This window comes from Larus michahellis, chromosome 4, assembly GCF_964199755.1.
Source record: "Larus michahellis chromosome 4, bLarMic1.1, whole genome shotgun sequence".
Classification (NCBI taxonomy): domain Eukaryota; kingdom Metazoa; phylum Chordata; class Aves; order Charadriiformes; family Laridae; genus Larus; species Larus michahellis.
In genome coordinates, this window is record NC_133899.1 from 24,709,055 (window position 1) to 24,847,615 (window position 138,561).

Genomic DNA, 138,561 nt, shown 5'->3' on the forward strand with positions numbered 1-138,561 from the left:
AAGTTTGGTCCCAGGGACTGGGAGTTTGGTGGAATAAAGGGAGGATCCGGGCTGGGGCACCCCACTTGCGTTGCCCCCCCCGCACGGCGATGGGTATCAGAGCAGGCATCTGTTGGATAACTCATCTGGATCGCAGCCATATGGTGGCCATTGATGGCTTCAAGGTCCTTCCTCCACCTCCAGGTCCAGCCTGGAGCCCTGCTCGTTGGAAGACCACAGGGCTTTCACTGGGATTATTGTAAAACCAGTATGGTCCCAGTCGTGCAGGGGCTGCTGGCGGCTGGTGCGTCACGATACGGCTCCAGAGAGTGACAGAGGGGACAGGGAGGTGTAAGTTGTCACCTAGGGTTGTAGCACCACCCTCACCCCCACCCTGATTTTGGGATACACCCCCCCCACACACAGCTGCGGCACCAGCTCTGCTCAGAGCAGGTTACAGCAAGGTGGTGCTGCAGGATCCGGCCGTGGGACATGGGACACCATGAGCGGGGGGTGGGGGGGCAACAAGGGTTCTGCCATGCTAGGGGTCTCCCACCCCCACCCCACCAGCGGGACCCCCATCCCTATGGAGGATTTTAGGCAGGATTTCTGCCAGGTTGGGAAATCCAGTGGGGTTCAAAGGGATCTAGATCTGCTCAGCGCCTCCGGGATGGTGGGGCCGGGGCCGGGGGGTGGGAATGGGAGGGTTCTTGAAGGATCTAACATAATGAACCAACCTGCCGGGGAATAGATGCTGGGGGGGCGGGGGGGAGCAGTTGTTTCAAGGGGCTAAAGCAATGAACTGACAATCCCCCCCACACACACACCTCCAAAACCTCTGGAGCATCCCCAGCGGAACAGGGTGGTGATGATGGGGGGGGGGGGGTGTTATTCCAATGGGGTTAAAACAATGACCAGACCCCTGGGATGGGGTGGGGAACACTCAGAGGGGGCCAAAGTAATTACCCGACCCCCCCGACACCTCTGGGACAGAGTGGTGGTGGGGGGGGTTATTCCATGAGGGTTAAAGCAATGAATTAACCACCCAACCCCCCCTCCCGTAAATCCTGCGAGAGGGTGGTGTTGCTGGGGGTTATTCCCTGGGGGTTAAAGCAACGACCAGACCCCTGGGACAGGGTGGGGGACATTCGGGGCGGGGGGGGGGGGCCGGCAAAGTAATTACCTAACCCCCCCCCCCGACACCTCTGGGACAGAGCGGTGGCGAGGGGGGGTTATTCCACAGGGGTTAAAGCAATAAATTAACCCCTGGGGATGTGGTGCTGGTGGTGGGTATTTAGAGGGGGGCAACTTTCCAGGATGGGGGGCGGGGGGGGGAATATTCCAAGGGCGTTAAAGCAGTAACCTGACCCCTCGGGGAGGGGGCTGTGGTGGTGCTTTATTTCGAGGGGACTAAAGCACCCCCGCGACACCTCCGGGAGTGAGGGATGGTGCCAGGGTTTATTCGAAGCGGCCAAAGCAACAACCTGACCCCCCCCCGGGACTGAGAGATGGTGGCAGAGGCGGGGGGTGTTTAGGGAACAACCTGACCCCTGTGGACAGGCTGGGGGAGTATTCAGAGGGGGGCAAAGTATTGCCCTAAGCCCCCAGGAGCAGGTGGTGGTGCCAAGGTTTATTCCAAAGGGTAAAAACAACAACCTGACACCCCTGCCCCGCTGAGTGGTGCTGATTGGGGGGGCTATTCCAAGGGGCTTTAGGCAACAACCCGACCCCCATGGATGGGGTGAGGGACTATTCAGAGGGGGCCAAAGCACCAATCCAACTTCCTTGGGAGGATGTGGAGGTGAGGAAGGATTATTTTCCAGAGGGGTTAATGCAATTACCGCCCCCCCCAGGGATGGGGTGGTGGGTATTTGGGGGGTAGTGAGGGGGCAAAGCAACCACCCGAGCTCCCAGGGGCAGGGGGCGGTGCGGGGGGGCTGGTCCAGGGGAGGAGGGCGGTGGGGTTACTCACGATGAGCGGCAAGGAGCAGATGGTGAAGAGGACGGTCATGAGCCCCAGCAGGATGAGGTGGTCGAGCTCCTCCATGCGCGGGGCGGCGGCGGCGGGGGGGCCGCGGCGGGGCTGTCGCCTCGCCATGATGTAGAGGTGCCGCATGCTGCTCACGTTGCAGGCGCCGATGGCCAACACCAAGAGGCCCATCAGGCTGGCGTAGAGGACGGGGAAGCCGAGCTGGCGCGGCCCGCCGCCGGCCATGCGGATGAAGCACCACGTGCCGGGGCAGTACTGCATGGGCACCCCAAAACCCAGCAGCGGCAGGGCGCAGAAAAGGGCGCAGAGCCCCGCCGCTGCCGGCCCCAACGTGGCACCCAGCCGCCGGGTGAGATGCCGCCGGTAGAAGTAGGGATGCCCCAGGGAGAGCCAACACTCCAGCGCCATGGCCAGCAGCAGCAGGGTGGGGGCCAGCCCGAAGAAGGCCATGAGGAAGGCGAAGAGCTGGCAGAGGACACCGGGCTCGCCGTCGGTGCGTCCACCCGGTCCCAGCTCGCTGAGGCTGCGGTTGTAGGCGTAGGCGGCCAGCACGATGGGGCTGAGCAGGCACTTGCCCAGCAGGTCGGTGACCGCCAGCCCGCTCACCAGCACGTAGAAAGCGGAGACCCTCGGCGGGCGACCACCGGGGGACCGGGATCGCCGCCGGTGCTGGCCCAGCAGCAACAATGCCAACACGTTGCCCAACAGCCCGGCGGCGAACAACACCGAGCCGGGCACCGCCGACTGCCCGCTCTCGATGTACCGGCTGCTACGGCACCGGTAACCCTCCGGCTCCATCGGGATAAACCCCCCCGCCACGCTCCGCAACGGGATGCACCGCACCGGGCTGGGATGTCCCGCAACCGGGCTGCGCCGCGGCTGCCGGTGGCGACTGGCCTGGCGGGGCGGGTGGCCCCCGCCGGCGGAGGGAGGAGGGAAGGAGGGCAGGAGGGCGGGGAGAGGCGGTGCGGTACCGCCGGGAACGGCCCCCGGGGCGGCCCCTTCCCGCCGCCCGGCCCTCCCCGGGCCGCCGGAGCACTGGGGGAGCGGGGGGGGACGACACCCGGCGGTCCCCCGGGAGACCCGCGGCTGCGGGACGGTGGGAGAAACCGGGAGGAGGGATGGGAAGGGGGTCGGGGCTGAGTGCCGGGGCGGTTACGAGTCCCTGGGGGGGGGGTTACAGGGCCGGGAGCTGGAGCCGAACCCCCTGGGAGGGTTGCAGGTAAGGGGTTAGGGCTGAGTGTCTTGAAGGGGGGGGCTGGTACAGGGACAAGGACTGAGTCCCTGGGGGGGTTATGGGTAAGGAGGAGCACAGCTGAGTTCTTCTCGGGAGGGTGTTATGGGGTAGAGGACAGGGTGTGGGTAAGGGAGGGGGCATGGCTGAGACCCTGGAGGGGGCGTTCCAGGGCAGGGAGCTGGAGCCAAGCCCCTTGGGGGGGTTGTAGATAAGGGGTCAGGGCTGAGTGTCTTGGCAGGGGGGGTACAGGGACAGGGGCTGAGTCTCTGGGGGGCTTACGGGTGAGGGGGGCGCAACTGAGTTCTTCAGCGGGGGGGGAGTTGTGGGGTAGAGGACAGGGTATGGGTCGGGGGGGCACAGCTGAGTCCGTGGTGGGGGGTTACAGGGCCGGGAGCTGGAGCTGAGCCCCTCGGGGGGGTTGCAGGGGCCAGGGCTGCATGCCTTGGAGGAGGGGGTACAGGGTGGAGGGCTGGGGGTCAAGCCCTGCTGCGCTGGGGTAGGTGAGGCAGGGAACAGATTTACCCCATTTTGCCCCATCTGCTGCCCCAGCACCCTGTGCTCCCTTGGGGAGCTGTGAGCCTGGCGGGGAGCTGTGCTGTGTATCCCCCCTCCCTGGGGTGTCCGCGCCTCCCTGTGACTCAGGAGACATCCCGCACTTGAGCCTTCAGCCTGGCCAGGCATCACTTGGTGGTACCGCTGCTGAGCGCCCACACCCACAGACCCCCCGCCCCCATTACGGGGCTCCCAGCCCCCCCATGCCAGCGCTCCACTGTCCCAGAAACAAACTCCAGGAGAAACACCACCACCCCCCTTCCCCCAAAGCTTCTCTTCCAGGAAAAGAAGTGGCCTCTCTAGCTGCAGAAACGCCGCTGCATAACGCGTACCACAGCTTGCAGGACGCGTGTGATGATGAATAAGCACGAAACCACTGTTTTCTGCTTTCGGGCCCCTTTTTGCTACTCTGGATGAGTGTACACGGAGCACAGGAAACTGTCAAGATGACAGGAGGGGTGGGAAAGGCAGATTAAGGGGCCAGACATCAGCCCCGGCATGTTTTCGTGGTGGACTGTCTTTCTCACACTGCATGAATGGAGCTGGTGACTTCGAGCCTTCTCCGGCAGAGAGGGCAGGGATGGTTTGTGGCCGGTGAGAGCCCCAGTTCTGGAAGAAATGGAGATGAAACTGGTTGCAGCTCGGCACTCGCGCACGTGCGGTGTTGAAGTGCTGCCCTCGCTAGGGCTGAACGCGAACCCGGCGTCTCCTTCCTGCCTGGCGCCCGGCGGGGAAGAAGTTCAGCCTGCCTAGGGGAAGGAATCGGAGCGATGTTCTCCCAACCAGCCTCCCGAAAACACACCCGCTGGGAGGACGGTGTCTGCCTCGGGCACTGGTGCAACCAGTGCCAGCTCTGCTGCAGTGCTGCAAACGCCAGGGAGGATGGTCTTTGCCCCAGGCTGGGGCTTGTGCGTGGGCAGAGCATCTCCGCTCCTTCTTCTTCTTGCTCAACGCAGAAACGTGCCGTCTTGAACCAAAAAGGTGAGATCTGAGGAAGAAATTTTTCACTCTGAGGGTGGTGAGCCCCTGGCCCAGATTGCCCAGGGAAGCTGTGGCTGCCCCATCCCTGGAGGTGTTCAAGGCCAGGCTGGACGGGGCTTGGAGCAACCTGGTCTGGTGGGAGGTGTCCCTGCCCAGGGCAGGGGGGTGGGACTGGATGGTCTTTAAGGTCCCTTCCAACCCAAACCATTCTGTGATTCTATGAAAAACTGCCTCCATCCACAGGAGCTGCCTCTCCAAGTCAAACTGTTGGGCTTTGCTTTCCTTCCTGCACTGTGGGCATTAGGAGATGCTGTCCCCCATCACCCGGGCACGGCGTGCTGCCGGCTGAGCGATGACACCGCACGCTCCCCCGAAGGGCATGTCGCTGCCGGTCTGCTCTGATGGAGAAGAGCCCAAAGTGCTGGGTTCCCCACCGCCGCTGGGAAGTCCCTCGACAGACACCAGCCTGCCGGGCAAAAGCCAGAAGGCCAAATTCAGCAGAAACGGGTTGCTTGGGGAGAGGAAGAGGAAGAGGAGGAGGAACCATGACAAAACCCAGCCCTTTTTGGAGGCAGGTGCAGCACCAACTGGCTGGAAACCCCAAAGGACCAGGAGACGCTGCTGTTCCTCATGCTGCTCTGGTGATGGAATGATGGGGAAACCCTGGGACCAAGGAGGCTTTTTGGGACTATCTCCTGGTCCGGCCGTGCCTTCAAGGTGCTGGGTGCTGGCGCGGGAGGCAGCCACCCAGCGCGGCCATGGCTGGGGGTAGCAGAGCGTCTGGGCAGGGGGATGCTTTCCACCCCGTCCCAGCTCCTTCCCCCAGTGCCGGGAGGTCTGATGCTGGGCACAGGCATGGGGACGTTCATCTACGGAATGGGATCCAGCCCCCGGAGCCACCCGGCCAGGCTCAGGGCAGGGGTAGGTGTCCAGGTGGGAACACAACCACAGACTCATCTCCCTCCTTCATCTGCCCTGGGAGAGGGAGCAGCGTGGGCAGCCAGATGCGCCAAGTCCTTCTTCAGCTCTTCTTTTTGTTCATTTGCATAAATTGCAGCTATTTAGAGAGGGATGGGGGGGGGGGGGGACGATTTTGAGAAAGTCTCGTCACCGCGTATGACGAATCTCTCCTGTTCGTCACACTTCCGACGTGACCCTCTTCTCGCCGGTCACATTCCTGGCAGAGAGAGGTTGGGGAGGGGGGGGACGGGGCGGGGAAAAACCCACCCCAGAATAAAAGCAACCCAAAGCGGAAGAAAAAGCAGCACGCCACAAAACCCAGAAGACAAATGAGGAGCTGGAAAAACTTGAAGCATCCGCAAGGAATTTCAAGGGTTTTTTTTTTTTCCAAAACTCTTGCTGACCCCGTGTGGCTTCTCCTTGCTATCCGGGTGGCGAGCGGGTGCTTGTCCCAACATGCCATGTTATTGCCAAGCCCGGCTTTCCCCAAAAACCCGCTGGTGCCCGGAGGAGCCGGGTCCACCTGCTCTTCGTCAGCAGCTGTACCGTAATTTTCTCACCTTCCTCCAGCTCAGCACTGGCTTTGGAAGTGTTTGGAGCGGTGTCTGAATAACCTAATTTAGAGCCCGTTAGACAGGGGAGGGTTTTTGGCAGGCGGTACGGTGCCGGGGAGCCGGACAGAGGGATGCGGCTGGCCGGGAATGTCGGCTTTGGCAGCTTTTGCTGGATATTCGCATGTGGAGCAAACAAGGCTGGGAGGGTCCTGCGGAAAAGAGCCAACCTCCTCCCTGCCCGGGAGCGCTCCATCACCCCTGGCTGGTGCCAAGGTGATCCCAGGACCCATGCCAGCTCCGCTCCCCTTCCCGGGGACCCCCGTCCCCCCGGGATGGGAGCAGAGCATCACCTTTCCCTCCCCGCTGTCCTTTCCCCACCATTCCCACGTCTTCCCCAGCTCCGGTTTCCCCAGACTAAACACCCACCAGGCTTCCAGCCTTTCATTCTTTCCAGGCGGCAGGATTTTGGGATTCACAGCTCCCCGGCATGGGCAGGTGGGTGCTCCCATGGCGGGGTGACAGGTTGGGGAGGCACCCAGGGGGTCGGGGCACGGGGATGGGGAGCATCCAAGCTGGTGATACCTTTTCCTCCTAGGATGGTGGGTTTTCTTCACTGGGAGGATGCACCGAGTACCATAAACGTGCCCAAACACCCTGATTTAAACTGGCAAGAAGAGGCAGAAGCGGCAGCTGGCGCGGCCCAGCGCCTGACAGGGCTGCTCCCCATGTCCCTTCACCCTGACCATGATGGTGTCTCCAGGAAAGGGGGGGTTCTGGGGGGGGGGGCTGCTGGCCTTCACGGCCCCTCTGAGCTGTGGACGCGGACCCGTTCTGAGTCATCGGGTGACCCAGGCGGGAGAAACCCCGTCAATTGTTTCCAGCTGTGTTATTGCAGCGCTGCTCGCCCCGCAGCGCTCCGCTGGAGGAGAAAATAGCCCTGGCCAGCCGGGAAATCTGCCGTGGGCAACAGCTGGCTCAGGCCGTGGGGGGCAGCTGGTCCAGGTGCTGCGGCCACTGCCTCCTGCGTTTTGGGGAGCTGCCAGCATCGCCGCTGCAGCTGGATCCAGATCTGCCAAAGGGAGGAAAAGAAGGGGGGGAAAGCAAGCAGCCCCAGGGTGGGAAGGTGTTGGGCAAGGCGGGGGGGGGAGAGGGGGGGCGGTGGAGCAATGTTTCCCCAATTGCACAAGTCCCGAAAGCCCGGGGCAGGATTCGGCCTGGCCGTGGGCTGCCTGGAACCAGCAAGGAGAGCGGTTGGAGCTGGGTGGTGTTTCCAGCAACACCGAGGGCAAGTCATGGGGCGTCTGCTCCGCACGCTTCCCCGCAGCGGGAATCCGGGAGCCGGGGTGTGGCGGGGAGCGCTGGAGAGAGTGGGGGTCCTGGAGGTGGGGGAGGGAGGGAAGGAGGGAAGGAGGGAAGAAGGAAGGAAGGAAGGAAGGAAGGAAGGAAGGAAGGAAGGAAGGAAGGAAGGAAAAGACAAGGAGGGAGGAAGGAAGGAAAGGAGAAAGGAAGGAAAAGGCAAGGGGGGAGGAAGAGAGGAAGGAAGGGAGGAGGGAAGGAAGGAAGGAAGGAAGGAAGGAAGGAAGGAAGGAAGGAAGGAAGGAAGGAAGGAAAAGACAAGGAGGGAGGAAGGAAGGAAAGGAGAAAGGAAGGAAAAGGCAAGGGGGGAGGAAGAGGGGGAGGAAGAGAGGAAGGAAGGGAGGAGGGAAGGAAGGAAGGAAGGAAGGAAGGAAGGAAGGAAGGAAGGAAGGAGGAAGGGAGGAAGGAAGGAAGGAAGGAGGGAAGGAAGGGAGGAAGGAAGGAGGAAGGAAGGGAGGGAGGAAGGAAGGAAGGAAAAGGCAAGGGGGGAGGAAGGAGGGAAGGAAGGAAGGAGGGAAGGAAGGAAGGAAGGAAGGAAGGAAGGAAGGAAGGAAGGAAGGAAGGAAGGAAGGAAGGAAGGAAGGAAGGAAGGAAGGAAGGAAGGAAAAGGCAAGGGGGAAGGCAGGCAGGCAGGTGGGTGTCCTGCAGCGCGTGTGTGAGCTGTGGAGGGGGGTCTGACCGCTGTGCGTGTGTGTGTCCCGGTCTGTCCGTCTGTGTGCAGTCCCGCTCGCCGGCACCAGGCGGCGGCAGCGCTGCCGGTGCGTTGGGCCGGGCCGGGCGGGGACCGGAGGGGACCCTGTGCCCCGGCCCCCAGCGGCACCGTCCTGTTCCCCGGCCGGCCCGCTCCCGCTCCCGCTCCCGACCCCGCTCCCTCTCCCCTTCCCCTCCTTCTCCCTCCCCGGCAGCGCTGCCTCGCACCGGGGAAAGGCTCCCGCCACAAAATTCTCTTTTTCCTGTTTTCCCCTTTAAATTGGGAGGGGTTTTCAGCGGTTCTGCTCCCCGGGCAGGGGCTGAGCTCGGCCTGGGCTCAGCAAAGGGCTGAGGAGCATCCCCCCGGGAGCTGCATCCACCGACGAGTCGTTCTGCAGCCGGAGCTCTTTCGCTGCAGCATCCTGGTTATGAGAAACCCCTCAATTCCCCCCGCTAGGGAAATGAGAAACCCCTCAATTCTTGTCTGAGCCTCGTGTTCCCACTCTGCACGGAGCACCCCCCCCCCCAAGGCCAGAGGCGAGCCCTCCCCCCATCCCCCAGCCTGGGCTCACCCATCGGAGCACCTCAGCGGCTGTGGGGAAGGGACCCACGTCCTGGGTGAAAAGGGCCCGATATCGGGGCGAAAGGCCCCGAGAAGCAAAGCGAGACAGCCCTCAGCAGGGTTAGACCCGCTGCAGAGCGGCCCATACCTCCGTGGGGAAAAATCCTGGGAAGTTTTGAAGCTCTCTTTAAGGGGAGATGGGTCCTGAAGTGAAAAAAAAGAAAATATTAAAATAGTAGGAGAGAGGGAAAAAAAAAAAAAAGTATTAAATTAAAGCAGCCCAGCTTGTTTCTAGGCTGGTTAAGTCTATATGTGAGAGCTCACATCCCTCTGAAACTTGGTGGGTCCGTGGAGCTTCCCTGCGGATGCACAGCCTGTCCCGAGGACCGGGCTGGGTGCAGAAGGCAGCTCCCAAATGTGCTGCCCATGTGTTTCGCCATTTCCCATTGAATTTTAGACTAGCCCAAGCACCCTGTTCCCATTTAGCCGCATCGCTCGGCCCTAAAATCCCTTTGAGCACGAAAACGCCCCTGGGTCTGCAGCGGTCTTCAATTTAAAGAACAAATCCAATCGCCTCCGGTTCGAGCCGGCCCATCTGCTGCCAGGGGCCAGCGCGACCTCGGCGCTGCTGGGTGCTTTTTTTTTTTTTTTTTTGGTCACCGGTTTGATCACAGCAGACGGAAGGGACACGTGTCGGGGAGAATAACCTCTTCACCCAGCTTGGAGAGGCTCTGCGGGACAAAGGCTGGCGGGAGAGCTTGGAGCCAGGAAAATGTGGCTAAAAGCATATTTGCTCGGAGAGGCTGTCAGGGGGAGACAAAGGCAGGAAGCCGATAAACGCAGGGAACGAGGCTAATTGCTGGGATTAGTCACCCCGGAGCATTCGGGTGCTGCAGAGGTCAGGGCTGGAGGCCCCAGGGAGGTCAGGCGAGGAAAGATGAGCTGGAGAGAGAATTTGGGGAGAGCCTTGGATTTGGTAGATCCATGGGAAGGGCTGTTTGGCCAAAGGGCAAGGGAGCGACCAGGACCTGGATCCCAGCTCTGATGGTGCTGCCAGGGCATGCCATGGGGTCCCAGCTCCCCCAGGACTCCCTGCTGGGGTGGGCAGGTCCCAGGGACACCTAATTCATACAGCAAGTAAGCCTAATTCTGCAGAGGGTTTTTGATTCAAGGTATAGACACCCAGGGAAGTGTCTCAAAGCTGCATCAGCTCAGCCCAGTGAATGTCCGGGACCAGAGCACTGGGATGGGGATGGGGTAGGACTGGATCTGCTTGGGGTGGGGGGGGGGGTGATGGGGAGAGGTAATCTGTCCCTTTGGTGTTTCGCGCTGTAGGAAAAAAACCACGAGGATTCCCCGCCCAGGAACACAAGGGCATGGGCTGATTTTATCTTTGCTGTGAACACGCTCCCTCCCTGCTGCCCCGGCGGATGCTCCCAGCCCCAGCACAAACCCATCCGGGCTTCTCCGGATGAAAATCCCCTCTGCCAGGGAGTTTGCTTGGAGCCCGGACCAAATAAGGAACTTGTGGCTTAATCTTAGGGGAACGGTGCGCGGGAATCAGTCCGTGTCAGGCACGCTCCCCGCGAGCTCCCTGCGAGCTCTATGCCCGGCTCCCGGCACGCCGAGGGGCTCGCGGGGCTCGGCACGCTCATCCGGCAGCTGCGCTACCAAAAACAGCTTTGCGGCAATATTTAGAGAGACGAAGGAAGGAAGGAAGGAGAGTCCCAGAGATTAAAAAACAAAACAAAACAAAACAAAAACCTTTTCTTTACCTTTATGTCTTAAAATACATTCTGAAACCTGGAGCGATCCTTTGGGCTGGGGCTCAGATGCCTCGGGAATTTTTTCCACGTGGGAGCGGTGTTTTCATCCTGCAAGTTTCCGGGTCCCTGGGGTGTTGGGAGAGCCGAGCTCCACCACCTTTCCAGCTGGGAAGGCTCAGCACTTGCTATCTCACCTTTTAGAGCAGCAGCTTGATTATTTCTTCTCTCCATGCACGGAGCTGCTTTCCCACACTTCTGCTCCAGCTGAGTCGCCCAGGGCCAAGAATTCCTCCTATATTTTTATAAAAAAACTTGGTTTTTTCCATATTATGGACCCACCTGTGACTTAGCACCCCGTCTTCCCAGCTCTCCGTAAGGACAACCTCTCTCCCACAACATGTTTGATGCCCTGAGCAGAAAGATCCGTGCTGGGTCACAGCTGGAGTGTGTGGGATGGAGCCTGCGTATGGAAATCATCTGCAGCGTGGGTGGACACCCTCCAGGCGCTGCAGGCTGCCGGGCCTGGACCAGGAACCTTGGGTGCGGGTGGGTGGCTTGGGATCACCGGGTGTCCGGTGGGTGCTCTTGCTGCTTGGGGGCCGGTGGCCTCCAGACCCACCTGGGCAACAAGGGCATCCTTGAGGACTCACCTGAGGAGCAAGTCGTGATGTACCTCCCGGTCCGGACCCGCCAGGGAAGGGTGTCCCTGCGGATGGGAGCGGTGGGCCAGGGCGAGAAGGTGGTGAGTCACGAGGCAAAGATGATTCAAAGAAGCGAGACCAAAATCCTTGAGAAAACCCTTCCCAAAAATGGCAATGCCGAGAGAGCTGGGTGCTGCGCTGGTGGGAATCAGCCCCCGCTGCCGCGGCTTCCCCGCTGTCAGCACCCGGCGGGATGTTCCCAGGAAAGAAAACAGCCACGGGGAAGGCAGCGAGCCCAGCCAGGAGCTACGGGCCCCTGGATGAAACTACCGACAGAGGTACCTCGACACGGCCCGAGGGGAAGCAGAGCCACCCCATGGGGAGGGGCATGGCCACCCGGCAAGTCCCCCATTGCCCCAGAGGTTCTTCATGCCACCGGCGAGCTGGGCTCAGCTCCACGTTGTGGAGTCTCAGATGGCTCGTAAGGATTGAGCTCAAGCCCAAGGCTGTGCCCACCTTCTCAGGCAAGGGGGCAGCTAACAGGGCCTCATTCCTCTCTCTGGTTTTACAGACCCTCAGAGATGCTGCCGTCGGATTTGGCTGAAATCAGCCAGCAGATTCCAGTTATTAAGGGGAGGATGGGGAAGGGAATCCTGTCGACACCTCTTTTTCTTTGGACATGAGGCCAAGAAGCTTGTGCGTGCTGATTCAGGGGGCTCGGATGTGGCAACCCCTTCCCTGCGAGAGCCCTTTCCAACCAGAAGGATGTTTAAGGCACTAATTTGTTGCCCTTCCTGCCAAAATAGCTCGACCCCAAGCAGGGCTGGCTTCCGATAACCAGGAGGAGAAAGGCTCCCAGGGGATTATGACGGTGACCCACTAACCCGGCTGGCAACAGGACACTGCCGGCAGAGCCCACACCAGAGCCGTCTGAAACTCTGCTCTTACCCTCGCCACACACCATCCCTGCTCCTGCCCGGCATTCCCAAAGGCCCCATCGGCCCCGCTGCATCCTGCGAGCCCTTACTTTCTGCTGCAGCCCCCAGCCCTTCTCCTGTCACCGGGAATCAAGTTTCCTTTCCCGGCTGCCCTGGGAGAGATGCACGTTTCCTGCTGCTGCTTCCCTTATCTCCGCTGGCCGCAGCGGCTCAGTGATCCCAGGGCTGCCAGGGCTTGGGGAAGAGGCTGCCGGGATTTCCTGCCCGAAACGGCCGCCGCGCCATTCCTGCCCTTCCTCCTCCTCGCTGGGAGCCCAGGGCGAAGGCGAGCCTTCAGCAGGGCAAGGGGGGGGGGGGTCTGCCCCCACCCCTCCCCCAGCAGCCACATCTGGCAGGAGCCTGGCGGGGGGGTTTGCCGGGTGGTGAGAGGTTTGTCCCAGTTTTCCCGGTTTAGCAGAGTCCTGAGTGTGCGTGGTGACAGGGACTTCTGGGTCCGGCTGGAGCCCTCCCCAGCCCCGTCCCGCAGACCATCCTCCTCCAACTCCAGCACATCTGTTTCCGCACAAACTGCCACCAAATAAATGCCGATTGATTTGTTTTTATGCCCAAGCTACAAGAAGAACTGACACCTCCCCCCCCAGCCAAAGGCTCCGCTGAGGCACATGGAAGCGATTACAGGGATCAGTCCCTGCGGGCATCTCCTTTCCAGGCACATGGTGTTGGGCAAGCACAGCCTGTCCCCATTCCTATCCCCATCTTCATTCATGTCCCTATTCCCACCCTCATTCATATTCCTATCCCCATCCCCAACCCCATCATTGTCCCCATTCCCGTCCCCGTCCCCATCCTCATCCCTGTCCCCATCCCCATCCTTTTCTCATCCCCATTCCCATCCCCATCCCCATACCCATCCCTACATCCATTCCTGTCCCCATCCTTGTCCCTATCCTCATCCCCCTCCCCATCTTTGTCCCCATTCCCATCCCCAGCCACATCTCTGTCCCCATCCCCAACCCTATCCCTATCCCCATCCTCACCGCTGTCGCCATCCCCATCCTTTTCCTCATCCTCATTCCCATCCCCATGCCCATCCCTGTAACCATTCCTGTCCCCATCCTTGTCCCCATCCTCATCCCCATCCCACTCCCCATCTCCATCATTATCCCCATCCCCATCCTCTTCCCTGTCCCCATTCCTATTCCAATCCCCATCCCTATTCCAATCCCCATCCTCATCCCTGTCCCCATCCCGATCTCCATCCCCATCCTTGCTCCCCGTGAGGCTCCCAACTGCTCCCAAAAGCCGGAGGGATGCCCACGCCAGCAGGGCTCCGCTCCTGGTGCCAGGGCACGACTCTAGCTCTTCCCGACTGCCGCTTTTTTAACTGGCTGGTGCCGGTTTTGCCGAGGAGGTGGTAAAAAAGCAGTTTTTAAAGATTGTGCCGAAAGCCTGGCAGCTGCCCCTTCCATGCGGCAGAGGGTCCTCAGGGCCCCTTTCGCAGGGGTATCGCCCTCGGGACAGACGCTTGGGTGCATGAGGGTGTTTGAGGGACAAGGTGGATTTGTCCCCGCTGCAGGATGGGACCCTGGAGGAGAGGTGGGGGGGGGGGGGAGGAGTGGCAGAGGGGCTGTCGGCCCCTCGCGGTGCCCGATTTCCCAGGAGAGCCCGGGGGATGTTTGAGCTTCAAAGAAAAGCCTTTTTTTTTTTTTTTTTTTTGGCACGGGGAACTCCTCGAAGGCTGGGGACAGCGTCCAGCTGGCCTGAACCCCGCTCAAAGCCCTAATGGTTTTCCATGGCCAGGCAAGGAGTCTCCCTCCAAGGGCTGGAGCCGACGAGATGACTGCAGCCAAGGGGGGGGGGAGGCGGAAGCCAGTCCGGATGCGGCCCCCGCGGTCACACTCGCCAGGACAAGATGGGCTTCCAAACCAGCTCATCCCTGGTCCCAGCATGGGCAGGAGCTGCTTTCCAGGATAGAGGGGACAGTGGCCACAGTGACATGTCCCCCATCACCGCAACAGGGAGAGGGTGGAGAGCATCCAGCTGCTTCCCTTGCGAGGATTCCTGCCGGGAATGCCATGAATGTGTCCCTGATTTATTTCTCTCGCCAGCCCACGGGGTTTAACACTTCTCTCCTTGTTATCTGGCATTCCTGGGGCATGTATACGTTTTGGGACAGATGCGATACTAAATGCTGGCCCGGGGCCCAGGAAGTGGGAAGGGCTCCAAGAAGATGGAGTGGAGCTTTTGGCCGCTCCCAGCCTGGATTTCCAGGAGCACTCCGTGAGTCCGGCTGCTTGGATTTGGTGGTGGTGGTGGTGGGGGGGTGTCCTTTCGTCCCAACACCCCGAAACAAAGCCAAGGAGCCCCTCCAGCTGCCCCTCCTCCAAGCATTGACATCCCCCCCCTTCCCCCAGACTTCTCAGGATGGAGAAGGCAGACGATGGGTCTGAGAAAGGATAAACAGCGGCGACCGCTCGAGCCGCACGACGTGATTTTGGCCGGGTGGCTGTTCCAGCTTTCCACGCACCACCCCCCCCCCCCCCCCCAACCAACCCCCAGCCCTGTCCCCTGCCGATACGGAGTCACGGCTCAAGGGGAACCGAGGGGAATGGCCGGGGCCTCTCGCCCACGCTCCGGTCCCGACCCCTCCTGGCCGCGGGCCCGGCTCCGGGGGCGTCGCGGCGGCGGGGAGAGGGGGGACGCGGGGCCCCGGGGAGCGGCGGGGCACGGAGGGGAGAGAGGCGGGGGGAGGGGATCCCCGCTCTGCCCCCAACCCCGGGATGCCGCCGTGGTACCCAGCCCGGCGGGGGCGGCGGAGGTGGGGTTGGGGTGTGTGGGGGGGGAGGGTGTCGCATCCCGGGGCGGATTTTGGGGTAAGCCCCGATTGGTCGGGGCCGGGGCCGGGGATCCAATGGCGGGCTGGTCCCGCCCCCGCCACGGCGCGCCCCGTCCCGCCCCGCCGGCTCCGGTTCCCTCCGCCGGGTCGGGGCCGTCCCGTCGGGTCCGCTCCGCTCCTCCGCTCCGCTTCGCCCCGTGGGTGCCGTCGAGGGCCGGGGAGGGGGTGGGAGCCCCGCGGGCCGGCGGAGGGATGCGGCTGGCGGTGATGGTGGTGGCGGCGGCGGTGGTGGCGGTGGGGACAGCCCTGCCCCGCCGGGGGCTGCTGCCGCACGGCCCGGCCCGCGGCGATGCCCGGCTGCGGCCCGGCGACGACGAGAGCTCTCCCGGGCTACCGCTCCGCCGGGCCCTGCGCCTCTACGGCCGCGCCGCCCGCCGCCTCTACGTGAGTCCCCTCCTCCCCCCGGCCCCCCTTCCTCCTCTCCATCATCTCCCTCCGTCCCTCCATCTTCCCATCCCTCCCTCCTTCCCTCCCTCCCTCCATCCTGCTATCCCTCCCTCCACCCTGCTATCCCTCTCCCCATCCTTCTGTCCCTCTCCCCATCCTTCTGTCCCTCTCTCCACCCTTCCATCCTTCCCTCCACCTTTCCATCCCTCTCTCCTTCCTTCCATCCCTCCCTCCACCCTTTCATCCCTCTCTCCCTCCTTCCATCCCTCCCTCCACCCTTCCATCCTTCCATGCTTCTCTCCATCCTTCCATGCTTCTCTCCATCCTTCTGTCCCTCTCTCCATCCTTCTATCCCTCCCTCCACTCTGCTATTCCTCTCTCCCTCCTATCCCTCCCTCCCTCCATCCTATCGCTCCCTCCCTCCTTTTATCTCTCCCTCGCTCCCTCCTTCCCTCCCTCCTTCTATTCCTCCCCCCCTCCTTCTATCCCTCCCTCCTTCCGTCCCTCCCTGTCTCTCCATCTTCTCACCCTCCTCCTCTCCATCCCTCTGTCCCACCATCCCTCTCTCCTTCTATCTTTTCCCCCCTTGATCTTTCCATCCCTCCTCCCACTCGCCCCCTTTCTCCCCAGCCATTCCCCTCAACACCCAGCTCCCCTTCCTCCTTCACCCCTGCCCCTCCATACGTGTCCTGGCTGCACCACCACACGTGTCTTTTCACCATCCATCCCTTTTCCCCCTCCACCCTGCTCCCACTGTCCCGTGCCCGGTGGCTCCGGCTGCAGAGGAACAAGAGGGCTTTCTCCTTCGCAGCTGTTTCCCCGCCAGCAGCGGCTGCAGCTGGGATGGCCCCTGAGCTGCAGCTCTCTGGGGGATGGAGAAGCCCGAGGTCTTCGTTTTCTTCCTGGCCGGATGGGGCCACGCGGCCTCAGGGCTCGGGGAGGAGGGGGGACATGGTGGGGGGACACATGCTGGAGGCACCTCTGCAGCTCCTGAGCACCCTGCACTGCTCTCCCTGCAGGTGGGGACCAACGGGGTCATCTCCACCCAGGATTTCCCCAGGGAGACCCAGTACGTGGATGACGATTTCCCCACAGACTTCCCCGTCATCGCTCCCTTCCTGGCCGACCTGGACACCTCCAGTGACAGAGGGAACATCTACTACCGGCAAGACGACTCTCCGGCCGTGCTGGGCCAGGCAGCGGGCTACATCCAGGCTGGGTTCCCCCGCACCGCCAGCTCCTTTGTGCCCACCAATGCATTCATCGCCACCTGGGAGGACGTGGGTGCCTACCAGGAGCTCTCGCAGGACACCGAGCCCTCCAAGAAGGTGAGGCCAATGGGCTGAGGTCGGACGCCCATCCTACATGTCATGAGAGGATGAGCATCCCAAATGGTCGGTCTCTTCTTTCCGGGCAGCTGGATGGTGGGTCCAGCCTTGGATGAGCATCGGGGGGAGACATGGAGCTTCTCCTCTCTGCTCAGAGCTGCGGTGGCGGTGGGCCTCTTGGCTTTGCTGATGGGCAGAAGAAGTTTAGAGGTTGCCTTCCACTCTGTGCTTGGCAGCGCTCAGGCTTTTCCCTGCTTTTCAGGCAAAGCTTTACAGTGCTGGTGGCTCTGGATTTGAAGGGCAGAGTTGGGTGGGGAGAGCCGTGTCCCAGGTCACCCATCAGGCTCCAGACCTTTTGCCGGTGGCTTGAGGCTGGTCCTTCCTTCTGCCCGCAAGTTTATTAATGCCAGCGGCGAGGAACTGGCTTTAGAGTTTCCACCGTGGGTTGATTTTGTGTCTGGAAAACAAGCTCGTAGGTGGCCCGCCGGGTCAGGGAGGTGACCTGTGCTCTCTGCCCGCGGGCTGATAAGGCTCCTGCGTGGGTGGACCTACAGTGCTGCCTTTCCCTGAAAATGCTGGATCCGCTGCTGGGGCAGGAGCTGTCGCGTTAGGCTGACGACGTGCCGAGGAGATGACGGTGACGCTCTGCCGGCAGGACGGGCTTCTCGAAACGAGCTGAATGCGACGGAGCTGCGAGAGGGAAAAGTCGGGTGATGGATACCCAGAGCCACGCGATGGGTGACGGGCTCGCACCGCCATGGGGGCGGGGGCTGAACCCAAGGCCCCATCAACAGCCACCAGGTCCCCACGGGCCACCAGGAGCCGTCCCCCCTGTTCCGGGGCCCTTCAGTAGTGGGTTGCTGAGAGAGAAGCCAAGCAGGGGAAGAAATTGAGGTTTGGAAGGGAACAACGCACATTTTTTCCTCTAATTTAAAACTTGGGAAAGCAGCTGAAGAGATGCCATCAGGGGCCTCGCAGCGACCTCGCAGCCATCGAAAACGCAGCCTCCTCTTCTCTCCCCAGTTGTTGGGGTTGGTTTATTTTTTATGGTTTTGTTTCCCCCCCCCCCTGCCTCTGAGAAGTTGGATCAAGTTTTAAAACGAAACCGGTCTCGCTTGGAAACAAGCAGCTCTGGGGAAAGCTTCATTCAAGCCGCGCCGAAATGCAGCTTGTGCCTGTGCTTTGCTGAACTCCCCTTTAGCCAAAACTGCTAAAAAACCCCTCCCCAAACGCCACTTTTTTTTTTTTTTTTTTTCTTTACAAAATATGCCGTTTGTTGAAACGCTGCCCTCCCACTGCTCAGAACCCGGATTGACCTCGAAGCATTTACCCCTGGCTTTGGAAAGTCACGGCTCATCCTTTTTGAGCCTTGAAAGCAGAAACTTGGGTTAAGATGGGGGGGGGGGTTTAGAGGGGGTTAGAGGCTTCCCCTCCTCTCCCAGCCTTGGGGGTCCTGCCCTTCCGGGACCCCGGCAGCGCTGCCCTGTCCCTTCCAGCTCCTTGGGGACGCGCTCATAGTCCCTGCGGTGACATTTTTCCAGGGCTGCGGAGTGGGGTGAGAGCTGACCCCGCTTCTGCGAGAGCAAAAATTGCCCTTTGGGCTGGAATTTGCCCTTTGCAGGGAGCAAAAGGGTAGTGTGTGCGTGGGGGGGGGGAGGGTTGGCCCCCCCTCCCTCTGCCCTCCAATGCCACCACAGCAGTGTCACCCAGGGGGTCGTGTGTCCCCTCCGCCCCCCAACCGCAAGGCAAAATGAGTCCCGCAGCTGCTGCTGTGACTTGGCTCGTGGGGGAGGAATCCAACCCCGGGGCGGGGGGCGTGTTATTCCCCCCCCCGCCCCAGCTTTTTGGCCGCCTTTGCGTGGGGGGGTCTCTGAATGCCCGAGCGTGCGACGCACACAACAAGGCTCTTTATATCCTGCGGGGCCGCCAGGGGAAACCCTGCGATGCCCCCAAAACTGGGGCTGGCGCTGCGGGGACAGGCAGGGCAGGGCTGGGCTGGGGGGGGGTTGGTGTGGAGGGGGGGAGCCCCCACCCCAGCTGCTCGGGGGGTGAAAATGGGAATTTCATCATTTTTCCTAGGCTCGGGCAACCTTAACCATCTCCTCGGGAAGAGCTGCTCCTGTGCGCTTATAGCGATTTATCCGGGGAGCGGGACGTAGGCTGGGGGGCACGTGTTGGTTTCAGGGTGACCAGGGAGGGGGCGGGGGGGGAAATGCGTGTGGATTCTCCGGTGGCTCGTAAGGGTTGTGCTCGCCCCACAGCCGGCCCATCCGTGGGTTATGGCCACGGTCCCGCTCCCCGGCGCGGCCCCCGAGCTGGCAGGGCAGGCAGCCAGCGTGCCTATAGCGGGACGTATGGGTGTGGGGAAGGCGGCAGCACACGCATGGGTTTTTTTCCTGAGGAAACCAAGCTAAAACAGTTCTCAGGGCTAGGGGGGGCGGGGAGGCGGGGGGGTGGGGTGCGGTTTGCAGGTTTTCCTCCGGTGCTGATGGGACGGAGGGGGGGCTGCTGGCGATGGGAGTGAGGGGCTCCTGGGCACGGCACGGGGCTGTCACCGCCCTGCGTGGCAGCTCCGAGGGACACCCCTGAGGCCAAGTGGCTGAGGTGGGGGGCGGAGGGGGGGGTGGCCTGGCTGTGTCCTGGGCTCCCCGGGGAGGATGCTGTGCATCTGCCCAGCACGTTGCGCCGGGGTTTGGCTGTGCTCGAGCAGCTCCTGCTCTTCCTCAGGAGGTGTCTGCAGGCTGCTGGAGGGCTCTTTTGGGGGGCTTCCATGCCCTGCTGTGTGCAGGGGTGGGGGGGTGGGTGGCTGTCACGTCCCCAGTCCCCTTCCCTGTCTCAGTCCTCCACTGGGGTCTTGCCCTTCCATGATGTCCGTCTGTCCCGCTCTCCCCTCGGCAGCTCAACACCTTCCAGGCGGTCATAGCCTACAACGATGAGGACACCTACGCCATCTTCCTCTACCCCGACGGCGGCCTCCAGTTCCTGGGGACGCGACCCAAGGAGTCCTACAACGTCCAGCTGGAGCTGCCGGCCAGGGTGGGCTTCAGCTGGGGGGACGGCGATGACCCGAAGAGGGACGCGCTCTTCCACAGCCTGGCCAGCAGCGAGCAGGCTCTGAGGCAGCTGGAGCGGTGCGTGGGGCTGGGGCTGGGGGGAGGATGTGTGGGGCAGGCAGGGGCAGCAGGGTCACCTTCTCCAAGTTCCCAGAGCCTTTTAAAGGCTGGAAGAAGGAGGGGAGTGAGCTGGGGGTGATGGGTTGCACTGGGAGGGGGGGCTCAGCCCCACATGCAAGGGAGCTTTTTGGGATTTGTGGGTCCGTGGTTAGGGGACTGGGAGTGGTGGGGGCGACACCTTTGGGGTGGGTTTCCCCCCACGGCTGTGATGGACGTGTGTGTGTGCTGCTGTCCTGCAGGGAGAGCAACGCGGGGGTACCCGGCGTGTGGGTCTTCCACGTGGGCAGCGTGGCCCCCCTGGAGCACGTGGAGCCGGGGGGCGGCGGGGAACCCATCCCCCGTGTGCCGCAGAGCCCCGTGCATCGCGCCACCGCCCCCCGCCATGCCGACCACGCGTCCCCGGAGCTGCCAGCGCGCCAGGGCTCAGGGGTCACGCCATCGCATCCCCACCACCCGCCCCGCGCCCCGGCGCTGCTGGGCGTCGTCCCCAAGGGGCTGCCGGCGTCCCCAGGGCGGGAGCAGAGCCGCCGGCTGTACCCCGCCGGGGACAGCGGAGCCTGGCAGAGCTACTCTGCCAACCCCTCTTCCTACAGCTCCGGCCATCACGGCGTGGGCGTGGAGGAGGACGTGCATTTTAACCCTGACGGTGAGTGACGGGGACACGTCTCGTGGAGGTCAGCTCCCTAAAAAAGAAAAAAAAAAAAAAAAAAAAAAAAAGGCCCTCTTTGCTGCAAGCTCATCCCTTCCCGAGCAGCTGGGGCTGGAGCTGAGCGAGGGCTGGCATCGCTCCTGCAAAGCTGCTGCCCTTCCAGCTCCGTTCCTCCCGGCCAAATCCCGCTGCCAAGGGGCTGCTGGAGCCATACGGCCCCGCGCACCGGGTTTGCCGCCGCTCTGTCCCGTGTTGCAAGGAAGGAAGCTCCGGGAATGGGGATGGGAAGCTCAGGGGACATGTCCCGGCATGGGGCCGGGGCTGGGGAGCCGCCGTGGCATGGGGCCGGGGGAGCAAAGCCCCGTCTTTGTGTCTGTGTCCCAAAAATACGCAGAAATTCGATCTCTCGCCCTCTGTCAGCTCTGCCTGAAATCAGGCAACAGGTTTGACACCCTCAGCATCCTGGGGCGGCTTTCTTGGGAATCGCTGCAGCCGGCTGTCCACTCTCCCCAGGGTGTTTTTGGGACCGGGGGTGGCATGGTGCCCACCCTGAGGAAGGGTGGCTTGGACCCCGTGTCCCCAACCCTTTCCCCTCGGCCCCAGGGTTCACCTACAGCGCGGCCAGCAGGGAGACGTGCGCCCGGCACCACGGGACCTGCTCCCCGCATGCCTTCTGCACCGACTACGCCGCCGGCTTCTGCTGTCACTGCCGGGCCACCTACTACGGCAACGGGCGGCAGTGCCTGCCCGAAGGTACGTGGGGCGGGTGGCGGGGATGGGTGCCCCATGCCTGGGTGGCCGCTGCCAGGGGTGCCCGTCTCCCTGCCCAGGGGCCGTGCATCGCCTCAACGGGAAGGTGAGCGGGAGCCTGACGGTGGGACGGGCGTCCGTCCGCTTCCAGGACGTGGATCTTCACGCCTACATCGTGGGCAGCGACGGCCGAACCTACACGGCCATCAGCGGGGTGCCCCAGCCCGCTGCCCGTGCCCTCCTGCCCCTCCTGCCCGTCGGAGGGCTCTTCGCCTGGCTCTTCGCCCTGGAGGAGCCCGGCTCCGAGAACGGCTTCAGCATCACGGGTGAGCGGGGGCGCGGGATGTGCCACCACCGTGGCCCGTTGCTCCGAGGGACATGGCTCCCCGTGGGGTGGCCTGGCGCAGATGCGGGGTGACGCGTGGCTTGGGCTCCTCCGATGACCTCCCCCCGTTCAGCTGGCCGTCGCCTCCCTCGCGGGTGTGCCGGAGGAGCCGGGAAGGATGCTTTGGGGAACGTATCCCTAAAAATCCTACAACCAAATGTTCCCTTTTCCTGCCCAGGCGCTGAATTCACCCAGAGCCTGGAGGTGACCTTCTACCCCGGGGAGGAGAAGGTCCACATCACTCAGACAGCCGAGGGCCTGGGGCCGGACAATTACTTAAGCCTTAAGACCCACATCGAGGGCCAGGTGCCGTTTCTCCCGGAGAACGTCACTGTCCACATCGCTCCCTACAAGGAGCTCTACCACTACTCCAGCTCAGGTAGGAGCCCATGCTCACCCCCATGCTCGGCTTCTTGCATCCCCATCGCTGCGTGCCCCCACTTGGAGCTGCCCAAAACCACCACCGTTCCCAACATCCGAGAGACGCCGATGCTGAAGCCCGTTTTCCCCCCTCTCATCCCATGGGGTTTTTCTTGCTGTCCCGCAGCCGTGATGTCCTCTGCTCACCGGGAGTACGTCCTGGCCGCCGGGACGGCCAACCACACCTTGTCCTACCGCCTGCACCAGAACATCACCTTGGCCGGCTGCCCGCACGCCCGCCTGCCCGCCCGGCAGCGGCTCAGCGTGACACGTGCCTTCGCCCTCTACGATGGCCACGAGCACGTCCTGCGCTACGCCCTGGCCGCCCGTGTCGGCTCAGCGCCAGGTGAGCTCCGTCCGGGGGATGCTGCCGGCCCCCCGCCCGCTCCCAGAGGCTGCAGCATTGCTCACTTTGCCCAAAAAAGAGGGGTTTGGGACGGCTGCAGGAGGGGTGGTACCGGGTACATGGCCGTGGGTGCCTGCGCGGGATGAGGGTGCAGCGGTGACGCCTGTGTTGGGCTTACAGGAAAGATGGGGACAGACTTTTTAGCAGGGCCTGTTGCGATAAGACGAGGGGTAGTGGTTTTAAACTGAAAGAGGGAAGATTTAGACCAGATATAACGAAGAAACTTTTTACGCCGAGGGTGGCGAGATGCTGGCCCAGGTTGCCCAGAGATGTGGGAGATGCCCCGTCCCTGGAAACATTCCAGATGGGGCTCTGAGCAACCTGATCGAGTTGAAGATGTCCCTGCTCATGGCAGGGCCATAGGTGGCCTTTAAAGGTCCCTTCCCACCCAAACCATTCTGTGATTCTTTAAGTGGGAACAGCCATTCCCTCTTCCCCGTGTCTCCCAGGCCTTTTCCCCGCTAACGTCCGTCCCCTCCTTGCCTGCAGACGATGTCGAGAATCCCCCGGTGAACCCGTGCCACGATAACACACACGCCTGCGAGGCGACGGCACGCTGCCAGCCCGGTGCGGGGATGGAGTACACATGCGAGTGCCCGGCCGGGTACCGCGGAGACGGCCGGGGCTGCCGAGGTGAGCGGGGGCTGCGGACGGGTGTCGGGGGGGGAAGGCTAGTGCACCCCGTCCCCCACGGGGCACCGTGGTGGCCACAGCTGTTTGGGGTGCTGGGACGTGCAACAGCATCGCAGCACCCGCAGGCTCAACAGCTCCTGGAGCTGCACCGAGGATTTGGGTGAATCACAGGGGGAAACTGAGGCAGGGTGCTGGGGGGCTGCCGGGGAAGTGGAGACGTGGGACGGGCAGCTTGGGGCGGGATGTCTCCCCTAGACCGGGAGCAGTCGGACGCCGAAACTGGGGGTGTCCCACCACCACTGGGGTGCCCGGTGTCTCCCCTTTTAGATGTGGACGAGTGCGCGGAGGGCCTGAGCCAGTGCGGCCCCTTCACCCTCTGCCTGAACGTGCCGGGCAGCTACCGGTGCGAGTGCCGCAGCGGGTACCGGCCGGCGGAGGACGGGCAGGCGTGTGTGCGTAAGTGACAGCCCCACGGCTCGGGTTCTCCCCCATCCCTCTGCCCCGTGGGGCTCACCCCGGCCACCCCCTCACCCCTCTGTCCCCGCAGTGAGCGACCCCTGCGAGGATGGGAGGAACCCCTGCGCGCCGGGGGACCGGGCGCGCTGCCTGCCCCGCGCCGGGGGACGCCCTGCCTGCGAGTGTCTCCCCGGGTACAGCGGCGACGGCATCCACTGCGCCGGTACAGGGGGCACGGGAGGGACCGCGGGGTGGCACCGTGCCGGGGTGCCCTGCCTGGCTGATTCCCATCCTCCCCGTGCACAGACGTGGACGAGTGCGCCGAAAACCCGTGTCACCCAGCTGCCACCTGCTACAACACGCCAGGCTCCTTCTCCTGCCGGTGCCAGCCCGGCTACAAGGGCGATGGCTTCCAGTGCGCATACGGTAAGGATGCCCGGCTTGCCACTGCACCGGCTCTGCCCAGGGTGGCTTCCACCGTCCTCACTCTGCCGTTGTTTTGGCTGTCCCGATGGCGGAAGGGAGCATGCAGCGGCTTACGCCCTGCCAGCACCAGCAGCTCTACCCGCGGGCGGTGCCGCCGGGACCCTCGCCTGTGGGTGACGGGCACGTGCCCCAGTGCGACGAGGAGGGTCGGTACCGGTCCCTGCAGTGCCACAGCAGCACCGGGCACTGCTGGTGCGTGGACGCCGCGGGGCAGGAGATCGCTGGCACGCGGACGGCGCCGGGCAGCACGCCGCCGCGCTGTGGGAACCCAGGTCTGTGCCATTCCGAGGGGGCGAAGGGAGGTGGGATGGGGCCTTGGGCATCTCCTTGGCATCCGATGGGATTGGCAGGCACCGGAGATGCCCTGGGTTGTGTTGGGTGGCGGAGGGTGTTGAGAGGATGCTGGAGAGGCAGAGCCCTGCCTGTCCCTGCCCATCCCGCCCAGCTGTCACCAGCAGAGTGGGGTCAGGGGGGCTGCGGCCCGCAGAGGGGGCTCTCTGCCCACCCGCCTGGCTGGGGGCTTCTCTGCCATGGCCTGGGTGCCAAACGGGTGGTTGGGCACCTCAGGGGGCTGCTGGGCCTTTAGGGCACCCTGGCCCATGGTGGTTACGGTAGCAATGTCCATGGGGGCACCTCCTGTGTCACCTTGCCATGGAGGGGACAGCCATGGGGTGCCGAGGGGAGGACTGCAGAGGGGCAGCCCCCAGCCCCTGCCCCAAGGGGGGAGATCAGGTGGTGCCGGCAGAGTGTCACCCACCACCCGCAGCCCTGGGTGAAGCGGGGCCAAACTGGGGCGGCCAAGTGGGTCCAGGGGAGCTGCGCGGCACCCCCTGAGCCGGGGGCGGGGGCATTTGCTGCCGGCAGAGGCCATCCAGCGGCTGACCCCCTGTGAACACGAGCGGCTCTACCCGCGGGCGGTGCCACCGGGACCCTCGCCTGTGGGTGACGGGCACGTGCCCCAGTGCGACGAGGAGGGTCAGTACCGGCCCCTGCAGTGCCACGGCGGCACTGGGCACTGCTGGTGCGTGGATGCCGCGGGGCAGGAGATCGCTGGCACACGGACGGCGCCGGGCAGCACGCCGCCACGCTGTGGGAACCCAGGTCTGTGCCGTCCCCTCCCCATAGCACCCCAACCCCGTGGTGCTCCTCCAGCAGCCTTAGCATGGAGGGGCGCCCAGCAAGGAGAGGGGGACCCGGGGGCTCCGGCAAAGCCCCGAGTCCCCCAAACTTGCATACGGGGAGGGTGACTGTTGCCCTCCCCACGCCAGAGCCCACGGAGCGGCCCCGCACCATGTGCGAGCGCTGGCGGCAGAGCTTGCTGGAGCACTATGGCGGCAGCCCCCGCCGCGACCAGTACGTGCCGCAGTGCGAGGCGGGGGGAGAGTTCACCCCACTGCAGTGCCACGGGGACAGCGGGTACTGCTGGTGCGTGGACGAGGGCGGCAGGGAGATCCAGGGCACGCGCTCGGAGCCTGGCAGCACCCCGCCGTGTAAGAGCTCGGCACCTCGAGTGTGACACACACATTCCCCCCCCCGAGTCCATCTGCCACAGCATGGCCTCCTGGAGCTGCACCGCACCCTCGGGTGCAGAGCCGAGGGGCTGATGCTCCCTGAGCCATCTCTCTCCATGCGCCCCCCCCCATTTATGTGCCAGGTCTCCCTAGCGTCGCGCCGCCCAGCGTCCGGCCCTCACCCCGGCCCGATGTGTCACCACCGGCCACGGGGACCTTTCTGCTCTACGCTCAGGGACAGCAGATCGGCTACCTCCCGCTCAACGGCACGCGGCTGCAGAAGGAGGCGGCGAAGACCCTGCTCTCCCTGCATGTAGAGTATCTCCAGCGCCGGGGTCGGGGTGCAGGACCAGCGGAGGGACTTAGGGACAGGCTGATGCTGCGACTCCGTGTCCCGCATCTCCCTGGACCACTCTTGTCTTGAGCTGTGATGGTTTGAGGGGTCGCCTCCTGAAGGTTGCTGTTGGTTTGTGGGGATGCTGGCCATGCCTTGGAGCTGAGATGGAGGAGGAGAGCTCTCCCCTCTTCCTCCAGCTGTCCCCAGCGGAGGGATAAGTCACAGCCGGGGGCTGCCTGTGAAGTGAAGGAGCACGGGTGCTCGCAGAGGTCCCCCGGCCATCTGTCATGGTCCCCCGGACTGCCAGCCGCACGTCTCTACTGTAAAACTTTTCCCTTCCTGGGACTCCTCTTGGAGCGTGGCCATGTCCATCTCCAGCCAGGCCAGACCAAGGGAGAGGAACGCTGCAAGCCAGGCCACGACCCTCCCTGAACCCCGGGGAACCTAAACACCTTGCCAAGTATTCCCTTTCCCCATCCTGAAGGTCATTCCTTCGGGCTGGCTTGGCTCTCGGAGCTGTCTCTCCTTCAGCCAAAGGGTTCCAAACCCATCTGGACGTGGGTGTGTGCCTGCGACAGCTGACCTGAAAACCTCTGCTGCAGGATTCAGCCGAGGCGGGGGGGGCGGGGGGCGAAGTAGGAACCCCTCGGTGTTGGGATTTGCTGGGGAAAAAGGGATTTGAGCGTCATGCCCTGTTCTTGCACCTTGCAGAGTGCTCCCAGTGCCGGCTGGGGGGCTAACGGTGCTCATTGAGCCTCCTGGCGATGGCCCAGGCAGGATTTCACCCCGTGTCCCTTTCCCAACCCTGGCAGGGCTCCATCGTGGTGGGGATCGACTATGACTGCCGGGAGAAGACAATCTATTGGACCGATGTGGCCGGACGGACCATAAGCCGGGCGAGTCTGGAGCCAGGCTCTGAGCCAGAGACCATTATCAACTCAGGTGCGTTCCCATCACCAGTGACATCCGCCCAAAGCCACATCGGCGGGTCCACACCACTCCGTGGCCATCGCAGCGCTGGGGCTGTCCTGCTTTGGGGTCCTCTATCCGCGCTTGCATCCCTTGGCTGCGGGTCAGGCGGGTCTGGGCACTGTGACAGGTCCAGGAGCTTCATGTCCCCAGCCACCAACCACGTCTGTCCCTCTGGCAGGTCTCATCAGCCCCGAGGGGCTAGCAGTGGACCACCTGCGCCGAGCCATATTCTGGACCGATAGTGGCTTGGATAAGATTGAGCGAGCCCGGCTGGATGGCTCTGAGCGACGGGTGCTCTTCGATACGGAGCTCGTCAACCCCCGGGCCATCACGGTGGACCCCGTCCGAGGGTGAGCAGCAGCAGTTCCGAAGGGATTTGCATGCAGGGATTTGCAAGGTGCAAGTTGGACACACGCGGTGGTGGCTGAGGCCCCATCCTGACCCTGGGAGCAGCTCTCCTACAGTGCACACCCCGTAGGAGGGATTGGCTCTGTTCCCCACCTCCTCTTTTATTTAATAATTCAGGATTTGGCCAAACCTGCTGTTTCAGTGTCAGGATGTATATTATTTTTAAAAGCTTTGAAACACGCCTGGCGTTGGAAAACACAAGCTGTGCCTCTAGGGTGCTGTTGCGATACAAAATGTGCTACTCCTAAGACTCGCCCTCGTCTAGGAGCTACAGTTTGGGTCGTAAACATGTTTGACATAATCATTCTGGTTTTCTTTTAGAGATTTTTTTCAAATCAAATAAAGATTTATCTCAGGCACCCTTCAGGGGGAGAGCCAGGCCTCTCTCCTGACAAGAACCAGTAACAGAGAGCCAAGCCAATCATCTCCTACCATTCCTTACTGTTGCGTGTCCTGTTTGTTCATATGATTATTTCCCAAGCAACCTTTACTGGACGGACTGGAATCGTGAAGCACCCAAAATTGAAACTTCCACTGTCAACGGAGCCAACAGGAGGGTCCTGGTGAACAAGGACATCGGTTTGCCCAATGGCCTGACCTTCGACCCCTTCTCCAAGCTCCTCTGTTGGGCAGACGCAGGTAATTTCACCCAGGACCAGTCAGACTACAACACGCGAAGCCTCCAGAGGGAGAAACCAGTTATATAGAATCACAGAATGGTTTGGGTTGGAAGGGACCTTAAAGCTCATCTAGTTCCAACCCCCTGCCCTGGGCAGGGACACCTCCCACCAGCCCAGGTTGCTCCAAGCCCCGTCCAGCCTGGCCTTGAACACCTCCAGGGATGGGGCAGCCACAGCTTCTCTGGGCAACCTGGGCCAGGGGCTCACCACCCTCACAGCCAAGAATTTCTTCCTCAGATCTCATCTAAATCTCCCCTCTGTCAGTTTAAAACTGTTCCCCCTCGTCCCATGGCTCCACAGGATCCACAGGATCAAGAGTCCCTCCCCAGCTTTCCTGTAGGCCCCCTTTAGGGACTGAAAGGCTGCGATAAGGTGTCCCCAGTCTTCCCCAACAGATGGCTTTACGGCATTGCTACCTGTGGGCTTCTCCGCCCCCTTCCACTGTCCTGCCCCGAAAGACTTGGTGTGATGGGGTTGGGGGACTCATAGCATGAGTTGCTTCTACACCCTTAGGCTGGGCAGCTGTTTCAAAATTTAGTGAATCCAAAGAATGTGTTTGGTGAGGGTTAGTGTTTTTTTGTTTTTTGTTTTTTTTTTTATGGCCCGATAACTGTCTTGTGTTTAAAAAAAGGAACGAAGCACCTGGAGTGCACATTCCCTGACGGCGCGGGCCGGCGTGTCATACAGAACAACCTCAACTACCCCTTCAGCATCATCAGTTACGCCAATCACTTCTACCACACTGACTGGAGACGGTAAGGGAAGAAAACACACTCCTTCCCGTGGCCGGGAACGCTGCGCTTGGCATTTCCTTGGCCTCTGCCACTCCCTGCCGGAGTCACACTAGGCAGCAGCTTGGGGGGGGACTTCGAGCCAGAGGGGGGGGGGGAGGGGCGGAAAATAAACACTGTCCCCAGCCTGTTCCCTGGTCCCCAGTCCCGGCACCTCACCAGAGCGCTCTCTTGGGTCTCCTGCCATGCCACGTTCAGCAACACCCGCTTGTAACACCCGCATAGACAAGTGTACCCTCCGCTGGATAAAAAAACTGGCTGGATGGCTGTGCCCAGCGAGTTGTGATTAATGGAGCAAAATCTGGTTGGCGGCCGGTCACCAGTGGTGTCCCTCAGGGCTCAGTTTTGGGGCCAGTCTTGTTCAATCTCTTTATTGATGATCTAAACAAGGGGATTGAATGCACCCTCAGTAAGTTTGCGGATGACACCAAACTAGGTGGGAGTGTTGATCTGCTTGAGGGTCAGAAGGCTTTACAGAGGGATCTAGACAGGTTGGATCAATGGGCCAAGGCCAATGGGATGAGGTTTAATAAGGCCAAGTGCTGGGTCCTGCATTTTGGTCACAACAACCCCGGGCAACGCTACAGGCTTGGGGCTGAGTGCTGGAAAGCTGCCCGGCAGAAAAGGACCTGGGAGTGTTAGTGGACAGCCGGCTTAACATGAGCCAGCAGTGTGCCCAGGTGGCCAAGAGGGCCAATGGCATCCTGGCTTGTATCAGGAATAGTGTGGTGAGCCGGACTAGGGAAGTGATCATCCCCCTGTACTCGGCACTGGTGAGGCCTCACCTCGAGTACTGTGTTCAGTTTTGGGCCCCTCGCTACAGGAAAGACATTGAAGTGCTGGAGCGTGTCCAGAGGAGAGCCACCAAGCTGGTGAGGGGTCTGGAGAACAAGTCCTATGAGGAGAGGCTGAGGGAGCTGGGCATGTTTAGTTTGGAGAAGAGGAGGCTGAGGGGAGACCTCATTGCCCTCTACAACTACCTGAAAGGAAACTGTAGAGAGGCAGGGGTTGGCCTCTTCTCCCAAGGGAATAACGACAGGACCAGAGGAAACGGTATGAAGCTGCGGCAAGGGAGGTTTAGATTAGATATTAGAAAGAATTACTTTACTGAAAGAGTGGTCAGGCACTGGAACAGCCTGCCCAGGGAGGTGGTGGAGTCACCATCCCTGGAGGTATTTAAGAAACGTGTAGACATGGCTCTTCAGGGCATGCTCTAGTGCCCAAGATTATTGGTTTGTGGTGGGGTGTTGTGTGTGGGGTTGTGGGTGTGGAGTTTAGTTGGTGGGTGCTTTTTTTTGTGTGTTTTTTTTTGGTTTTTTTTTTTTTTTTATGTGGTTGGACTCGATCTCAAAGGTCCCTTCCAACCACTAAGATTCTGTGATTCTGTGATTCCGTAAATCTCAGCGCGGAACAGTTGTTTAGAAGCAAGCGCGGCTTCCTGGGAGGGACAGAAATAGCGGTTGGGGTTGGGTTTTTTTTTTTTATTTTCAATAAAACTTGGCATAAATGGCTGAATCTAGATCAAGTCCAAAGATTCCGTCCTCAGCCATTCCCTCTCCACCGCTGCCACCCAAGGCCCTTGGGGAAGTCGCCTCTATTCCCACTCCAGCTGGAAGCTCTCAAAACTTCAATCAAATCTTAGCAGATTACAACAAACACTTAAATGCTCGCCACACTTGGAGGAGATCCTTAGGGCGATAATCTCTCCTTGGAAAGCTGTCTCTGTGACTCTATCACCAAAGAGTAATGCACTGAATGAGCTGGATGTAGATTTTATGGGGCAAATTTCTTTCCACTTGCTCTGCAGGTGTTCGGGCCAATCTTTTTAGCTGCCTCTGCTCTTAAATACACATAGACGGGGAAAAAAAAAAACAAATCACCAAGTTTTATAGATGAGTAAAGCATTTCTCCCTCTTTTATCCCCAGGGATGGTGTGATAGCCATCGATAAAGAAACCGGCTCCTTTACCGATGAGTATCTTCCGGAGCAGCGATCACATCTCTACGGAATAACCGCAGTTTATCCCTACTGCCCTGGAGGTAAAGCACAAGAAAACCCACCCCCTCTTTATTGTCTGACAGCAGTTACACGCCTGACATGCTAAAGATGTCAATTTCTCTTTGCAGCAAGGAAATAGTAACTGCTATTTTGAGAAACAACGATCTTTGCACCCAAAAGAACTTCAGAGACCCAGAAAACTGTCACTGCATACAACTAAGGGGGGGGGGGGAAAGCCCTTAACCAAAGCCAATGAAGCGACCTACTTTCCTGCAAAAGATTTCCAAGTATTTTTTGAAGTTATACCTCAAGTCTTTACTACTGTATTTTTTTAAAAGTGAAAAACATTGATATATTGCAAAAAAGAATGGTCCTGTAAATCCTAGGCCATTACTCTAACTCTTGCTTATGCAAGCCAATTTAAAACGTAGCTTTCCTATTCAAATGTTTTATTTTATCAGAAGAAGAAGGGATTAACTTTTAATAGTTTTGACAATCTGACCAACGGGTCCTTTTATCCAAATATAAACGCCTATGGGGAGCTTTGGATTGCAGTATCTTGCTGGGTCTAAATAATCTACAGCCCTGAAGACAGAGACTGTGTGTGCTCCAGAAGCGTGCAGAACAGTGACACGATACGGCAAAGGCATTGACATTTTTCCAGAAGCCAATTCTGTATTTTCACCACTGCCTCAATGCATGTCTTTTAGTATTTATATTAGAAGAATATGCTAGAATTGATCTGTTCATGCGTGTTGGTTCTTCTAAGTGCCTTCATAGACCTACCCGGCGTAGACCGATACATGTTCAGAAATGCCATTTACGTTGTAATGCTTCACTTTTTCTAGGTTACTTCAATAATTGAATAAAATGGTTGTTTTACGTTTCCCTTTGGAGTTACTTTTTAAATATTTCAGTTGGAGGGCAGACTGTGGAGAAGCAGCAAGCAAGCCAGGAGCAAGCCGCTCCTACTGCAGGGCCTCGGCAAAAGAGGAATGCGCAGAGCCTTTGTGTAACACTCCCTTCTCCACACAAAGCCAAACACAATGAAAAAGCCGTATTTGCCAACTCAGAGCTCGTCAGAACAATTCCTCTATTTCCCCCAGCTCCGTTTATTTAAAGAAAAATGATAATTCCGTAGAAGTCAGAATTCAATTTCCTGTTTTCTTTCAAAACAGTAAAATAATACAATTTCAAACTGCATGCCGGAGTTGTACATAGCTCCTAATTCTACTAAGTACACAAGAGACTAAAAGGTTTTATCTGTTCATCTCCCGACTTTCCCCAGTCTGTGGTCCGTCTTGGGATCAGCAATAATGGCCTGAACTGCTACAATGGCTTCGTTAATTTTTGTTTGCAGCTCTCGGAGCTCCTCTATATGCAACAGTCGGAGAATTTGGGCAGCTTCGTTGAGGACAGCATCTGGGTGAGCGGCAGAAAGAGAAGTCGTGTCAAGCATTTTTATCTGAGGTCTTAAGAAAAGCTTAACCTAAGCTAATGCTCTGCACTTCGTTCCTGCTGGTGGTTTTCATGTGCGAAATAGGAAATAACCTTTCTTGCTGCTAGAGAGGTGGCAGGGGGCTCTGCAAAACCTCGCTCGGCTTCCTGCAGCCCTCACAGTAATCCACAGCCAAGTCGGGTCAGTATGAAGCTTCCTGAGTAGTAATTTAGGGGTACGTGGGGCAAAAGTGAAGCCAAGCAACTGGAGTCCCAGGTCATCTGGCTATTGCTTACAAAATAATCTATCGGGTCATGCCAACTTGCGCTGCCTCCGATTAGATTTTAGGGAAATTATGCAGCTAAAACACACGGAAGCAGCACAGAGGTCCTCTGCTGGTAGAAGCCAGATTTACAAGACAAGAGTAAGGAGCTGCATTCCTTCCGCTTGCAAATGTGGCTGCCATTAAAAGCCATTTAAAGTTATTTAAACATGACTCTGAAACAACATATTCCACAGCTAAGATTTATGCTTTTCTGTTCCAAAACAAAATGCTCAGGAGTGCTCGTAAATAAAAAGCTGGGAAGGAGCAATTCTTTCCATGACAGGCTTCTAGGCGAATTGTGCTTTTTTACTGTACAACATTATCTACACATTTGACAGTAATATACTTGTCAGTGGCAAACATCACTATTTGAAAGTAACATTAAGAGAACTGCTTACCTCCTGTGTCAAAACCAAGAATGTGCTTTTCTAAAGCAACAGGCAAACCCTTTGAAAAGAAAAAGCACGTTCAAATGTAATTAGAAGTGTCATTCTGCATGCTTGGAAAATAAAATCAAGTACTATAGCAGGTAACTCTGGAGGAAAGGACACTTGAGATTTGGTTATGAAGACATGCGTGACAACTTCAAAAAGTCATCATGCTTGATTAAACGAGTGCCTTTGTGTCCTGAAGCATCAAACCCGGAGTATTAATAAAGAAAAGTCTTCACGCTTAATAATCCCTCTACTTGTCAAGCGAACCCCATTGGATACACGCTGCCCACATTCGATCCTTAAAAGGCGAACAACAGTACTGCAAGAGAACACCCAATCCAGCAACCCAGACAAACAAAAAGCATGCACAAACTAGGGTTTCTTAGGAACTATGGCCTTTAGACAGCTGCCAGTTTTCAAAGCGTTGGCTGATTTGAAAAGAGAGTTGTAAAAATTCGCTGTAATCAAGTGAGTTTCTCAAGCACAGGACTTGCAACCTCCATCAACATCCTCAGGAGCATTTTCTCAAGTGTTAAGCTTAGCAATAAAGCTAAACATTCCATTTTCTAAACACTTGCTCTATTAAGGCAGTACAAGGAAAAGTTTTATTAGTGGTAATTTATAAGCATTGCTCTCTTTCCTTACCCTTTCCAACTGTGGAGGAGCAGTCATGCTAAACAATCACTCATCATGTTTCAACATGCACATAAAATTAGACTTAAACAATGCAAATCTTAAAATTTGCTTTTACTACCTCTGTAACTTTTTTCAACATTTGCCTTGCACAACAATTCGAGTTCAATACCATTAGTTTCTGCAACGATGGGGTTGTAAAACCTTCTAAGCAGCAAGGATTTCTTTTAAAGGCTTTTATATACATGTAAAAGAATTCTGAGCTGATCAAAACACCACAAACTAAATACAAACTGCTGACTGAAACTAATTCTAATACCCCATTTTCAAGAAGTGGTTCTTTTCCATGAACTTTACAAAAGTAAAATGGATGTTCACCTGCAATCTTAAAAAATACACCTGCGTTGTTAAAATTTAAACAGTATGTTGTTAAGAATGCCACTTCAAACAGATCCTAGCAGTATCAGACTCTGTACACACACTCTTTAAGAAATCATGTTTATAGTTAAGGTTGCAAAGAGATCATTGCCACCCTACTGTGTTCTCGGAGCCACACAAGCAGCAAAACATTGATTCGGTCAGTTTTTTGTGCATGAATTCCCCAGGGCCGTTGCAGGTACCTCCTACGCTGGGTGACCACAGTGGCACCTTCAGAGGTGGTCTTCTGACACCCCCTGGTAGTGTAGCATTACTTTCCCTCCCTTCTTTCCTCTACCCCATATATCAGGTCCCTTCTGGCTGGTGGAAGCTATCTTTGGCAGCGCAGTAGACTGGCCTTCCCCAAGTCCAGTACCACTGGTTTCATGGCGGGCACTGGGCTGTACAGACACCCACTGCTGTACAACCACAACAGGCACACGCTCATTTATTTGCACAGTAGCTTTAAACGGGGAGAGGAGCAAAGAGCACCTTCACATCCATTACCATACAGACTGCTTCATTTCTCAGCCTCATTCCCCAAAAATTCAATTTAAAACTGCTGCACCAAAACGCTTGCAAATGGGCCTGACCACCACAGCTAACTGCCGTGTAACTCTAAGTGTCAATAGTAAAACTACATTACGTGGGAGTGGGAGGAAAAAAACATTTCCAGATTTCAGAGTAGGGGAAAAGTGTATCCACTTTGTTGTGCTTTTACACATGCCCCAGGTATAGCCTTCAGAAGTATCCTTAAAGCGACCCTGAAGGGCGCCTGTTGTACTTGAGCCTACCTAGGATCCACCCATCGGGCAAGGAAAGCCCAGGACAGGCTACAAGTCCACCAGTATAAATCTGAATCCTGTCTAGACACTGAGTACATTGAATTGCCAACCATTCGAAACATAATCTAAAAAAACAAGTGTCATGTCTTATCTTGAAAACCGTACTTTGACAACCCAACAAGATAAATCTCATTTTATTTGGTACATTTAAACCACACGTGCAGCAGTATAAGTTTCCTCAGCATAGTCCTCACACATATCCTTCAGTCAGAGAACATTTCTGTATCTATTCTGTCTTTTCCCCACTCTATCTTGATATTGCCAGGAATGCAACTCATGACATTTTGTATATTAAGTCATCTGCCATGCAGCAGTGGGACATTTATAACCTGTTTCCAGAGACAAGACTTAATACACAAAGCGTCACTGGCTAGTATTTTGGCCATTAACAAGCCAGCCAAAATCAGAAGCAGAGGTTTATTTTTCCTCTCCTCCTATCCTGCGACCCACTTATCCCCGTTGCTTTTAAGATATTTTCTTCATTCATCCAGTACATTACGACGTTGATGATCGCTGCTGGCACAGATGAAGCTGTTTTCCTGACTCCAACCCCCTGCTTCTTCTCCACCCTACTTGAAATTTAGCGTTTCTAACAAGAATACACTCCCAATGATATTTATCATTCAGTGACACAGTGACATTTCAACCTAAGATCTGACAATGCTTTGAAGGACCTATTGAATCTGAACAACTCTTTGTCATGAAAAAAGTCAGTTCCTTAAAGAAGTTAGTTCGGCCAAACCCACAGAAAATCCAATCTTGATCCCTGCATGTCAGCTGTGCAGCTATGTAAACAAGAAGTAAAAGCAGCTTTTTATTAATACTAGTTACAGAACCTAAAACAACTACAGCAGTTTCAGCTGCTTTCATATTTTCCTGCTCTTTTAACAGTCTTATGGGCATACAAGACCAAAGCTTTGATTTACTGTTCCAACACTTCTGGCAATTACTGCACTGCAACTCAGAGCACCTGCGACTGCCACTTAGTAAACACCATAAGTGGTGTTGTGATAATAAAATAAAGCATGGACTGTTCTGAGCAGCTGCCAGAAATAGATGAAGGGACTCCCGCTCTTCGTCCAGATCCAGTCGCTTTATCAGGGATGCTTCTACGCATCCACCTGCGCAGCAAGGGAGGCTGCCCGTCCTGACTGCGCCCAAGACCCAGTGCCAGCAGCTGCTGCGCCAAATGCCAAAGAGAAGAGCTGGAGAACAAGGGATGTTTAAGAAATGACAACCTGAAAAGCCACAGTCATCCCCTGGAATATCTTACAAACGGCCAGCTTGTGGTTAGAAAATAATTCTGCAAAATCTGAGGTTTAAGTGCAGAAGTTTCCTTCGCCATTTCTTTTTGGAGAAGGTGGGGAGGGAGGAGGTGGGTATCCAACATCCCATTCCTTGAACACATACGAGGTGTACATACGAAGCAAAACACTCCATACAAGGAACGTTTCAACCTGTTTACACAGCCAACACTGCCGATTCCAAGGAAAAGCCAGGTCATTCTCAGACTCTAGACCTGCTGCACTGAACAGTAAGAGTAATCCTCTAGCAAATATAAAGATAGGAGAGCAGCTATTTACAGGATATATCATACAGGTACATATATTTGTATTCAACTGAAACAAGAGCTTTGTGTGCTCTCCATAATCCTCTGGGGCTTTTAGAATCAGGATGGCAAAGATAAAGCAAGTTTCTACCACCCTCCTTAACAAAGGGTTTAAGCAGAACCTGTTTTGACAGAGATGGCAGACATTTACACCTACACTTCTTTACTCGATATGGAATAATTAACACTAGACTCATGCACTGTGTATACAAACCTCCTTGGACTGACTGGCCTTCGCTATGGCGTCCTGCGTCAAGCGCTCTTGAACCAAAATGCGAATTGCCTAGGAAAAACATTTAAAGGCGAGAGTAATTAATTTATGTCTTGATGCATTTCTCAGCAATTCCAAGGGAAAGGGAGCCAACATTATAACCCAGCATAACCTCAAACCCTCAGCTTGGTGAGAGGCCTTTTGGAAAATTCTTTCAGACTTTAAACCTTTTCAAATAGCACTTTTCTTCGCAAGTGGTGTCTTAAGGTGTAGTCTGTTGGGCTGTGGGAAGGCAGCCTAACCAGAAGAGACAAGGACATTACACTATTAATTTCAGCCACTACTGGCCCAGAAACTGCAAAGTACTAGGAACAATCAAAAAAGCTTATGATTCCCAAAGTGAGCTGACCGTGATCCCAAAGAGGCAACATCATTTTTATTTTTCTGAGACCACACACCTTTAGCGCTGCAGCAATACAGCTTCTTCAGGAAGGAATTCCTGCGAGCAGCATCTTTTAGGAAGGGCTGAACCATACTCCACATGCAAAGAAACCCGGAGCAAGGCTACCCACCCAGGTTTTAAAAAGACTGAGAGCAGAAAGGAATTCTTTTTAGACATAGGAACAAGAACACCCTTGATTTTAACAATCCTGCTGCTCATCTGTTCTTACTGGCTACCGTACATAGCATGAAATCGGATCGGAGCTATCAGTTACTGATACCCACAGCTGTAAATGCCTCTAAAAATAACCAAAGGAATATCATGCAGGCAGACTTCCACCAGAAAGAACTGGGTCTGTCAAACACATTCCTCAGACTTTCCCTGATAAGTAGCCAAATGTGACAGAAGCAGTCTTAAAGAATCATAAAATGGTTCTTACTGCTTCTTGTCTCTCCCCCAAGATTTCTCCCGCTTTTGGCCATGATTAAAGTTGAGATCATACTAGAAAGTTGCCGCTGAATACTTCTAGAAATTTTTCTAACTGAAGGGAGCAGCCTGGACAAAAGAGGGATTTGATGAGTTTAACTTTAAATGCCAGCAGTGAAACCAGACCCTGTAGAAGAGAATTTTGAGTGCCTTTTGCATTAGAACAAGGATATCCAACTGTGTTACACAGATGCTTTCTGATCAACGTGCCAGATTTAAATTAATAAAATGGGACTCCAAATATGTCTCTGCTCACTCTGGCCAGATGTCTGTAGCATGCTTGCACCCTTTGGCATTCCCTAAACATCCATTCAGAGCGCCCAAGCCTCAACAGGGATCATAACTTCTCTGCATGCGCACTGCAAACCTGCTTATTGCTGTGTAGAATTAAAGAGTTTCATTGACACACTCTAATACCATAAACCACTGAAAACTAGCATTGCTGTTGTTCATGTAACACGAATTGCCATTGCAGGAGTCTGTTCTCACTGTAATTAAAAGCAAGAAAACTCAGGCTGGTGGTCCAACCTCTTCTGCCTGAAAAAAGTAAGACTGGAAATGTGGAAATAACAACAAATATAAATACACTTACACAGAAAATACATTCTGCTTTCTCTTTGACTTGCTAGTACCAAATTAGACGGGCCCAGATAGAGTTTGCTAGCCTCGAGACGATCCTGTAAGAAGGCCTGAAGGAATTCTGTCTAATAAGGACTCATGCTGCAGATCCTCAACATTGCCATCCACAGGCTCTCTTCTCTCTCTACCCGATATCCCTTTTACACTGTTTTTTGTGCGGTTTGAGGGGTGGGGTCTTTTTGGGGGGTTTGATACACCAGATCTCCACCGCTCTTTAGATTAGTGAAGGGTTCAAAGGCTATTTTGGGAAGGCAAAGGAGGATACCATACTGGGGGAATGAGAAAGTGGTTGATGGGATAACAGCAGGCCATCATTTCCTTAAGAAACCCAAACTAACATGATAATACTGTTTAAATATGCCTGTTATAGACTTATACGCACTATATAAACTTCAATACCCATGGCATTCAGTTTCTCCAAAATAAGTTTAACAAATATCACAGCTACTCTAATGAATGGATCTTTTGGTTTTTTTCAGAGAAATTAGGTTATTTTGGTGCCAAACAAACCTAAGCTTATTTCCATAACATGACACAATCAGATAGGAACTCAGGACTGCTAAAGTCTCAGTAAATACAGCACCTCAAAAATACAGTACAGGTTTGACCCAAAATTTACAGATAACTAGAGTTCCACCACTAAATCACAAATTTTCTCAAAGTCATAAAAAAGATGCTTTAGAAAATTAACGAGCCTACCTACTGCATTTAAAAAGCCATGATTACTTGTCAAGACTGAATTAAACTGACTTCAGTAATGACAAGGAGTAAACAGTTCATAGGACCAAAAGGAGGAGGAGGAGGAAAGCTTTTAACTGTGGCTCCTCCCTAGGACGTTTGTTTTACTTAGCCTCTATGTATTCAAGTTTCCTAGCACTGGAATGCAATCTTCTCCTTCGAGTGTGTTCCTCAGTATTTCTGAAGTTCACTAAAATCACGTAAAACAGTACTTCAGCTAACCTGAGTTGAAGCACTTCAAATTCTGAGCAACGGTTCTCAGTGTTGGAATTCCAGGACCTCAGCTACAATTGAACTGTTTACCAAGACAATTATGCTTGCATTCGTTTCCATTATTTATATTCTGTGTTCTTATCTGCTTGAAAAGGCACATACACATGAGTTTTACTTTCTACTTATGCCTAAAAAGTCATAGTTATCAGTAACTGAGCACCACAAATTATTACAGACACACCAGCCACTGGGGTAAAGAAGAAAGCAGGTGTGAAAACTGTGGAACTTACCTTAAGCATTACCAAGTAATCATCGTGTCGCTGAATCTGAAGCAGATTAGCTAAAGCCATCACTCCAGCCTTGAAATCAGGATTATTCACTGCAAAAATAATCATCATCATTAAAAACATATGCAAATTTAACTGGCTCCAAAAGACAGAATTGGCTTCCAGACTCCACGGCATCAGATTGCTCTTAAGGATGACAGGCAGGGCCATGGTTATACAGTGGCGAGCAACCACTTTGTCTGGCTACAAAGCAATCAAAGCGTGCTCCAGGCTTCATAATCGGGTTGCAGAACACCATCCAAGCACAAACAGCATTGTTTTCAATGCCAAATGCATTACATATGCGCTACCGCACAGGAAACCTGCGTCTTTAAAAATAAAGCCAATTACATGAAAGTATTCTCTTTTGTAAGCCTTTCTATCACTGCAGAGCAGAACTGTGCCTGCTGGGTGAGGGCAGGACCGATTCCTAGATATCTTTTTCTAGAAGGAGCAATGGGAGAAGACTTGGGGGATTTAAGGCTAATTATAGTAGCTATTTTCCACCACTTCCATTTATTGTGAATGTGCCCAGCAGTCAAAAAAATTAAAATGATTACGAGAGGTACAGCTGGGGAAGACTGAGCCAACATGTAATACATGACAGTACTGAAGTAAACAGTCTGCTATCACGTTTCCTTAGCCCTTTTTTCTTTTTTTTTAAAAGATATGTTAAGAGTCTATAGTCAAAAGACATCTTGCTATTTTACCCTAGCCTGCAGTAAGTAGTCACATTTTATAGAGCTCTCTGCAAGTTGTTAAGGTAAACACCCTTCAGCTGCTTCCTCCCTCCCTGATAAGAGCCCTCACAACTTGTTCACATCTGATCAATTCTCTGGGCACCCTGTTCTCCTGGGAAAGATTCTCCCCTCTGCCCTTCCCCTTTTTCCCAGCAGGAAAAGCTCCGCGTCAGTGCACATGCAGACACCTGGGATTCACATGGAGCTGCTCCTCTTCCCTTTGGTAGGAATACTGACGAGTGCAAACAGCTCAAAGTAACTCTCAAAACACTGCTCACAAGAGAGGCAGTTTGAGCCAGGAGAAAAAGAATGTGAACTCTGCATTCCTAAAGCTTTACATGAGACTTTATAAAGCTGTATGTATCACAGTACTGTAACAAAGAAAATCACACAGGCCATGGAACGCATTCACGTGTGATGCATCCGTACAGTAGGTTGCTGCACACTTACCATCCAAGTTAATCAGCGGTTCTGCATTCTTTGCCGTGTTGTCAGTATTTTTAGCACCATCAGGGGTAGAATCCTTATACTTATCAGCTGTTAAATTAAGAAGCAAACACAAACACCATTGGAGCTCATGACAAAAATAAGCAGTTAAAAGTTTAGAGCCAAGTTGTAGTTTGCAATAGCTGTATTTCTGGGGTGTGGTAATTGCCCAAGAGCCTTCTGGGTTTATAAACTGATGTTTTGAAGCTCCCTACTAAGGTCCCCAAAGGCTGTTCTAGTGAGCTCTCCTAACAGCTCCCATCTGCAGAGAGCTTATGTGCTATCCCAGAGCAGCGTCAGAGCATGCTCCACACTTACGTAGGGCATTACGCTCTTGACTAAGGCTCTTCTGACAGTCTTCAGCCCAGAAGACTGAACAAGCTGCACCTTACAGTTCTACTACTTTTAAAACTCATCAGTTCAACTAGCATTGGCCCTTTGCCTCAATCCGCAGCGTACGTAGGGCTCGAACTACAGATTGAAGTTGGTTCTGATCAGCAAGTAAAACATTTCCAGGGAAGGCTCTGCTGCAGCATTCACCTACAACCCACAAAGGGGTTTTTCAAGCCTTTTGAGCATGGGACCTCCTGGCTCCTCCATCTTCATGTACCCCACATCACAGGCAGCTCATTTTCTCCATCATCAGGGACTGAAAACCAGCTCTACAGATTCCAAGTATTTATAGCCCATCCCTGTCTTGGGCAGACCTCAGCCCTGCAGGAATCAAAGGTAATGGAAAACAGTACTTCGGCTATTATTACGTTTGCCAGCAGTATTTACATCTGTATCTGCACTCTCACTAAAAGGAAATGAAACTGCTGTTGATTGCTGAGATTTAACTCAACTTTTTTCATAACCTTGCCCTAGTTCCCAAGGGTTCAGGATCTACTCTCTGTGAAACAAGGGTCTAAGAATAACTTATTCGAATAAATGTAGTACTAAAGAAAATGCATTTAATACGCTTTAGAGTAAGTTCTCATTAAGGCAATCCCACAGGAAGAAGGGTATAAATACATACAATGGGGTTTGCTATATCCAGAAATAAAGTAATAAATGCAAGTATGCTACTGCACTGTCTCACAGAAGCTGAGCTGAAGAGAAACCGTTCACATCTGAATACGGTACAAAATCAAACAGATGAAATCACATTTAAGAAAACAAGATATACTTTTGACATTGTCTAAATTTGACAAATACTTCATTAAATTAAACAAACACATTTCCCTAACATTTTGAAATATTAAATATATTCACCCCTACCATTATCTCCATACTCGAGCCTAACCGCTAAGCCAAGAAGCCAGTCCACTGTTTCTTGTCGTTCTTGTATTTTGAAAGGACAGTTTACGTCTTTCATATACTGTGGAGTAGAAAGAGGAGAAAACAAATATATTTTACTGACCAGTAGGAATTAGCTAGGAGCACAGAACTGTTTTGGAAACAGTCACTTTCCCACAGGCCTCACAGTTGTTAGAAGACGGTTATTAACAAGAAGCATCATTGTGAAATGTCCTGCTGTGGTACCCGATCCATTTTAGAGCACTTCAATCCACCGCTAACTCGAGTCTGCCATTTAGTAATGGCACCCACTTTTCAATGAATGTTATTCACGGTCAGAAAGCAACCAGAGAAACCTCTTTCTTTGCTCTCTGTTCACTTTACACAGTGAGCAAAGACATGGGAAGGGGAAAGGACAGAGAACAAAAATTACAGCAAAACCTCCCCATCTAAAGCAGGGAGGAGGAACAATGCTACACCTAAAGCTTTCACAATACTAAGATGAGGGTACAACCCTGCCTTTAAGCCACCTGGACAAAAATTGTAAGATTCTGAGAAGTAATTTTCCCTTTCTTAGGGACTGTGGACAACAGGCGAGGACAAAATGTGTCTGGGACACCATCTCTGCTCTTCTGAAGCCAGAACACAGGACCCAGCACAGCCTGCTGCCAAGACTCCCAAAGCCCAGGACACAGCGACATTCTGCTGTGCCCATTTGCTGGAGGGAGAGAAGTGCCACGCAGCCCCTACTCCAGCAGCACAAGCACTGGAGGGAAAGGACATCGGAGACTGGAGAGCACTAGCAGGGAGCGCTCCCCTGGCAGGCACACAGAGAAGGATGGTCTGGCCAAGCCAAGACAGACTCCACTGATACAGCAACAGTACCAGCAACCAGTAATTCTAATATCACATAGATTTATGTACATGATATTAGAATGCTTTAGGCTCCCTCCTGCAGAGCATGAGCACTGCACCTCCAATCCTCCTGGGAAGTGAGCAAGGAGAGCGGTTCCAGGGGAGAAAGGCAAGATGAATGGGCACTGAGCATTACGGAACAGCATTTTCAGCTCCTCGCAGGGCTGTCTGCAGAGAAAGGGAGTGGGAACCACAAGGGAAAGCTCAACAGCCCTCCGATGACTCAAAATGCTCCCAAGCACCCAGGAGATCACTCACAAAACGATGGCTGCTTGCCATGCTTTGCACTAGCAGTGGAAAATCATCTATCTGGAATAACAGGAGGCGCAGAGATGAGCTGCAGTAGTTTTCTGACACACGCTTGCAAAGCCTACGAGTACATTAGCCTAATCCATTTTCCTTTTGGTATGTAAGAATCATTAATGCAGAAAAAGCTGTTTATTTGTAGTCAATCTTCTTTCTACTTCAAGAGCTGAATCAAATCAGACAAAAGCCAGATTAGGACGGATACCACCTCTTGCAAAAACAAAGCTGAGGGAAAATTACGTACAAAAAATTCTACCATTTTAGTGACTCCTACAGTTTGGCTTCACTAATACATTTAAATTCCTAGGAATCTAGAAGTTCAGGGACAGGACAAATACTCAAAGTCATTTACATTCAAAAACTATGATAGCTGTTAATCATTATTTACATTGTCATTTAAAATTGTTTTTGAAACAACAAAATACCTTTTCAAATGATTTGGGCCAGTCATCACTGTGTATGTTTCTTAAATTCCCTCGGTCTTCAATCTTGTAATGTCTGATTTTCTGGTCTTCAAGCCAGACAATAAAATTTCTGAATTCTGTTTCATCTGTCAGGAGAAGTAAACAAAGCAAGAATTAGACAATATCTTAAGGGCAAAATTCCAATTCATACAAACAAATACTGGTGCCCCCAAGCGCTTTCATGTTTTACCACAAAGAAAGACCTAACACTAAAATCATGTATTCCAGGATAACCTCTGACCACAACTCAATACCAAGTGTTTTCCATTTTTCAAGTCACTTCAAACCAGCTATGGTTGACTGACTACAATAAAAGGCATCAGCCAACAGACCGTTTTTATTGGGAATATAGTTCTAACCTACTAAGCAAAGAAGGAGAGGTGAAACAATGATAGAGAAATTCCTAACCCTGTTACCTGGACAAATGTGTTACGTGTAGCAGTAAACCCCCGCCTCTTCCAAAGAGCAACACACACAAGTTGTGACTGCGCAAAGGCATTTTCTTCCTCTACTACTGACTCAAGTTTTCTTGGTTGTTGACCCAACACCTTGTTATTTGGGAGCTGGAATTCCACAATACATAGACTGCGGTCCAAACAAAGCTATTTGTACCGGATGAAGCAATTCACCTGCACCTGTGCTTTACTGAGAGAATTCATTTCTGGAGACAGCAGATCACAGCTCTGAGGCATCACTGGCCCCTCAAAAAATAGCTGTGATATTTGGGCTTTGGATGAGCTTTAATATCCTGAGTTAATGAGTATAATATCCCGCTGCATCTCAGAGTGGGGTAAGCACACCATTTCCCCCATCAGGGATAAGAATGATATTTCTGCTTCTCAGAAGCACCTTCTAAGCGCCTGACTTTTAACCAATGTGTTGTAAGAAACAGAGACACGGTCACAACACATGTAAAGGTAAGCTTTCAGTAAGACCTTTTAAAACTTCTACACCAACAAAATGAACCTTAAGGGGGGGGGGGGGGGAGAATGATAAGCGTGAGAAACTAAGAACACACAACAAAAGAAAATGCCAGCAGACAATCTATCCTCAAAAAGAAACGAGTCTACCAAAGCGCTGAAGTAAAGACAACCTATTAAACCCATAACCCGAAGCTTATAATTAATCACACTGGATAAATACATCGAGCTAAACCACTGCAATGCCTGGAAATCGCAGTTTTCCCGGCCTAAACTTGGGATTTTCCCTCAATTTGGGCACAGAGAGCTGCATTAACGCTCAGAGCCCAGCAGACCCTCCCGGCCTTAACCTTCCTCCCTCGCCCGGGAGGCAGGGGGACAGGGCGGGGGTGAGGGCGGGCGGGTTCCGAAGCGCTGAGGCGAGGGGAAGGAAGAGGGGCTCCGGAGGGGACAAGGCCGCGGGTGCGTGAGGAGAGCGAGGAGATAGGCAGGGAGGTGGCGGTGCCGCGGCCCCTCACCCCTGCAGTTGAAGCCGGCCGGGTTGTGGTAGTCGAGCGCCGAGAGCTTGCGGCGGAACATGGCGCCGGTGCCGCCGCCGCCGAGGGCCGGGCCCAGCCGCTCGCCCCGCCGGACAGGAAGGAACACCCTCTGCCCCTTCTCTGCTCGCTCATTGGCCGGCGCACGGCGAGCGGCAGCCTCTCCTACCAATCAGAGGGCGGAGAGGGCTGCCGGGAGGGGAAGCGGCCCTTCATCCAGCTTTATTGACACGCCGGCGGGCGGACAGCGACAGGGGCGGGGCCTAGGGCAGGGAGCGGGGCCTGAGGCAGGCTGGGGGCGGAGTCTAGGCCGCGGCGGAGAGCTGTGGGCTGCACTGGGCAGTGCTGGGCCGTACTGGGGAGCAGTGGGCAGCACTGGGCAGCACTGGGCTGTACTGGGCTGTACTGGGCTGCACTGGGCAGTGCTGGGGAGCAGTGCGCTGTACTGGGCCGTACTGGGGAGCAGTGGGCTCCACTAGGCAGCACTGGGCTGTACTGGGCTCCACTGGGCAGCACTGGGCTGTACTGGGCTGAACTGGGCTGTACTGGGGAGCAGTGGGCTCCACTGGGCAGCACTGGGCTGAACTGGGCTGTACTGGGGAGCAGTGGGCTCCACTGGGCAGCACTGGGCTGATCTGGGCTGTACTGGGGAGCAGTGGGCTCCACTGGACAGCACGGGGCTGAACTGGGCTGTACGGGGGAGCACTGGGCTGTACTGGGCTGAACTGGGCTGTACTGGGGAGCAGTGGGCTCCACTGGGCAGCACTGGGCTGAACTGCGCTGTACTGGGGAGCAGTGGGCTCCACTGGGCAGCACGGGGCTGTACTGGGCTGAACTGTGCTGTACTGGGGAGCAGTGGGCTCCACTGGACAGCACTGGGCTGAACTGGGCTGTACTGGGGAGCAGTGGGCTGCACTGGGCTGTGCTGGGGAGCGCTGGGCCAAACTGGGCTGTACTGGGCTGAACTGAGGAGCAGTGGGCTGCACTGGGCTGTACTGGGCTGAGCTGGGCTGTACTGGGGAGCAGTGGGCTGCACTGGGCAGCACTGGGCTGTACTGGGCTGAGCTGGGCTGTACTGGGGAGCAGTGGGCTGCACTGGGCAGCACGGGGCTGTACTGGGCTGAACTGTGCTGTACGGGGGAGCAGTGGGCTGTACTGGGCTGAACTGGGTAGCACTGGGCTGAACTGGGCTATGCTGGGGAGTAGGGGCCTGCACTGGGCCGCACTGGTCTGTACTGGGGAGCACTGGGAAGCACTGGGCAGTACTGAGCTGTACTGCAGAGTGCACTGGGCAGCACTGAGGAGCACTGAGCTGTACTGGGGAGCACTGAACTGTACTGGGGAGCACTGGGCTGAACTGGGGAGCACTGGGGAGCATTGAGCTGTACTGCGGAGTGCACTGGTCTGCACTGGGGAGCACTGGGTAGTACTGGGGAACATTGAGCTGTACTGAGGAGCACTGAGATGCACTGGTCTGCACTGGGGAGCACTGGGCTGTACTGGGCAGCACTGGAGTGTACTGAGCTGCACTGGGGAGCACTGGGCTGTACTGGGCAGCAGGGAAGGGCGCGTTTGGGCAGGGGACAGGGCTGCACGCTGAGCCTGAGCGCCACCCCCTTGCTGTGTCACCTCCAGCTCATAATTAAACCGTTTTCCCTGCAAACGCTGCTGACATTTGTCATCGAGTTCTTGCTCCCAGATAATTATGGCCATCTCCGAGGGGATTATGGCTGGGAAAAGTTGCTGCTCCACTGACATCTTGCCAAGGGGCTCTGCCCAGTTCCAGCAGCAGGCAAAGGATGTCCCTTTAAGGGGCTTTTTTGGGGTGATTTTGCCCGGAGCAGGCGATGAGCTCAGGTTTGGAGCGAGACCACCTCCCTGTCCCCGTTCCGTGCCACCCCCCCGCTCCGTCCCCGGCTCTGGTGGCACTCTGCAGACGTGGTGCTGACAGCGCGCCGAGCCCATGCAATATTCATCCTGACATTTCTCTCTGCGCCAGCCCTTCCCAGCGCTCCAGCTGGCAACTGGCGCAGCCACCGACTGCGGCGCTGCCATGGCCGGGTGGCACAGGGCTAATTCAACCCCCCCCCCTCCGACAGCCACCACGAGCCCCGGGGGGGAACCAGGATGGTTCTGCCTCCCTTCCCCTTTAGGACCATTCCTCTCCCATTCACCGTATCTCCTCCGGCTCGTTCCTGGACTGGTTTAACTGGAGCAGGCAGGGAGCCAGCTCTGCCTCCTTCAGCTTTCAGAGCTGGAGCCCACGAGCGCTTCAACGTGTCGGTGACACGTGTGCGGGCGGTGACATGCGAGTGAATAGTAAAGATGCAAGGACTCCGGCATGGTTAAAAGGAGCTCCGGACCATCCCCAGCCACGAGATGTGTGACAATGTCACACATTGTCCACCCTCAAGGGTGACCAGCGATGGAGATAGTGAAGCCTCTGCATGGGTGTCAGGGGACAAATACACACCCGGTGGCCACCATGGTCCCGCACCAGCAGCAGGACGGGGCTCTCCACCCTTCCTCCGCCTCTCCTGCCTTCCTCACCCTCAGGACAGCCCTTCCCCTTCCCAACCCATCCCTTTTCACCCCGGGTTTGGGGACCTTCCCCTTCCCTGATGAGTCCGACCCCTCCTGTGGTGACATGCAACAAGTCCCTGTCATGGTTTCAGCTGGGCTGGAGCTGACTTTCTTAGTAGCAGCTGGCATAGTGCTACGCTTCGGATTTGGGATGAGAAACGAGAAACCATGCACTGGTGGTTTTGGTCGTTGCTAAGCTCTCAAGGCCTTTTCTGCTCCTCACCCCACCCCACCAGCGAGTAGCCTGGGGGGGACACAAGAGGTTGGGAGGGGACACAGCCAAGACAGCTGACCCCAACTGACCCATGTTCCATGCCATGGACATCAGCTATTCCATATCACGGACATGCACGTGGACACAGGCTATTCCATACGCTCTGACATCAGGCTCGGTATATAAAGCTGGGGAAGAAGACGAGGGAAGGAGGGCACATTCAGCATGATGACATTTGTCTTCCCAAGTCACCGTTACGCGTGATGGAGCCCTGGTGTCCCGGAGATGGCTGGACACCTGCCTGCCCATGGGAAGCAGGGAATGAATCCCTTATTTTGCTTTGCCTGCGCGCGCGGCTTTTTCTCTACCTGTTAAACTGTCTTTATCTCAACCCACGAGTTTTTCCTCACTTGTAACTCTTCCAATTCTCCCCTCCCAACACAACGGGGCGGGGGGGAGTGAGCAAGCAGCTGCCTGGTCCTACCTGCTGGCTGGGGTTCAACCATGACAGTCCCCATGGCAAAGCTGTCCCCAGGGTTGTGCTTCTCCTCTCCTCATCCCACTGCCCACTGCCAATGGAATGTGCTTGCATCTAATGAATGCAATTAGTGCAAATGGGTTTATTCTCATTAGGGAGTCGCGCAGGGCCGGTGTCGGGGACGCGGGGGGTGGGCGGTAGCATGGCGTGGTGGGGGAGCAACATCTCCCGTCCACTTTCCCCGGGCGCCCCACACCTCCTCCGGCTCGGCAGATGCTCAGTGGTTGTGCCACCGCTCCGGTGCCTTGGGAAGCGAGGATGAAACAGAGCAAGCCTCAGAGATGGAGGAGAGCCAGCGAGGTATGGCAACAGCTGAGCGTCGCCAGGCTTGGCATGCCGAGCAGCAGAGGCATCGTGGGAGCGACAGTTGGCTCGTCCCTTCGCGGTGACACCAGTGGTTTTTTTCCTTTAAAGCTGGGCCGATGGAGCCAGCAAGGGACGGGGAGCTGAGAGTTGAGGCAGCCGGTGCAGAAAAGCCGGGTCACACTCCTGCCATCCCCTCAAGGGCTGGGCAACGTTTGCTGCTCACTGAGATGCTCTTAACACACACGGAAAATGGAAATACCCACACAGCGTCTGCACAGGGCTCAGCGGCGATGGGTTTCACTGCAAAACGCTCACTGCCAGCTTGCTCCTGGTCCCAGAGATGACATGAGGATCATAGAATCATAGCATGGGTTAGGTTGGGAGGACCTTAAAGATCACCCAGTGCCACCCCCTGCCCTGGGCAGGGACACCTCCCACCAGACCAGGTTGCTCCAAGCCCCGTCCAGCCTGGCCTTGAACCCCTCCAGGGATGGGGCAGCCACAGCTTCTCTGGGCAACCTGGGCCAGGGGTTGACCGCCCTCACAGCAAAGAATTTCTTCCTCATATCTTATCTAAATCTCCCCTCTGTCAGCTTAAAACCATTCCCCCTCATCCCGTGGCTCCCCTCCCTGATCCAGAGTCCCTCCCCAGCTTTCCTGGAGCCCCTTTAGGGACTGGAAGGGGCTGGAAGGTCTCCCCGGAGCCTTCTCTTCTCCAGGCTGAAGCCCCCCAGCTCTCTCAGCCTGTTCTCCCAGCAGAGGGGCTCCAGCCCTCCCAGCATCTCCGGGGCCTCCTCTGGCCCCGCTCCAACAGCTCCGTGTCCTTCTGCTGTTGAAACCAGAGCTTTCAGGTGTCCCTCAGTTTCTGAGCGACCGTGATTTCGCGCAAGGAGTAATGTCCCACCTTGAAGGAGCCCGATCCCCCCTGGGGTTAGCTCATCCTGTGGGAACAGAGAGCTGCGGCTCAGAGAGGGCTGAAACCCTGAGAGGCTTCACTTTCCCTCCCTGATGGCCACGAAAGCTCCCGCCAAACCTCACGGCCCATCAGGGAGACCCTCCCCCTAAATCCGCTGGGGATGCGATCCAGCCGCAACGGGGATGGGAACACCCCCCCTCCTCCCCCAGGAGCTGCCACGCACAGAGAGCATCATCTCCAAAGGCTTGAAACAAATCCAAAAGTTTATTTCCAACAAGTACACAGAGCATGTGGGATGGGGATGCGCTACATCACAACGCCGACCTCCCCGCGCTGGCTCTCGCTTACAACCGCCCCCTCCCCAAAAAAAGCCTGGCACCAGAGGGACGGGTTCGCCCCCCACCCCCCCCACCCCCACCCCAGCGACCTCGGCAGAAAAAAACTAAAATAAAATTAAAAAAAAAAACAAACAACAGTCCTTTTCCAGTACTCCAGATATTTTTTTCTTTAAAAGCCGGGGGTAGAGTTGAATGTCATTTGATACCACGCTGGAAATACAGCATCAGGATGGAGAGATGACTGGTATTTTTGTTGCGAGGTGGCGGGGGGGCAGTGGCGGAGGGGAACGATCTTGGCAGGCGACCTCTACTTGGCTAACAAAGGCGTATCTGTGTAAATATAAATACTGGGGTGAAATACCTGGCAGCACACCAATGTCAACACCGCTACCAACATAAAATAAAGACCAGCAACGTAAAACACCTTCAATGAGTAGTTTAAGCTAATTCAAAATTGCGCCCCGCCCCCCCGGCCCCGCGCCGCCCACTCTTCATGCCACTTTATTTCTCCGTTTATTTATTAAGAATTCAAGTTGTAAAATACGCAAGTCGTTTAAAAAAAAAATGATTACAAACCACTTCGTGACAGCGTTTGAGAAGGGTTGGGGCGCGAGCCCCGGGGTCAGACCGGCTGCACTTCGCTCTCCGTGACGGTAAACCAGCGTTAGAAGGAAAAGACAAACCCGGGACGGGGTATTTACAGTCTGCCTCGTAACACCGCGAGTGAAACCAGCTGCAGAGCAAACCGCTTCATCCGTCCTTCATCCTAAAGCTACGCGAGCTGTAGTAAAAAGATGGAAAAGGGGGAGGTTAGGGGAGGGTTGGAAGCCACCACGGGAGGGCTGGGACCATCTAGGCTACTCGTGTCGTATAAACGTTCCCAGATGCCAAAAATTTTGAGTCCAGTGTAAGAACAAACTGGTCTTCACCGTAGAAGACTAGAAAAAGAGTACGAAAAGGTAGAAAAACCAAAATGCACTTGTTACGGGCTAGAAAGATTCGCCAAAAGGTACCTAAAGACTATTGCCCTCTTGAATCCACACGGATTTTTAAGCTGACACCTGATTCAGAACTACAGTTTAGCGAGGTCACTGCAGACCCCCCCAAAACCCTATGTGACACCCACCTAATTTTGTACCCACATCCCCAAGTTATGATTCCCAAAGTTTCCCAGGAGTGCGGATGGGCGGGGAAAGCTGGGAGGTGTTTAGCTGTGGAAAAGGAGAGGCGAGCCACGTCTGCAAAAGTATTAACCCGAGGCAGAGCCAAAAAAAGGTGGCCTCTATCCCCCGAAATGCTGGCGGTGGATGGACCGGACCTGGGAATAATTCCCCAGCCTGACGCAGAGCTCAGGCTGCGTGTAAACAAGGTATCAGGCACCTCCGGGAAGGGGTGACCCCACGGCTCCCCAGGTTGCTCTCCTGCCCCTGCCCATTGCAGTGGGGTGGCAGTGGGAATGGGACAGGTGGTGGGTGTGGGAAGGGGCAGAAGCATGCCACCACGAGGCAGAAGCATCCCACCGCAGGGCAGAAGCTTCCCACCATGGCGCAGAAGCATCCCACCGCAGGGTACCATCCCACTGAGGGGTACCATCCCACTGCGGGGTACCATCCAGCCATGGGCTACCATCCCACCGTGGGGCAGAAGCATCCCTCCACGGGGTACCATCCCCCTGTGGGGCAGCATCCCACCATGGAGTACCATCCCACTGCAGGGCAGCAGCCCAGCCCAGCCCCAAGGGGAGGAGATGCTGCCAGGGAGCCGAAAAGAGCAGGACAAGGACCAAGCGAGGTGAGCAGAGGCACAGAGGTGTAGGAGAAGAGGAAAGACCCGGAAAGAAGTGGTCAACTTTGATTTTCGGATTTCTAGCTACCCCACGATGCTGGGGGCGGGGGCACCTACCCTAATGCAGGAGGTATTTCAGGCACGTCTAAGGCATCGCAGGAGCTCTCTTTGCTTTCGGGATTGCCTCGGTTTCCTCCCTACAGCTTCTCCCACCAGCACGTGGTGTCAAACGACAGCAAAGAAAAGTCTGGAGCGGATGAACGGAGATAAAACTCTCATGCACTACCACCGAACGCCGTCACAGGAGTATGAAGCACCAACCACGACACACAATTCACTTTTACTCGCAGAGCTGAAGCTAACCATCTACGGAATGGTAGAAAGTGGGGGTTTGCTAGAAGCACGGAGCTGCCGGCGTCCTCGCTAACCTGCCGCGGGGCTGCTCGACCCCGGCGCTACGCTACCGCCAGAAAGTAAAAAAGCACAAGACCAAACACCGAGTAACACCATAATCATTGAGCCTGTCGCTATATATCTGACAACTTAAATAAAAAATAATATTTCGGAAAGAAACCAACAATATCATTCCAAGAAGGTTATGCACATCCTCAGCAGTTACGTTGCTCAGCACGGCTCTGGTGCTTTAAATATGGAACAATCAAACAATTTTGTGAGCAGAAAAGTGACACAAATTTATTCTTTACATATTTTTTTTTTCTTTTTTTCTTTTCAACTCTACAGACTTCAGATCTTTTGCCTTGCAATGCAGATCATCTTATTCCCCCAAAGGTGGCCAGGTTCTTTAAACATGCACATCCCTGTAGCTTCCAGGCCGTGTATTTTACTTATTTTTGTTTAAATTCTGCGGGCTAGCAGGTCGTCCCCGTTCCTAAAAACTCTACATCAGTGTTCAGGGTGGCCTGAGTGCCGGTCAGGCTCCTGGAGGGTTTACAGGATCACGCAGAAGAACTTCTTCTCTCTAAAGGGGTTTTCTGAGGCCGGGACAGGGGTCAATAGAGGGTCCTCCTTGGCATGGGCTTCGCAGTACGCCATCAGGTCCGCTGCCGCTTTTGACACCTGCAATAGAAGGAGCTCCGCCTTAGGGACAGGCCGCCCTGGGGACATCCCACCCCAGGAGGTCCCGCCGGTGGGGCTGGGCTCGCAGCATCCCCAACCCCGGGGGACGCGACATCACACCCTTGGCCAAAGACCCGACCCATGAACCTCAGAGCGCGTCCCTGGCAGGGCTGGATTTTCACCTCCGGGCTCTAAGCTCCCACGAGCATCCTTCGCATCCTTCCCCCGTTCGCATCCTTCACCCGACTTGATCACGGCGAGGACCGACTTTAGCCAGCACTGTCTGCCCCCCTCCCCGTCCCTTGGCAGGGCCATCCACAGCTGCTATAGCAACCTTTGCTGCCCGCAGCCGCCGACTTGGCTATTTATTCAGGACACGCTGGCAGCTCCCAAGCCGCCGGAGCTCACGCCGGCCCCGAGAGGCGAGGTTTTGCTTGCAAGCACCCAGACGTGCCTGCAGCCAGCAACCGACCCCAGAGCACCTCTCTCCATGTCATCCAAAACCACGTCAGTGGAGAAGACAAATCCCCTGGGATCTCAGGCTTGAAGCCGGTGGAGCAGAAGAGGCCAGAGCAGAGGACAAGCCTCCGGGAAAGGATTGGGTTTTCCGAAGGAAAGAGGCTTCAGGACAGCCTTGCTTTCGGAGTTTCCCCTCTAACCTCAAGGCTGAGCACTGAGCATCGCCCGAAGGACAGTTTTAACAGCACCTGAGACAAACAGCGGGGTTTTAACCTGTTCCCAAGAAGGTGAGATGCCTCGGGGACTGCTGCTCCTTCCCACCACCCAGCAGCGCTCCAGGCGATGCTTCCAGCTGCCCTCCACGGGTGAGCATCTCCCGCTGCCTCCAGCCACTGCCATTGGGATCATCAGACGAGCATCCCCCGCAAACACCGCCCGCCACCGCGTCCCGGCTCCCACGGCAGTTTTGGGAGCAGTTTTGGCAGCCGCTCAGCAGCAGACCCCACCGCGCTACCTTTATCCTGTCGATGTTGGCCTCCATCTTCAGCTGCTCCACCAGCTTGCGGGCTTGGGCTATGCTAGCAGTGTTGTTGCTAGCCATGGGCGGGCCAGGCGCGCTCTCCGGACGGGCTGCGGGCACAAAAACACACCCAGGTGAACCCTTGGGCTGGGCAGAGAGTTGCTCCCTGCCTCCCAAATCCCCAAAACGATGGGCTGGGGAGCTGTTAGAGCCCAGCCGTGGGAATGAGGGTGTGGGGATGGGAGATGCAGACCTGGGTGTTCGGCCAGGGTTTAATGCTGTGTTTGTACAAGGGCAGTGAGCTGCCAGCCCTTGTGGGCGTGCGAGTGGTCACACGCTGCCAGCAGTCCCCTCCTGTGCCCTCCCCATGGTCCCCAGAGGATGGGATGCCCTGTGAGCCCTGCTTAGGGGACACAGGGACCTTCGCAGCCTGCAGCAGCAGGACCCCAGCCGAGCTGGATTTTCCCTTTTGCCATTCTAGCAAAAGGCTGTGGTGGCAAGAAGGCAAAAGGAAAGCAGAGAAAAGGCTCCCCCCCGAGCAGCCCCGCGCTGCCCGGAGCTGCCGCGCCAGGCTCATTCCCCTGCCGGGAGCCAGGCACATCATCCAGCCCCGCGTCGGTCCGGTGTGTCCCTTGGCCTCCCTTGCTTTGTCCCTGCTGCCAACTTGGAACATTAAGATGCTAAACAGGATGCCGGAGTTTCCTGTTTCTTGTGGTTTCTACCCCGGGCAGGCGGGGGAACGCTCATTAAGTCCACGCCATCTCGATCACGGATGTTTTTCCGTTACCTTCTATCAGCCGCGAGCTCCTGCAGCCGCAAACCCAGCGTTCAGCCGAGGCTTTTACGAGCAGCGAGTGTTTTACGGCGGAGACACAGCCATGCTGGGCTGGATCTTGCCCGGCCAGGTCAAAAATGGGGTTTTTGAGGGGATGTCCTGCCATAGCAGGGTGCAGCGAGCCCCCAGCCAGCCCCTCAGGTGATGGGGCAAGGATGGCCCAGCCCTAAAAGAAGGGGCTCGCGGTGTTTTAGGGAGGGCACTGAAAAGCTGCGGGCACGCTAGGGGATATACAGGTGTTTGGGCAGAGGCTCATCCCGGGATCTACAGAAAAAAGCAACCTGGGTCCAAGCAACGGAGGTGACCGGAGAGCGAGCCGTGACGGGGTTTCGGGATGAGACCCCCTCCCCAGCCACCCCCCTGCCCCTCCGAATTCTTTTTTTACCAGAAGCCGGTCTCTCCGCTGGTTTGTGCCTCTAGGGGAAGATCTGCTCCTCTTGGCCGCTGGCTACCTTTAAATAAAGAGAATATTGACAAAAATAAAAAAGGAGCCAGGTCGGGTGGCTGTGCTGCCAGCCAACGCAACGAGAACATTATTTATGGCACCAGGAAAGCCAGAGCCCTCGCAGACGCCGGGTCCCGTACCCCGCCGGGGAGGCAGAAAGGCTGCGGGTTTCCTTCCGTATCCCCCCCCCGCCCCTCTCCCTCCAAGCACGGCCCCCAGCGGCATTATTTGTTCGCATTCAGTGAGGTTTTCGGCACAGGAAGAGGTTTCAAGTCAGTGGGCAACTATCCGAGGGCTGTTGGCAGCCGGGCTTTTAGCTGTTCCCCAGCTCGTGGTCCCCCCGCCGTGGCACATCCGAGCCCCGTCCGTGGGATGCGGGGCGAGAGGGGATGGAATTTAACCGTCTGGTGCACAGAGCACGTGGCCGCGGTGGAAAGAGCATGCCCCGGGGAAGGATGCCAAAATTCCGCGCCCCCCCCCGCCCCGGCTTCAGCGCAGCCCCGCTCCCACCGAGCATCCCCGACAGCCCAAGCTCCTGCCCGGGTCTCCTCTCCTCTGACAAAGCTTGGGGTTCGGCTCAAGCATTTGAGGGAGTGGAGCCATAGGACGAGGGGGAACGGTTTTAAGCTGAAAAAGGGGAGATTTAGATGAGATCTGAGGAAGAAATTATTTATGATGGGGGTGGTGAGCCCCTGGCCCAGGTTGCCCAGAGAAGCTGTGGCTGCCCCATCCCTGGAGGGGTTCAAGGCCAGGCTGGACGGGGCTTGGAGCAACCTGGGCTGGTGGGAGGTGTCCCTGCCCAGGGCAGAGGGTGGCACTGGGTGGTCTTTAATGTCCCTTCCAACCCAAACCATTCCATGATTCTATGATTTGTGCTGCTTCCACACTGGTTTTGCTCAGCTCCCCCCCTCCCCAGTGTCTTTGCTGGAGAGGCGTTTGAGGAGCAGGGTGCCTCTCTCCTGGTTTTCCTTCCAGTTCTCCCTGCAAAGCCAGGGAGCGGATGGCGGTGGCAGTGCCAGCCCATTTCTGGCATGGCAACGGCCCTGGGCTGGTGGGAAAGCTGGTGGCCACATAGGTCCACCAAGAGGTGCAACACCCGGGGCACCATTGCATGGTTTGGATCCCACAGAGACTCTTCTAATGCAGCAAATGTTATTCTTGGTGATTTTGTGCCATTTCACACAGAGGACCATGGTCTGTTGCTCTACCGGTGACAGGGAGTCACTTAAGGACTGAAGTTTAATGCCATGGAAGGAGGCACAGGAGCGGGGAGGACTATCCAACCCTGCTACCACCCTCATGCAAGGAAACCCTCCCATGCTCTTCCTACATCTAGCCCTAGAGCCACTAAGGCGGAAAAGACAGCCCCAAAAACAAAACCTGAGAGAAGAACGAGACCCCGTTGGGACAGAGGAGGGGACATCTGTGTGAGCTGGGACGATGGCGCGGACCCTGCGGCTCGCAGGACCCTGGTGTCCCCAGGAGCTGGCCACGCGCCCTTGGCCTCTGCAGAAACCTGACGGAGGAACTTGAACCGGTTTGGGGTTTTACAGCCTCCCCACGCGGCGAGCGCCTGGGCGTGCTTCCTTCCACCTCAATAACACAACAAGAGCAGGTGACGCTTTGGTGACGCTTTGACTTGAGCTCATGAATATCCCCCCCAAAACAAGCCCTGCAGCAGCCCAACGGCGAGGCTGTTCAAACAGGGCAGCCACAAAAGCAGCTTTTTTAATCCCAACATGAGGACGGCCCACTGTACCCCCCCCCCCCGGAGACACCAGGAGTAAACTCAAAGCCTCCATGCCTCTTCGTTTGGATTTGATTCATGCCAAGCCAAGCTGCTAAAGCATCCTCCTCTCTTTCAACCCCCAGGGCCTCTTCACTACTAATTGCAATCAACCAAAGCACACCCCTGGCAGGTGCCGCTGCCCCACACCACAGCAATACGTGTATTTCAGACTAGAAATAAAGAAATTCTTTACGCTGTGGGTGGTGAGACGCTGGCCCAGGTTGCCCAGAGAGGTGGTCGATGCCCCGTCCCTGGAAACATCCCAGGCCAGGTCGGACGGGGCTCTGAGCAACCCGATCTAGTGGAAGATGTCCCTGCTCATGGCAGGTTCTAGATGGCCTTTAAAGGTTCCTTCCTACCCAAACCAGTCCATGATTCTCTGATTTATTTCTCTTCCCCGAGACCCAACAAGGTGTAGGGTTCCCGGCCACCGGACCTTCCTGCAGAACTAGAAAATACTTGTTAGTGGGTAGACGCCAAGAGCATCAGACTGAAGATAAATTAACACCACCCCAGAAAGTATATAAATGCTCCTATCAGAAGAAAAATGCCAAAATATGGCTGTTAGAAGGAAATTATCTTTCCAGACAGCTTATTTCCTAACAGTGTCACCCCTCCGTGGGCAGGCATCGGGATGGGCGTTTCAGAGCCCGGGTTGGAGATTCGCTGGACCCAGCGATCCCCCCAACTCCATTCAGGGAATCTGGCTATTCCCAGCACGGCAGCCCTTGGACACAGAGGGTTTGTGCAGGGACCGATGGGGCTGAGCGAGCACAAAAGGAGCCATCACGCAATGGGGGACACGTGCCGGCGCTCGTCACATCACTCCCATGTACCCACCGGTCCCCTGCAGCCGGCAGAGCTCAGTTCCTGATCCCAGCCATCGACATCCTGTCCACAAAGCTAAAAATCCCTGTGCTATCCCAATATTTCCCAATCCCCCCCGGCTGGCAAGGGGCTCTTCTCACACCCCATGCTGTTGTGCTAAATTTTGCCTGCAAAGAAAGGGATTTAATGGCGCTCACAAGGGAATACAGGCAGGCGTCTTATTTCACCCACTTAATGGCACATGTTGCCCGGATAATAGGATTCCTGCCTTGGAGCCCACAGGTTAATGAGTAAGGATGCTATTTTATTGTCATGCTAACGATGTTTAGCGCATACAGGACATGGATACCGTCTCTTTTGGGCTCTGCGCTGTAATTACAACTCGGGATCTCGCCGAGGTTGTTTTGATACTCGTCTGTCATGCAGAAGGGTCAGGGGTTATTCACCGCATGTGGCGAGAGGCTGAATTCATTTAAAAGGAGGCAAAAGCGCTTGCATTCCATGTCCGGACTCGGAAATTTTGCTGCTGATTCTTGCTATGCTCCCAAAAAAAAAACCCCACCTAATTCGTCGTTGTTCTCCGTTTGACAAAGAGCCATTGACACACTTAAATGACATTTGCTTCTTTCCCCAGCAGCACCCAACCAAACCGGGCACCAAAAATCGGGATTTAGTTGGGCAAACGGTGAAGGATGCTCCTGATGTTGGGTCTGCTCTTGGTCTGCTCACTCCAGCTTTGCCAAAATCTTCAGTTTTTACCCAACAAACGCCATCCCTTGAGCTGCCCACCATTGCTGTTTCAGCATCCCCAGCAGGAGCTGACAGGTTTTGGCTTTAATTTGCCCTGCGTTAAAAGCCACCATTGCCTGGGGCCAAGGGAGGACCAGCCATCCTCCCCTCCCAGTAAGCTAACCGCATCCGCCTTGCTTTCCGGATGCTTTTCTCCCTCCCAGCACATTTGTGGATCCCGCGCCCCCCTTAAATATTCATCACGGAGGCGCCGACCCCCATCTCTCCTGCCAGCAGGCAGCGCAGCCGCTGGAGACTCGTTTAAATCAGCGATAAATTAATTTGCCAATCCGCCTGCTGCTCCCCATCCAGCTCCAGCCCCGGTGAGCTGTCGGCGCTGCCTCTTGGCCCAGCCTGGCACGAGCTGCTTTGCCACGACCTCGACCGAGGCGCGATGCAAAATGCCATGTACGACCCCCCCCAAAAAAAGCCACCCCCCCCCAAAAAAAAAAGCCACCGCGAAAGGAGCATTTCTTGCTGCCGGAGCAATGGAGCCTCCTCCCGCTAAGCCGCCATCCTCCTCCCTCCCTCCCAAACTGGGTTGTGATGGGGTTCCGGCATCCTGCAGCCGCCGGCCCGGCTTGCGAGAGTAATTAGCCTTCGTTTGCCAGCTTCTCGTCAGCACAAGCTGCTTTGCTGGGAGCTGTGCCGGGCGGAACTGTCCCCAGCCTCCCCCTGCCTCGCACCAGCTCCATCACCAGCCCCAAACCCACCGAATCGGAGCCCAGCCTCCCCCCCTTGCTTCCCTTCCCCCTCCCGCCACTTTCCTTTGGGTTTTCTCTCAAGTTGGGCCAGAGACTGGATTTCTCCAAACGTTAAAAAAAAAAAACACAACCAAACAAAAATGGCATTTTAAGGGTGTTTAGTCCAATTGGTCCATTTTAGTCCAATTGCCTTCACTAGGCACTTCCATTACAGAAGGGGGACTCTCGAAGCACGCTCAGCACTGGGTCGGGTCCACCAAAGGCACACCAGCCCCTTTGCAAAATATTTTCTTACATTCTTCAAGCTTCAAACAGGCATCGACGTGAGGTTTTCCAGGTGTCACGAGGCACCTCCCGCATCTCCGGGGGTCTGCAGCCTTTGCCTGCCCAACTGCGGTCCTCAGAGTTTTTAAAACCTCTCCTCTCGCCCAGTTTTCCAGACTTTTTTTTTTCCAACTTCCCAGTGGGGTTTTTTTGCCCTCCGCTGGGCAGAACACCATTCTCCCCAGGCCTCCCGGCTGAACCAAAAGGAAAAGCGGTGGCTCTGCAGGAAAGAAACCGAAAGCGCTGCCGTCTGCCAGGGCAAAAGCTTGCCGCGTTCCTTCCACCTTCTGAGATGGAAAGCAGCTCCGCACGGCATCGCCCGCCCCCCAGAATGGCTCCTTTGCAGAGTGAAAGCGGCACCCTCCTCGCTTCTTGGTTTCTATTCAAAAAATCAAGCTTTCTGTCATGGATGCACCGGTATTTTCCACCCAGTTTGCCATAAAGTGAGTGAACCCCATTAGGGCCATGATTTTGCAGGGGACACAGGGCTCACGCTTGGTCCTACCAGACAGGCATCACCTGGGGGGGGGTGTTTGGTCCAGAAAAGGTGACAGGGTGGGGATTGTAATGAAGGGATTTGTTCCAGCTCTCACTCATGCTGGGATTGCTCCTGGTCCATGCTCATCCCAGTAGCTGAGGCCGGCCCAGCTCATTGCATCCCAGACCAGGCGCAGAACCAACGGGGTCCCCGCCGAGGCAAGGGGGTTCTCTGGCAAAACGCCTTTTCCCCCTCAAAAATTCAGGTGTGAAGTGGCACCCAGGACAGATAAGGGAGCGTACGGCCTTGCCGTCACCCGCCCCCGCAGCCAGTCCCCGGCGGGCCGGCCGGCGGGTGGGAATCCCTCACCGGGGTGGGCTGGCTTTCGAAGCCATCCTGTTGCTTTCGCTAAAAAGCCAAAAATAGGCAGCTCGGCTGAAAAGGAATTACTAAAATATACATACGGGCAAAAAAAAAAAAAATTAAAAAAAAATAAAAACATTACAGACAAAAAGAAAATAGCAAAAAGCCACATTTCCAGGGGGTGGGAGGCGGTGCAGGCACGTTGATCTCCCCAGCAGTTGCAGACCTGGCTGGGAAAGGAGCCTTAATACGCCCAAATTGCATGTGTTTCATTATTTCCTTAAGCAAATAAAACAATCCAAGGCAGATTTACGCCCGTGGGCTCCCATCACAGCACTTCGCTGGGGCAAAAGACCTTAATCCTCAGCGGTGGTTACAGCCGCAAGCCCCCAGTCCCCACCCGCAGGGATTTTATTCCCAACATCCCTTTTTTTATGCCTGGTCTCCAATACGGCGCTTAAATCACCGAAAACCAGCCCGCAGGTTGGAGACACGCCGGCAAAGAAAGAAAGAAATAAAAAGGCGGCCGGGTAGAAAAAAAAAAACAACAAAACCGAGCCTGTTTCCATGGAAACAGCTTCGTTATCACACCAGCATCCCGTCCCTCCCGCCCAACAGGGGCGAGGTGGGATGGGTGCCCGTTTTGGTCCCGATGCCGGCGTTTTGCCCGTGGCGACGGCTTTTGGTGGCTGGCCTCCCGCCGCTTTTTGCGGCGGTCAGGGAAGGAGCAAAATCTCTTGCCTGTCTTTGCCGAATTCAGCCCTATTTCACCCCAAAAGCAGCCATCGGGCTCGGACCCAGCTGCTCGGCCAGCCCTGGCTCCGCTGGCAAATCCCCTTCTCAAGGCGCAGGGAGCTGCCGCGAAGATATTTTTCCCTTCCCTAATTTTGCCGGGGGCGTTAAATGAGGAGCTGGAGCTGCCTTTGCAGGGAGCCCGGCTCTCGGGATGTCCCCTCCAGCCACCCTGCGCTGCTGGAGCCGACCGCGGCTGCAGCCCGGACCTCACTAATATCTGCGAATGTGAGAAGCTCAGCTTTTTTTTGGTTTGTTTTTCTCACGGGCGTCCTAACGGTTGAAAACAGAAACCAACCTCAACTTCCTTTTCTTTTTTTTTTTTTTTAAATTTTTTTTTTTTTTTTTAAAGAGATTATTTGAGTGAAGGAAGAGCCACTGGACAGCACAGCCTGGGACATCTGCTCCGGTCCCTCCTGCCACTGTTTGTAGGGAATGGTGGCTCTCTCCAGTGGGTACCGACCTACTTCGGGGTTGGCACAAGGCTCTGGCCCCGCGGGAATGCCACCGGGTTGCCGATCCCTGCGCTGAAGGTCGGGGGTCTAACAGCAGCATCGTTTCCCTGGCTGAGGATGCGGGAGATTTCGGGCGAGCCAAAAAGCCATGTGACCTCCCAGCCCTGCCCAAGGGCCGTCGGGGAGGTACCCCTGGAAAAGAAAAGCCACCATTTGGGGAGAAAACCCTGGGGAAAAAGGTGTTTGTTTTTAATGCTCAAGGGACAAACCCAGCAATGTCCACGGATCAGGCACCGGGAGGGCGCAAGCTGGGCCAGAAACTGGGGAATAAGGATGCCCAAACAGGTCCAGCGGTCCAAGCGAGCGAAGCTGCAAGCCGAGCATCGCCTTCATCCCGTAGACCGAGTTTTCATCCAGATTAAAAATACTCGTCATTTTTCTGACTCGAGTCTGACACCGCCCCCCCCCCCCCATCAGCCGGCCCCCTGTCCTGCTCCCACGCCGGCTCCCGGCGATGCTTCCCAGGGATAAGCAGGGGGCAACGCTCCCCCTTATCTGCTGATGCTGTGGCACAGAAAGAAAAGGGTGTCACGTTTTGGTGTGACACGCCAGAAGGGACAGATAAAGGCACGCATCCTGTCACACCACCCCCTGCGCCGCCTCTTGGGCTCTCCCGTGGTGAAGGGTTTAAGCACGAGATTTTAAAAAAAAAAAAAACCAAAACCAAAACCCACTAATGCAATTTTTGTGAAACTTGCCTGAGAGGAGAACAAGCAGCTTGAGAAATTCCCTAAAACCACCGGCACTCCCCGGAAAACCAGGCTTCTCAGAAATGCCCCGTTAGCTGCCGAGGGCATCCCCGACCTCCCCGTTGGGCTGGAAGATGGAGGCATCTCCACAATCTTTGAAGTCCCCTGGACAGACCAAAGTGTCTCCAGCACACAGATGGTTCAGTAAATAGGGAAAAGAGAAGGAGGAGGGAATCGAGCAGAGAGGAGAAGCGCTGAGGAGGGATGTACGGACGGGTCACGCTTCACCCCGGGCCGCTGCAGGTGGTTTTCGTGGAGGAGCTGGAGGGAGCCCATCTGACCATCACCCCCAGGTGCAGACCTCCCCCCACCGATGCCCCTGCGGTCCCCACAGCAAAGCTCTCACCTTCCTTCCCCCCACCGACGAGTGGGGCTCCCCTGTGGTCCCACATCCTCCCAGGAGTCAGATGCCCGGATTTCTCCCTGCCAGATCCATGAAACCTTTGGAAAAGCGGCTTCAAAGCCTCGGGGCAGCACAAGCCCGCAGGTTTCTCCTGTGCTGGAGAAGGTCTCTGCCCTGCATGGGGGTCATCCCAGGCTGGAGGTCATAGAACCACAGAATGGTTTGGGTGAGAAGGGACCTTAAAGATCACCCAGTGCCACCCCCTGCCCTGGGCAGGGACACCTCCCACCAGACCAGGTTGCTCCAAGCCCCGTCCAGCCTGGCCTTGAACCCCTCCAGGGATGGGGCAGCCACAGCTTCTCTGGGCAACCTGGGCCAGGGGCTCACCACCCTCACAGCCAAGAATTTCTTCCTCAGATCTTGTCTACATCTCCCCTATTCCAGTTTAAAACCATTCCCCCTCGTCCTATGGCTCCCCTCCCTGATCCAGAGTCCCTCCCCAGCTTTCCTGGAGCCCCTTTAGGGACTGGAAGGGGCTGGAAGGTCTCCCCGGAGCCTTCTCTTCTCCAGGCTGAACCCCCCCAGCTCTCTCAGCCTGTCCTCACAGCAGAGGGGCTCCAGGTCAACGGCACTATCGGCAGCCCTGGCCAACGCACCTAACGTCAGTTAAAATACCACGCGGATATACTTGAAAATAATTGAGTATATTATTTTGCATTTCTACTGCAGCAACAGCGAAGGAAAGACTAGTTTCTCTTCTACAACGCGCTGTACCCGTGCTATATAACATGGCAAACCCTTCCTTTTGGATTATTCTCAGCCTGGCAAAACATTTACCAAGGGCACGGCTCTTCCCGGGCTGGAGAGACCCTGATATAACCATGCCAGGGGCAGGTGGTGGTAACCCAGCGCACCCAGGCACGGACGGAGCAGCAACGATACAGTAAAAAGGAATTAACCAACCAAAGAAAAAATTCCTGTTGAAACCTCAATCGTCTCCTGACTACCAAAATCCACCCCATGAGTCCTGTTTCCCACTCTTGAAGTGGCAGTAGGGTGGGTAGTCCCTAAATTTCACGGGGCAGAATTTTCTGCTGTCAAGGAGACGCTAGGTCTAGGAAACACGCACCGCCTCACAGCTGGCCAGAAAAAAGCAGAAACCCTCAGAAAAAGCTCTTTTTTTTTTTTTTTTTCCCCATGGAAAGACCTCTAGAAAACCAAAATCACCCTTTAATTACAAGCATCATCACCCCTATGATTTCTCGGTTCCTTCACTTCTTGATTCCTTCCCCAAACAACTCAAATTGACTCAGAAATAAATTCTTCGTACAAACTTTGCTCAGAAATCCTAGTTCCCTGCTGCTTGTGTTGGGAAAAAGAGAGATGGCTAAAGCTGCTGAGGAAGGAATGAGCTCCTGTCCCGGGAAAAGGAGTTCAACATCTGTTCACACAGCTCTGAACTCCTGACCCTTAATTAAGGGAAGCAGCCAAGAGCTATTACTTCATGTTAATTAACTGATCCATTCTTGGGTTTCGGTTTTTAACATCATGCTCTTAAGTATTTGCCAGGGTCAAGACAAAGACCTTCAGGGGAAGGTGCGAGATGAGGTTTGAAAGCGGAGGGGAGACCGGAGGAGCGCTGCGGGGCGGAGGTGTTTCACCTGGCCTCACATTTGCCAAAGGATTTGGGGATTTGGCTGTGGTCAACGTCGCTCCCAAAGGGACAAACCCACCCCCAGCCTCATGCAAAGTCACCTGGAATCATAGAATGGGTTGGGTTGGAAGGGACATTTAAAGGCCATCTAGTCCAACCCTCCCGCAGTGAGCAGGGACATCTTCAACTAGATCAGGTTGCTCAGAGCCTCATCCAGCCTGGCCTTGAATGTCTCCAGGGATGGGGCCTCCACCACCTCTCTGGGCAACCTGGGCCAGTGTCTCACCACCCTCATTGGAAAGAACTTCTTCCTAATGGCTAATCTAAACCTGCTCTAGTTTAAACCATTGCCCCTTGTCCTATCGCTCCATGCCCTTGCCAGCAGCCCCTCCCCAGCTTTCCTGGAGCCCCTTTAGGGACTGGAAGGGGCTGGAAGGTCTCCCCGGAGCCTTCTCTTCTCCAGGCTGAACCCCCCCAGCTCTCTCAGCCTGTCCTCACAGCAGAGGGGCTCCAGCCCTCCCAGCATCTCCGGGGCCTCCTCTGGCCCCGCTCCAACAGCTCCGTGTCCTTCTTGTGCTGAGGGTTCCAGACCCGGACATGCTACTCCAGGCCATGGTGACTTACCAATCGCCCGCCCATTGGCATGGGGGGTGCAGCCACCCCAGAGGAAACGGGGCAAGTCATTGAGCTGCCCTGATTTGCTTAAAATGTCATGTTTTTAGGGGGAAACCTCCCTGCGACACCAGGAAATGGGAAGGAGCACATGGATTTTGCCGTAGGTCCTGCCAGGCTGAGGGGCTCAGCCTTCTGCAAAGCATTTTTCAACCCAGCTGAAACAAAAGCCAAACCACCCCTTTTTGCTTAAAACGCGCGAGCCGCGTCCTGCCTTTTCGCCCAAATAACTTCCGCAGCCCGCGAAGCCCTTGGCTGCGGGAATCATTGCAACGAGAAATCCGTTCTCCCATGATTTCACCTTTTATTAGAATTTTATTTTAAGTAACACTCACACGAAGCCTCATAACCCTTTCCGGCCGCTGGGGATCACCCAACAAGTTACATCAGCAAAGAAACAACCCCGTTAACCACCCCCATTACTTTAAGCCCCCCGATGGAATTACCTGAGACTGCTTTAATTAGGTATCCACTGTACAAAAGAATTAATTAATTAGTGATAAGCACCTGAACCACATTACTCATAAGGCTCTATTTCAAGCTTCAAATACAGCAAACAGGTCACGGGCAGTGCTGCTGCCTGGTGTTTCTTTTCCCATCCCTGCCATCAAAGCTGGGTGCTTTTTTTTTTTTTATATCCTTTTTTTCCTTCTTTATCTAATTTTTCAGGTTTTTCACAGCATCCAGAGCTGGCGCCTTTAGAGCTACTACTGAAATAGCGGGCGGACCACACGGAGATGGGCGAGCTTTGATTGCTCACTGAGATTTGGCGTGCTTTCGGGGCGGGCGACGGGGTAAAACGTGTCTCTTGAGGCTCAGGTTATCCTGGCCGGGTTGCGCTCCCAAGGCGGTGCGCTACGGCATCGCTATGGCACCCGCGAAATGAGGAAAGCATTTCCTGATGGCCAGATCCCAAGCTGCAGGTGGTGGTGGGGGGATCACCGCTAAACGTGGGCGATTTTAGCGGGTTGGGGGGGGGGGGAGTGGGGAGAGAAAAAAAAATATGGAGGGGGAAAAAGGAGAGGAAAAAATATGGAGGGGGGAAAAAAAGAGAAAAAATACGGAGGGGGAAAAAAAGAGAAAAAATGGAGAAAAAGAGAGGGAACAAATATAGGGGGAAAAGAGGAAAAAAGAGGGGAGCAAAAAGAGGGGGGGGAAGGGGGGGAAAAAGGGGGGGAAGGGGGGGAAAGGGGGGGGAAAGGGGGGAGGAAAAGGGGGGGGGAAGGGGGGAGGAAAAGGGGGGGGGAAGGGGGGAGGAAAAGGGGGGGGGAAGGGGGGAGGAAAAAGGGGGGGGGAAGGGGGGGAAAGGGGGGGGAAAGGGGGGAGGAAAAAGGGGGGGGGAAGGGGGGGAAAGGGGGGGGAAAGGGGGGAGGAAAAAGGGGGGGGAAAGGGGGGAAAAGGGGGGGGAAAGGGGGGAAAAGGGGGAAAAAGGGGGGAAAAAGGGGGGAAAAAGGGGGGAAAAAGGGGGGAAAAAGGGGGGGGAAGGGGGGGAAAGGGGGGAGGAAAAAGGGGGGGAAAAGGGGGGAAAAAGGGGGGAAAAAGGGGGGAAAAAGGGGGGAAAAAGGGGGGAAAAAGGGGGGAAAAAGGGGGGAAAAAGGGGGGAAGGGGGGAAAAGGGGGGGAAGGGGGGGAAAGGGGGGGAAAAGGGGGGGGAAGGGGGGGGAAAGGGGGTGGAAAGGGGGTGGAAAGGGGGTGGAAAGGGGGGAGAAAAGGGGGGGAAAAAAGGGGGGGGGAATATAGAGAAAAAAAAGAGAAAAAATTTTCTCTGTGCTATTCTATATTTTCACAATTAAGAACTTTGAAAAGTAATTTACTGTGGCTTGCGCTGGCCCTGACATTTCATGGCCTGCAATTTCCCTGCTGGCAAACTTGAGGCTACTGGGGGGGGGGCGGTTCTCCCATCTGACAGCCCACGGCAGGGGATTGCGGGGAAGGGGACACGGCGGGGAAGGGGACGCGGAGCCCTGGCGGCGCTACAAACCGGGTTAGCTGGGGCTGGCTGGGGAGAAGTAGGTTGCTCCTCCGTCCCCGGTCGGTGAGCTGACCCATATTATCTCAATTAAATTTAACTTCTGCGGCCCGCTGCTGCCTCTAGTTTTTTTTTATTTCCCCCCCCCGACCTAATGCATTTTGGTGTAAAGTAGGACCCGGGGAGTACACCTGGGTCCTGCCCCACGCGATGAGGAGGGCACGGCCATCGTGGCAGAACTGGGACAGGGACGTGGAGGGGGACAGCGAGGGGGTAGCGCGGTGGTGGCCGTGGCCTTGGAAGCTTCCCCCTGCTCAGCCCTCACCCACCTGCGTTTCTCCTGACCACGACGCTCCTGCAAAACAGCCAGCTTTCCTTTTCTCTTCCCCAGCTGCGCCCTCGGAGCCTTTCCCACGCTATTTCCTGGGCTCGCCAAGCCCGTCTCCATCCTCACCCCCCTCTCCGGCCCCCTCACCGCTTACTAACCTCCGCGTACAACATCTGGGTTTTCCCATGGAGCCCCCAAATCCCTCAACCGGCCCTTTTTCCCCTTCAAACGCAGGCAAAGCATCCCTGCCACCCTTCCCGCTGAGTCAAGGGCCCTGCTTTTACCACCACGCTGTTATTCCGGCTCCGGCGTGCAACGACACACGCTCGGCAAACACTGATATTACGCAGACGGGAGGAGAAAGCTCCCCCCCCCATCCCCAAACCGCTAGCCTGGGCGGTGTTTTTACACTTGCAATATCAAGGATTGCCCAAAAAAAAAAAATAAGGGGAAAAAAAAAATTTAAGGCAAAAAAAATGCACAAAACTTGGGAAGAAGGAGCACAAGGCGGTGTTGCCCGCGCTGGTTCGCCCTCCCTTCCCGCGCGGCGATACCTCCTGGGAGATGGGTCCATCCTGGCCCCACGTGCTTCATTTATCCCCCCCTCCAACCCCGTGCCCCGCTCCCGGAGCTTTAATCCTTTCGCCAAACCAGCCGGAGCTGTTGGATTTGTGTCCCCGCTGCTCTGCAAGCTGCTTTGCCCAGGGCAAATGCCTTTCCCTACCTTTACCTGGCTGCCGGGAAACCTCAGCGCGGGGCTGGGCCCTGGATTTCTGTGTTTTTCCCCCAGTGTGAGCTGTGAAAAAATCAATGAAGGCAGGTGCTCTCTGGGGGTTTCGGTTCCAGGTAGGATGGAGGAGCAGCATCGATTCCAAGCCAGCCTAACTTTTACAGCAATTAACGGAAACGCTTACACGGGGCTTAGATTTAAGCTTAAAAAAATACAATAAAATCAGTGCCTCCCTCATTTGCTGCTTATACCTCTCCATAAGCCTGGATTGCCGCATTAAAAATCATCTTTTTATTCACTGCTGGCACGGTGCGGAGGGAGGAGGCAGGGTCCCCCCTGCCGGCGTTAGCTGGGGAGTGAGGGAAGCACCGGACACGAATACAAACCCCCCAAGCGAGGATGTGAGGCTGAGCAGCAATTATATTAAATCAGATGATAAATAATGCAATGTATTTTGATGGTACCGGCCGTGCAAGCACCGCACAAACACCACCGCGTCTCCACGATATTAAAAATACAAGGGATGAAACGCAATCAGGTCGGCGTGACTTGAATAATTCAACCTACAGCCTTTCTTGAAACGCCGTCCTTGGGGCACGCCGGAGGTCCGGCCCCACGGCGGGGCCACCAGACCATTGACCCCTTCGCGAGGTCCTACACAAACCTACGGACTCCACCAGACCTGGTCAACGTTCAACACTTTCCCACCCAAGGGACGGATGAGACCTCTGCTTGGGCAACTTCCAGCATGAGCAGAGCTGCTCCAGCAGCAGACGCAATCCTGAAGACTAATTAGAAGAGGTCCAAATGGGTTTACAGGTTGTGGATGGCTGATGACCCCCTCTAAGAACCCCAAACCGCTGCAGACCCAGTGAGGGGGTAGGAAGTCCCTGAGATGACGCGTAGAGTTGTGGAGAAGACCTGGCCACGTGGAGAAGACCTGGCCAAGTTTCTGCACGACACCCTGGGGACACCTGGACCCACATGGACTCATACAAGATCCGTGGCCTATGACATTGGCCAGCAGGAGGTGGAACCAGAGACCTCCAGAGGCCCCCTCCACCTAAATGTTACCAAAATCCCTCTTTTCCCACTGGAAAGCCACTGAGGGATCCGGAAAACGACAGGAAAATGAAGGGAGGTGGCAGAAATCCTCGGGCAGCTCTCCCCATGGCCACCAGCTCTCAGGACTAACACATCCCAGCCTGGCAAAAACCAAAACCACAGCTGGAGACTTCTTCCGAAACACACCTTCACAGCACAGGCAATCAACAGCCTGAACTTGATCTGCAAAACCAGCCAGCCCACTCCTTTATCCCCACCCAGGCTTTCATGGAGAGGTGACCATCTCCCCACACTCTTCATCCAGCTCCTGCCAAAATGGGTCAAAAGAGCCGAGACAAGCAAAGGAGCCCTTGGAGCCAACGCAACCATAACGCAAGTGAGACAAAACTGCACGACGTGCCGATAGAGCATCCTCCAGAGCAGGTAAGGAAGACAAAACCCAACCGTGAGGACAAAACCTGACCTCCACGTATGGGGGGGGCCACGGGTGAGGAAGCCTCCACCATGGAAATGTGATGGTCAGATGTTTTCTGCACATCCGCTGGGACACCGGGAAGGAGGACATGTCCCGCAAAGGATCTCCTGTCCTGCAGCAGTTCAGGGCTTCCAAGAGCCTTGCTATGGGGTGGAGGAGAAGTGACAGCCCGAGACACCTCCCATAAGCAGCTTTGGTCGGAGCAGCAAAGAGCACAGCTCCGCTCAAGAGAAACTTGATGGAGATCACAAGAGGTCTGGTTTTGTCAGATAAGAAGAAAGAGCAAGAAATGTCATGAGGTTTACAACCGCACAGCTAAAGACTGAGTCTGTTCACCTCCAGGGTGACTAACGAGCTTTGTGCAGCTCCCAGTATGTTCAGGCCACATTTCAGGGCTCCCCAAGGCTGCAGAGAAGAAAGACCCCCCGATAAAGCCCCTCTGAACAGCTGCCAGCACTAGGGCTGCCCGTGCCCCCATAATGCCTTAGAAAAATGGGCACTGAGAATTTCTCCTGGTGCTTTGGTCCTCAGGAGACTCAGATCAAGGTCTTGGCGTCCCTCCATCTGAGATGACCCTTTCAAGAAGCGAAAGGAAGCAAAGATCTGGCAGGAGCAGTGATGCAGCGAGGAGACGGTGCCCCTGGAACTCCATTTAACCTTCCCCCAAAGCCATAAACCTCAACAGGCTGGATGCGGTCCGTACATAAGGAGCCACTGCCATCGTATTGACCTGAGAAGATGCCTGCAGACACTGAGGACACACTAATCCCCATCAGAATGGTGTCTGCAGATGGGAAACCAAAAGAAGCAGCATAAGGGAGTCTCCTCGAGCCATCCCCCATACATCTCCTGCCCCGCAGTGTCCCCTGTGTCCTTGGCCCAGGGCTCTCTGCAGAACATGCAGCCCTAACCCCACAAGGAGATGGTGGATACTTATTTACTCTCCTGCACTCCTGATCCTCCCAAGATCTGGTTGAGGAGAAACACATCGAAATGGAGAAGAAACCCTTGCATGGCGATTTCTGCCTTGAAACGGCTCATGTGTCGCCTTCCTCCTGCTGATGGCAGCGAGGAGAGCAAGCTGGAGCCCCAGCCACCCGCCGTGACTTGGCTGGCAATCACCATCCCTCTCTTCTCAGCCCCCGCGGGTGACGGACGACTCACCGTGGAGGTCTGAGGCAATCCAGCCCAGCCCCGCGTGCCGCGGCTCTTCGGTTGGGGTTCAGCCTTTTGGAAAAGCCAAACCCACCTGATGCTGCCAAGGAAGGAGAGGGACAAGCCCAGAGCCCAAAGCTCATCTTGGGGGTGCTCCTCACCCCAGGCTCTACCCCAAACTGGGCATCACTGCTGTAAACATAACGAAGCCCTAATGATGACGCCTGCTACATGCAGACACACGGAGGCACCGTCCTGGCATCACCAGGTGACGGCGGGATCGTGAAGACATGTTTCGGGCACTCGTGTCGTGTTCAAGACCCATGCCCCGACTCCAAAGCAAACCCAAAGACACCAGGACCAGAAAGGAATTCAATCGATACCGAGCATCTCACACAACTGCCGGCAACTGGCGCTTTCTTACCCAAAATGGCCCAAAAAGCACAACTCCTCCAAACCCACGGTTAACGCAACGTGCTCAATCTGCAGGAATTCCCGGTGACGGGGTTTGAAGACAACCGAAGCCTGAAGCATCCCTTCAGCATCCCCCTTAAGGTGATCGCACCTTGAGCTTGTGACTCTCGGATGCCGAACGGTGCTCCCTGTGCCACTCCGAGGGGATGCTGCAACCAGTCAAACGCTCTTACACTTCACTCAGCTTCGCCTCCCGGTTTCTCCTCTGGGACCTGGCTCAGGTGGGAGCAGACGAGAGAGAAAACACTCCTCTGCGTCCCAGCAGACGCTGGCGGCTGCATGGGGACACCTTGCCTGTCCCCAGGTCCCCAGGCTGGGGAGAAACCTCCCAGAGCTGTAAATGTGCTGGTCCCGACCACGACCGCCGCTTTTCCTTGCCTGCAAGGACTCAACGCCACGTTTGCTTGTTGGCAAATAAGCCAAGAAAAAAAATTTAATAAAAGAGAATGGGCCAACCCAGGTGTTGGCATTAGCACAAGCCCTGCCCTTGCACAGGACGGAGATGTTGTTCTCGGAGGAAGGGGGTTTCTCAGCACCGCCTTACTCCGTGCATCTCCCATAATTAGGTCTGTGTCTCTGCGCAGAGGCACTGGCGGTGGCACGGGGCACCGACGTCCCCGCGGTCCCCGCTGCAGCTGGCGGCTCTGCCCATGGGGACGGGCACAGGCAGCGCAGGGAGCAGCAGGGGCCATGGCGGGCAGCAGCCAGATGGGGGGCTGGGGTCCAGCGGCCGGGGGATGCCGTAGGCGGCAGGAGGAGGGATGCCGAGCAGCACGGCACGGGGTGAAAGCAGCAACGCAGCGGAGTTTGCAGCAGGAATATCCTGTGCTGTGCCAGGGATCTTTCCCCTTTGGTGGCATCTCACATGAAGGAGCGCTGATGCTTGGGATTGCAGAGTCATAGAATGCGTTGGGTGGAGAGGGACCTTTAAAGGCCACCTAGTCCAATCCCCTTGCCATGAGCAGGGACATCTTCAACTAGATCAGGTTGCTCAGAGCCCCGTCCAACTTGACTTTGAACGTTTCCAGGGACGGGGCATCTCCCACCTCTCTGGGCAACCTGGGCCAGGGGCTCACCACCCTCAGCATAAAACATTTCTTCCTTATATATAGTTTGAATTCACCCTCTTTTAGTTTAAAACGGTTCCCCCTCGTCCCATGGCTCCCCTCCCTGATCCAGAGTCCCTCCCCAGCTTTCCTGGAGCCCCTTTAGGGACTGGAAGGGGCTCTAAAGTCTCCCCGGAGCCTTCTCTTCTCCAGGCTGAAGCCCCCCAGCTCTCTCAGCCTGTCCTCACAGCAGAGGGGCTCCAGCCCTCCCAGCATCTCCGGGGCGTCCTCTGGCCCTGCTCCAACGGGTCCATGTCTTTCCTATGCCGAGGGATCCCTGATGAGCTCCAAGGTTCTGGCAAGGCTTCTCCTTCCCACCCAAGCTGCTCCCTCTTACAAACACAGCTGCCCAGCCAGGACCTTCCTGGCCCAGGAGAGCCGCTCGTGGGGAGCATCCCAGCAGGGATGGAGCCAACTTGCTTTCCCAAAGCCCTCAGGAGAGCAAGCGAGGGCAGGACGATAAACCTGGTAAACCAAGACACCATCTCAGCTAAAGGAGCTCATCCACCACGGCTGCCGCTCCCGGGCTTCCCGGGGTGCCCTGCCACATCGGCTAGAGCGCTTGGGGGGGTCACAGCAGCATCCCTGAGAATCGCCGACCTGCAGCTCAGCTGGCTTTGGGATGCTGAACAAAAGCATCACCCACCAGCGGAGACCTCCCCGCCATGCCCCCGACCACAATCCAGCAACGCCTGGACCTTCCCTTGGATAAACCAAATAGCCCGAGGTACAACGACGACGGCAGACAACAGGGGAAGAAAATCCCTGTGTGAAAAGCGAGGGAAGGACGAGATAAGGTGAAAACTAATTGTGTTCCGTAGGATAAGCAGGTCCTGGTGCAGCTGCTGCCCGGGAATGGGGGAATGGTGGAGGGTTTCCCAGCTGCATGCAAATAGCAAGGTGGCGAGTTTTTAAAGTTTGGTACGATGCCATTTCAGGGATTTTTTTTTTTTTTTTTTTTTTTTTTTTTTTTTTGGCCACTGAGCGTGTGAAAAACTGGGTTGGGTGTTTGAAGTCCGTCACGCCTACGCAAAATGCAGGAGATACAAGAATTTAGACTTCGGCCTCGGCACGGCTGCGTCCTCACCCATCCTCGCCCAACCTCGCCCATCCCGGGGGCTGGCTGCATCCAGCTCCCGCTGCCTCCCAGCCCTCGAAGCACTGGGGATCCGCTCGCCCGCCTCTGATCGAAGCCGTCGTTGATGAACCGCTGGCCTGACCCAAAGCCCAGACTCAACGGACACCATCCCAAGCAACGTGGGATGGGTTTTGGAGCAAGCCAAAACCTCTCCGCGGTGCCAAACCCATGTCCTCCCGGCAGCTGGAGCCCGTCCTTCTCCCCAGCTCAGACCTGCCTCTAAACGGGGCCGGTGCCAAACGGCTCGTGCCAAGTGTGCGCGGAAAGCCGGGAGAGATGGGCTGCATTCCCCCGCAGCCATCACGCGCTCCCCCACCAGCAGCAGAGGCAGAATTCCCCGCCCCCCCCCTTCCCTTTCCGCTTCTCCCCATCATTTTGGGGAGCAGCAAAGCTGCTCCTTGCCTTTCCAAAGGACCGGTTTGGGGGGGTGTTTGCACCACGCACGTTGCGCAAAGGAAAAAGAAATGCACGAAGAAGGGCTGAAGCCCCGCTGGAAGCGGGCAGGCAAGGGAACTGTGCAAGGACAAGCACGAAAATCCCCTTGCCAATGCTGCATCCCATGCCCTGTCCCGCAGCCTGGGGTACCATCTCCTCCTGCCTTCCATCCCACCCCTCCCCGCTGCGACCCCACGAAGCGGCTGAGCAAGAAGCCGGAGCAGGAGAAACAGCCAGAAAAGAGTCCGAAAAGCAAGAAAAATTGAAAACCCGCCCTAATCCCTTTGCTCCTTCCTCCCGCTTCTGCGCTGGCTGTGAACGCACACACGTATCCCGCTCCCGCATCCCGCTCTGGGCGCGGGAACGAAACACTTGGACAAGTCACGCTGAGAACTGACGCAACTCGTGCCAAAAATGATGCTTTTCCCGTGATGAACTCCTTATTCCCAACCCAAAACAGGGTGATGGGCTGGCGGTAGGGAGCAGGCGGTGCAGCCCCGTGGTCCCTGACGGCAGCACATCTGTCACGAGTGTGCCGGCCTTGAGCACCCCGGCACTGACGCATGGGACAGGCAGGCACAGCCGCCTCCAGGCAGCACTTTTTGGGGGCACAGGGGTCTGCGGGGCTCCGGTGCCGGCTCGCCAGCCCTAATTACTATGGTAACAGCCTGCGCCGGCGCCTGGCTGTCCTCCTTCGGTGACTCACTGGGTTTCAAAAGGAGAAGTGCTGCCTCCAATGCCGCCGTTTGGAGGCCAAAGCACTGGAAGCCCCAGCGCCCGCATCGGTGCCGGGAAGGCATTGCCCACCCTCGCAAAGTTTGGCTTTTTGTTGTGTTTTCCACTCAGGGTCGCTCCAGTGCAGGGCGGCAAAGCAGCAGGCTGGCTTAGGGTTTAAAAATCATGGTAATAATTGAGTTTCATCGCCAGCTCGCAGCCATCTACCCATGGGAATCCCATCGGACACCCCACACTCCTGGTCCTGATAACCCCCGTGCTGCGAGTGGGTCAAAATTTCCTTGGTGGAAAATGGTAACCGCTGTGCCACGAGGCACCCCCGATGTCCTCCCCCAGGGCCAGCCGTGGCACGGTACGGCCATTCATCCAAGCCCACATGCCAAACATGCCCCACAGGGCCACCACCGCCTCACAACTGCAAGGAACCCGGAGAAAATGCAATAAGCATCCTTAACGGTGGTACGTGCAGCGCTGGGAGCAAAGCTGGCAGCCCCCAGGGAATTTGGGAGAAAGGATGGGCACGTGCAGGTACCACGCTAGTGGCAGGGGGACCTGCAGGTCCCCCCAAGCTGGGGATACCCCATTTCAGAGGTGAGCCTGACTCCAGTCATCATCCAAGTGATGCTGAGACCACCAAACTTGTGTCACAGGTGAGCAGCCAGCAGCACAAGGTGCCAACAGCCCCTGCTTTCTCTTGCAAGCAGATGCAAGGCTGAAAAAAGCCAAAAAAAAAAAAAGCTCCAAAAATGGTGCCAAGGGACCAGCGTGGCCGATGCTCGGCCTCGTGGGGCCAACACGGGAGCTGGGGCGGGATGGGGCTGAGCCACGTGTCCCCGTACCCCACGGCACGGGGTGAGAAAAGCCCCGTTGTAACCACGGGAACGCCTCGAAACATCCTCCTGGAGAAAGGTTTGGCCCCCGGGTTTTCCTGGCAATAATTAATTGAGTCATATTTCAATCCAGCCAGCGGCCATATGGTAGAAAAGAGGATTAAAATCGCATGCTCCAGCTGCATTCAGGGAAATCCAGTTATAAGGAAAAATCCTCCGTGCCTGGCCCCAGTCTGCTGGCAGGGTACGTGCCGCTGTCACCCGCCCAGCCCCTTTCCCTCCCGCAACCGGGGAGCGGGGGCTCGCTGGTGGGGTGATGGTTATTCGGTAATTTGGGGGCCCAGAGGGAAATAAATAACAGGGAAATAAAAAAAATCAGGGAAATAAATAACACCCTGGACCTGCAGCGATGCCCTGCAGGCAGCAGGTACGGCAGCGGCAGATAACACACGCCCTGGGTCACTGCCCTTTGGGGCGGCACGCTTTAAGTTCGTCAGTAACTCATTAGGAATGGGTGGGGGATCGCCGTGCTTCAAGATTTTCCTGAAATATAAATCTGTTTTCCGCCGAGGAGGCGAGAAGGCAAAAGTTTTGGGTTTTTTGCTGGGTTCCTCTCCCACTCCCACTGGGGGCAAGGGAGCCCCGGAGCGGGTTTTCCCGAGAGCATCTTCCCGGCTGAGCCGTGATTTTCCCAGGCTTGCTCTTACCCAAAGCGCTCGCCCCACCAACCACCGCTGGGAAAAATAAGGATTTCCATGGAAATGATGGGGAAAAGGGCTGCCGCCGTGGGGATGGCAGGGTGGGGCACCGGGTGCCCCTCCACCTGGCACGGCTGTCACCTCCAAATCCCTCCCAAGCCAAGCTGGGGGCACATCCATCCCAGCTGAGGTTCCTGCAGGGATTTGGGGGTGGGAAAATCTCACCCTTCCTTCCCAGGGAGGTTTGGGGGGGGGGGGGGGGCGGAAATAAGAGAAAGAAAGAACACTACGCCTCATTCATCGGCAGAAAAAGCCTTTCCTGTGATGGCAAATCAGTTGATTAACTGAGGATCAAACCCTCTAAATCAAACCTTTGTTGGGGAGACTGAACTCTTTGTGCGAGGTACCTTTCCCCCGGCTCCCAGCCCCGGCAGCACCCCCCCCCCCGCCCCCAGCGGCATGGGGACCCCCGCGGCTCCCCCCGCCCTTCCTCCCCGCAGGTGCCATCGCCACACGAGCCCTCCGTGGGGGTGGGGGTGATGCGGGGATTTGCCCCCCCCCGGGGGGGGGTGGGGTGGGGTGTGGATTTGGGGGAGATTTTCGCTGATTTTAGAGCCGTTCGGGGGCCCACCGGGGCCACCAGCAGCGGGGCAGGCGACCGGCGCTGGGGACCGCCCCGCCCAGCCCCAGTGGACCCAGTGCTGCCAGTCTCCATCCTCCCAGTGCTCCCAGTGCTCCCAGTGCCCCCAGCCCCGGCTCCCCGCCCCCCGCCACCGTGTGCCCGGCGGTACCTGCAGGCGGGCGGTGCTGCCCCGAGTCCCCCGCGGGGCGGGCGGCGGCGGCGGGAGGGAGGATGGACGGAGGGATGGACGGAGGGATGGATGGAGGGATGGATGGAGGGATGGATGGAGGGATGCGGGCTGGAGGCAGGAGGAGGGTGGTCAGCAGCAGCCCCGAGCGGCGAGTCCCCACCCAGCTTTGTCTGCGCTCATCCCTCTGCCTACAGGAAGCGGCTCGGCCCCGACTTCCTCCTCCTCCTCCTCCTCCTCCTCCTCCTCCTGCTCCTGCTCCTGCTCCTGCTCTCCCTCCTCTCTTCTCCGATCCCCCGGGTTTTGCGGATCGCGTCTCTCCAGACCCCGCAGCCTCCTGCCCCTCACCCTGCCCCAGGCCCTCTCCCTGCCTGCCCGTGCCCCTGTACCGGGCTCTGTCCCCCTCCCTGCCCCGATCCCTGCCCCAGGCCCTTCCGCAGCCCCTTGTCCCCTTTGCCTCACCCCCCCCGCCCCGCCCCTGCGCCCCACACATGCCACACACACCCACCCCACAACCCTCACACCCACTCACCCGCTGTACCCCCATCCTGCACCCCACACCCTCACCCTGCACCCCACAGCCCCCCTGCACCCATCCCATACCCTGCTCCCCACAGCCCCCTGCACCCCACATCCCCCTGCACCCCGCTCCGCACTCGGCACCCCACAGCCCCCCTGCACCCATCACATACCCTGCACCCCTCGCATACCTTGCACCCCATCCCACCACCTGCACGCTACACCCCCCCACATACCCTGCACAGGCTGAGAGAGCTGGGGGGGGTTCAGCCTGGAGAAGAGAAGGCTCCGCGGAGACCTTCCAGCCCCTTCCAGTCCCTAGAGGGGCTCCAGGAAAGCTGGGGAGGGACTCTGGATCAGGGAGGGGAGCCGTAGGATGAGGGGGAACGGTTTTAAGCTGAAAAAGGGGAGATTTAGATGAGATCTGAGGGAGAAATTCTTTGCTGTGAGGGTGGTGAGCCCCTGGCCCAGGTTGCCCAGAGAAGCTGTGGCTGCCCCATCCCTGGAGGGGTTCAAGGCCAGGCTGGACGGGGCTTGGAGCAACCTGGTCTGGTGGGAGGTGTCCCTGCCCAGGGCAGCGGGTGGCACTGGCTGATCTTTAAGGTCCCTTCCCACCCAAACCATTCTATGAAACACCCTGGGAGAGGGATGGGGATGGAGATGTGGGGCTGGGCCCCTCTGGAGTGGGGTATCCCCACCGCCCCCCTCCCCTGGCACCCTCGGCATCGCAGCAGAGCGGTGCCAGGGAGCATCCCGCGCCTTTTCTACGGGCTCTGAAAATAATTGCATGTTACCAGTGATTTCCCTTTGTCCTCCAAAAATAACCCTGGTCCTCAGTGAGGCGGGCGCTGACCGTCGGGCAGCTGCGGGTCTCGGTCCCTAACTGCTGATTACTGCCGACACCGGACATTTTTGGGGGCAGCTTAATTGCCTCATGCTGGAGGGAGGAGCACAAGGGAACGAGCGGCTTCTGGGAGGGGGGCTGCATCATCTGCTGCTAAGTATAGCCTCCAGATTTTATCCTCGGCCTATAAAAAAAAAAAAAATTTAAAAAAAAGTAATTTTCCTAAAACCAGATGTTGAGTCTTTTTTTTTTTCACACGAGAAAGCCAGCCCTGCCACCCTGGGGGGAGAGGGTCTCCCCTCCCTGTAGGCTCTGTTTAGCAAAAGCAAGTACCCCCAGCTACGCTGTTAAATTAACCCCCCTCCAATTGGCCCCCATTGCTCTCTGGGCCCTCCGTTGCTCCATCATCTCGCCGTGGGAGAGGTCCCCAGGGGGGGGAAAGGTCCTCCCGTTCCCAGCCCGGCGTGTCCCCAGGCAGCTTTGCACCCGCGCTGGCCTTTTCCCTGGGCTGCTCCCCCGGTACTGGCAGCTCTTCTGCTTCTCTGCCCTCCCCTTTCACGGATTTAAGCTTTCACCAAAAAAAAAAAAAAAAAAAAAAAAGAAAAAAGACTGCACTCAGGCCATTTCGTCTCTGGTCGCTCCACGTGCTGATTTTGCATCTCCCGCCGTCATTTCATGGCAGCCTGAAAGGTCCAAGAGTTGGGATTTGTAGGAAGACAACAGGGAAATGCCACTTTACGGAGCCAACTGCAAAAAGCGCTTTAAAAAAGGGAAACGTTGCAGTAGTGTCCTTATTTTTACATTACATTTTGCCGCCAGATCGAAACAGGCGGTGCGTTCGCCTGCTGTTAATGCAGTGACAGCTGTTCCCAGGCGGGTGCCTCCCAGAGCGTCCTCCTTTCATCAGCCCTTCCAAACCAGCATTGCTGGACGCACCCTTGGACATCACCCCAGTCAGGCACCAACCGCTAATTGGTGATAATTGCAAAAATACCCACGTGCCGGTGTCTCTTTAGGCCGGGGACCCCCTGCATCGTTGAACACAACACTTTTCGTTTAACACGGCATCGCGTGCCATAGAATCATAGAATGGTTTGGGCTGGAAGGGACCTTAAAGATCACCCGGTGCCACCCCCCTGCCCTGGGCAGGGACACCTCCCACCAGACCAGGTTGCTCCAAGCCCCGTCCAGCCTGGCCTTGAACACCTCCAGGGATGGGGCAGCCACAGCTTCTCTGGGCAACCTGGGCCAGGGGCTCACCACCCTCACAGCCAAGAATTTCTTCCTCGGATCTCATCTAAATCTCCCCTCTTCCAGATTAAAACCGTTCCCCCTCGTCCCATGGCTCCCCTCCCTGATCCAGAGTCCCTCCCCAGCTTTCCTGGAGCCCCTTTAGGGACTGGAAGGGGCTCTAAAGTCTCCCCGGAGCCTTCTCTTCTCCAGGCTGAACCCCCCCAGCTCTCTCGGCCTGTCCTCACAGCAGAGGGGCTCCAGCCCTCCCAGCATCTCCGGGGCCTCCTCTGGCCCTGCTCCAACAGCTTCATGTTTGGTTTGGAGGAGGGATGGTTGGCAAAGGTGGACAGGCTCCGGTATAGGTCCCAGGAATGCCCTGGGCTGCTGTAGCCCCGGCGGTCCCAGCGTTACCGTGGCACGTGGTCACATCCAGACCTGCAGGATGGTGGCACGTACTGGGAGGAACCACTCAGGACGCTTTACTGGTGCTGCTTCCTCATGGGAGGACAGGCTCTTCCTCATCTTCACACCTTCATCTTCTGCAGGAGATCAGGATTTTGCTGCTAACAACAGGGAGCTCATCCCATCAGACGGAGCAGACAGCCCTCATCTTCCTTCTCTCCCACTGCCAGCGCAGCAATTAGGAGCGAGAGGATAAATACAGTGAGGATCAAGAGATGCCCATGGCGCTGGGAAGGGGGACGCGGACAGGCTGTGGTTATTAGCGCCTCACACAGCAGCTTTCCCTGGCTGGAGGAAGGAGGTGCCAGGATCAACAAAGCTGGCAAAAATCAAGAAGAAAAGAGCCAGCTAATTATGTTCCGAGGCATTTAATTAACGCTTGTGGCATGGGAGACGGGAGGGTGGCCCTGGGTGTTGGAGAGGGAGAAGGCTGCAGCACAAACCCTCTATCAGACGCTGGAGAATCCACACCCTTCACCCAAAACCATCAACTTGGGAAAGAGAATATGAAGAGCCTCCCCTGCCCGCGTGCTGGCACGGAGCGGGGATTCGGGAAATCCTCACGGGGGGCTCGAAAGGAGGCGGCAGCTCCGCCGGCATCCCCTGGCTCGGCCCCAGCGGGATCCAGCTTGGGGTCACGTCTTTAATTAACAGGAGGGAGCTTCGTCCCGCGGGGAAACTCACCCCGGCGCTGCTCCCGACTACCCATCCCACCTTCTCCAAGCAGAGCCCACTCCAAGCAGAGAAGAAGGGAGAAAGGGGGATGAAAGGGATGGAGCGTGGCGGGCAGAGAATGGCCTCGCTCATCACACTGGTGACCACTGCCTCCCTCCTCGCCGTGCCGCAGGATGGCAGCAAATGCCACCGCTCGGGCTTGGGGGGGGGGGGAAACGGGACAGGGACAGGCCATGTCGTGTCCCCCCCCCTGCCCGCCGCAGTCCCCGCACCCCTGGGCTGTCACCATCACGGGGGAGCATTTTTGGTGGGGGGAGTCACTAGGAAAAAAACGAATCACACCTCGCTCAGCAGCCTGGCCCCCGGGGCCAGCGCAGGGATGCTGCGAGCCACGGGCTAACAGCCCATGGGGACGCTGGAGCCCGGGTGACACCCTGGGGTGGCCCCTGCTGCAAGCAGGGGGGTGCCGCAGCCCCGTGAAGCTCTGTGTCCCCGTTCCCCCCGTGACTTCCCACTGGGACTGTGGGGCCCAACCAGGACAGCAGCCACCGAGGAGGGGCAAAAAGCTGTACCCCAGAGCTGAGCCCCTCCAGCCCCTCCAGGCCGGGGACCGCCCCCCAACTTACCCAGGAGTGAGCTTTGAGCTGGCTAATACCTCTTAAAACAAAAAAACAAAACAAAAAAAAAAAATTGGGTTATAACAGATAGTTTGGAAAAAATTTGCTTAACACTGCGTAGAAATCAAAAAAGGAAGCTGAAAAATGGGAATTATTGAGAAAGGCTTAGAAAACAAGAGGGAGATCATTAAGCCACTGTATAAATCGATGATTCCCATTGGAAGGCTTTCTGTGCTGGTGGCCCGGGTGGAAAAAGAGTGTGGAAGGAAGGGTAAAGGGACAGAGAAGAGGATCAAACATACAGATGGATAGAAAGAGGGCAAGGAAGTAAACGCAGCAGCTTCTCTGTGAGGAACAACTGGATTTGGGCTCCCCGCCTTCGAAAAGAGAAAATAAAAAGAGAAATGACTGACGCCTAAAAAATTATCAGCCATCTAAGTGAATAGGAAACTGCTTTTTTTGTTTTTTTTTTTTTCTTTTTCAGCACAAGAACATCACATAAAACTATAGCTAGTGGATTCAAAACACAGGGACACACGGCTGGAGCCACCGGCATAGCACGGCTCCAAGGACCACAGGGACTCCCGTCTGCCACCCTCACTGCCACCCCCACCGTGTCCCCGGCTCCTTTCAGGAGCTTAACCCCACTGATGGCTCTCGCGGGTCCCCCCGCGCCCCCTCCCAACACAGGAGCGCTGGGACTGGATGCCGTTTTCATAGAAATCATCAAAAAACGGGACTGAAAGGATCAGCCCATCCATTCCCCCCGCCCCAAGGCAGGAATTGCTTTAACCTGCTCTCCGGAGCCAGGTGATGCTGGAGCAGAGAGCGCAACAAACATACCGTGTTCATTAAATCCATACACGTTTCATCACGCCGTTAAATTCATATGTGGTTTGTCCCTCATTTAGTTAAAATCTTACGCGTTTCATCACTCCCTTAAACCCGGGGAGCGTCTGAAATCGCCCAGAGTCAAAATAATGCAAACAACCGTCACTTTATTGTCATTTCCAGCCATACCGCAAAAGGCACACAACAAACTTCATTGGTACAAAATAATTTTCGCTGCGGGGTTTTGTTTTTGTTTTTTTTTTTTTTTTGTCGAGTTTTTTTTTCCTTGTGTGTGTTTTTTTTTTCTTTTTTTTTTTTTTAATTATTATTAATTATTTTTGTTTTGCAACACAGTCACCGGCCTCTCCCATCGCCCCGATGGGAAGATCCTTTCACAGAAAGGACTATTTCGTTCGTGCAGACGGATCACTCGTTATTGCAGGGGGAGCGGCAACAAAGGGCATGGCCACCCCAGTCCGTCCCCCGTGGGACCCACGCCCGCCACCCGCGGAATAAATGCCACTTCTGTGCGCCCCCCCCCAATCCCGGCTTGCCTGGTTCCGCTCCCACTTGCCCAGGGGTAAGCTCCATCGCAGCCCCCGGCATCGCTGCGACCTTGGCTTGGCCACTTCGGTCCACGTTCAGCTGCGGGATAACGGGGGGGGGGGCGGGGGGGGGCAAGAAATGGAGAGACCCTGGTCTAGCTGCCCCCCCTTTCCCCCATGCTTTTTGAACAGCATCGAGCATTTCTTTACACAGTTTTGCCCCCCTCCGGCTCCGTGTTTGAGCAGGGGAGCGGGAGAGGGTCCCACGGAGGGCACCCGGGGCCGGCTGGCGGAGGGGGTGCCATCGGGACCCCCCCCCCCTCCAGCTGGGTGCTGCCGCCCCGCTGCCTCGCAGGGGCTGGCACAGGGGACGAAACCCCCAGCATCTGGGGATGAATCGAGGGGATTTTCCTTCCCCGTACCAGCCCGTGAGGTCCCAGCACGGCAGACCCACGTCGATGGGGCGCACACCGAGCCCCCCCGCACCTCTCAAACCTGGCCATGGATGGGGGTGTGGAGGGGGGGGGGCGGAGGGGTCCGCTGCCAGCAACCCCCAGCATCCCAGCCTGGCGTGCGGTGCCCACTAGGGAGGCTTTTGGGGGGGGTTTGCTGGGGTCCCCCCAAAACCAGAGCACATAGCCCTGAACACCGCCTGCCCCCCACAGCATCCTTTCTTTAGGTGAGATAGATAAAAAGAGGTTTTGGGGGCCGGGGGGGGCCACCAGCCTCCTGCGCACCCTGCCGGCATTTGGCTACCTACATCATTTTCCCATGATATGCCACTGTCCCCCAGTAATGCTGGGGTGGGGGCACGCTGGTGCCGGTGCCACCGTCCCACAGCGCAGAGCCACGGCAGCGCCCGGCGGCCCCCCCCCCTCCCCGGCTACGGCAATAACACCCATTTTTTTTATTTTTTTTTTGCACCGTGCCAACAGCTACGCTCCTTTTCTTTTGGTACCAGCTCCCCCTTCTCAGTTCCCTCCCCCGACATTTCTTAGAAAAATAAGATTGTGCTTATTTATAAAATAATTGCTTTTTTTTTTTACTTTTTTTTTTTTTAAGAAAAGTTTCCAGTTTAAAAAAAAAAAAAAAAAAAGGTGGTATATCAAAATACGGCAAAACTTTGGCTGTCGATCGCTAAAACTCTTAATTAAAAATATCGACTAAAAAGGCATTGTGCTGTGAACATTAGCTGCTGTAATGCTTTAGCCTCCGGTACCGATGGGAAATATTCCACCTGGGCACGCACGCACCCTCCGAACCTCCCTTGGGGTTTTTTTTTTTCTAGCACGTCACCCCCATCCTTTAGGAGAACTAGTCGAGCTGCAAGAGATTGAAAAGCCACGTGAAAAGCCTTGGTAAAATACAAGGGAGATCGGATCGGGAAGAGCCACCCTTACAAGGCGGTCGCAGGACGTGTTCTTCTCAAGAGGGAAGTCTTATTTTCTCACCTTAACGCTTTGACAAAAATACACTTGTTTGTATGGTGGATGGAAGAAGAGAGGCAGATCCTTTGTATAAATGGTACTTTAGAGCAGAGGGAAAATGCAAATGGGTCTATAAGATCCAGACATATATAAACATACATACCTCAATATATTTATATATGCAATCTCTACGTATTCAAAGTTCGGGATGCATTATTGCAATATCCTTGCAGGTGACCTATTCTTTTCCATCCTCCTTTGCTTTTGGTTTTCTTGGGTGGGGTGTGTTTTTTTTGTTGGGTTTTGGGTTTTTTTTTTTGGTTTTGGGGTTTTTTCTCTTAAAGGAAGAAAAAAACCCAAGTTTCAAAACAGCTCCGGAGGTCCCAGCCGCCGTCCACCTCGCTGGGACCGCTCTGGCTTGACCTCCAGCACGTGTTTTTTGGAAGAACTGGGATGATGCTCTGCCCCAGCAGGCGCTGCCCGTGCCTTCCTCCATGGTACATCACCCATGGCCGGAGATCCCCGGCTGGTTATTGCTTAATTCTCCCTCCCCATACTGGCCTTTAGGGTTATTTACATTTCTTTGGCTTGACTTGAACGCAACAGTCTGGCACTTTCTCTCCAGTGGCCCCCAAGCCACCGCCGGAGCCACCGGCAGCGCTGAGGATGGGGGCGAGGAGGAGAAGACCTCGCCACGAGGCAATGAGAAAACATGGGTTGGCTTCTGCTAGCTCCAACAAATTGCGCTTCTCCCAGTCCAAATAAGACAACTTGTGTTTGGCACAAACTCATCCGGAGGAGGAAGGATGCTGAGGGGCCGCCGGCGGGACTCTGCCATGCCCGGGGTTCTCCATCCCACCCGCCACTGGGGTGATCCTCCGAGTGCCATGGTTTCCATGGCCTCAGTTTGCAGGGAGCGGTGGGGGACAAGGTGCTGTTGATGGCCCCCGATGAAGGGCAGAGAGCCCCAGCCTCCCCACCGAGGGCGGGCAGCCGGTCCTGCCTCCCCCGCGGCCCTCAGACAACGAATTCGGGGACTTCGTCGTGGGTGAGATCCAATGAGAAGTACTTGCTGGTTCTTTTGACAGGGAAGGTCTCCTGGATGTTGATGCACTGCTGGGCCAAGCAGCCGTTGCAGTAGAGGCCTTCCTCCTCCAGCCCGTGGGCGCAGCCGAAGGTGTAGCTCTGGGCCGTGTCCTGGCAGAGGTTGGCCAACTGCAAGAAGTCCTTCTGGTAGAGCCGAATGTCATCCAGGCTCAGGCTGTGCCGGTCCGTCGACGTCTTCGGTTTCCTACACGTCGTCTGGGCAAAGCAGAGAGGGGGCTCAGGACCCACCGGGGAGCCAAGGGGGTTAGGGAAACCCAAACCCCCAGTGCCAGCACGGCTTTGAGCTTCTCCAAAGCCCCACCAGTGCCACATACCTGGGGTAAGGAGTCGGTGCTCTGCCCTCGCAGTTTCACCACCGTCTCCGAGGAGCTGGAGGTGGAGGAGCTGATCTCTTTAACAATTAGCCCTGCACGGGGGAGAGAGGAAGAGGAGGGTGCGAAGGTTATTTCGAAGCTTCTCAGCTCTCTTGGGAGCCTCCTATCCCTGGGGGCTTGCTCTTGCTTTGGGGTGAAGGCACCCTCAGCTCAATAGGGTGCCTTTAGAGTCATAGAATCATCAAGTGGATTCTACTGGAATTGGAAGGGACCTTTCAGAACAATGAGTCCAACCATCAACCCAACACTGCCAAACCCACCACTACCCCATGTCCCTCAGCACCACGTCTGCCTGGCTTTTAAATACCTCCAGGGATGGCGACTCCACCACTTCCCTGGGCAGCCTGTTCCAATGTTTGACAACCCTTTTGGTGAAGCAATTTTTCCTAATATCCATCCTAAACCTCCCCTGGCGCAACTTGAGGCCGTTTCCTCTCATCCTGTCACCTGTTCCTTGGGAGAAGAGACCAACTTCCCCCTTGCTACAACCTCCGTTGCCCATGGGCAGGTCCTGCCATCGTCCCCTGGTATCTCCAAACATCCCGGCACGCCTGGGCACCCCGCCCCTGTGCCACGGGACAGCTGCAGGGAGCATCAGCCCTGCTCCGAGTAAAACCTGCACCTTTCTTGGGCAACACCTTCTTTTTAGAGCTTCACCAAATTTACCCCATCTCTCCTTCAACCCAGTGAGAAAATGGCTTTTCCCAGCGTCCCAAATGGACACTTTGGGATAATTGCTCTCTGCTGAACCCCAAAGGTGTGATTGATATCGGGGAACTGGAAATAAAAGCGGCCGCTGCCTTACCCGAGTGCCCGTTGAACTTGCGCGAGAGCAGCATGTCCTCCGTGATGTAGACGCACATGTCGGGGCTCACCTCCATCTCGCCAGCCTGCTCCAGCTCCCGGGGGTCATCCACCAGCATCTCGATTTCTGCAGGCGGGGAGAAGGTGGGACGAGTCATTGATGTGCACCTCCTGAGCACCCTCCAACCCCAAATACTTGCTGGGACCCAAGCTGGAAAGCCCACGCTCAGCTGGTGTCTCACCATCGTCCTGGGAGTCCTCCTCCAGCCGGTCCTTCCCACCGCTCTCCACCCCAGAGGTGTGGGAGCTGCCGTGGCTGGTCATGGAGCTGCAGGTCTTCAGCTTGTGGTGGGCGCTGGTGCCCGAGAAGCCGTCCTCAGGCCCCATCTCCCTGGGCTTGGGGTCGGTCTCGATGCCCGAGGTGTGGGAGCTGCTGTGGCTGGCGGTGGAGTGCCGGGAGAGGCGCTTGTGCCGGATGCTGCCGGCACTGCTGCCGCTGGCCCGCGAGCGCTTCTCCAGCTGCTCCATGTCCAGGTCCAGGGTGTCGCTGATGTAGGACTCGCGGTACTGCTTCTTCTCTGCAAGGCCAGCGGCACGCCGTCACCATATAGCAGCCTGCACCCCAACCCGCCCGGGGTGTCCTTCTCCCTCCCGGTGTCTCCCCCCAGCACCCAGGGGCACGGTCACCCCAAGCCCAGCGGGGTGGGACATCAGATCAGGAGCCAGCCCTGTCCCAGTGGCATTTGGGAGTGGGGAGCCTCAAACCTGCTCTGCCACCCCTAGAAAGGAGGAGGAGGAGGAGGAGGAAGAAGAAAATGTGGAGGAGGAGGGAAAAAAAGAAGAGGAGGAAGATGATGACCATGAGGAGGGAAAAGATGAGGAGGAAGAAGAGGAGGAAAAAGAGGGGGAAGAAGATGAGGAGGACAAGGAGCCATAAGAAGAGAAGGAGAACAAGGAGGAGGAAGAAGAGGAGGAGGAAGATGAGGAAGACAAAGAGGAGGAAGAAGATGAGGATGAGGAGAAGAAGAAGGGGAGGAAAAAGAGGAGGAAGAAGAGGAAGGAGAGGAGGAGGAGCAAGAAGAGAAGGAAGAGGAGGAGGAGGATGAGAAGCAAGACAAGGAGGAGGCAGAAGAGGAGAAGGAAGAGGTGGAGGAGGAAGAGGAGGAAGAAGATGAGGAGGAGGAGGGGAAAGAGGAAGATGAAGAGGGGAAGAAAGAAGACGAGGAGGAAGATCTTACATTTGCACAAGGCCTTTCTGAGCTTGGAGATGGGACGCAGGGCACTGGGAAGAACTGCATTAGGGCACTGGGAAGAACTGCATTGAGGCACTGGGAGCAACTGGGCCATCAGGGGCTGCCATGGGGCTTGTGCCCACCCCATAGCAGCCGGCGGGGGGGAGGTCTGTGGGCACCCAGCACAGCCAGGAGAGGGTCTGACTGTCAGGCAGGGCCAGGGTGCCCCAACGCACGGTCAAGGGGGACGTGGGGATGGCCACCCCCCGCCATGCTCCCAGCCACGGGGTTGGCACAAGGACCAGGCAAGGACAAGGACAGGGAGAAAAGCTGAGTGGGAGCCCAGCATGGGCAATATTTGCCCCCTGGGTGGGGGCACCTACCCTCGTTCTCCTCCAGCTTGCGGACCTGGCGCAGGACGGGCTGCAGGTTCATGTAGAGCCGGTGGCTGCTGCTGAGCAGCTGGAGGAGATGGCGGGAGCGCAGTGGGCAGCCTGTGTAGTAGATGAGCTTCCTGGCAGAGGGCAGCCCATCCGGCAGGATCTCAAACTTCTTGCCCTGTGTGGGAGAGGGAGAACGTCAGCCCCGGAGAGAAAAGTACTCTCGTCGTTACCCAGTCCTGCTGCAGCCCACCTAAAGGGGCTCCAGGAAAGCTGGGGAGGGACTCTGGATCAGGGAGGGGAGCCATAGGACGAGGGGGAATGGTTTTACACTGATAGAGGGCAGATTGAGATGAGATCTGAGGAAGAAATTCATTATGAGGGTGGTGAGCCCCTGGCCCAGGTTGCCCAGAGAAGCTGTGGCTGCCCCATCCCTGGAGGTGTTCAAGGCCAGGTTGGACGGGGCTTGGAGCAACCTGGGCTGGTGGGAGGTGTCCCTGCCCAGGGCAGGGGGTGGAACCAGATGATCTTTAAGGTCCCTCCCAACCCAAACCATTCTGTGATTCTATGATTCTATGTTACTATGATTCTATTAACCCCCCAGCTTGAGGTCTGTGCGACACCACCCCATGGCCAAATCAGAGCCCAAGAGCGACACGGGCAGAGCCGCTCTGCCTGGGGACGGTGGCACTCACCACGAACACCAGTTTCCCCACGTTTGTCCAGGGGAAGTCGTAGAGCAGCTGCTTTTCTTCATCCAAGTTCTGTAAGAAGAGGAGGGACGGTCTCAGCTGAGGATGCCGCGGTGGGCAGGAAGCCGAGCCTGGAGCCGAGCCCAAACCCGAGCCCTCCCTCAGCCGCTTACCTGGAAGATCTGGATGCCCCGTGTCGTCAGCCCCAGCGTCAGCGAGGCTTCCACCTCCCTTTTGTCCTAAGGAGAAAAAAATAATAAAGCAGAGATGCTTTTAAATACCCAATTTGCAGCACGAAGTGGACAAATCTGCCCCCTGGCCCAGGTATTGTCCTCTAACCACCCCACCTCCCACACAACGACAGCCGCGGGCGGCAGGTGCCACATTAATCATGGGATCATTTAGGTTGGAAAAGACCCTTAAGATGGTCAAGCCCAACTGTTTAATTAATGATGCACACGCACACTGCCTGGTGGCATCCTCTAGTCTCACCCCCAGGCACCTGTCCCCTCCCCACCACCCCCCCCCCACTGCCCAGAAACACCCCAGCGTAAGGGTCTGGAAAAGGAGTTTAACCTCAGAAAATAAGGAAGGGTTTTCAGAAACGGAGCTGGGGCGCTTTGACGCTTCAGCCCAACCTGCCCCATCACTGGCACAGAGCGGGTGACAGCGGGGCAGAGCAGGTGACGGTGGGGCAGCCCACCCTGCCTGCAGCAGCATGGGTGGCACCGGCCACTCACGCGGCCACTGTCCCCCACGCACATCTCCCTGGGGGGCTGGAAAGAAGGATTTATGATTTTTTTTACAGCCCTTTTTAACAGCCCTTGCCCTGCTCAGCTGCTCTCCGTACTTGCCCGTTCCCCGTGTTCTCCCAAAGGCAAACTTCTCTTTAATTTAAGGATGCTACAAAACGGGTTGCGATGCACCAGCTCCCAGCAAATAAATCTCTTTGCTGGGAAAAAAACCCCAAAACCCAGCATATATTTCTTAGGAGGGAGAGGGATACTAAAAAAATAAGACCCCAGAAACCTCTCGCCTCTCCGTTAACTTGTAGAAAATTGGCAAGACTACAAAAAGCTGCATTTCTGCTCCAGCCAGCGAGCGCCCATTCGAAAGCGCAGCTCTTCCCAAAAATACCTTCGGAATTGCTCGGCGGTTCCTCCTTGCATTTAAAAAGCAGCCCCGACTCCAAAAGCCAGCCGGGGCTCACCTTGTACAACCTGTAGTAGTGCACGGCCACGTCGTCCAGCCGGACGGCCTCCTTGATGTACTTGAGATGGGCTTCGGAGGCCGTCAGGGCAAACTGATCCTTGTGCATGTTGGGGACGTGCTTGAGGATGTAGTCCTTGCCCCTCTTGGCAACCACCTGTTTGGAAGAGAGGAGAAGCTGGTCCAGGGGAGCTGCTCCGTGCTCACCAGCTCCCGGCACTCCCGGGCAGCGGCGATGGCCAGGGAAAAGGGAAATGGGAGCAATACGCTCCATTTTACAGCCGCAAGCCAAAAGAAAACTAATACAGCAGCCAACAACCTCTCGCCCCCAGGATCTCCCACTGGGAAGGGCACGTTTGCTCCATGTGCCCACCCCATGGAGCTCATGCCAGCGGCGATGCCCGGTCCAAGGCAGGGAGAGCCAGGGACAAGGTCCCGGCGTAGCTGGGGACACGGCCCCCGGGGCCACTGCTCCTCAGTGACACACACAACAAAAAGAGAAGCTGGCAGATTTGGAGCCCCTCTGCTGTGAGGACAGGCTGAGAGAGCTGGGGGGGTTCAGCCTGGAGAAGAGAAGGCTCCGCGGAGACCTTCCAGCCCCTTCCAGTCCCTAAAGGGGCTCCAGGAAAGCTGGGGAGGGACTCTGGATCAGGGAGGGGAGCCATGGGACGAGGGGGAATGGTTTTAATCTGGAAGAGGGAAGATTTAGATGAGATCTGAGGAAGAAATTCTTGGCTGTGAGGGTGGTGGGCCCCTGGCCCAGGTTGCCCAGAGAGGTGGGAGATGCCCCGTCCCTGGGAACATTCCAAGCCAGGTTGGACGGGGCTCTGAGCAACCTGATCTAGTCGAAGATGTCCCTGCTCGTAGCAGGGGGTTGGACTAGGTGGCCTTTAAAGGTCCCTTCCCACCCAAACCATTCCATGATTCTACAAGTCTCTCCGCTGGCAGCCCGGACTGCAGGGAACCACGTTCGGCTGTTTGGGGTCTAAGGGCACATCACACGTGGCTGCGCAGCCCCTCGCCGCTCCTCTCTAATTAATAATTACCTCTCCGGTAACAGACTGACTTGCGTTTGGGTACCCCACGGAGGCTGGCACCAGTCCTCACTGCGGGGAGGGGGTGTCCCTGCCGAAGGTGGGGTCCCAGCTGGGACCTGCCATACGGGACCGGTCCCTGCTCTGCTCCTGTGCAATGTCATTGGGATGGCATCGCCCCAGCGCCCAGCTCTGCCTGCCGCTCCGAGGTGCCTGTCACCCTGTGCCCTGCCTCAGCTTCCCTCCAGGACTATCCCAGGAGCTGCCTACACCTGTGGCCGCTGTCAGCATGGAGGACATCAGTTCCCAAAGGGCTGCAAAGCCCGAGGCGGTGCACCTCAGGATGGCGGGGAGACGCCGCTGTGGCACGTGGCATGTGGGGAAGCGCCTGTGAGCATCCCTGCAGCCGCTCCAGCCACCCCACCGACCCCAACCCTCCCTTCCCGCAGCTATTTGCAGCCCTGCAGTTGTCCGAAGCTATCAACAACTGGGAATAAGCTGGAAATGGGGAGGCAGCGGGAGCGCCGGCCGCCCGGGAAGCCTCCGAGCAGCCCAGCATCATCGGGTTCGCACGTGGTTAGAGCGGGGACCATCTGGCGGGACACTTACCCAGGCAGGGAAATAGGCTTCGGGCTCAAAGTACTTCCCGTAGTGCTTGCTGCGCTTGAAGTCGCCCAGGTCGGCTTGGAGGGCGAAGGCGGTGAGGAGGAAATAGGCTTCCTCCCGCAGGACGCACTGCGAGTGCAGCACTTGCTTCCGCAGGTGCCAGTAGTAGTAGTAACGTGCCGTCCGGTCGCTGCGGGGGGAGCGGAGGAGAGAGGGGAGGAGAGGGGAGCCCGCGGGACACCCACCCATGACCCAGACCAGGGGGTGGGAGACAATTCCAGCCCCTTCCTCCCGGTGCGGAGCTCTTTCCGAGGGAACAGTGCTGGGTGCCGAGCCGGTTGCCCCCTTTTCCTCTTCGCTAAAGCCGGGGCTCCCATTTCAGGCTGGGCTCAAACGTCCAGCCAGTGCCTCCCGCAGGTGGAATACACCCCCCTCCCTGGGCAAAAAGCATCCCTGCGTGGCTGCAGGTGCCACCACGTTCCCAAGCACCCAAACCCCTGAAAATAAGTTTTTCCCGCAAACGGGACCTGAAGTTCCCACCCCGCCACAGGCACACGTGTGAATTAAAATCAGGCTGGGCCAAAGGGTTAAGCTGTGACAAAACCCTAAACGCCACATCCCCAGCGCCTCAAAAGGCTCTGTCATCGCTGGCTGGGAGCAGTGTAGCCACCTGCCCCTGGTACCCGGCCACAAACGGCCCCCACAGAAGGGAGGAGCATCCAACCCACAGCATCCCGAGGCTGCGCAGCCCCAGGAGCGGTGCCCAAGCCAGGGGCACCCTGCGGTGCTCCCCCACTAGCCCCTGGCCCCCTGCGTGGGGGTGCCCACCGCCCTGGGGATGGAGTTGGGGCGGGGGGGGGTGCACCCTACCTGATCAGCCTGCCGTTCTCCACATAGTACTGCACTCGGAAGTGGATGATCATGGGGGGGCCAAACTGGTCAATCCCCTGGAACAGAGGAGATATTCAGGGCTCCTGCAGATACCCCGGCATCGCGCCCTGGCCCCTTGCCTCGGGGTCCGTCACGGCCACCCCCTTGCCCTCCACGGGGTGAAAGCCACAGGGAAAAGTTCCCTCCTTAACGCTAATTGCCCTTTTTTCCTGAATTAGGGCTTGACACCCATTTCCCACGCCACCCCCCTCCCCAGTATGCTGAAACACGAAGGGGATTTGGATTTAAAGAAGCAGGCGGCTGGGTTTGAGACACACACGCCTCCCCTCCAGGGGTCTGCAGCCCCCCACCACCACTGTCCCTCTCCAGCCTGTCACCCACCAGTCCCCATCTCAGTGCCAGCACCAGAGCCTTCGCACCAACGCCCCCCGGCATGTTGCACTGAGATAATTAAAAGGTGCTTTGGCGGGGGCCAGGGCGGGGGGCGGAACCCCAAATGCTTGATTTTAGACACCGGAAGAAAGGGACACCTTCAAAATTCTGCTGATTGTAAGAAATAAAGAAGGAAAAAAAATCACAGCTCCAATGCGGGGGAGCGTGGAGGACTTGTCCCCAGCCAGGGCACGTGGTGGCACTCGGGGTGACAGCCATCAGGCATCGTCCCAAAAGGGATTCATTCCTTTTGCACTCCTGACCGCCCCCCCCTCCTCCCCCCACCCCAAGCCCCGCACTGGCCAACAGCCCAAGTGCCACCCCCCTCTGCCGCCCCCTCCAGCTGCGTTCCCGTGTCCTGGAAGTGACCTGCGATGGGGACAGAGGTGGCCTTACTGCCGTCAGCTCTCCATGCAAGACCTCACCGCTGACCTTGCTGGCCTCCTTCTTCCACTCCTTGGGGCAGTACTTGTAGAGTTTCTGGGCCAGGTCCATGTACACGTGCTCATTGTCTGACAGAGGTGGGACAGAGGTGGCATCAGCATCCCCCTGCGTGTCCCCCTGCACCCCGCCAAGCCCTGCCTCGGCCCCCGCCCCGACCCATCGGTGGGTGGTACTGTGAGGGGGGGGGAGGTTCATAACCTCCTCGTCACCAAACGAGAGGCCACCAAAGGGTTGGGTAAATTTGCGCCCATCTTTGGGCAAACAGGCACCCCCTGCCTGGTGGCATCATGCCTCGCCGCGCCGTGATGGCATCATGCTGGACCGGCCATGGGCACCGAACCCACGGCATAAAGCCCTGACTTACTCTGGATGACGCTGAGCCCGAAGAGGTGACAGTCCTTCAGCCTCAGGAGGTCACACACCTGCACCAGTAACTCGTGGCACAAAATCTTCACCTGCAAAAAGACCCCCACCTGTGGTCCCCGCTGCATCTGTGGCCAGCCGAGCACAGGGCAGGTGGCACCGAACCCCCCGCTGGCTCCCCAAGGGGGACTGGGGGGGTGACAGGCTGCGCTGCAGGGCGCATTTTTCCATGGAAGTCCCCAAAAGCAGGGTCCCACCCTGGGGTGCAGGAGCAGAGCTCTCCCCTGGGGATGGGATACTCGGGGACCACAGGGCAGGTCGAAAGCAGCGGCTGGTGGTGGACACCTCACGGCAACCAGCCCGGTGCCACGGAGATGGCTTTGGGGGCAGAAAACAGAATATTGGGTGGCGGGGGAATTAAAAAAATATGAAATACGTTGAATAACAGAGCTAAATCCTCCTCCTGTTTATTCGCTGGGGTACAGGAGGCCGGAAGGCCATCCCCAGTGGGTGCACGGAGTGAGGACCGGAGGAGGAAGGACTGCCCGCTCCTCACTGTGCCGCCCCGGGGGATGGCATACGGCAGGTCACACACCCAAAACCACGGCGCTGTCGGCAGCACACAGAGCCAAGAAGAAGCAGGAGAGCGTAAAAACGCTGCCACAGCCTTCAGGGGAATAACTCGCCTGCATCTCTCGGCAGAAAGATAGCAGGCAGGCTCAGAATTAAAAGCAGAGCTTGGAAATGCAGCCGGTTGCACGCCCCCAGGTGTGATGAACACGTCGGTGCTCAGGGAGTTTCCATGGCCCCCTTACGTTGATGATGATGTTGAGGGAGTCGTCATTGGGGAGGAAGATGCAAACGCTGCGGCGGTCCTGCATGACTCTGTTGTTGTGGAAGGTCAGTTTGTTCATCGTGGTCCGGGCTCGGGGCGGGCGGTGGGCACCTCACCGACGGGCCGGGGCGGCCTCGGTCCCCGTGGGTGCCATCCCTGTGGGCGAGAGGGAGGGGGTTCAGCTCCAACGAACGGCACCCCCGGCTTCCCGCACCCCGATCCGGGCATCCTTCCCACCCATCACCACAGCAGGGTGTCCCCCGAAACCCCCCTGAGAGCACCCCACCGCGGCCACCCTGCATCCCAGCCCCGGCGCCGCGGTCAGGGCAGCGCAGGATCGCAGCCGTGCCCAAAGAAAAACCAAACCCCTGAGCCAGCAGTTTTATTCTCCCGGCTTGGGTTCAGAAAAAAACCTCAAGGAAAGACTTTCCTGGCATAATTAAAAAAAAAAAAAAAAAAGTCTATCTGCTGGGAATAGCCAGAGAGGAGCGGCACGGCGGCTTGGGGGAGGAGGGGGTTTGTTGCCAGCAGCAGAAAGGCAAGGGGACAGTGCCGGGTCCCATGGCAGGACTCCCACGTCCCTTTCAGCATCGTTCTCCCCATCTGTAGCGCTTTATGGGGGTTAAATAAAACAACCCAAGCGCTAACAGTGATTTGCAGATGGGAATTGCCGTCTCCTGACATTTCCCAGCGTTCACCTAAATCCATACTGGGGCCGAGGGGGGTGAATCCATCCCGGCACTAACCCCAGGCAATTCTTATTTTCAAGGGCAAAAACTCCTTAAGCCCTTTTTACCCCACGGCCCTCCCCAGGGACACAAACGCACGCATGACACCACGAGCACCAATCTTTAAACCCTAAACCAGTTCCCCCTTTTTCTGACCCGCGGATTTACAGCTGGCACCGAGGACAGTATCGTGTCTCCCACTTCGCTAAATATTTGCTTTGGTCTAAATGAAAATGCCTTTAGCTTCCGAACCAGGTTCACTTGCATATTCATACAGCGGGGGAAAAAAAGTGCTTGGAGGTGACTTTGTGTCAGGTGGTTCCTGGGGTTTGGCAGAAGCTGGGAAATCGGGAGGTGGTGCCCTCCCGCCACTCTGGGCTTGCAGCGCCGAGGCCCCGCGCAGCCGTGCGTTGCACCCACGCGTTGTGGTGGGGCAGCGTGGCCGTGCATTGCATCCGTGTATCACAGACGTGCATCGCGGCCCGGCCATGCATTGCATCTATGCGTTGCATCCATGCATTGTGGTGTCCATCATGGCCGTGCACTGCATCTACGCATCGTGGTGTCCATCATGGCCATGCATTGCATCTATGCATTGTGGTGTCCATCACGGCCATGCATTGCATCCATGTATCACAGACGTGCATTGCGGCCATGCATTGCATCTATGCGTTGCATCCATGCATTGTGGTGTCCATCATGGCCATGCATTGCATCCATGTATCACAGACGTGCATTGCGGCCATGCATTGCATCTATGCGTTGCATCCATGCATTGTGGTGTCCATCATGGCCATGCATTCCATCCATGTATCACAGACGTGCATTGCGGCCATGCATTGCATCTATGCGTTGCATCCATGCATTGTGGTGTCCATCATGGCCATGCATTGCATCCATGCATTGTGGTGTCTATCAGGGCCATGCATTGCATCTACGCATTGCATCCATGCATTGTGGTGTCCATCATGGCCATGCATTGCTTCCATGTATCACAAACGTGCATCACGGCCATGCATTGCATCTACGCATTGCATCCATGCATTGTGGTGTCCATCATGGCCATGCATTCCATCCATGTATCACAGACGTGCATTGCGGCCATGCATTGCATCTATGCGTTGCATCCATGCATTGTGGTGTCCATCATGGCCATGCATTGCATCCATGCATTGTGGTGTCTATCAGGGCCATGCATTGCATCTACGCATTGCATCCATGCATTGTGGTGTCCATCATGGCCATGCATTGCTTCCATGTATCACAAACGTGCATCACGGCCATGCATTGCATCTACGCATTGCATCCATGCATTGTGGTGTCCATCATGGCCATGCATTGCTTCCATGTATCACAAACGTGCATCACGGCCATGCATTGCATCTACGCATTGCATCCATGCATTGTGGTGTCCATCAGGGCCATGCACTGCACCCATGCACTGCTCCCATGCATTGTGGTGGTGCATTGTGGCCATGCATCGCAGCTGCACGTTGTATCCATGCATTGTGGCCATGCATTGCATCTGTGCATTGCATTCGTGCATTGTGGCCATGCGTTGCACCCATGCATCGTGGCTGTGCATTGCAGCTGTGCATCGTGGCCATGCACTGCCTCTATGCACTGCACCTGTGCATTGCACCCATGCATTCTGGCTACGCATCATGGCCATGTGTTGCATCTACGCACCGCATCTATGCATCGTGGCCATGCATCGCAGCCATGCATCACAGCTGTGCGTTGCATCCATGCATCGTGGCCACATATTGCATCTGTGCATCACATTCATGCATTGCAGTTGTGCATCATGGCCACACACTGCAACTCTGCATTGCATTTGTGCATTGTGGCTGTGCATTGCACCTGTGCATCACAGCCATGCACTGCACCCATGCATTGTGGTGTCCATCACAGCCAAGCATTGCATCTATGCATTGCATCCATGCATTGTGGTGGTGCATTGTGGCCATGCATCGTGGCTGTGCATTGTAGCCATGCATCGTGCCATGCATTGCACCTGTGCATTACATTTGTGCATCGTGGCCATGCATCGTGGCCACGCATTGCATCTGTGCATTGCATCTGTGCATTGTGGCCATGCATCAGGGCTGTGCCTTGCATCCATGCATTATAGTCATGCATCGCATCTGGGCATCGCATCTGGGCACCACGGCCATGCACTGCACGTGTACATCGTGGCCGTGCATTGCATCCCTGCATCCCGGCTGCGCATCGCAGCCATGCCCGGACATGATTGATCCCAACCAGGAGCAAACACGGCAGGCGGCGGACGGGTTGGTTTCAAGGTTCATTAAAAATCCCAGCAGCGGTGAACAAAACGGGGCTGAAGGTATTTGGCAAACGCCCTGGCCCCGGCCGGGCGCCCAGCAGCTCCCGTGCACCAACATGGGGCTGGGCGTGAAACGACTCGTACAGGCCGTGGCAGGGAGGGTGCCGCGTCCCCGGCAAAGCAGCCGTGCCCCCAGGCACCCTCCAGCACCCTTTGCACCCAGCTCCCACCCAAAGCTCTCCTGCCAACCCAACGGGAGCACCAGAGCCCCTCTGCTGCGAGGACAAGCTGGGAGAGTTAGGGGGGTTCAGCCTGGAGAAGGCTCCGGGGAGACCTTCCAGCCCCTTCCAGTCCCTAAAGGGGCTCCAGGAAAGCTGGGGAGGTACTCTGGATCAGGGAGGGGAGCAATAGGACGAGGGGGAATGGTTTTAAACTGAAAGAGCGGAGATTTAGGTGAGATCTGAGGAAGAAATTTTTAATTATGAGGGTGGTGAGCCCCTGGCCCAGGTTGCCCAGAGAAGCTGTGGCTGCCCCATCCCTGGAGGTGTTCAAGGCCAGGTTGGACGGGGCTTGGAGCAACCTGGGCTGGTGGGAGGTGTCCCTGCCCAGGGCAGGGGGGTGGAATGCGATGGTCCCTTCCAGCCCAAACCATTCTATGATCCTCCCCACACAGCCGGCTCAGAACTACAGCCACAGGCACAAACCACCCCCAATTTATTGGTAAACCCATCACCAGGAGGTTATTCTCTGCTTCCAGCACCGCAGCATCCCTGACACAGGAACGTGCCAGGAGCAGCCGGTGGGGAACGGGTCCCTCCTCGGCCACAGCCTCTGCACCAAGCCCTGCCCACGGCAGGATCCCCCCAGGAAAACACCTTCTTAAGAGCACTTGGAAATGAAAGCAAGTCTTCAGGGCGCCGGCAAAAACCCCGGTGTCTCAGCCCATCAGCTCCCTGCCTCCAAACCGCCCTTACGAACCAGGCAGGGGCTGGGCATCGGGCCCCACCACGCAGCTTCTGTGTCCCTTGGGAGAGCTTCCCCACATTCATCCCCTCAGCAGTCAATATATTTACTCCTTGTCCCACAGCCTCAACCGGTCCCTGAGCATCAGGGATTAAAACACATAAGCAGGCATCAGAGGAGCACGGGCATCGCGCGGCTCGGAGCCGGAGCCAAAGAAAACATGTTCCCCGAGAGCAGCTCCACAGGACCCTACCTCCGAGAGCAAGCAAAACACCAGAGGGGAAAAAAAAAACCAAAACCAACACTTATATTTTGGTATTGCTATAGAAAATGCTCAAGTCCCTGCTGCTGAATGATAACAGCCCATCAGATGGTCACAGAGGGGTGGCCGGTGGCTTTGCGAGACCCCCTCAGCTCCGGGATCTCACGCCAGGGCTCTGCCAGCCCCTCTGTGAGCTGGAGAGGCGGCAGATTGAGCAAAACAGGCACAAAAAGGCCTTTTCCAAGGGGATGCGCCTCCAGCAGCCTCCACCAGACGCCGGCAAATTCTTTCCGAGCATCTGCAGCTCATTGCCACAATGTCAGCTTTGATTCCCTGGGACCCCGCGCCGCTGCCCTCGCCCGGCGGCTCCAGCTCTGAAGTGAGAGCCGACATGAGGCACCAACATGCCCGGCTCCGAGCTGGAAAGAGCCTGGATTGCAGGGAGAGTCCCCCTGGAATGCCGTGCTGGGGACACACGCACAAATCACCCCACGATCCAAGGGAGAATCTCAACCCCAGGCAGTTTGGCAAGGGGTTTTCCATCCAGAGAGCTGGAAAAAACACGGGGAATAAAGACTCGGGCATGGATCAGCATTAACAGCGCCGCGATATCCCGGTCTTCCAGCTGCGCTTTCCCTGCTATAGGGAAAAAAAGCATTAAAACTCCATAGGAATGCACTGCAAACCCCTTATGTGCCTTGTAACTTCAGGGCTCCTCGGCAAAAATTCCTTGATCCAACGTATTTTTCAGGCCAGGCTGCCGGAATCCCGTCTCCCCCTCCCTCGTACCGACGCCAGGGGATAAACCCCGTGGCAAAACTCTGCCGTAGATAAAAACATCAGGCCATAAACCTGCCGGCTTGGAAAAAGCAGCTCGGGCCGTGGCTGCTGACTCGGCGGGGGATTTATCCGGCACGGGGGCTGGCAAACACGGCCGAGGGCAAGCGGAGGGAGGTTGGGCCTGGTGGAGGCGGAGGTGCCGGAGCAACGTGCCAGGCTCTCAGAGGAAATATAAATTTGGATGCAATTCCAGGGTCGGGGATTTAACATCGCTTGAACTTGCCGGCTGAGGTTGGGGGGGGGTGTTTCTTCCAAAGACACAAGCGCGCAGCTCCCGCGCACACCAAGCGAGGCTGTGTAGCGTGTGTGTGTCCCCCCCCTCACCACGCATTTAATTACAATTAAAAGAAGCGCCTGATTACCGCGTCCATCGTTTTGGGTCAAGTTTGTACCCCCACGGTACCCACCGGCCCATCATGGGTGCCGACCGTTCCACCCAGCTGCGACCCCCCCCCCCGCCCCTTTCTCCATCACCCAAATCCACCTCCCCTTGCCAAAAATAGCCATTTATTAACAAATTCCGCCCCATCAGCCACCAAACCCAGGCTTTCGTCCTGACCACCCCAGGGGCGAGGGAAGGGATTCGGCACGGGACCCGCACGTAGGCACGGGCCGTCCCGCAGCCAGAGGCTGCCCCAAGTGCCGAGCGAGACGGGAAGATGAATTCACGGGGCAGGAATTTCTTGTTTTTAAAGAGTTTGGAGTGGGTTTTACCCCACATCACAGGGCGCAGGTATGCGCGAGCTGTTATTACAAGTTTTAAGGCCGTCACTTAACGCCAGCCTCTACCAACCCAAAAGCCAGATTAACTCCTGCTTGCGGTCACCCCCGTAATTAAAATCGTCTCCCAATTCTTCATGAACTCAACAGTTTCCTCATAATGAAGGGAGGCAGATGAAAGAGACCTTCACTGGGAAAAAGGGCTCGGTTATAAATATTACATTACTTCATTCCACCACAAAAGTTATTTGGCTGCTGGAAACTCAGCCTGGGCAGCCGGGGGCCGGCCCCACCAGCCCCGGCAATGCCCCCGAGTGCTGGAGGGGTCCAAAAAGCCTCAGCAAGGAAGGTTCACCACCCCATCAGTTCGCCTGTCTCCATCTCCTCTTCCTCCCCTTTGCTTGCTGCAATGGGACAACACCAAGGGGCAGAAGGGGTGTTGGGGACACCCGAGGACGGCCTCAAAGGGCCGAGACAGAGACCATTATTCCATTTTTGGGATAAGGGCCCTTCTGTCCCCTCCTATTTGCATCGCAGCTGCAGTCGCAGCCAGCGCTGGGGACGAGCCCCGCGGGACGTGGCATCAGGGCATGGGGACACACAGGCAGAGGTGGAAATCGCACCCCCTGCCCGTCCTTCTGCCATGCACGGAGACAAATCCGGCCTGGAAGCGCTGATTTTTTCCATCCCCACGGCATAGCCATGCCAGGCCTCTTCCTTCCCTTACTTTGGTGCACTAAAAAATAAATACAGCCGCCCGGCCCCCGCCGAGGATGCGCACGGCAATGGATTTCACTGGCAGAGGCTCCAGCAAGGGAGGGACGGCGCCTGCCGCCTTCCTCTTCCCTCTTCTGCTATTGAACCAGCCCCTTCCATTTTATTTCCTTCCGGAAAACTTCGCCGCCAGCCTTCGGGATTAGAGCAATATCTGCTACAAGCACCCAGTTGCATCAAGACTGGGTTGGGGGGGGGTGGGGGGGATCGTTCTAGGACACCCCACGTCCCCATCCTGCCTCCGGATCCTGTCCCCCCACGTTTCCAGGGGCTTTAGGGACCATCCCCCAGCATCACCAGCAACAAGCCCAAATTTCCCAACTGCTCCAGGGACCGCAGGCATCGCTCCGAAGGATGCGGGTGGAGGTGAAGCATCGCTTTTGCTCCCCGCTCGGTGGGCAGGCTGAGCCCATGCTACCAGCGGCATCCCTAAATCCCTTGGGATTCAGCCCTGGGCCTTGGCTGCAGGATCCCTGGACCACAAAGCAGCTGGAAGTGTCACTGTCACCATCCCGCATCCCCACGCCGCAGAAAGCACAGCCCCGAGTTTCCAAACCATGGATATTCCTGTTTAATAACCCCCCCTAAAGATGCTCCAGCCATGGGCAAACCCTTTCCTTCCCAGGGGAAAGCATTTTTGGGGAACCTCGTCCCCAGCAGCCCGCTCCCGGACGTGGGATCAGTGCCCAAACCCATCCGTGCTCCGGGAAACACGCTTTATGCACATGGGGAGGGAAAAAAAAGGATGCGCAGCCCAGCCGAGAGCCCCCAAACCAGCTCCATTTTACGCTGAAACGCACATAACCGCGTCTGGACCATCCAGAGTCCCCCCCAGCACCCGGCATCCTCACCTCCAGCTCCAAATCCGGCAAAACGAAGCCAAACCAAGTTACTTTTTTTTGAATCCTGCAGCGGGCAGAGGGGGATTTGTCTCCCTCTCCGGTTCTCCGGAGCTCCTCGGCCACGCCAGAGCCTCCGTAAACTTCCCTGCCCCAGCAGCCAGGGGAGAAAAGCTTTTTTTTTTTTTCCCCCCCCCCCTCCCCGGTTTGTTTGAAAAATATCCTAAGCCTGATTTCCAAACTGGGGGGCGGGGGGGGAAGGCATAAAAGTCAATTAAGAAGCAGGCAGCTATTTCAACCACCGCCATCGTTTGTGTACTCCATCTGGAGTCCAAAGGCTGCTCGTTTTTCTTTTTTTTTCTTTTTATTTTTTTTTTAGCAGGAGGGAGCTGACATCATCTTAATTTGAAATTCACATTTATTTTTACATCTGGTCTGAATTAATCTTTTTCAGTGTACTGACTTTCATGTAATGGAATAATTGCTTACAGACTCGGGGTTTAAAGAGCACTGAATAAACCCAGTTTAAAAAAAGAAAGCCCTTTACCAAACGAGAGTAAAAAGCCAGCACCTCTCACCGAACCCCGATACGCCTTCGGGACTGGGAGTTTTCAATGAAACACCACCGTTTTTAAGCAAGACAGCTCTAATTAATCCCCGCTCTATCCAAGGATCGGAGAGGGCGAGCGAGCTCCGTGGAAAAACACGGCCACAAACCAGCCCCGGGAATTAGGCAGACCGGGAAAGCTCCGTGTGCCCAGCTCCAGCAGCGCCACGCCGAAGCATCCCTGGAAAAGCCGAGTTGGGTTTAGAGGGAAAAACATCCTCGTGAGCAGGGAAAAAAAGCGGATTCAGACCACAAGATGACAGGAAAGGTGGCGGGGGGACGGGGGCACAGCGGGGGTGGGCTTTACTCCCCCGTGTGAATCAAAGGAGATGGGAATATCAAGCATGGTCCTGGGAAACCTCAGCTCCATCCTGGGAAACCCGATTTCCTTGCCGCCACGAGGGCACGATGTCAGTGAAAGCCCAATTTAAGAGCTGCGGGGGTTTATCCTCACCACTTCCAGAACCTGGCGGGGATTCGCATTCCCAGTGGGAAACATGGAGAAGACCATTAGTGGCACTACCAGGTACCGGCTTGCGCCCATGGGTGAGTGAGGCCTATGGGCAAGAAAGTCCCACAGGTGACTGTGACCCAGAAACATGGATGAGAGGACCCACGGGTGATGGGACCAACAGATGATGGGACCCACGGGTGAGGGATCCTATGGACAAGCATGACCCATGGCCAAGGGGACCCATGAGTGAACGCAACCCAAGGAAAAGAGATCTCACAGAGAAGAGGACCCACAGGTGAGGGGACCCACTGCCAAGTATGGCCCATGGGCAAAGGGACCCACTGGTGAGTGTGACCCATGGGTGATGGGACCCATGGGTGAGTGTGACCCATAAGCAAGGGGGTCCCACAGGCAAGGGGACGCATTGGCACACGTGACGCAGGGCCAAGGGGTCCTGAAGGCGAAGGGGACCCGTGGGCGAGTGTGACCCAGGGGTGATGGGACCTATGGGTGAGTGTGACCCTTAAGCAAGAGGTCCCACAGGCGAGGGGACATGTGGGCAAGTGTGACCCAGGGCCGAGGGGTCCTGCAGGCGAAGGGACCCATGGGCAAGTCTGACCCAGGGGTGAGTGATCTGTGAGTGAGTGTGACCCACGGGTAAGAGTTATCCATAGACAAGGGGACCCATGGGCATGGTGACCCATGGGTGAGCGTGAGGTATGGGTGATGGGACCCATGGGCAAGCGTGACCCATGAGGAAGGGGTCCCACGGGCAAGGGGAAGTGTGGGCCAGCGTGAGCCAGGGGTGAGGAGTCCTGCAGGCCAGAGGACTTGTGGGCAAAGCAGCCCACTGGTGAGTGTGAGGGGTCCTAGGGGCAAGGGGACTTATGGGTGAGTATGACCCACAAGCAAGGAGTTCCACGGGCAAGGGAACCTGTGGACAAGTGTGACCCATTAGCATGAGTCTCATGGCTGAGGGGATCCACGGACGAGTGTGACCCACGAGCGAGGAGTCCCAAAGGTGAGGGAACCCCTGGCTGTGTGTGTGACCCACAAGTGAGGGGTCCCATGGGTGAGGGGCTCCGTGGGCAAGTGTAACCCATGAGCGAGGAGTCCCACGGGCAAGGGGAGCCATGGGCAAGTGTGACCCACAAGCGAGGAGTCCCAAAGGTGAGGGGACCCACAGGTGAGTGTGACCCACAAGCGAGGGGAGCCGTGGGCAAGTGTGACCCACAAGCGAGGAGTCCCAAAGGTGAGGGGACCCACAGGTGAGTGTGACCCACAAGCGAGGGGAGCCGTGGGCAAGTGTGACCCATGAGCGAGGAGTCCCAAAGGTGAGGGGACCCATGGGTGAGTGTGACTCACAGGCCAGGGGTCCCATGGACGAGGGGGCCCGTGGGCAAGAGTGACCCACGAGCGAGGGGAGCCGTGGGCAAGTGTGATCCACGGGTGAGGCGTCCCAAAGGTGTGGGGTCCCATGGACGAGGGGACCCGTGGGCAAGTGTGACCCACGAGCGAGGGGAGCTGTGGGCGAGGGGACCCGTGGGCGAGTGCGACCCAAGGCAAGGGGTCCCGCCGACGAGGGGACCGAAGGCGAGTGTGACCCCGGCGGTTCGCCGAGCCCGCGGGCGAGTGACCGGCGGGGCCGCGGCCGCGGCGGGGGCGGGGGCGGTCGGTCCGGCCGCTGCTCGCCCTCAGCCCCCGGCGGGCGGGCGGAGGAAATGACTCGCATTCCTGCAGCCGGAGCCTCTCGCACTTCTCCGGCACCAACTCATCATCCCCGGAGCGCAACAAGCAGCCCCGCCGGGCTCCCCCCTGCTCCACCGACCCCGCCGCGCCGAGCCCACCCGCGGCCAGCCCCGTCGTGGGGACCCGAGCCGGGTCGGGAGCTCGGCATCTCCACCGAACCGAACCGAGCGGAGCCGAGCCGAGCGGAGCGGAGCCGAGCCGAGCCGAGCCGAGCCGGACCAGGAGCGCGGTGCGGGGGCGGCGGACGCGCACCTACCTGCGGCGCCCGGGACCGCCGTGCCGAGCCCTGCCGTGCCGTTCCCAGCCGTTCCGTGCCGTTCCCAGCCGTTCTGAAGCCGTGCCGAGCCCAGCCCAACCCGCCGCCCCCGCCCCTTCCCGGGCCGCACCGCCCCGAGCAGCACCGGCGCCGCCCCCCGTCGGAGCGCGGGCCCCGGGACAGGCGGGGATGGGGAGGGGGGGACGGACACAGCGGGCAGCCCCGGGGAGGGGGCACGAAGGGCCCCCGGGGACCCCAGCGTTTGGCCCGGAGGGGGCGCGGGAGTCGGGCATCCCGCTCCCCTCCCCCCCTGCCCCCCCCCCCCCGGCCTGTTCCTGGTGTTTCCCTCGGGGAAAGACTAACCTGCCCTGGGAGGGACCAGAGGGCATCCCCTGGGACGCCGTCACTGGGGGACACGAGCGTTTTCCAGGACCCAGGGAAAATAGACCCACACGAAGATAGCCAGGGAAAGGGGATGAGCATCCTGCTGGGGGGACCTGGGCATCGCCCGGGGGGGACGACTCACATCTTCTGGCCTTTCAGTACTTAAGGGGGGCTTATAAGAAAGATGGGGTGGGACCTTTTAGCAGGGCCTGTAGCTATAGGACAAGGGGTAATGGCTTTAAACTGCAAGAGGGTAAATTCAGACTAGATCTAATTAAGACGTTTTTTATGCCGAGGGTGATGAGACACTGGCCCAGGTTGCCCAGAGAGGTGGGAGATGCTCCATCCCCGGAAACATTCCAGGCCAGGTTGGACGGGGCTCTGAGCAACCTGATCTAGCTGAAGATGTCCCTGCTCACGGCAGGGGGTTGGACTAGGTGGCCTTTAAAGGTCCCTTCCCACCCACACCATTCTGTGATTCTATGTCTCCCAAGCATCCCTGGAGAGGGGAGCCCAAGTACCCCCTGCACCCAGCCTTGTACCCCCAGCCCTGGCTGTGCCGCTGGCTTATTAACCCAGTACTTAGGAGTCGGGTTAAGGCAGGAGCAGAATTAGGGCCAAATCCCATTCTCTTTAAACCTTCCACTGATGTCCTGGCAGCTGGATCTCAGGTGAGTCCAGGCACCTTTGTGTGACGGCCAGCCACAACTCAGTGCGTGTAACAGAGCTGATGCACACACGGGTCTCTCCATAGGTGACCCAGGACGGGAATAGCAGCAGCAGCAGCCCCATAAATTAGCAGCAAAGCATCTCTGAGACGCTCCTTCTTCAGAAGTGCCATCTGGTGAGATTGTTTTCGGAGTAGTTATTTATTCCTCACTTTTAAGTGTCTACGGGCATTTTTTTTTGGGATGACCTGCGAGGCCGGCTCTGCCCCCGCAGTCTCTACGAGGCTCCGGGAAAGAACAGCCGCTTGTTCCCAGACCTAAATAAAGTGCAGCTCTGCTGCGAATACCCTGACACTCCTTTCTGAAATCTGTTTGCAGCTCAACAGATCGTGCTGGGTAATTACATTATGCGAGTGCGCGGTACCGGCAGTGGGAATCCAACGCGCTGCTCTCCTCATGGAAAAAACCAGCCTGGTTTTCGGCAGAGCTGGGGCAGGACGACCCTCGGCTTTGGGCTCACTCAGGTGCCTCTTGTCCACGCCATGTGAAATTCGGAGAGCGCTGCCAGCCAGCAGCTCGTTTGTGTCGTGCTGAGTCCCCGTGAAGCCACCCGTGCCGAATGCCACCACAGCCGAGGGCACGGGCAGCACCATGGCTGGGCAGGAATCACCACCTCAACCAGAAAGGTCTTCTTTCCCCCAAAATTCACCCTGAAAACAACCCTCCCGCAGAAAATACGGCGGGATAACCAGGCAGGGGCCCGGAGCGGGGCAGAGCAGCCCTTCGGATCACTTAGTCCAACTTGCAAAACATTTTCGGGGTCGGGGTGGACGCGAGCGGGACGCAGCCCCGGCGTTTCGCGTGTCGCCGAGGAGGATGTCGGTCCCGCCGAGCATGTCCTGCCCCCGCAGTTCGCGCCCCCCCCGGCCTGGCGTAATACAGAAATACAGTAACGCAGCGCCTGCCTTGCCGCAGAGGCTAAATAAAGCAGCAGGAAGAGCTCTGTGAATACCAGCAAGGCGATATATAAACACGTACGTGGATGGCACGGATGCTAATGCGGTTATATAGCCTAAGAGAAATGCCAGGTCTCATATGGAGGTGAAGATGCTCTCACGGCCGGAGGAAAATCTCCGGGAAAAGCCGCGCTCGGCATGAGCCGCCCCAGGCTCAAGTCGGGGAGAGCTCAGAAAGATGGACGTCAGCCAGTGTCCGGTCTGCCTCTCCTCCTCGTGAAAGGAAGAAGCCCAAAGACGCCGGTGACATTTCTCTTTTAAGAATTCCGGACTTAATCTTGCTCAAAATCCCAAGAAGCGGAAACGCAGATGGAAAATGTAATAAATGGAACTCTTTTTTTTTTTTTTTTTTGGACAAGGTTTAACTGAGCTAATTGCATCGCGAGGCATATCTCCAAAAAAAAAAAAGAAAGAAAAAAAAAAAAGAAGGTGTTGTGGTTATGACTGAAAATACCATTCACATAAAATATACAGATTTTTCTCGCACTCGAGATATTTATATGAAGAGGACGGGAAATAGCAGCTGTTTCACTGCGATCCTGCATTATCGCCAGCCGAGTATCTCCCGTCCCAGCAGTTCAATAACAGCATTGTTACTGGCGGGGATGGTCGCACAAGCGCCTGAGCTCTCTTATCTCGTGCATAGTTTTCCCTGCGATTTTGCTAACGGGATAAAAATGATAAACAAAGCAACAGGGTAACGACTAAACCCATCCGGGGCTCCGCACCCCCGCTCCCTTTTCCCAGGGGCTGACGCTTTTATGGGGATCGTTTTTTTCCAAATCCCCTGGCACCGTGCCGAGCCGACCCGTGCTCGCTATCGGGGCTCAGCATCCCCCCTCCAGGGGGCTGGATTTTTAGGATGTCCCGCTAGGAAAAATTTACCCTGGACCAGCAGCACGGGGGGAGGGGACACACCTCAGCATCTGCCCGTGATGCTGGGCTTTCGGGAGGGCAGCCGGCGAGCCTGGTGGGGGTGCATTTGGGGACAGGGGTGTCACCACTGTTGGACTCCGCCTGGCACAGCGTCAGGGTTCCGGCTGCCGCCAAGATTTAGAAATTCTTCCCTGGAGCAGACAGGGAAACAGATCCCAGCTACTGCAAACGGGCCGTGCTGGGGCCGGGGATGGTTTCTCAGCCCATAAGGGGAAGAAAATAAATAAAGAACCACCGGGGCAGAGCCACAACAGCCGGCGCGTTGCTATAAACTCCAGCGAGGAGCTGGATCTTGCTCCGTTTCTTTCATTTCACAGGGGATTTCCAAGGAAGCCCTTCCTCTCTCCCCATCGAGGCTGGGGCAGATGTGTCCCCCCCACCACCACCCCCAGCACAGGAGCAATCGGGATGGAGGGATCCAAGCTGCATCCTGGGAGCTGGGCCTTCCTCCGGCATTTTCTGGGCTCTTTAGAACATTGATTTTTGGCCAGAAATTGCCACTTCACAGTGACATAATCAAGCCTCTGCTTTAATTGGGTTTATGATTAAATGCCTGCGCACATATCAGGACCCTCCTCAGGTTTTTTGTCCCCGATGCTGCCCCACTTTGCTATTTGCCTGGGTGTACCCCCCCTCTTGGGGCAGCAAACCCCCCCGATGGCCCCAACTCCATCCATCCCAGTCCATCCCAGTGAACTGGGACCAGCCGGTCCCCAGCGTGCAGCAGCCAGCGCCGGATGGTGCCAAGCATCCCCAGCTGGCCCCAGGGAGAGGGGGACCTTCCCAGGGGGTGGCCCGGGGACACCCCAGCTCAGTATCCGGGTTGTGGCCGGGAACGGGATGGCCCATCCATGGTGCCGGGGAGGCCGCGGTGGCACGCAGCCATCGGCGCCCGGAGCAGGAATGCCAGCAATGCAGAACCACCCCCGGCTCCCCAGCCAACCCCCCCGCACACCCCGGGGACCCGGAGGGATGCTGGCAGAGGTTGGGGGGGGGCTGCCGGGGCGGGGGTGTGAGTATATTTAACTGGAACCCCCCCAAATCTGATCCTCTTCCATTTGCCCCGCCATCCTCTCTCTCTCTTTTCTTGGGAAGTCAGCAAGGACGAAAATAAAAAGGGGTTTCGCGAGACATAAGCCAAATGGGGCGGGAAAAGAGCATAAAATCCAGCCTGAATTCGCAAGTATTGGAAACACTAAGAAAATCTAATGGTGCACCCGGGTGGGGAGGTGCCCCCCGCCCCGAGTTGCCACGCCACAAGTAATGCCGATACGGTATATTCTGCTAATCTTCCCCGCAGTATTTACAGCTGCCTATAACCCAGGATCCTCTTTAACGTCAAGTCGCAGCAGCCGGATGCGATTAGAGCCTGTGAGATTCCTCAGGATGGCCGGATGGAAAAGCGGGATTGCTTCTTCCCCCGCAACACACACCAGACCCCTCCCCGGCTCCTCACCCGACCCGGCACCCCGAGCTGGGTTTTATTACCAAGTTATTGATAAACCTGGGGTGAGAGGGGCAGGTCGGGCTCCGCTGCAGCCCAGCCCGGCCCATTGCATGGTGAAACACAGGCTGCACTCAGCATCTCTGCACCCCCCCACTAGAAAATCCCCACCCCCTCCTGTCCCTGCTCCTCCATCCCCTCCCTTTTCTGGCACCCTAAAGGGACTTTTGGGGGCTCTGGGACCTGGGGGTTATTCCCAGGGTTTGCTCTCAGCCTGCCCGAGCTGCTGAAAAGCCCACGGAAACATGTTATAAAGCAGGAAAGGCAGCGGCCGGCGATGGAGGGGCGGACGGGGTGGAAAGATCACAGAACCGGGGGGGAATATTTTTAGCCTGTCTGTGTGTCTGCTCGTTGGCATCCCTCGGCGAGCTTCGGAGCCACCCGGCTGACTTCAGTCACATCTGACGGAGGGACAGACATCTCAGGGCTGCTCCCGTTCCCCCCCGAAACAGGGGAGGAACCCCAATGATGAACACACACACGCCCCTCCTGGGAGGGGAGCCGCAGCCCCAATGATACGAGACGTCAGAGAATCCACACCAGCACGGCGGGGCAGGAGGAAAACCAGCCTGTGAATCTCTCTGCTGAAAAATAATGGCAATTCGCCGGCACGCACGTGCTCTCCATCACAGCCAGCAGGTTTGGATTACGGAGCTCGCAGAAGCCACCTCTCCGCAGGGCGAACTCCGGGAACGGAGTTACAAATCTGCACGTTTTGCTGCAAAACTGATCTGGGAGCAGAGGGAAGGGGAAAACCGTCGCTCCAGGATAAAGCCGGGATACAGGTCCAGTGGGTCAGGGAGAAGGGCTGGGCTCGCTCCCTCCCCGTGCAAACCGCGGCGATGTTGGGAATGAATCCTGCACCAAGGGGTCATGGACCGGCCTCCCCTTCGCACTGGGGGAACTGGAGATGCTCCAATGCTCCTCCTCTGCCGGAGTCACTCCAGTTGCACCCTCCTGCCCTAAGCTGGCTGGATTTGTCCCTGCCATAGAATCATATAGAATTGTCTCAGTTGGAAGGCGGCCACCACTCCAGTAGGCTCTGGCCATCAATATGTTTAAAGCAGCCACATCTCCAGCGCAGGAGGATGCGAAAGGCTCCATTTCACGGGGCGGCGTGGGCTCAGCATCGCCTCCATCCCCAGCGCCGTGTCCCGGCGCGCTGGGGAGATGCTTTTCTTTGCAAAGAATGGTTTAAAACAACCGGCAGCAGGCAGGTTTTGGGGCGCACTTCGCAAGGTGGATGATGCTGTCTGTATCCCCAGGGAGGGTGGGAAGAGGGTGGGCAGCCGGGGGTGCAGGCAGACACCTCTTTTGCCCCAGGAAAACAGGACTCTGGCCTCCTGCTTTGTAAATACGCAAGGATTGCAGCAGGGAAAAGCCAGCTCAGGCCACCCCTGTCCCTGTCCCCCCTGTCACCAGCCCTGGGGACAAAGCAGCCTGGGGTGTCCGAGGCTGCGGGGAGCTTGGCCGTGGCCCGATGTAGCCGTCACCCATCTATCAATGATTTACCACCGCTGTGAAGTGCTGTTTGTGCTGCCGGGGCTTCCCAGCCGCCCCAGCCAAGGTCAGCGCTTCGCTCGGCAGGGGGACGGACGGAGGGACGCCGAGGGGGAGAGGGGCCGGTGGGGGCAAAGCAGAGGCCCCTCGCACCCCGCCAGCACCACGGGCTCATCCCAAGCATCCCTCCTTCTCCGAGGGGCAGCCGGGGACATCCCCTTAAATCTTACACCCAAGGGATGCGCAAACAGCCCTTGCCGGGGCTCTGCGTCCCTGGGGGGGGGATGAAAATCCACTTTGGAGACAGCCGCTGCTGGGGCTGGGAACCGTTCCCCGCCGGGGTCACCGACACAGCGGCCGTCACAGCCCCAGGTGCACCAGCAGCCGCCAGGCAGCGGGGTGCTGGGGCTGGACCGTCCCAGGCTCCTGGCACCGAGGGCTCCGGAGGTGCCAGGCAGGATTTGTGCCATGGTTCCACTCTTTGAAGCAGCCGCTGCAGCCTTTTAAACACCTGACCAAACGCAAATTGATTTTTAAGAAACGGACTGAGCAGGCCTCCGCGAGGATCCATAGCCTGGCTAATATTTATCTCATGGGCTCCCACAAATAGCTCGTTAATCCCTTTGTATTTAATTAATGTGATGCAGGACCCAGCCCGCTGCAGCCCAGCTCCCCCGGGCACATTGTTGGGGTCCCCACAGCTCCATGTCCCTTCGCTCTGGCCACCCCCTTTTTTCTCCCCCCTCCACCCAGCACCTCTCCTTCCCCCTCCCTCGCTCAATCCCACTCCCACCTGCACCCCCAGGAGATTCCCCCCCCATCTGCTCCATCACCCCCCGGGGCAAAAAAGCCATTTGCAGGCACCGTCTCAGAAACAATCGTGGGCTTTGGCTGAGCTGTTTGCACCCTGGGCTGGTTCCCCAGGACATCTCACGGGAGAGGTGTCACCACCGAGTGCGCCAGCACGCGTGGGGGAGGCTGGAGAGGGGCGCCCCGAGCCAGGAAAGGCGTGAAACCCCACGGCTTTAGGCACCGATCCCAAATATCTTGGCTGTGAGGGTGGTGAGCCCCTGGCCCAGGTTGCCCAGAGAAGCTGTGGCTGCCCCATCCCTGGAGGGGTTCAAGGCCAGGCTGGACGGGGCTTGGAGCAGCCTGGTCTAGTGGGAGGTGTCCCTGCCCAGGGCAGGGGGTGGCACTGGGTGATCTTTAAGGTCCCTTCCAACCCGAACCATTCCATGACTCTATGATTCCATGATTCTGTATCACCGCTGTTGCAGAAAATGCTTTACTTACTTATCTATTTATTTACTTACTTAGCTGTGAATTAATACGGGAGGCTCGAAAGCGTCCTTGCAAACCAGTGACAGGTGAGCAAATGCACTGCAGGGGCTGCGAAACTGTCATGCGTTATTTCAGTGTATTTGCCGAGGCAGTATTTTGGGCCGCTCCTTTTCGCCGGGAATGCACGTGCATACCCACGCAGATATGTGTCTATACGTATGTCGATATGCGCGCACGCACACATATATATCTATGAAGCCCGGGGAACTCGGCATTTCCCCGGTGCCTGCAGCTGCCGTCTCCCCTGCCGATGCCGGCATCGCTCTAGTTTGCCGGCGGCTCGTGCCAGTGTGCCGGGATCCCAGCCCATGGGCTCCACAAGTACCCCCCCCGGCTCCGGTGCAAAGGGCTGCTTTGGGGTGCAAGGAGAGGGGGGTCACCACCCTGGCAGGAGTAAGCGGGGTGGCTGGAGGACGGTGGTATTGCTCTTTGAATCACCAGCTGCCAAATTTCTTGGCATGATACCGCTGCCAGACCATCGCCCGGCGCAAAGGCGGAGGGTGCCCAAGATCAGAGCTTCACTTCCAGCACCTCCTGCCCTCCCTCCCTCCCTCCCGTCTCTGCAGCACCAGCAGCCAGAGAAACGCGCTGGTTTGTTTTGGTTTTAAGGGCCATTTTCAGTGGAAACATTTCCCAGACGCGCCATTTCCCCGGGAAGCGGCAGCTGCGCAGGCTGATTTCCCGCTGCGTGTTTCCCCTGCCAGCTCGCACATGTGAGTCCCAATTAATCGGACAAAGGGAAAAAAAAAACCAAAAAACCAACAACAAAAAAACCACCCCAAACATGTTTAAATGGTGAGTCAGTCAAAATGATCCACCCGGCGCGGTTATCCTGCCCCGAAGAGCACGCACCCCCTCGGGATGGCAGCGGAGGCCCCCGGCGAGGCGGGGGAAGGCAGGCGCAGGCAGGGCTCGGGCAGAGCACCATCAAATTTCAGCTCGCTGGGAAATAACGGCCCTGAAATGACATCATGTCCCCTTGCCTCCGGCATGTGCAGGGTCCCCGGGTGGGTCAGGGGGACACCGGGGCCAGGTCGGGCTCAGGGATGTGTCAGGGACCAACCTGCTCGGGGAGGACCAGATGGTTTTCATCCCGGATTCCTCCAGCCTCGGCTGATGGGGATGGGAGGTCCCGGGGTGAACGCAGAGCCCAGGCCACGCCCCTGCTGGGCGCTGTGGGCGCTGTGGGTGCCCAGGTATCCCATGGATGGAGGAGCGGACCCAAAACTGACCCCAACCCAGGGTTCTACATCACCAGGAGGGAATTTTCTCCGTTTTCAGATCCTTGAGAACCCCCGTCCCGCCCTCCCCGGGGTCCCCATCACCCCTGGGCTGGAGGAAGCCGGGGCGCACGGCGGGGAGCCGGGGTTCTGGTTTCATTAGAGCAAACCGGGAGGGAAAGGGCCAGCTCACCCTTCCCCAAGGCTGTGTCTGGGAGCCAGTGCGGGGCGGGAGGGAGGAACCACGGCTTTGGGGATCCAGCTGGGCCAACCCAAAAATGCCCCATCCCCTCACCACCCCCTTTCCTGGGGTCCCACCCCATCAGCAGGTGCCGCAGCCCTCGCCTCCGTGCCCAGCGATGGGGGTATTCGCACCGCAGCACCCATGCCCCCGGGCAGGGCATTATCGGCGCAAGCCCCGATCAGCACAACCCGGCTCTCACGCGTCCTGACGTCTTCACGGCACCCTAAAAATCCCTGGGAGGTTCCAGGGGTGCTGCGCGCAGCCGGGTTCCCACCGCCAAAACCCCGTGGCAGTGGCAGGAGCTGGCGCTGGGCGCCCTCCGCTTTGCAAACCCAAGCTGTGATGAGCTATACGAGCACGGTAAAGCAAAAGCAGCTGCGGCTCCTACCTCCTTTTATGGGATCTTTTTCTTTTTTTTCTTTTTTTTTTTCTTCCCCCGTCCTCCGAATTTTTAAGATCTAGATACAAAGCCCTGGGAAATAGAGGTTTGGAGTATAACGTTGACACCCATTAATGCAGGGGCATGAAATGCAGCGCCCTGACTCTCATCCGCCCCTGGAGCTGCAGGCTGGGATGGGGATTACTGGCAGTTCCCACCTTGCACAGAGCCTCCGCGCCCCAGGGCACTTATTTCCAATGAGCTTTTTTTTTTTCTTTTTTTAAAGAAAATACTAAAAATAAAGCGCCGGTGACGGGCAGCGGGGGAGAAATCCCAGGTGTTTCTCGTTCGGCCCTGCCGCAGCTGATGTTTGCACAGCGCTGCCCTGTACCAACATTCCTTTGCCCATGGCTTTATCTGAGCAAAGGCGAAGGGGTGAAGGATGCTGCGGGCGCCCTGCGCGCCACCATGGAGGAGGAAAAAGACTGGGAATAGTACTGCCACCCTCACCGAAACCCTGCTTTCGGCACTGTTGCCGGCTCCGGTTGCTTTGTCAGCACTTGCTGTATTTAGGATTAATGTATTTTTGCTCTTTTGGAGAAGTGCTCTCAGCTTCAGAGCCGTGAGCAGGAGGGGAAAGTTAATATTAGCGCATCGCCAGGCGGCATGGGATGACCCCGCTGGGCTGGGCCAGGGGGGCTGATGGCTAAAGCCACATCCCTGGGGCCAGCGACACCCTCGGGGGGCGACTGCCGGAGGGGGTTTGCTCCGACACCCAACGAGCCGGGCCAGGGCAAGGCAGGGGAAAGCGTGCTGGAATACAGAGATATTTTTTTCAAAGTATAACAGAAAAACAGGATTAAGCTGATTTTTTCCCCCTCCGTCTTTCACACCCCAGGTTGTCAGCAGTGGAAAAGCCGTTGTTTGCTCCCCCAGCGCTGCTTGACGCCGGGGGCTGAACTGGCTGCGGGTGGCACCGTGGGGACCTGGACACCTCGTCTGGGACACGGGCTCTGCCCCAGCGCCTGCCCTCTTCCAGCTGGGAAATAACCAAGTTTTTCCAACTCAGCTGAGCGGGCTCCTAAAATCGGCTGGGAACCCGCCTGGGTTGTGGGTGCAGACCCCCACTGCCAGGATCTCGGTGCCACCCCCTCCCACATGGGGCAGAGGGACCGGGGATCCTCCTGCTGACCTCCACACCCTGTCCTGCTCCAAAACCCAAAGCGGGAGGCACAGACACCTCCTTCACCTCCCACCACGCTCGTCCCTGCCGCAGGGCATCCACTTTTCACGGCCTAGAAGCGATGTGTCCCTTGGCTGGGGTTTTCTTAGCTCTTCAGGGACGTGGGATGCTGCCGCGGATGTGCCCTGGCCCAGCCAGTGATCCTAAAAGGTGATCAACTGATAAACAAGGCAGGGAAAATAATGCTTACAGCATATTTTTCCAAGGACAAATCCCTATTTTTCAGGTATAATCAGGCCGGTTTGCAAGGCAGGAAAGGCCATTTCTATTTCTCCATCGCCAAGCTCAGCAAACAGCCCTACCTGCGGAGCCGGATCGGATGCTTTATCACATTCCCCTGTTTGTGTTTATGACAGGGCTGGATCTTAAGCTGTTGCATGAAAAACACGGGGCCTGCCCTCCTTTGCATTGGGCTTCACACCCAGCCTAAGCCGATACCGCGCCACCTCCTGCCCCTGTCCATCAGACACCCCAATTAACCACCGCACTGATTGCTCACATCCCTCCTACCTGCACAAGGGCTGCTCCTTCCTGACCCGCACCAGCTCACTCACTGGAGAGAGACGCATTTATCCCTGGCCATCCCAACGACGCTGGGAAAGGATAACACATCTGTGGGACCAGCGGCATCCCATCCCGGTGTGGCTCCATCCCATCCCGGTGCCGCTCCATCCCATCCCGGTTCCGTGGGAAGCTTCCCGCAGCAGTGCCCGGGCCAACCAGGTGGGGTGAGCGTGGAGAAGACGTTTAATTACACAGCACCGGGTGTTTTTCCACTTATGAAGGGCCATCTGCATTCCCTCTACCTGCGCTGGCTGCCATTAGTCCTGTTTGACAACTAATTGGCAATTAATAATATCTTGGCATTACGCAAATGGATTATGAATGTTCTGCAGAGTGATTTTTTTTTTTTTTTTAATGCATTTGCATTCGCTCGGAAGAACAGTGGTGTTTGGGGGCTTGGATTATCTATTTTTTTTTTTGGCTATGAGCTAGAAAAGCGGGTGTTTGGAGGTGCAAAAGCAGGTAATCCTTCCCATGGCACTTAGCATGAGTCGCCAGCCCAGGGGATGGCTAGTACTGGCCTTTCCAGGCTGGCCCAGCGCCGGGCAAGGGCTGCGAGGCAGGGCTGAGCCTGCTGGCAGCGATGCCACCTTCCTGCTGATGAAAGGCCACTGGGACGCGTCTGTCTGCGGCCGAGACGTGCCGGGCTGGCCTCGTCACCGCTGGTAACGCTTTGGGTGGCACGGGCGGAGTGGGAAAGAGCATTAAAAATAGCCTCAGATACCAATAGGAGCAGCAGCTTAATGCAATCGGAAAAGAGCCGGCAGACAGCATCCAACTTTGCTTATGCTAATGGGGGCGAAGATGACTGCAAACAGCTCGGGGTGAGAAGATGGGGCGGCGAGGAGCGAGCTGGGACTTTCCGCGGGCCGGCAGCCAGCGCCAACCCTTTCATCTGCTGGTGGGAGCGTCTGGTTCCTGGGGGGGCGCCAAGGCTGCCCGGCCACCCCTCGCCCGGCGGTTGGAGGGGGGTCCCGTGCCCCAGGCGCCACCTCAGCGCGCGGGGAGCAGCGCCCCTGTGCCCCACGGCAGGAGAGCCAGTTCCACGGCCCCCGTCCCCTGGGCCAGGGTCGGCAGGGAGGTTCGGCCGCCCCCCGAGCATCCCATAACCCCAGCGAGAGGCTGGGGAGAAGTTGGACAACCGGCACAGGGTCAAGGCACGGTCCTCCGGCGGCTTTGGAAATGGGGTTTTTTTGGGGGAAGGGTAGGAAACACGACACCGCTTATTTTATTTGCTATTTCCAGGCGCTTCTATATGGAGCCTTGCGTGGCGCCACCCTTGGCCTTCCATCTTCAAAGCCCCGTCTCAGTGGGACCAACCGTGGCACCGGGGTCCCCTGGGCTTGCAGTAAGCAAAAGCCATGGTGGTAGCAACCCCTGCTCAGCCATTGAGCCGCTTTAAACCCATTGGGACACAACCCTGAGATGCTTTTCTGTAGCACAGGCTGCTTTCTTACGCTCAAAGTTGAGCACCCGCATCGCTATTCCCTTTAATTTTGGGGCGGGGGGGAGAGCAGATATTTCGCATCAGCCCTGCTGCCGCTGCCAGCTGCCCAGCAAGTCTTTCTCAGGGCTTCAAGAGGCATCTTTAAGAAAGATAAGCAAGATAAAGAAATGAAACCACCCCCCACCCCCCCACCGAATAAAAGGAAGAGGCACGCAGAACCCCTGTGCTTTCGTCTCCCTGACTCCGGGACTGGTTTTGCAATCGGATCTCCCAGCACGTGAACTTAATGCGAAGGAGATGGAAAACCAGCAAAGGCCCCGTTTTTCCCCAGCCTTGGGCAACTCCCAGCACCGGGTTTGCAGACCCAGAGACCAGGAAAACGTTAAGTCACTTGTAAAATTGGCTGCACGCCGCCACCGAGGGCTCCAAGAAGTCTTTCACAAGGCGGGGAGAGGGGGGGAAGCTATTTGGGGAAAAGCAAAGGGATTTTTTTTTCCCTGCCTCTGCCCAAACACTTTGCCTTACACTAAACAGATCCTCCTCAGAGGAATACTCGACAAACGCTCTGCTTCCCAGGCTACGCAGGAACTTCTTAAAAAAAAAAAATAATAAAATCCATGTTCCTTTGATGAATCATTTGCATTCAAGGCAATTAAACTTTAATCAGCAAAGCGAAAGAAATTGAGATTTTTCCACCCGGATGGGACAGAGATGGACCCAATTTCCTATCAGATGGAACCCCCACCATTAAAACTGCCCGACTCCTGCAGGTCTCTCCTTCCCTCTTCTAGCATGGAAGAAGATGGGGAAGAACGAAAGGCAGGGGGAAAGAGCAGGAAAATGCATGCATTTTCCAAGTGAAATGCCATTCCGTAGTTCATGGGGATAAAAATTACCCGCTTGTTCCCATCTGCTTTCTTAGGCCTCAGCTGCACACCCGTGGTGCTGGAAAAATCCTTCCCATCCCTATTCTTATCCCATCCCCATTCCCATCCCCTTCCCCATCCCTATCCTCATCCGCATCCCTATTCTCCATCCCTATTCCCATCCCTATTCTTATCCCATCCCTATTCCCATCCCCATCCCTATTCCCATCCCTACTCCCATCCCTATCCCCATCCCCATCCCTATTCCCATCCCTACTCCCATCCCCATCCCTATTCCTATTCCCATTCCCATCTCTATTCCTATTCCCACCCCCTTCACCATCCTCGTCCTTATTCCCACCCCTATTCTTATCCCATCCCCTTCCCCGTCCATATCCTCATCCCCATCCCTATTCCCATCCCCATCCCCATCCCTGTCCTCATCCCCATCCCTGTCCTCATCCCCATCACTATTCCCATCCCTATTTTTATCCCATCCCTATTCCCATCCCCACCTCCATCCCCATCCTCGTCCTTATTCCCATCCCTATTCTTATCCCCATCCCCACCTCCATCCCCATCCTCGTCCTTATTCCCATCCCTATTCTTATCCCCATCCCCATCTCCATCCCCATCCCCATCCCCATCCCTATCCCCATCCCCATCCCTATCCCTATTCCCATCCCTATCTCCATCCCCATCCCTATTCCCATCCCCATCTCCATCCCCATCCCTATTCCCATCCCCATCCCTATTCCTATTACCCTATTACCTCTTCCCCATGGGACAGACCCTCTCCTCCAGCAGCTGGAGCGAGACTGCAGGTTTTTTAGCCAACCTTGATTTTTAGCTTTTTTTTTTAGCTAAAGCCAAGGTTTTGGGGGGGAGGATGAGGCTGCAGGGCACAGCCGGGCTCCTGCCTCGGCTGCAGGACCCAGCGCATGGGTGACAGCCCCGCTCGGCCACTTCCCCAGGGATAAAACCTCCGGAAAGCAGAGAGGAGCCCGGCAACGGAGCGAAACCAGCCCTGAGGACAAGCCGTTCGCAAAGCCACTGAGCATTCCTCCTCTTCCCTGCAATCCTTAACACCCATCCGTCTCTCCTAATAACTCGTCGGGACACCAAAATGACAGCCTGTACCCTTCCCACGGCGCGGGGCACGCCGGCTCCTCGGCCGGCATCCCTCTGCTGGAAAATCCGCACACTGAGAAGGGCCGGAAAATAATGGCCAGAAAAACAAGCTAAAAACCGACATTGTTGGGTTTTTTTGAAGGGCCGAATGTGGGTCTCGGCAGGGGAAAGGCTGACAGAGAGCCCCCCACATCTCCTTCCGGGAGCGGCGGGGGTCCTGCTTGTCACCCACCGCATGGATGGGGAACCAAAAGCTGGTGTGAAGGGTGACACCCGGGGGGAGGGGGTGCTGGAGGGGCCGATGGGGTGATGGCCCCCACCGGAGCACAGAGGTTTTGCTTCGCCTCTCAGCTTTGAGAGGGGCAGGCGAGACGGGGGAGAGGGCTGGCTGCGAAGGGGAGGAAAGAGAGGAGGAGGAAATGAAAATTAATTAAGTAATAAATGTGCCGGGTTGGCTTGGGGGCAGCGGGAGAGCAATCCAGAGGGCTGACTCACTCTGACTCAAGCTGCCATCCCGGGTTAGGCTGGGCCGGCCATTAAAACAAAGGAGAAATGGGCTGAAATCCAGCATGGGCGCATCTCCTGTCCCGGCCGGGCTGTGGGGACTGAATCCAGAGCTGGCGGGGCCGAGCATCCCCGCGGGAACCCGCCTCGTGCAGGAGAGAAATGGCTTTCTCGAGGGAAATGAAGCCAGATTCGCCAGCTCGGATGGAGCCAGACCCTTTGGATGCAACTCCCTGGTTCCCTATTTTCACCTTAAAACTGGCCACGTGGAGCGCAGGGGGGAAGTCCCCCTCCGCTCAGCCAAAGCCATGGGAGAAGACGACGACGACTTGCCACCTGCGCGGTGATCCCAAATGTTAACCCCATCCAGAGCCAGCAGGACAACCAAAGGGATGGATTGAAGGCATGGATTGAACCCTGCCCGCCTTCCGGAGCTGGGAGGCAGCGCCGGTGCCGCCCGGCATGTTGGTGCACGCCATCGGGGAGGTGCTGCCTTCCCCCCCACCCCACCCCCAGCTTCTCTGCTCCCGCGCGCCCCGGCATCGCCTCGTTCCTCCCCGATGACTGGGCACAATTGCTTCACCCCAGCAGGCTCCGGCCGCGGGGAGAAGGTGCCCCTCGCCCACTCTGTTCCCTGCTCCCCGGGGGGCTGCCCCGACAGCGGGGGAGGGGGGGGACATGGCAGCGGGACGCGGGGTTCGGGTGCGGGGCGAGGAGAGGGGCGCAGGTTTCGAGGCGGTCGAGAGCATCGCTCGAGGCTGGGAGGCGTCACTTCTCCACACCCCCATTTCCAAGGGGCCGTGATGGAGGTTTCAGTGGAGTTGGGGCTCTTTGGTGGGGGCAGGGGGGTACAGCTCCCATTTCCCCCCCCACCCCACCCCAACCTGCCGGGGACCAGGCGTAGGTGACACCATGCCATTTAAAACGGCCAAGTTGGGTGAGATGAGTCCCACCTCCTGCGCAGGCATGAAGAAAAAAGAGAGAGAGAGAAAAACTTTCTGCAGTGGAGTTGGTTTTTTCCCACCCCCGGCGGCTTTGGCACAAACTTACTTTCTTCTTTTTTTTTTTTTTTTTAAATTTGTTCTCGCTCTCTCTCTCTTTTTTTTTTTTTTTTTTTAAATATTTTCAACCAATGCGTTACTGAAGTCTCTCGCCTCCTGACAAAACCCGGGCTCCCCGCCAGCACATATTTCTGATAATTCATCCATTATTAAATGAAATCAAAGATATGATTTAAAAGGAAAAAAAAAAAAAAGAAACAGAAAAAGAAAAAAAAAAGACATGGGACTGTTCGCATCCAAGAGAGGCTGTTTACAGCTGGGCTGGGAGTTTCTTTTAACAGCAAAAGGATCCCTCCAAGGAAAACCCACCCCAAACACTTGCCCTGCTCCTCAAACTGCAAACATCTCCCAGTGGCCATGCCAAAACCCGAGGATCCTACGGCGTTATCCTGCCCTGGATAAAGGCGATTCCCTCCTTGCCACGGGCTGGGCTGATAGAAGCCCTAACCGGGGCGGATGCTGGCTGGAAACGTCCCCTCCCTGCCAGCGGGCTCCCTGGGGACAGCCTGCAACCCGTGGCCAGAGACAGCCCGACTGGATCAGCCGGATCTCTCCAAACCGGAGAGAGAGGAAAATCTGATGGAGAGGGAGGGGCACAGCAATTACAGCCTTTTCGCTTTAATAACCCTCGCCGCTTCCCCGAGTTCGTATTTACATCCTTCTCGGCACAGAAGTAGTAATTAAAGTCTCTCCGCTCAGGTCTAAACAACAGCAGACCCTCCTATTATTAAAAACAGAGGCAAAGCTGAAAATCAACCTGATTTTTACGGCCAGGGAGCCTCAAATCCCTTTCTCTAGGTTGGCTAATCAAGGGGGCAGCAGGATTTAGGGCCACATGTCCATGCTCTGCCATGGCATCATAGAATCATGGAATGGTTTGGGTTGGAAGGGACGTTAAAGATCACCCAGTGCCACCCCCCTGCCCTGGGCAGGGACACCTCCCACCAGCCCAGGTTGCTCCAAGCCCCGTCCAACCTGGCCTTGAACCCCTCCAGGGATGGGGCCTCAATACACGGGACATCCATACCCCGCGTTTATCTCCATGGAATGCGGGGGATGGAAAACCGCTTAAGAAAACATCTCCGTGCCACTGGTCCCTTCTCATCCCAGTTTTTGGCTGTTTCCACCACCCATCAAGGAGCAAATGGGTCTCGGGGTCTCTGGCCACCGGCTAACGGGCCAGAGCACCTTGTGCCTTACCAGAGCAGCTCATGCCCTCCTCTCGCTTTAAAGAAGCTATCAAAAAAATTGGAGAAAATTAATTATTCACTAGGACTGCTAATTAAGCTGATTTCCTCCGTGAGGGCATGGAAGGAAATGAGCTGGAGAAGCTCTTAATTGTTTAAAAAGAGCCGTCCTACAGGCGTTCCTCCCGAGCTGCTCTGCTCGCCGCTCTGCTTGCCGAGAGCGCCCAGCCCCACGTTTCTGCAGGACGGGAGGACTTTGCCAGTGTCAGTGACGGCCTCACGCCTTGCAGGTGCTTTCAAAGAAGGTCACCAGTGAGCCATAAAGTGCTCCTAAATCCCCATCCTCAAACCGGGTGACCCAACGCACCTGGCGCCACGCTGCTGCCTCCTCTCTAGGGACCGAGTTGGGGCTGCAGGAGGCTCCGTGGGGACCTCGGGTGAAACCAGACCAGAAGAAATAGCACGTCCCTCATGCAGGCTATGTCTAGATGGCCCAAGAGCTCAAAGAAGACCTCATCCGGCAATGTGGCACTGGCTCCTGGGCAGCCACAAGCAGATGGTGGGTCAGGTCTGCACCGTGGGCATCCCCAGTTGCCACCACTGGGTCGCCATGGGGTGCTGGTGCTTTCCCCTGCCCCATCCTTTGCCCTGGCCCCGGTGCCACATCCAGGCCCAAGGCAGCAGCAGGGTTCCCACAGGGCAGGTGGGAGGACCCCCCCATTGCCACCAGGCTTTCAAGGAGGGGGTGAAACCGCAATGGCACGGCCAGCGAGACACGCGGTCTGCCAATACCCATTGGCAGGCCAGAAGGAAGCCTGAGCTTCAGCTCTCCATGTCATGATGGTCTGGGCAATCCAGAAGTGACGCCTACCAAAACCACCCAAGCCACGGCTGCCATACATATATATATATTTTTATATATATATATATATATATATATATATATATATATATATATATATAAAAAACCCAAAGCTACAGACAGTTTAATAGCCCAGCAATCTGCAACCCCGGCTCATTTTCCAGGCTATGGCGCGTGTATGAGCTGTTAGCAGCAACCGGCACCGGGGACCCACCATCACTCCCACCATGACCCTAAGGCAGAGCGCTGCACTCACTCCCCAGAGCACCCTTGGGTGGGTGGCTGGGGAAAAGCGAGCCCTTGGTGCCCTATGGCAAGCGAACTGGCTTCCTCCCAGCTGCCGGAGCACAACAGTGGTGTCCAGGGACAGCGATCCTCTGGTGGCCCCCAGGCCCTCCTCCCAGCCTCCCACGGCAAGGAGCGGTCCTGCTGCACACGCTGTGCCTTGTCCTCCCACTCCCACCACCATTTCGTTTCGGTTCCCCTTTACCCGGGACCTTCCCTTCTTGTCCTGTAGGGGTTGATGGAGAAAAACGCTCCGGGATCTCACATGGCGGAGAACAATAGGAGTTATTTTACAACAAATGGATTCATCTCTGAGGCACCTCTCCGAGAACAGGGCGATGCTGCACCAGCCTCGCTTCCCCCATGGAAATAAGTCCCGGTGCAAACGTGGCGGGCTTGTGGCTGGGGAGCACATCTCCCCCACCCCAGACCTTCCCTATCCAGCAGCTCCCAGGATGGGAGAAATGTGGGGCTTGGCGCAGGCAGCCGCTGGAGAACACGCGAACAAAACCGAGGGAAAACCGAGCGGATCCAGCCGAACAGCATCGCACCGGGAGCTCGGGGTTTTCCCGAGACAGCACCATCCTCCACAAGCATCCCTGGGGACCTGCGCCATCCCCAGCACAGCTTTTGTGCCAAAACACCATGATAAAGGAAAATGCAGCCCCAGGGAGCACGGCTGCCAACGCTTGGACAAGCGTGTCCTCACCAGGAGAAGAGAAATCTTGGTAACTCCATCATTGCCCGAAGATCTCTGCTGGGTTCCCAGCAGCTGGAAAGCATTTCCAACCGTTCGCAAGCCGTACGTTAACACATGGACAGGCGCTTCTCAGTCAATGCCGCAGCCCCACGGCTCGGCTGGGAGCCAGCTAAGATGGCCCCTCCAGCACCAGGTCACCATCTGCACCACCTTTCCTTTCCCTTCCCTAGCCCAACGCCATTAAAAACAAGCACTCATTTTCCTACCTGGTGCTGGGAACATCTACGAGTCAAGTTCCTCCAGCAGCTCCATGGCGAGCTCGGGGTTATCTCAGCAGAGCTGGAAGATAAAGCCACCAAGAGAAAAGCTCAGTGTCCCTGCAGAGGTGGGACACTTCAAGGCAGGTTCCTCCTGTGCGGCTGGTGGGAGCCCATCCCGCGGGAGCTGGTGGGACCGTGGGGTTCTCCACGTCCTCCTGGGCTGCTGAGGCACCAGGATCCCTGGGAATCGTGCTCCGCTTGGAGGGACCTACCCTTTTTTGACTGGTGTCCAACCCTAAAGCGCATGTTCTTACCTGCTCGGTGGAAGACGGGGGAAGGCTGGAGCACCTTTCCGAGAAACACATGGGTCTCGGCAGGGTGTGGATCTCGCCCGGCTCCTCCTGCTCTTTGGCCAAACCAGGGTTAGGAAAAAAGGAGGATGCAAAGTTGCAGCAAGCTGGAGAAAAGAGGCCGGTGGTGCGAACGCTCCCCGCAGCTGGTGTCTACACAGCTCTGCCGGTTGGTTAACAGTGGAGCTCTGATCAACAGGTACATTGATGTCAAGCTGGGACTTGTCTCCTCGGCGAGGAAAGGGAACAGCAGAGATTACTAAGCAATGCAGGAATGTGGTTTGTTTAATATGAGCCATCAACACAGAAGAGTAAAATAATGACAGATGTGTAATCACATTTCCTGAGTCTAAAACCATGAGATAGAGAATTTAAACACCACTTTTCCCAAGATCAAGAAGAGGAGCCGTTTGGCTAAGAACTCATTTGGTTACTAATTTCCTCGGCATTAAATCAGCTGTTGCCCGAATCCCTTGACATACTTTGCCCAAGCGCTCCAAGGATGGGGCTGCTCCCTGGCTCGCTTTGATGTGAGGGTAAGCAGGGCGAGAAGATGCTTTGGAAACATGGATACGCCGGCTGACCGAGCCGGCCCGGATCAGAGGTTCCCCAGCATTGCTTAATTGGCTTATTTTAATGAAAGATGGCGAGATAAATTTCACGTGGCTCTTTATCAGGGAAGCGGCGAGTGGTGGGAGACAGGAATCAGGATCTGGGTTAAGCCAACTCTTCGAGGGCAGGCTGGAGGGGAAACGGAGACCTTTCCCCAGGAAAAGCCTGGCAATCATGGAAATCCAGAGTTTGTTTTGTTTTGGTTTCTCCTGCAAGGCTGGTCTGCAGAAGGCATGTGGCTGAGGGACACCAGACTTGAAGCCCACCAAGATCAGGGCAAGAAATCACTGCTCAGCCTTGGTCATGGACTCCGGCCGCAGCAATTTCCCGAAGGTCTCGGGTGCAGGCCCTGGAGGGGAGCGGTGATGTGCCATCCCCAGGCTGCAGATGGTGGGGAAGGGCTGGGAGGGAACGGTGTCATTTGCTTGTCGGGTGTTTTTATTTGTCTCTTAAGATCAAAAGTGGGAAAAACACCACGCCAAGTGGAGCCGGCTGTAGAGGGACTCCGGTCTGCCTCTTTTACGGATTTAGGAAGTGTATTGTTTTCCCCTGGCCAAATTACCAGCCCTTCCTCTGCTTTCCCTCCCTATATTTGCAGGACCTGTGGGCCCAGGTTGCTTCACTCATGTGCATCCATGGGATTTCTCAGGTGGCCTCAGATAGTCGCAAAACCAGTGCTGGAGTGGAAGAGCCCCCAGCATATCCCTTCCTCCTGCCTCTCTGTTGCAGCGAAGGGCAGGAAAGCAAGGCTCTGTAGACCCCGCCACAGGCTCTGCTGAGAAATGGGGGCCTCCAAAGCATCCCCTGGCGTGGTGGTGACCATGGAGGGGTCACTAGACCAGCCTGAGATGCTGGGGAGGACACCGTCAGCATTAGACCTAGGTCGGGTGTATTTTTCATGTCCAGGAACAGACCTGGGATACATGGTGAGCCAGGGGCAGAGCAGAGCAGAGCAGCACCTCTTGGCCTTGGACCCTCCAAATTCAGCTTCATCTCCTGGATACTCTGATCTTCCCAGGGAAGATCTCCAGGAAACCCAGCCTGGTACCAGTGAGGTTTGCAGGTGGTACCCACACCAGTTCTCCATGTCACCAGAGCCTGGAAGAAGCTCCTGGACACTCATCCAGAGAGCTTGGAGAACACCAAGAGAGCAGCTAAGCCTTGGTGGCCCTGTGCTCTTTGTGAGCTACTCTCTGGCCCCCCGGGAGCTTGGTGGGGTGTCCAACCCTGCCTTTTAACTGTTCCAGGGGAGCAGTACCCAGATGGGCAGGGAATTTGCATGGCACATCCCCAGCCCAGAGACATCCTGGCTGCCAGACACCAGCAGAGATGCCCAAAGCCAGGACTCTGGGGAGCCGGGAAAGCCAAAAAGAAGATACCCAAGGGTGCAGGACTACTCTCCTGGGTCATGGAAGACTTTGCAAGGCTGCAGCGCACTGGGGCCACTGCACCATGCAGAGAAAATGCGTCCCCTAACAGGGAGCTCGGCCAGGACAGAGTTTATTCATTTATTTTGTAGTTGCCATCATGTCCCTGTGTTGGACACCCTCGCCGGTGCTAGCAGGGCTCCTCTGCGCTCACTGCCACAGGAGCTCCGCTGACCGTGCGGCTGATGTCCTTACAGACCAGTGATCCCATCAGCTCACATCTCCCCGGTGTGAGAGGGGAAATGGTCCTTTATTTCCAGTCAATTGAGCACACAACAGTTCCTCCCCCAAAGGCGCCGAACGAGCACATCCCTGTATCCATGACCACATTCGCGCCTTCCCCCCTGACTTCATCTGAGTGCACGAAGCTGCTGCCTCCTGCTATGAGAAAGGCAGCTCCCTCCCCTAAATGGACTTTAATTAGCCTGACCGCCTGCCAACAGCTGTTCTGGTGACACCCATGCTCCAATTAAGTCTTGGTTTCACCCCAAATTGTGCAGAATCCAGGCACGGCTTGTTCCTGGCCGGCGGTGCAGAGAAACGCCCCAGGCGGTGCTGGCCGAGCTCAATGGCCATGTTCAGTGTTGGGAATTAGGGGGCAAACATCCCCTTGGCCAAATCTGGGGTGGTATCGCGCATCGTTGGATACTATGCAAGGGGATAATTTGGGGTATAGGGAAAATACAGTGAATTTGGGAGCCTGTGGAAGCATCCATGGAGCAGGAGCCGCCATCGGAGGCAGAGCAACCTGCCAGCCCTGCCTGTGCGGAGCAGCTCGCCCCGTGCCCGGGGCACAGACGGGTTCCCGGGTGCGTCTCCTAGCCCCGTGGCTTCCGTTCAGGGCTGCAATTTGGTCGCCACTTAATTTATTAAGAGTCACCTTGGGTGGGATGCAGACGTGGGCTGCGAGCCGAGCTGAATCACACCCTCCCAGCCGGTCCTCTCCGCGCAGGGAGTCTAGACGGCTGGCTGATGTGGAGACATCTCCTCTCCGAGATACCTGCATGAGAGCTGGGGCACTCCCCACATCAAAGGGCCCCTGAGCTACTAAAGTGAGGTTATAATTAAGCCACCCCGGGGGCAAGAGGGAGAGAGTTTCTCCCAGCGCTGGCTGATCTCCCTCCGTGGCTCCATCACTTAGGGTGGTGTCCTCTGCCACCATCTCAGGAGGCTTCCGTGGCAGTAGCAGGGGCTCCTGTCCCCACAGCTCATGGGGATCATGCCTGCTTCAGCATGCATTTAGCTTTTAGCCTCTAGTCTAAAAAACAAAAAAGAAAACCTTTCTTTGCAAGCCGGTCACGCTCTGCTGCCGGCTTCTTGGCTCCTTTGCACACAAGGAGAGGAGCCCAGCGCAAGGACGGGGACACGGATGTGGCAGGAGCTCCTTATACCCGTTTTGCTGCCAAATTGCCCCAAAAGCCAAGGGACAGCCTGGGCAGCCACGGACTTTGTGGAAAGAGCTGTCCCAAAGGGCAGAAGGAAGATGAAGCCCTGGAAATCCTTGGAAACACCACCGCAGCCTGCCAGCGACTCGCACCATAGGTGACCGAGCATCGCAACATGGCAAATTGCAATTTTGACTTCAGAGAAAGCCCAGGAAAGCAGCCATTTAATTAACCAGGGGAACCTGCTCCGTGTCACTCCTTGCTGTAAAGTGCACTGGCGTCTCTTCTTTAGCTACGCAAAAGGCCCCGAGAAACCCAGTGCCTCGCAGGTGGGAGAGGCTGGATAATGTTTTCCCCTTTTAGTGGGGTTTTGTCCAGCTGGACCATTTTAGAGCCAGCCAGCGACCACAAAAGAAAGAGAAAATTGGCATGAACACGGAGGATGTAAGCTCTGGTGGGCAGGGAAAGAGGAGCCAACCGCTGATCCAACCTGCCAGCACCAGGAGGGCCAGGTGTAACGTCGTCTTAACAAAAGCTCCTCAGCTCACCCAGAAAACCTGAGCTCTGTAGAGCGTCAATAAAGCCCACCTTGAAGGATTAAAAGCCGGTGAGGAGGTGCCGAGGGGCAGCTGCCTACCAAAAAGCCTCCATGAAGTGGAGGGTTGCTCCTGGGGGTTTCACCAGTGCCGCCAGTCAGCCTTTTCACCCGTAATCCCAAGATCGCCGCAAAATCACCGCCGGGAAACGGTGTGTGGCATCCCCTGTGTGTGCAGCAGAGCACACCCAAACCCGCAGGAGGATCTGTTTTGTAGGGAGCTTAAAAATAATACAAATTTAAAGAAAATCATGGATAAAGGGGGATCTCCCACCCATCCAGCTGGCTATCCCCCTTTAAAGGGTGTTATTTAGTAGGCTTGACATTCCCCTCCATACAGAACATCGACTGGCTGAGCCTTAAGCGACGTGTCCAGCATCACCCCAGGCAGCCCCGTGGCTGGAAGTCAAACCCCATGGTCCCAGCACATCCCAACGCATCCTCCCAGCACAGCCCTCCTGCCTCAGGGGTAACAGCCTCTGCTCCAAGACGATGCCCATTCCATTTACTTTCCATTTTCCAGGAGAAGAGTTTTCGTTTTGTTGTTTCTTTTTCCCGTCGGCTGTTAAATCCAAAGGCTGTTGCAAACGCAATTTAGGTGCACGCTCACAGCTAGGCAACGGCCTCATTTCCCAACAGAGGCAACCGGGGAAGGTTTACTTGGGAAGCAAACTGGGATAAAAAAAAAGAACACCCCTTTTAGATGTGGAAACCTTGCTTAGAGCTGAGTAAGGATTTAAGGTTAGTAATATGCAAGGAGCAAGCCAATGCAAAATTACTTTTATGATTCATTCCGTCTCCAACCTGGTCTGGAAGTCATTGCAGACTTTGACTCAGCTGATCAGGGGCATTGAGATGAGAGGGACAATATAGACGTAAAGATAATATAAGGTGCAGTGGCATGATTTTAGCGGGTAATCTGCCCAACCAGAGTTCACCCTGTTCTTCCCATGGGGTACAGTCATGCCAAAGGGGAAGGGCTGGAGCAGAGGACAAGAGCTGGTCACCACATGCACCCTTATCCCAGAGCACAAGGGGCAGCAGGACCAGGAGTGACCAGGAGAACCACTGGTGTGACGCTCTGCTCACAGAGCCGTCCCCCTTCCTCCCACGGCTTTTGCAGATTTGCTCCTCGCATAGCAACACTGGTTTGAATTTGAGGCAAGAGAAATTACCCAACCTCAGTGCCCTGAGCAGTTCCAGGGCAGTGGGTAAATGCAGGAACTTGTCAGCGCTGCAGTTGGTTTGCAGATCATTTATTTGCTTATTAGATCGCATTTGGCTAATAGTTTCTGTGATGCTCTGTAGTACCAATGAATAATTTTTCCCTGGAGACCCACCAGCATCTTGCTCGATGGCCAGCTTGAAGGCATCCTTAATTAAACCAATTTTGCCTTCCTAATAGAGCCCTAGAAGTCAGAAGCAGAGCAGGAGGTGCTTACCTACCTGCCACCCCTTGATGGCAGGAGCTGAGGTGAGGAGGAGGAGGCTGGCCTGACCGATGCCACACCACGTGTCTTGTCACAGCCCCGACCTGCGGTGCCTGAGCTCGGGTCTACGTGGGCGTGTGTGCTGCATGACCATGGACATGGGTCTTTCAAAGGCTGCTCTTCTCCCACCACCTCTTCTCGCATGGGATGGGGCGGCTGGGGGCAGGTGGAACGGTGGAAGGGGCTCTCAAGGCAAACGGGGTACGGTGACAGCCTCCCACACAGGGTCCTGGAGTATTTTTCTGTGGGGAAATGCCTTATGTCAGCTCTGTGGGGATAATCCAGCCTCTGCTTGCCTCTGAGCCCTTGTACCAATGGAGCATCCATGGACCTGGCTGCCCAGGAAAGCCTGCCCGCCTCCAATGCATCGGGCACCCTCTTCCCATCTAAGCTGCTCCCCGCTTACAGCAACCACCGATGGGCTCTTCTCCAGGGACCCAGTGTCCCTCCCAAAACCCTGCTCTTTCCGTCACCAGCGAGACCTGTGCTTTGTCTCCTCTTGCCCCATCGAGGCGCCCACCCCTCTGGCGCGGGGAATGCCTCCTCCTGACACAGCTCAAGCATCGCAAAAATGCGTCCCGGCCGGCTGGGGCTGAGCGAGCGGCACACCACGGGCAGGCATCCCGAATCCACCTCTTCTCCAGCCCGGGGCCGAAAGCCCCATCTCACCATCTCTCACCCCTTCTTCTTCCTCACTCCTCTCCCCGCATCTGCAAAACAAGAGGTCTTTGTCTGCCCCCCCCTCCCCAGCCTTTGGAGGAGCACGAACGGCTTGAACTTTCCCTGAGTGAGTTTTTCCCCGGCAGCAGGACTGCGTGCTGTGCCGATGCCAGGTATTAACTAAGAGGATGACTCAACGAACCGGTTCAGACCAAGCAAGAACAACCCTTCGCTTTTCTTCCAAGACTCCGGCTCAGCCCAGCACAGGCTGTTCTGGAGCATCAGAAAAGGTTAGTTAACTTGAAATATAACTTTTTAAACGGTTTATTACATCTCTCCTCCTTCGGGTTGCAGCTGGTATGGGAGGACGCTGGAAATGCAATCAAGGAGATCATTCCAAGGTAGTTTTTCCCTAAACTTTTCTGTCTGGTTTTGAGGTTTCCCTGTGAGACCTTGGCATGCATTCTGCAGAAGAGGTGGACTCCATGGCATGTGCCATGAGAAGTGACATGTGCCATGGGATGGAGATGGAGGGCTTCAGGAAGGATGAGTTCCCCAGTTTGTGTTTGTCCAGGGGATCAGCAGAGACTCGCGGAAGCCCAGCATCCTGAGCTCCTCAGCATCCCAAGAGCCCCAGCAGCCTCTGGCTGGTGATGGGGCAGAGGCAGGTGGCACGGAGGGACCCATCCTGCCCACAGAGGGTCGGTGGCTCCAACTGTGACATGGAGCAGAGGCAACACTGGAGGTTTCAGCTTGGGAAAGCTGCAAGACTGAAATGGGCCGTTAAAGGCAGTAGTTAAAAAGAAAAAAACAAACTAGAGACGACTACAAAAGGCCGAGCAGCGTGTGGGCTGGGAAACCTGGCTGGGCAGGGCCACGCTGGAGGCTGCAGCTGCTCTTTTGGGATTGAAACTGCCATTTCCATGGAAAGCATCATTAACGCTGTGTTTTTCCCTGCTGCTTCAGAGCTGCTTCCAAGCCCGAGAGCCGCAGCGCTGCGAGGAGCCCCCACACAACCTGCACCACTTGGGGACTGCACCAGCAGCCCTGGCCGAGGGGACACCTTGGGAGGTGGAGGGGCACCTCCGATTTTCATCCTGCAGCCTCTCCTCTGGCTGCTGGTGAGGTCTGTGGTGGACTCAGAGCTGCCAGTGTCCTCGCTGCCATGATGTCCAAGTCACTGCAGGGCGATGATGTGTCCAGGAGACATCTCCTCCCTTGGCTTTCTTGTGGACCACATGCACAAGGAGAAGGAGGCCAGACAGGAGCGTGGAAGGGTTATTAAGCATTGGAACAGGCTGCCCAGGGAAGTGGTTGAGGCACCACCCCTGGAGGTATTTAAAAGGTGGGTAGAGATAGTGCTTAGAGATACGGTTTAGTGACGATTTTTGTCAGTGTTGGGTTGATGGTTGGACTCGATGGTCTTAAAGGTCCCTTCCAACCTGGGCAATTCTATGGTTCTATGGGCTGTGGAGCAGCAGTGCCCGGATGTGGAGCAGAAAAGGCGCCCCAGGTTTGGGAGCATGGATGGAGGACGAGGGGTCGATACGTGCGTGACAATGCACTGGAGGTTTGTCCTGCCTGCGGCTCACCTGCATTTGGAGGGAAGGAAGCCAGGAGGCCTTCAGTGGCAACCTAACATCTGCGCCCAGCTCCACCAGGAGAAATCCTGCCATCAGCTGGGACTCTCCCAGCAGAGGAAGGAGCAAGACCAGCTCAGGAGGATCACTGGGCAGTGACCTGCAAATGCAACTCAGGGAGAAAAACTCCAAAGCGATGCCGGGGTGGGAAACCAGCTCCCCCTGCATCTGCAACGGGCTCCAGACCGAGGAGGTGCCTGGAGAGGGGGCTCTGAAAACTGCCGTTATTTGCCCTGTGTTATTCCACAGGGACAGACAATTTCTGCGGAGCGTTACCCGAGCTGTCACAATTCCAGCCCAATGGCTTTGGTTTTTCCTCTGCAATACCTGCCAAGCCTGTCAGACACCCGCTTTCGGCTTGGGAAGGAAAAATCAAGGTGTCGCCTTCGCTTCCAAAAGAAAAACCCACCGAGCTTCCGAACGAGCTGACCCGTGACCAAGCACACCGTCTCTCCGCGATGGGAGGCACGACGGATGCTCGACGTGAGGGACGAGCAGCGGGAAGACACCTTGTGCCTGTGGGTTTGCCGTGGGAGAGGCCCAGGGCACAAGGGAGCTGCTCCGGCCGGAGGGAGAGCCAAGTGAGGTTCAGGGTGGGAGGAGGGAAGGTTTCCCAGCCCCAAGACGTTTCGTTTGGATGTTTTCCTCCACGAGGCTTTCTGCTTCCAAACAACCGGCACTTTCTGTTCAGCGGACTGACCTCTGCGGGGAGAAAAATTGCTGCACAAAAGGGACAGTGAGGCTGACGCCAGAAGCATGAACTCGGCGCTGGTCCCACGAGCCGTTCTGGGTGGGTCCGGACAAGGCGTCTTTCAGAGCTTTTGTTAAAAACAGTGAAATAGAAAGCACTCAAAAATCTGATTTTTTTGAGAACTCAGAAGCGCGCTTGGTTTGGACCCTCCCTGCTGCAGCACCCTCCCAGTTTTCTGGTTTGGCCCCTACACCAAAAGCATCCATGTATCTGCCCCGTTACTTTGCCTTCTGGAGATCCTTTTGCTCATTCACACGAATAGAAAAACATCACCCCAGCGAATAAACCCGGCGAGAGCCGCTGAAATCCTGAGCGCCTCATCGACCCTCAGCGCACTGCTCTGGTTTGATTCCTCTTCCCTCATTCTTGCCTCCTTCACTTGGCTGTGGAGATCGTTGCAATTTATATTTATCACTGCAGGGCTCCCAGACACCCGTCCTTCAGGAGGCCATGTGAAGGACCCCAATCGATCTTAATTGCATTAAAAATTAACCTGCTGCCCAGGAGAGCAACAGCGTTTCAGTATCTGCTGGTGGACCTTCCAATAAGACCTTCTCCAGAAGGAGAAGATGTTTCCTAGAAGATGCTTCATGATTTTGACCCGTGAGTAGTCGGTTTGGGGTGAGTTGCCATGTTTTGCTCTCCAGGGGAGGCCACCATGGAGCACATCGGTGGGGGAGAGACCCGGGAGGTGGTGGCTGTGAGCAGGCTTCCCATTACAACAGCCAACAAAACCGAGCCACGGTTTGGCAAACTGCACGCTCAAAATGTCTCAAAGAGAGTTTTGAACTAAATAAAACGTCCTATTTCTGCATGTTCTCAAGAAAAATTCGACTGGTTTTTTTTTCTCCAAGGCGGGGCAATTATTTCACTCCAACGCTTTGCTCAATTAATTAAAATATGCTTAAGAGGAGAAAGGAGAGAAGATGAAACCTGAACCCAAATTTTCCGTAGTACTGGGCCTGTGCCAGAACACATCTGAGCTAAGCCACCCAGGAGATTTGCTTCCCAGTCCCAGGCCGGGAGTTTTCTCAGGAATGCATGGGCAAGGAAACCCAGCCTGGGAAGGCCGGTGGGATTCAGGGATGGCTGCAGGATCAGCCCATCGGCTCCTCTGGAGGCTTCTGTTTGGGGGTTCAACTGCTGGTTTGGGGGTTCAGCTGCAGCATCCATCCTTTTGGATGCTCCAGTGAGCATCCCTCACTGGAGGCCTGTGCTTGGCATGGCTGGGGTCTCTGACTCCCTTCCAAGCACTTCCCTGGAGCCCCCGAATTGGCAACTAGTAGGGTCACTGCTCACACTGGAGAGTCCGGACATGACAGACGGGATTGCACTCGTGGCGTTTCCACGAAAATGCCAATGAGGTGCTTTTCTGCCTTCTGTGTGCTTCGGGACCCCAGCATGAAGTGTGTGTTGCTGCCCCAGGACTGGGCATCGCTGTCTCTCCCCAGTTGTCACCATGCTCTGTTACAACCACACTTTGTGACTTTCTTTTGTGATGTTTTGCATGACCCTGTGAAGGTATAAATCGCTGCGTCCCCCACCAGGTATTGATGCTATTGCCTGAAAGAGTTGGAAACGCCTGTGGAGCTCTCTCAGTCTCTTTAATGGCCAGAAATAAAGGAAAGCCTTGGCAGGGTTGGGTGCTGTTCTCCACCGATGAACCAATGCGTTGCTCCAGCAAGAAATGATCTCGTTATGGTCTCCCCTAACGAACTGTCTCCCAGGAGCCGGCTGCGCTGCCTCAGAGCCCCGTGGTCCACTACAGGATGCGTTGTCCAGCTGAAATTCACAGGCAAAACGCTTTATGTTCATAAAACACCAAGAGGCAACCAGACCTCAGGTGACGTGAGAGGGAGAAGGTGAAGCCCCTCCACCCCCTCGGGCCACCGCAGCCTCCCAGGGCTGGGAACAGGGTGACGGGTACACACGAGGGTAGCATCCAGGCACTTTCTGAGCTGTTTTCTCAGTCCCAGCATCATCCCGGGGTGAAGAGCTGCGCGGCCCAATGGTGCCATGAGTGCAAAAATCATAGAATCTTCATGGTTGGAAAGGACCTTTGAGATCATCGAGTCCAACCATAATACTCCCTTTGGCATCACTGGGGTTGCAAGCTGCCGTCATTGGTGCTCCCCGGTGGGGGTGTTAAAGGATGCTCTTGCCTTCAGGAAGCACGGCTGAGCTGGATCATTCATGCCAGCTGGCAATAGCACCTGCTGGGGCATTATTCCTGACTCTGGGTGTTAAATCCCAGACTCCCATCCCGGGCTGGGAATGTGGGAATAGCAATGGGTATCTGCAGGCAGGGGCTTTAGGGCTGGCTCTTCAAGTGTTGGCTCGACGGTGTAAATCCCAGACGGGTCTTCAAATCCGCGCTTTGGTCACCCGGATCCACCCGGCCCCTTCAGCCACCTGCCCCACCAAAATCCACGCTCGGGACCCCAAACAGCCACAGGCTTCCCAAGCCTCCCCGTCCCTTCCCAGGGTTATTTGCAGAGCTGAGGAACTGGCATCAGTGTTTTTGTCTGGAAGAAAACTCCGAGAGAGGAAAAGACAGAGGGAAAAGCATCACTTGCAGGAGAGGCTTTGCTTGGGTTGGCCTCTAATAGGAGCCCGTTTAATTCAGCATCGTTTGCATGGCCGAACAATTGCAGGTGGAGGGGTTTTATCCATCCCTTGGATGCTCTGCCGCAGGGTGTTCGGAGCTGCTGCCCGCCCGGATGGCTCGGAGCGTGCTCCACCTTTGCAAACTTGGTTGAAAAACATTTGGAAATCTCCCAGGAGACAAATTTCTAAAGAGGAGCTGGACATTGGGATGGATCTAGGTCCTTTTAGTCCAGCTCTAATTAAAAAAAGATAACCCGCCGTGTCATGGAGAGGAAAGTTCGTCTCTAAAGGAAAAGTCAAAATGTGCCCTTGGGAGGAGGGTCAGCTATGTGCCTGCAAAACACCTCCGTCTTGATGAAACTGCTGTTTTCTGCCAGGAAAATGACTTTATAATAAAATGATGAGTATTATTAGGCATTATTATTATCCCACCGGCCGATGGGAGATGGGATGTGGCAGAAATCATCTGTCTCGGCTGTGCCATGGAGGAGTCACCGGAGTGAGCTGGTACCAGGACCTCGCTGCTCCGGAGGCATCCTGACGGATTACCCCAATTCCCCAAAGTTTACCTTGGCTCCAGAAGACCCTTCCAACCAATTCCTGTGTTTCTGAGCTGACATTTAAAACGTTGGGAGGTTCTTGCTGGCTACGGGTTCTTCTCTAATTACGTTCCAACGCTTTACTTGTCATGAACTCATTAATAGCCTGATCCAGTGTGGGCAGATTGCAAGAGTTGTGTTTTGTCCACAAACACTTGCTTTTTGGACCTCCTCCTTGTTGGAGACTTACCCCAGGAGAGCTTCAAACAAGAAGGACTTTTTCCAGTTTTCAGGGCTCGCAATGACTTCATCCTGTTTTCTCAGTGCAGATCAGAAGTTTATTGTCAAAATACAAAAAAAGTATTAATCCAAAGATTAGGTTTGCAGGGAAACGCGAAAAAAGCAGTGATCTGGGAAAAACAAGGTGTGAGAAGACATGAGAATATCAGTTCAATGCCACAAGCATTAAAAAAAACCCAACCCACAAATAAACAAACAAAAAAACCCCAAACAAACAGAAAATGTGAATAATTCCCGCTGCTGTTCACAGGAAGTTTGTTATGCCTTTTTTTTTTTTTTTTTTTTTAAAGACTAATATTTTGATTTTTTAAACCTCTACCATGAGAACAAGTCAGGCCGCTCCATGCCCAAGAGCAACCAGCCGGACTTTGGAGGTGCTCCCTTGGAAGGAAACCTTGGAACGAGCGGGTTTTAGGAGCTGCCGAGCAAACTCCCTTGGCTCTGCTGGGCTCCCCCCACCCGTGGCACAAGGCAGGAGAGGAGCTGCAACGCGCTGGGTTGCATCTGCCACGGGGTAGAGATGCATCCAGGTGGCAATTTGGGCTGGAAAGCCAGGATTTGCAGAGTTTGCCTGCAATGGGCAGGAACGATCGCCCATTGCTGACCAGCACGTGGGGCTTTCATCCCAGCTCCCAGCAAAGCGGGGTTGAACGATGCTGTTCCTTCTGCTCAGGCTGGAAACTACACAAACGGCCTCAGAAAGTTATCAGAAGTCAAGCGGGGCTGTGCAATGCTAAGCTCAGCCCGAAAAGGAGGTGCTTTGCTGCTGCCTCTTAATTACGACGCTCCTGAGCGACAGCGGAGTCAGAGCAAGGACTGCTTTTCTCTCCCCAGCCCTCTCTGTGCCATCTATCTCCCAACAGTTCGTTTTAATTATGCAATTATAGTGTGTACAAAGCTTTCTGTGAGCTTTAGTGGCTAATTAAAACAGATGGTGAGCTTAATGGGCCCAACTCCTTTTTCTTCTTTTAATTAATGTGTTAACAGTTTATGGGCCAGCCCGTGGAAATCTGTTACTTAGCAGCTCTGTGGGTCTACAAGCCACCCGCACATGTATGGCCCTGCCACACGCACAGACACGCGGGGAGATGCTCTCCTGAACACGCTGGTGGCCTCAAGCAGGTCTCCACACACCTCATGGGTCACCTCAGTGGTGCCGTGTACATCACTGGGAAGATAAAAGCACCCTGGAGATGAAGCTGGATGGGTGGATGGATGGGTGGGTGGATGGAGGTCTTCCAGGATGCACCGACCTTTTGCAGGACCAGGAGACCCAAGCATCTGAAGAAGACATTCATCTCAAAGCTCTGCTGGAAACGATGGGGAAGAAAGGGGAGGAGGCAGGCGTGGGTCGGGCACACGGATGGGTCCCAGGGCACAGTTCCCTCTACTTCCAACCTCAGGGCAAAAAGGGGGATTTCAAAGCGCTCTTGGGGTCAGGGTGCGGGGACCAGCAGTGATTGGGGAGCAGCAAAGGGGCTCAGCAAGCCCATAACGAGGGGCAACCCTCCGAGGTGGAAAAGCAGGGAGGGGATGAGGCAGGATGGGTTTTGCCAGAGGCTGAAACAATGCACCAGCATCCTGCTATGGTTTCATGACGTATGGCCGACAGCAGCCTCCAAAGTGACGC

The 138,561-nt window shown here is 56.4% G+C and overlaps 5 protein-coding genes across 9 annotated transcripts in view; 1 reads left to right on the forward strand and 4 right to left on the reverse strand.

Annotated features, from left to right (window-relative positions):
• Positions 1–2,846, reverse strand: part of PTGDR (prostaglandin D2 receptor) — a 3,688-nt gene extending 842 nt beyond the window's left edge. Inside the window, exon 1 of the mRNA XM_074586911.1 lies at positions 1,952–2,846. Coding sequence (XP_074443012.1) covers positions 1,952–2,767 — 816 coding nt within the window. The 5' untranslated portion in view covers positions 2,768–2,846. The remainder of the gene's footprint in view (positions 1–1,951) is intronic.
• A 12,331-nt stretch (positions 2,847–15,177) lies between these two features.
• NID2 (nidogen 2) lies at positions 15,178–31,760 on the forward strand. 2 transcript variants are annotated; one of them, XM_074583541.1, is made up of 22 exons: positions 15,178–15,486; positions 16,509–16,817; positions 19,716–19,948; positions 20,230–20,636; positions 21,243–21,392; positions 21,470–21,715; positions 21,953–22,153; positions 22,322–22,540; positions 23,090–23,233; positions 23,561–23,689; positions 23,781–23,912; positions 23,996–24,115; positions 24,211–24,447; positions 25,040–25,276; positions 25,444–25,665; positions 25,830–25,999; positions 26,836–26,965; positions 27,174–27,345; positions 27,885–28,042; positions 28,715–28,838; positions 30,801–30,913; positions 31,001–31,760. In XM_074583541.1, exons 1-22 carry the CDS (start codon positions 15,295–15,297, stop codon positions 31,009–31,011), a joined length of 4,056 nt encoding a protein of 1,351 aa, XP_074439642.1. In that variant the 5' UTR covers positions 15,178–15,294; the 3' UTR covers positions 31,012–31,760. The 2 variants fall into 2 exon arrangements, with proteins under 2 accessions (XP_074439642.1, XP_074439643.1); XM_074583542.1 differs by lacking the exon at positions 24,211–24,447.
• A 200-nt stretch (positions 31,761–31,960) lies between these two features.
• Positions 31,961–45,515, reverse strand: RTRAF (RNA transcription, translation and transport factor). The gene is made up of 8 exons (XM_074583543.1): positions 45,256–45,515; positions 43,779–43,903; positions 42,115–42,214; positions 40,819–40,905; positions 39,593–39,681; positions 36,788–36,856; positions 33,034–33,082; positions 31,961–32,294 (listed from the first exon to the last, which is right to left on the reverse strand). The coding sequence occupies exons 1-8, from the start codon at positions 45,314–45,316 to the stop codon at positions 32,140–32,142; spliced, it is 735 nt and encodes a 244-aa protein (XP_074439644.1). The 5' UTR covers positions 45,317–45,515; the 3' UTR covers positions 31,961–32,139.
• A 4,562-nt stretch (positions 45,516–50,077) lies between these two features.
• GNG2 (G protein subunit gamma 2) lies at positions 50,078–77,522 on the reverse strand. 3 transcript variants are annotated; one of them, XR_012586583.1, is made up of 6 exons: positions 77,218–77,522; positions 55,230–55,296; positions 54,004–54,119; positions 52,071–53,030; positions 50,745–50,949; positions 50,078–50,498 (listed from the first exon to the last, which is right to left on the reverse strand). XR_012586583.1 is itself a non-coding variant. In XM_074583544.1 (4 exons), exons 3-4 carry the CDS (start codon positions 54,088–54,090, stop codon positions 52,902–52,904), a joined length of 216 nt encoding a protein of 71 aa, XP_074439645.1. In that variant the 5' UTR covers positions 54,091–54,119; positions 55,230–55,296; positions 77,218–77,522; the 3' UTR covers positions 50,698–52,901. The 3 variants fall into 3 exon arrangements, 1 of the variants encoding a protein (XP_074439645.1); XR_012586582.1 differs by having other exon boundaries at positions 50,078–50,949; XM_074583544.1 differs by lacking the exon at positions 50,078–50,498 and having other exon boundaries at positions 50,698–53,030.
• A 6,359-nt stretch (positions 77,523–83,881) lies between these two features.
• FRMD6 (FERM domain containing 6) lies at positions 83,882–105,394 on the reverse strand. Of its 2 annotated transcripts, none has more exons than XM_074583547.1 (14): positions 105,274–105,394; positions 94,772–94,947; positions 93,958–94,048; positions 93,582–93,661; positions 92,697–92,773; positions 91,830–92,016; positions 90,188–90,343; positions 89,151–89,216; positions 88,981–89,049; positions 88,289–88,463; positions 86,916–87,251; positions 86,675–86,800; positions 85,810–85,901; positions 83,882–85,690 (listed from the first exon to the last, which is right to left on the reverse strand). In XM_074583547.1, exons 2-14 carry the CDS (start codon positions 94,868–94,870, stop codon positions 85,406–85,408), a joined length of 1,839 nt encoding a protein of 612 aa, XP_074439648.1. In that variant the 5' UTR covers positions 94,871–94,947; positions 105,274–105,394; the 3' UTR covers positions 83,882–85,405. The 2 variants fall into 2 exon arrangements, with proteins under 2 accessions (XP_074439648.1, XP_074439647.1); XM_074583546.1 differs by having other exon boundaries at positions 83,888–85,690; positions 93,519–93,661.
• Positions 105,395–138,561: the final 33,167 nt, after the last annotated feature.

Bases quoted from the DNA above. Each gene is read 5' to 3' on its own strand.
- NID2 (XM_074583541.1), top strand. From the start codon at position 15,295: ATGCGGCTGGCGGTGATGGTGGTGGCGGCGGCGGTGGTGGCGGTGGGG. The intron at 21,716-21,952 runs GTGAGCGGGGGC...TTTCCTGCCCAG, and splicing joins GAACGGCTTCAGCATCACGG to GCGCTGAATTCACCCAGAGC. The intron at 27,346-27,884 runs GTGAGCAGCAGC...TTATTTCCCAAG, and splicing joins ACGGTGGACCCCGTCCGAGG to CAACCTTTACTGGACGGACT.
- GNG2 (XM_074583544.1), bottom strand. From the start codon at position 54,090: ATGGCTAGCAACAACACTGCTAGCATAGCCCAAGCCCGCAAGCTGGTG. The intron at 53,031-54,003 runs GTAGCGCGGTGG...CTTCTATTGCAG, and splicing joins CCAACATCGACAGGATAAAG to GTGTCAAAAGCGGCAGCGGA.
- RTRAF (XM_074583543.1), bottom strand. From the start codon at position 45,316: ATGTTCCGCCGCAAGCTCTCGGCGCTCGACTACCACAACCCGGCCGGC. The intron at 40,906-42,114 runs GTAGGGGTGAAT...TTAATTTAACAG, and splicing joins GCTCGAGTATGGAGATAATG to CTGATAAGTATAAGGATTCT. The intron at 39,682-40,818 runs GTAAGTGTGCAG...TTATTTTTGCAG, and splicing joins ACCGCTGATTAACTTGGATG to TGAATAATCCTGATTTCAAG.
- FRMD6 (XM_074583546.1), bottom strand. From the start codon at position 94,870: ATGAACAAACTGACCTTCCACAACAACAGAGTCATGCAGGACCGCCGC. The intron at 93,662-93,957 runs GTAAGTCAGGGC...CACCTCTGTCAG, and splicing joins CGGGCTCAGCGTCATCCAGA to ACAATGAGCACGTGTACATG. The intron at 85,691-85,809 runs GTATGTGGCACT...TGCTTTGCCCAG, and splicing joins GCACCGACTCCTTACCCCAG to ACGACGTGTAGGAAACCGAA.